Below are 144,179 nucleotides of genomic sequence, written 5' to 3'. Positions count from 1 at the left end.
TAAAATGCCAAAACGTATAGACATACATCACAGACATACTAAAAATATTAAAAATATCAGGACCATATAATAGAAAAATTATGCCACATAAAATATGGGTTATATACTAAAAAGAACAATGACAGTACTAATATGTAATAAGAGACACAATCTTACACTTCATGAATAAGATACAATTATGTAACATCATAATGATATGAAAACGTGTAATGAAATGAGCCATAAACATCGCCGGATCAAAATGAAAAAATAAAAAGGAAAATAAGAAAAGGAAAAATGGAAAAATAACTCCTAGAGAGATCTAAAGACGAACAGATTGGAACCCAAAACATGATGACGCAATTTCCTTTAATGAGCTGAGTATTACCTTTATGATGCAAAATCATTTTTAATTATTATTTTTTTGCATCATCATGTTTTGGGTTCCAATCTGTTCGTCTTTAGATCTCTCTAGGAGTTATTTTTCCATTTTTCCTTTTCTTATTTTCCTTTTTATTTTTTCATTTTGATCCGGCGATGTTTATGGCTCATTTCATTACACGTTTTCATATCATTATGAGTTTATATTTATACCATAATTTTTGTTGTGCATGTGTCCACGGCCAAACGGTTAGGCAATGTCATTATTTATTTTGTTTATATCTTTAAGCCATGACATACTCTAGTATATTTTTGGCATATGTGAGTATATATATATATTTTTATTATTTTTTCTATATTCATTTTTATCATTTGTTTTTCAAATTTCTGCAGAACAATATATGTTCAACCATCCATATTTTGTTCTTTTGTTCTGCAGTATTTTGCTTTTTTGTTTCATGAATATCTTGGAGGTGTACCTGTAAACGTCAGATTCAGGGTAGGTCATAATGTTACATTTCCCATCTTTATATAGCTGTTTTTTTGATGGCTTAAGTGGTGTTGTTTTTATTTTTATTAATATTTTTATTCATATGTTTAATTTAGTCTTACTTTCCAAATACTATTTTTAAATAACATTTTTACTAATATGTACATTGTGGTCATGATCGGTTAGGATTTTTATTTCCTCTTTCAGATCAGCTCTGCACATGTTGCCAACTGTCTGTGTTTGCTGGCTATGTTATTCTGTAATATTCCAAATGATGTTACATATTTGTATCTTATTCATGAAGTGTAAGATTGTGTCTCTTATTACATATTAGTACTGTCATTGTTCTTTTTAGTATATAACCCATATTTTATGTGGCATAATTTTTCTATTATATGGTCCTGATATTTTTAATATTTTTAGTATGTCTGTGATGTGTGTCTATACGTTTTGGCATTTTATTGATATATTGTTAATCTGAATTTGTTTTTAACCTTTACTTTTGATGTTTTTAATTTTTAATTTTAGAACATTTATACTTTCATATTCAAGTTGTACATATGTTAATTTATTTGTTCTGTTTTATTTTAGACCCCTGAGGAAGGCCTGTTGGCCGAAACACGGACCGTGTAGGGTCCCATTAAACTTTTCTGGCGCTCTTACGCCCTTGTTTTTTGGTCTGTTTTGGTTTATCTTCTGCCATTTTTTGTGGTTTGTTTTGATTTTACGGGAGATTTGGACCTTTCTTTTGTGTGTTCAGTTCTTTCAGTACCCTAGGGTGTATGCCATCCAGTCCAGGTGATTTACTACTCTTTGATTTGGCTCAGTTCATCTTCCAGGTTCATCGAGATTTCTTTCAGTTCCTCCGCATCATCACCTTTGAAAACCATTTCTGGTAGAGGCAGATCTCTTACGTCTTCTTCTGTAAAGACTGAAGCAAAGAATTCATTCAGTCTCTCCGCTATGGCCTTGTCCTCCCTGAGTGCTCCTTTTACTCCTTCATACCTATCCCTGCTCTTCTTTGCTCGTCCTCTCCATTCACTGATTCTATGCCAGCATTTCTTCTTAAGAGGTTTCTCTATGGTCACTCTTAGTCTCTCTTCTACTTCAAACTGGAAGTAGGCTGTTATTACTCCCTTGGTTAAGGATTCTAAACTCGATTGCTGTATTATGCAGAATTACTGGCCAATATCTAATTCCTTTTTTTTTATCTAATAATGTTGAAATACTAGTTTTCTGCTTTCTGATTATCTCACTCAAATTAATGCTCTTCACACCCACCAAACTGGCTTCCATTCCTACCATTCTACTGAACATTCTCTTCTGGATATCACAAATCATATTAGGTTGTCTTTATAAAGGAGGACGGATGTTGCTCCTTTTTCATTAGATATATCTTAGGCCTTTAACTTAGTGGATTACTTGTTACATCTTTCCCGTCTCAAGGATCTGACAATCACAGGTACAGTCTTTCAGTGGTTTCACTCCTACTTGACTGATCATTCTTATGTGGTTCGCTCTCCCAATTCCACTTCATCTCCCCATCCCCTGCTTTCCAGTGTTCATCAGGGCTCGATTTGTTTGGTGGGATTTTCCTTTGGCAAAGCCATGTTGCCACAGATCCTGTAAACTGTTTTTAATCCACAATAGGAGGAAAAGTCCTATTGTGGATTAAAAACTGGTTGAAGGATAGGAAACAGAGAGTGGGGTTAAATGGGCAATATTCACAATGTAGAAGCGTAGTTAGTGGGGTTCCTCAGGGGTCTGTGCTAGGACCGTTGCTTTTTAATATATTTATAAATGATTTAGAGATGGGAGTAACTAGCGAGGTAATTAAATTTGCTGATGACACAAAGTTATTCAAAGTCGTTAACTTGCGACAGGATTGTGAAAAATTACAGAAGGACCTTACGAGGTTGGGAGACTGGGCAGCTAGATGGCAGATGACGTTTAATGTGAGCAAGTGCAAGGTGATGCATGTGGGAAAAAAGAACCCGAATTATAGCTACATCATGCAAGGTTCCACGTTAGGAGTTACGGACCAAGAAAGGGATCTGGGTGTTGTCGTCGATAATACACTGAAACCTTCTGCTCAGTGTGCTGCTGCGGCTCGGAAAGCGAATAGAATGTTGGGTATTATTAGGAAAGGTATGGAAAACAGGTGTGAGGATGTTATAATGCCATTATATCGCTCCATGGTGCGACCGCACCTTGAGTATTGTGTTCAATTCTGGTCGCCGCATCTCAAGAAAGATATAGTGGAATTGGAAAAGGTGCAGCGAAGGGCGACTAAAATGATAGCGGGGATGGGACGACTTCCCTATGAAGAAAGACTAAGGAGGCTAGGGCTTTTCAGCTTGGAGAAGAGATGGCTGAGGGGAGACATGATAGAGGTATATAAAATAATGAGTGGAGTTGAACAGGTGGATGTGAAGCGTCTGTTCACGCTTTCCAAAAATAATAGGACTAGGGGGGCATGCAATGAAACTACAGTGTAGTAAATTTAAAACGAATCGGAGAAACGTTTTCTTCACCCAACACATAATTAAACTCTGGAATTCGTTGCCGGAGAACGTGGTGAAGGTGGTTAGCTTGGCAGAGTTTAAAAAGGGGTTAGACGGTTTCCTAAAGGACAAGTCCATAAACTGCTACTAAATGGACTTGGGAAAAATCCACAATTCCGGGAATAACATATATAGAATGTTTGTATGTTTGGGAAGCTTGCCAGGTGCCCTTGGCCTGGATTGGCCGCTGTCATGGACAGGATGTTGGGCTCGATGGACCCTTGGTCTTTTCCCAGTGTGGCATTACTTATGTACTTATGTTGGCTTCTAGAAAGTTAGCTATCCTTTCCTTCAGCAGTGACTCCATTATTTTTCCTACCACCAACATGAGGCTTACTGGCCTGAAGCTTCCCACTTCTTCCCTGTCTCCGCTTTTGTGAAGAGGGACCACATCCACTCATCTCTAATCCTGCAGAACATCTCCCGTCTCTAAATATCTATTAAATAAATCCTTAAGAGGTCCCACCAGGATTCTCTGAGCTCCCTCAGTATCCTGGCATGTATCTCATCCGGCCCCATAGCTTTGTCCACTTTCAGATTCTCCAACTGTTTATAAATGTTTTCTTCTGTGAACAGCACAATATTCACTCCATTCCCAGATATTCTCTCGGCAGCTGACCGTGGTCCTTCTACACAATTTTCTTCCTTGAGCACTGAAGAGAAGTATTGGTTTACCTTAAAGGTGATCTTCTGTTGATCCTTGCCAGCGGCAGCATTGCACATATGCTGCATGCAGCCTGGTCCAAAGCTTTCTCTGACCCATCCCACCCATGCAGAAAAAAGAATTGATGCCAGAGGGAAAACTTCAGGGCAGGCCACAGGCAGTATATGTGCAATGCTGCCACTTCCAGGAGCAACAGAAGACCACTTTTAAGGTAAACCAGCAGAGGGGATTGAGAAGGGGAAAGATGCTGAATCCCGGGTGTGGGGAGGGGAGTGATCTGCAGATCTGCAAGCAGAACTGGAGGGGCCACTGATAGAAGCTATGACCAAGGCGGTGAGCTCAGCAGCCATGAGAAGAGCTTGGTTCTGCTCACCACCAAGTTTGTGTCACTGCTGACTGAGGTGAGAGAAAGGGAGAGATGTTGGGATAGGGGGCTGGGAGGGAGGAAGATTATCACTCCTTTAGGGAACGGGGATAAGAATTTGATATACTGCTTTTCTGTGGTTACAATCAAAGCAGTTTACATATTATATACAGGTAATTATTTTGTTCGGGGGCAATGGAGGGTTATGTGACTTGCACAGAGTCACAAGGAGTCACAGTGGGAAATAAACAAATACAATTCCTTTAATTATGCAATTAATCACAATTAAACATTTTATCGCAATGCAACCCTATTTTTTCATGCCTTCAAAAAAATGTAACACATTGGGGAGGCAAGATTTCCCTTGGCTAAATCCATGTTTACTGTATCCCATCAAACCATGTCTGTCTGAGTTCAATAATTTTGTTCCTTATAATAGTTTTCTGCCATTTTGCCTAGCACGAATGTCAGGCTCAACAGTCTTTAGCTTCTCAGATCACCCTCAAACCCTTTTTAAAAGTTGGTGTTATGTTGCTCACCCTCCAGATACCATAGATGGTTTTAATGATGGCAGCATTGTCAGAAGTGCTCCCTGTTCCATGCACGGGACCCAAGAGATAGGCAGAGGTCTGGAGTCTCAATGCATGGATGAGACAATGGAGCAGGGAGGAGGGTTTTAGATTTGTAAGGAACTGGGCAACATTCTAGGGAAGGGGGAGCCATTCTGGAAAGATGGGCTCCATGTTAACCAGGGTGGAACCAGGCTGCTGACTTAAAAAGGAGATAGAGCAGCTTTTAAACTAGAAACTGGGGGATGGTCGTCAGTTGCTCAAAAGCACATGGTTAAGAACAAGGTACCAAAACAGGGAAGATAAGGCAACCCAATAGTGAGGTTACACTAAAAGCCATAGTAGACCAGTTGTCTTTAAATAAAAAGAAGACAGATTCTAAAGATTGCAAATTATCACTGTCAGCTGATGAGCAAGTTGTAAATAGGAATGAAAAACATTGTTTTTCAAATGTCTATATGCAAATACCAGAAGCCTAAGAAATAGGACGGGGGAGTAATAGGGTGGATCAAATTGGTGGAGGGGTAGCATATGTTATATGTTAAAGAGGGCTCGGATCAAATAGACTTTCTGCAGGATACAAAATACGCCTTGGAATCCTTATGGTTTGAAATTCCATGTGTAAAGGGGAAAAGAATAGTGATGGCAAAATACCATCCACCTGGGCAGGATGAACAGACAGATGTAGAAATGTTATCAGAAATTAGGGAGGCTAACAAACTGGGAAGCACAATAATAATGGATCATTTCAACATCAGGGAGGTAAAGTTTCTAGACAAAATCAAGGACTGCTTTATGAAGCAGTTGGTTCAGGAACCAACAAGAAGGGTGCATGATCTTGTGCGGGAGATAATAGTGCTGGGACTACTTGATAACAATGATCATAACATGATTAGATTTGATATAATAACTGGAGTAAGTACACACAGGAAAATCCAATACGTTAGCATTTAATGTTCAAAATGAGCCTATGATAAAATGAGGAGAATGATTAAAAAAACAAAACAAACAAAAAAAAAACGATAAGGAGCTACAAAGGTCAAAAATTTACTTCAGACGTAGATATTATTCAAAAATACCATCCTGGAATCCCAGACCAGATATATTCCACGTATTAAAAAAGGAAGACAGAAGGTCAAATGACAGTGGGCATGGTTAAAAAGTGAGGTGAAGGAAGCTATTACAGCTGAAAACATCCTTGAGAAAATAAAAGAAGGAATGGCAAGTAAAATGCAAAGCACTAATAAGGAAAGCAAAGATAGACTTTGAAAAGAAGATTGTGTTGGAGGACAAACATATACCCCCCAATATTCAAAAGCATTTAACTGGCCGTTTCAGCACCTGGCTGGTTAAATGCCCCATAACTGGCTATCTGCCGATTTTCAGCCCTACTTTAGCTGCTGTATTTGGCCGCATGAATATGTGGGATATCTTTGGCCAGTTAGAGAATAACTGGCTTTGCTGATATTCAGACGTAGCCAGTTACCTTCTCTCTGGCCAAAAATAAGCCAGATATTCAATTCCAAATACTGGAAACGGCCCGACATTGAATATCTGGGTTTAGCAGTGACTGCGAGAGTTAGCCAGGCTAATTTGCATGGTCTGAATATTGACCCCATACTTTTCTAGGTATATTACAAGCAAGAAGCTGGTAAATCGGTTAGTAGACCAATAGATGACCAAGGGGTAAACGGAGCACTCAGGAAAGACAAGGACGTAGCGGAGAGACTAAATGAATTCTTTTGCGTCTTTCTACACCAAGAAAGATAATGGGGGAGATATCAGTGCCAGAATTAGTATTCAATGGAGATGAGTCAGAGGATCTGGAACCCAGTTCTGTATACTTGGATGATGTAATGGGGCAATTTGATAAATTACAGAGTAGCAAATTGCCTGAACCAGATGGTGTACATCTGAAAGTACTGATATAGAACTAAAAAATGAACTTGCAGAGCTATTGTTAGTAATATGTAATTTATCTTTAAAATCAAGCATGATACCGGAAGATTGGAAGGTGGCTAATGTAATGCCAATTTTTAAAAAGAGTTCCAGAGATGACCCAGGAAATTATGGACTGGTGAGCATGAGATTGATGCCTGGCAAAATGGTAGAGACTATTATAAAGAACAAAATTACTGAGCATGGATTATTGAGAAAAATCCAATATGGACTTAGTCAAGGGAAATCTTGCTTCACCAATCTACTACATTTCTTTGAAGGGGTGAATAAACACGTGGATAAAGGTGAGCTAGTTGATATTGTGTATCTGGATTTTCAAAAGTCATTTGACAAAGTACCTCATGAAAGACTCCAGAGGAAATTGGAGAGTCATGGGATATGAGGCAGTGTCCAATTGTGGATTAAGAACTGGTTAAAAGTTGGAAAACAGAGAGTAGGTTTAAATGGTCAGTATTCTGAATGGAGAAGGGTAGTCAAGTTCCCCAGAGGTCTGTGGTGGGACCTCTGCTTTTTAGCATATTTAAAAGAGAAGCCCATAAGCCATTATGAAGACGGAAGTGGGAAAATCTACTGCTTATTTCTAGGATAAACAGCATAGCATCTGTTTTACTCATTTGGGATCTTGCCAGGTAAACACAGAAACATAGAAACATGATGGCCGATAAAGGCCATATGACCCATCCAGTCTGCCCATCCTCTTTAACCCTTAACTCTTCCTTTTCCTAAGCATTTCCACATGCTTATCCCATGCCTTTTTAAATTCTGGAACAGTCCTTGACTCCACAACCTCCACCTAGAGGCCATTCCACGCCTCCACCACCCTTTCTGTGAAATAGTACTTCCTTAGATTACTCCTAAGCCTATTCCCTCTTAACTTCGTCATATGCCCCCTCATTCCAGAGCTCTCCTTCAGTTGAAAGAGGCTCTCTTCCTGTACACAAATGCCCTTGAGATATTTAAACGTCTCTATCATGTCTCCTCTCTCCCTCCTCTCTTCCAGCGTATACATGTTGAGGTTCATAAGCCTGTCTTTATAATTTTTGTGTTCAAGACCACTTACTAATTTTGTACCCGCCCTCTGGACCGACTTCATCCTGTTTATATATTTCCATAGGTGCGGTCTCCAGAACTGCACGAAGTACTCCAAAACGGAACTATCACCTCCTTTTTCCTGCTGGTAATGCCTCTCTTTATGCACCCAAGCATCCTTCTGGCCTTGGCCATCGCTTTTTCTACCTGTTTGGAAGCTTTAAGGTCATCAGACACAATCACCCTCAAGTTCCACTCTTCCTTCATACACTGAAGCACTTCAACCCCTATACTGTACCATTCCCTCGAATTCTTGCAACCCAAGTGCATGAGCCTGCATTTTTTGGGATTAAACCTTAGTTGCTAAATATCGATCCATTCCTCCAGCTTCGCTAGGTCCTTCCTCATGTCATTCACATCCTCCAGGGTGTCCACCCTGTTGCAGAGTTTAGTATCATCCGCAAAGAGACAAACCTTACCAACAGCCCTTCCTCAATATCACTCACAAATACATTAACAAGAGCCGGCCCTAGGATCGATCCCTGTGGTACTCCACTAATGACATCCTTTTCTTCAGAGCAAACTCCATTAACCACTACCCTCTGTCTCCTTTCATTTAACCAATTTTTAACCCAATCAGTTACTCTAGGTCCAATACCAAGGGCACTCGCCTATGTGGAACCGTGTCAAAGGCTTTGCTGAAATCCAAGTATACCACATCAAGCGCCCCTCCCACGTCCAACTGTTTGGTCACCCAATCGAAGAAGACAGTCAGGTTCATCTGACATGACCTGCCACTAGTGAAGCCATTCTGCCTCGGGTCCTGCCTTCCATTTAGTTCAAGAAATCTCACAGTCCTCCTCTTTAGAAGCGTTTCCATTAGCTTACTCACCACCGAGGTCAGACTTACAGGTCTGTAATTCCCAACCTCCTCCTTACTTCCACTCTTGTGCAAAGGAACCACATCTGCCCTTCTCCAGTCCACCGGGACCACTCCAGTTTCTAAGGAAGCATTGAAGAGGTCCGTCAATGGAGCCGACAAAACTTCTTCGAGTTCCTTAAGCACCCTTGGGTGGCCCCATCACTCTGTCTACTTTTACTTTGGCAAGCTCCTCACGCAGTCCTCCATAAACGGGTCTTGGTCTACTATACATCCATCCTTTTTAGCCTTTGTTTGCTGCAGCCCTACCCCTGGTCTTTCATTTGTGAACACAGAGTTAAAATAATTGTTAAGCAGTTCAGCTTTAGCCTTATCATCTTCCACATATTTCTCTCCCTCAGCTTTGAGCCTCACTGTGCTATTATGGCACTTCCTCTTGTCACTTACATATCTGAAAAAGGTCTTATCCTCCAATTTTACCATATTAGCTATCTTTTCCTCCATTTGCTGCTTTGCTTTCCTGATAGCTTTTCCAGCTTCTCTTCGCTTATTCAGGTATTCTCTCCTGTCTTCATCTTTCTCTTATAACATGTGAAGGCTAACCTCCTTACCCTTCTTTTCAGCTACTACATCCGAGTACCAGAGCGGCTTTCTTTTCCTCTTACTTTTAAGTAATTTTCTAACATAAAGTTTAGTTGCCTTTAATATAGCTCCTTTCAGTCTTGTCCATTGCTGTTCTACATCCTTCAGCTGTTCCCACCCTGCTAACTGTTCCTTGAGAACTTCCCCCATCTCGGCAAAGTTAGTTCCTTTGAAATCCAAGACCTTCAATCTCGAATGAGCCCTCTCTTCTGTTTTAATATTGAACCACACCATACGATGATCACTACATGCCAAATGGTCTGCCACCTTGACTTCAGAAACGTTCTCTCCATTCATAAGCACCAGGTCCAGCATAGCTCCATCCTTCATTGGTTCCGTTACCCTCTGCTGGAACAATTCTTCCTGTAGGGAATCTAAGATCTCTTTGCTTCTAGACCAGGGGCGTATCTGCGTGGGGCCTCAGGGGCCTGGGCCCCCGCAGATTTCGCCCTGGACCCCCCTACCGCTGCCAACCCTCCCCCTCCGTTGCTCGCCTACCTTCGCTGGCGGGGGACCCCAACCCCCGCCAGCCGAGGTCCGCGTCCTCCTGCCGCTGCCGGCTGCCTTTGGTCCTTTAATTCTTCCATTGAAGCTGGCGCCGACGAAAGTTTCTTTTGAGTCTGACGTCGCTGCACGTTGTACGTGCAGGACGTCAGACTCAGAAATTGTTTCTGAGTCTGACGTCCTGCACGTACAACGTGCAACGTGCAGCGACGTCAGATTCAAAAGAAACTTTTTCGTCGGCGCCAGCTTCAATGGAAGAATGAAAGGACCAAAGGCAGCCGGCAGCGGCAGGAGGACGCGGACCTCGGCTGGCGGGGGTTGGGGTCCCCCGCCAGCGAAGGTAGGCGAGCAACGGAGGGGGAGGGTTAGCAATGGCAGCGGCTGGGGGGAGGGGGATCGGCAATGGCGGCGGCGGCGGCGGCGGCGGGGGGGGGGGGCTATAATGTGCCCCCCCTCTCTGGCCCTGGCCCCCCCTACCGCCGCAGTTCAGATACGCCCCTGTTCTAGACAACCCCGCAGCCAGGACACTCCAATCAACATCTGGTATATTGGTCACCTATCAGTAGTACTTCCTCTTTCCTAGTTATCTTGTGGATGTCTTCAGTTAAGTCCCTGTCCATTTCCTCCTACTGTGAGGATGGTCTGTATATCACTCCGATATAGACACATTTTCCTTTCCTTCTTTCCAGTTTAACCTACAGTGCTTCTTCCTTACACCACATGTCTTGCAGTTCTGTCCCTTAGATATCATTCTTAGCATATAATGCCACACCTCCACCCTTTTTTCCTACTCTGTCCTTCCAGAATAGATTATAGCCAGGTATAGCAACATCCCAGTCATGGTTCTCTGTGAACCACATCTCCATGACTACCACTAAATCCAAGTCTGCTTCCATCATTGTAGCCTCAAGATCTAGAAGTTTGTTTCCCATTGGTATACAAGGCTCTCCAGATGTTACTCTTTTTTTCTCTTCTATAGAGGCATTAGATGTCCTACATTCCTTGGGGTTAATCATGGCTTTGTGGCCTTTTATACCCATCCCCATCAATTTTAGTTTAAAGCCCTCTTTAGTACTTTAGTCAGCCTGTTGCTGAAGACACTCCTTCCCTTCCTTGACAGATGGACACCATCACCACTCAGTACCTCTTGGAAAATTATCCCATGGTCTACAAAACCAAAGCATTCTCATTGGCACTAACCACATAGCCATGCATTTATCTCCAAGATGCGAGCTTCGACAGGGAAGATCGATGAGAACACCGCCTGTGCATCTAGATGCCTCACCTTCTGATCCAAAGCCACCAAGTCTCGTATGATATGTTCAGTAGGATATTTAGCTGTATCATTTGTGCCAATATGGATGAGTAGCAAAGGAGCGTGGTCCGTAGGCTTGATGAGTCTAGGCAATCTTTCCACAATATCGCAAATCTTGGCACCAGGCAGACAGCACACCTCCCTGGACAACAAGTCTGGCCGGCAGATAGGCACTTCGGTACCCCAACCTATCCCAGTTTGGTAATGCTTATGTTATGTTCTTATGTAGATTACTAACATTAGATCTGCAATTTAAGTTTTGAGTTGTTTCAGTATTCTGGGGTGTATACCATCCAGTCCTGATTCACCAAGATTTGTTTCAGTTCCTCCAGATCATCAATTTTACATACCATTCCTGGCATGGGAACTCCTTTACATCATCCTTAGAAAGACCAAAGCAAAAAGTTTATTTAGAGGCAGATTTTAGAAAAGATGTGTAAAGAGGAAGTTAGATATTTGACTCGGGACATGTAAATTCCTATGGAGGGGCATTTTTGAAAGGTCGTCCAAGTCAGAATTGGGATGTCCTCACGAAGTCGTCTAAAATCAGGTAGGCATAATCGAAAAATAGTATGGACATCCTTAGACATTCCAAAATCGCATTGTTAGAATGGCACCAAAGCAGCCACCCACCCTCAAGGGTAATTTCAGTGACCCTGAAATTGAATTGCTGGTGCAGGAAATCCAGAGAAGGCATACATATCTCTTTGCTCCCACAGGCCAGAGGCTGGCAGCTACAACAAAGCAGAGAGAATGGGAGGCAGTAAGGGGCCGGGTCAACGCGGTCTTTCCACTGTGGCAGGGATATGGAAGACTGCAAGTGGAAGTGGCGCCGGCTGAGGCGTGATGTCAGGAAGAAGGCTGGTGCCAACCCCACTGCAGGACACTAGTAACTTGACCCCCCTAGAGCGCATCATTCATGGACTCTTGCCCCAGGTGGGGATCCATGGCATTGGGTCCCTGGACACATCAGCACAGACTGAGGGCTCAGGTAGGTTGACCATTAGGAAGCTGGGGTATCTGTTTTGCTGCACTACACTCTTTTACACAAGTGGGGGGCAGTGTGGTGCTCCTAAGTAGGGGAAGGGGTGAGAACACCACATGCAATTCAAATAACTATTCATTACAGACCATGACACAGGGAGTAGCCAGGTGGAGGGGGAGGGGGGAGGGTTTCCAGCTATGTGTGTGTACGTTATCACTGTTTCACAGCTTTGGGGGCCTTCCCCATTCCCTCCTCTTTTCCCATCATCAAACTGTGTATATCTTCTTCTCACACCTCTGTGCTGTAGCCACTGTGTCCTCTGCACTCCTTCCATAGTTCTATGTCTACCTACCTGCCTGTGTGGCTCTCTTGCACATCAGTCTCTGAAGTACACTGCACTCCTTGTCTCCAGCTCTGTACCATGTACAATGACATAAGTACATAAGTAATGCCATACTGGGAAAAGACCAAGGGTCCATCGAGCCCAGCATCCTGTCCACGACAGCGGCCAATCCAGGCCAAGGGCACCTGGCAAGCTTCCCAAACGTACAAACATTCTACACATGTTATTCCTTTAATTGTGGATTTTTCCCAAGTCCATTTAGTAGTGATTTATGGACATCTGTGGCTTGCCTGCCAATCCCATTCCTCACCATCTCTTTGCTGGGTCTTCGCGTGTAGGGCTATGTATATGAATGCTGAAAAACAAAAGTGGGTTATTTTGACCAACACACTTCCTCCCCTTTTACTATGCAGGTGATGACAGCCAGTCAGAGTCAGAAGCTGGCCCTAGTGGCCACCAGCCCCAGCACACTGAACAGCACACAGAGCAGCACACCAGTGGGCCTGGAAGTGTGCCTGCACAAGAACGCATGCAGGACCAGGCACATGGGATGGAACCACAGGACCCAGCAGCAGCAGCAGAGGCTCTCCCTCCACCACCCACAGCAGAGGCTCTCCCTCCACCACCCGCAGCCTTTGCTGATGGTGGCACAGAGGAAAGAAGATGCAGAAGTAGAGTGGAGGAGTGGCCTAGTGGTTAGGGTGGTGGACTCTGGTCCTGGGGAACTGAGGAACTGAGTTCAATTCCCACTTCAGGTACAGGCAGCTCCTTGTGACTCTGGGCAAGTCACTTAACCCTCCATTGCCCCAGGTACAAATATAAGTACCTGTATATAATATGTAAGCCGCATTGAGCCTTGCCATGAGTGGGAAAGCGCGGGGTACAAATGTAACAAAAAAGGGGGGGGGGCACATCCTCAGCAGAGGCCATCCAGGCAGAGGAGGCAGCTATGCACCTTGCGACACAATTGCTGGGCCACAATCAAGCTCATTTTCAAAGCACTTAGCCTCCCAAAGTTCCATAGAAACCTATGGAACTTAGCCTCCCAAAGTGCTTTGAAAATATGCCTCTATGTGCACCTGGAAGATTACCGGTGCCAGAAATTGGAGCTGCAACGGGAAGAGCTACAGGTGCAACAGGAAGTGCTACAGGTGCAATGGGAAGCACTACAGACCCAACAGGAAGCAGTACAGCAGCTCCAATGGCTGGAGCACAGCATCGAGGGCCTACGCCATGACCTGAAAACACCTAGTACAGCCCTGATGCAGCAACAAGTGGCGTCTACTTCCACCACTTCACAGCAACCACCCGCAAAGAAGAGGAGCTTGAGATCCTCAGCCCCCCCCCCCCCACCCACTGGTCCAGCAGCCACCACACCATCTCCCCTACTGGGTCCTGTGCCCAGGTTGCAGGGCAAGTCACAGACCGCAAGGTGGCTGGACTTCCACAGGGCAGCTGAGGCAGCAGGCTGCCTTGTGAACACAGAGGAGGACAGTGGGAGCTCATCAGAGGAGGACTCAGAGTTCCCCTGCAGCACCAGCTGCAAAGGAACATGGTGGGAGGGGTAGAAGGGGACAAGGACAGGGCCAGGGGAGGGGGCGGGGAAAGTGATGGGATATGCTGGGGGGGGGTAGGGGGTGGGAGGAAGGAGTGTGAGGGTTGGAGCAGGGCCGTGCCTAGGGTCTCTGGCGCCCCCCTGCAGACTATCAGTTGGCGCCCCCCCCCCCCCGTGAAAATGATCACCCCCCCCATGAAAATGATCGCTCACCACTTGCCACACTGAAAGGAATTGTCAGCAATATTCTTAGAAACAAATTGCTATACATTGCAAAATAAGATAGCAGATGTCAATTCTCAAAGTGGACATATTCCAAACACTAAAATGAAAATAAAATGATTTTTTTCTACCTTTGTTGTCTGGTGACTTTCTTTTTCTGATCATGCTGGCCCAGTATCTGATTCTGCTGCTATCTGTCCTCTTAACTCCGTTTCCAGGGCTTCCTTTCCATTTATTTCTTTACTTTTCTCCTTTCTTCTTCATTTCTTGCTCTATATCCATTTCCAGCAATTTCTCCTCTCTCCCTGGGTCCTGACCTCCCATCCATGTCCATTCTTGTCCCTCTCTGCCCTTCCCTCCTCCATCCATAGCCAGCAATCCTCCTCTCTCCCCTCCCCTCCATTTCCAGCAATTTGTCCTCTCCCTGGGCCCCCATATCCATCCTTGTCCCTCTCTGCCCTTCCCTCCTCCATCCATAGCCAGCAATCCTCTCTCCCCTCCCCTTCCAGCAATTTGTCCTCTCCCTGGGCCCTGCCCTCCCATCCATGCCTCTTTGCCCTCCCATCCATTCAGGGTCTGCCCTCCCTCTCACTCCCCATTCCATCCAGGATCTATCCCCCCTCTCTCACTGCCCCCTCTTTTCGGCTCCCAGTTCCCACCTGCGGCTGCCCCTAGTTCCAGATCCATTGATTCTCCCATCCACCCCTGCCCCAGGCTTGACCCCATTCTCCCTCCTGCTCACTTTTCAGACCCCAGTTCCAGCTCCATGCCCCTTCTCCCATCTGTCTCCCACCCAGTCCTTTCTGCCCATCCGAGTCCCCCTCACCCCATCTGTCTCCCACCCAGTCCCTTCTGCTATCCAAGTGCCCCCCACCCTCACCCCATCTGTCTCCCACCCAGTCCCTTCTGCTATCCGAGTCCCCCCCCCCCACCTTCACGGTCACCCCATATGTCCCCCACCCTCACCCTGCCTCGTCTTCTCCCTGCCACCCGTCTTTAAAAATAAATTGCCAATGCCGACGCGATAGCGAGCGCAGCACCTCGTGTGCAAGTAAAAGAAGCGAATCCGATCATCTCATTGGGCCTTCCTTCACTGTCCCGCCCTAGAGGAAATAGGAAGTTGCGTCAGAGGAGGGCGGGACAGTGAGGGAAGGCCCAATGAGATGATCGGATCCGCTTCTTTTACTTGCACACGAGGTGCTGCGCTCGCTCGGCAAATAAATTTAAAGGGCTGGTGCGGGAGGGGGGGTGCCAGGATCATGAAGAGCAGCGGGAGCGGCGGCACCCCCCTCTCTGGTGCCAAAAGATTTAAAGTCCTCGGCGGGGCGAGGGTAAGCACCGCGGCGGCGCCCTCCAAAGGTGGGCGCCCCCCTGCGGCGCTTACCTCGCTTACCGCATCGGCACGGCCCTGGGTTGGAGGGAGGGGAATATGCACAGTGGGTGATGGTGGTAGGAGGGGGTTGGTGGTGGTGGTGTGTAAGTAGTATGTGATAGAAATAAATGTCAACTTACTCTCACAAAAAACTTGTCTCGATCAGTCTTTGCCTGGCTCTGACCCCAAGCTGGTGTGCACTATGCTCTGCTCTGTGGGCGGGAGGTTGAGGGGGCTCCTCATCCTCTTCATCTGGGGCCTGCTGCTGTGGTTGCTGTGGCCTGGAAGGGCCTGTCCTCTGCACCTTGCTAAATTATGTAGCATGCAGCAGGCCAGGAATATCTTTGCCACCTTTGGGGGGCTGTACAGGAGCTCCCCTCCAGAACGGTCCAGACATCGGAACCTGTTCTTAAGTTGTCTGAAGGTGCGCTCGATGATGTCACGTGTGGTCCAATGTCTACTGTTGTAGTTCTCCTCCGACCCTGTTTGTGGGTGCACTATGGGGGTCATGAGCCAATTCTGCTGTGGGTAGCCTCTGTCACCTTTGGGGAGAAAAAGGATGAGAAAGATGAGTGTGTATTGTTTGGAGTGGGTACCTTGTGGAGGTGGCGGGGGGGGGGGGGGAATAATGGGTTGTGGAGTGAGCTGGAGGGAGACAGTGCTGAGGGTTGCCCAGTGGAGGAGGTATAGTTTAGGCAGATCTATGCTGCACTTACCTAGGAGCCATCCACCGGTGATCTCCCCTCGGTCAAACTTACGGAAGATTCCTGAGTGCTGCAATATATAGGCGTCATGGGTGGAACCTGGGTATTGTGCACACACATCTAGAATCTCCCCTTGGCGTCACACACAACTTGCATATTAAGTGAGTGGAATGCTTTCCTGTTCCTATAAGTGGCCTCTCATGCCCAGGGGGGTCTGAGTGCGACATGTGTGCAGTCAATGGTGCCTATGACCAAGGGGAAGTGAGCTATGGCGTAGAAATCAGCCATGTTGTTCTGCAGGGCCTGGGGGGGGGGGGGGAAGGTGATGTACTCAGAGGTGTGGGTAAGGAAGGCATCAAGGATCTGGGTGAGGCAGTTAGAAATGGAAGCCTGGGTGAGACCCGTGTTCACAGATAGGACAGATGAAACTCCCAGTGGCCAGAAAAGATAGAGAAGCAGTGATCTTTAGGTGCACAGGGATGGGGTTGTTCCTACGGGTCCTGGGCTGCAGGAGGGGTTGGAACTGGTCACAAAGGTGCTGAATGGCAGCCCTATCAAACTGGTACCTAGTGAGACACTGCAGGTCAGTGGGGTCTAGGAAACTGCTACGGGGCCTGAAAACTCTGGGGTGTGAGTACCTCCTGTGGTGCCTCCCCTCTTCCTCCAACATGTAAGCCACCTGTGCATTTAGTGCCTCCATTTCTCCACACTACAGGTGCAATGCAGTGACACCAGTGCTCACCTCTCCCTACCAACCTGGTGAAACACAGCAGCAACAAACAGAAGCTGACACTCACTCTCCCACCACCGACAAACAATGCAGTCACGCACAGCAGAGCCACACTGCAAGCACTCCTGCCACACCCTTTAGCCACTCACTCTCCAAGCAGCAAATGACAGTCTTCACAAACACACTGCAGCAGCACACAGGACAAAGAGACAAACAGAGACTACAAACAGGTAAGGGAATGAAATATGAACTTGGGGACAGTGAATGGAGAGGGATAGGGGGAGGGGATGGGGGAGATTGAGGAAGGAGTAGTGGTGTCTGGGTTTGGGGGCTAGAAGGGGTAGGGAAAGCTGAAAAGGTAAAACACAAATGAGTACTTATGTATTTATGACTTGTAGTCAAAGGGTCATTTTTGAGGGACTTAAGCCCGGGGGGGGGGGGGGGGCAGGGAGCGAGGCTACCATGTGTTGGGCCCATACCCATACATAGGGGCCTCTCAGACTCCAGAGAGGCCTCTTTGCTGGTGGGGGCTGTTGGTTGGCAGGGGGTTGAGGTACTATTGTGGGGTAGACGTGTGCTACCTGGAAGAGGGGCCAGGTGTGCTGTTGAGAGGCATTGGATATGCTGTCAGGGGGAGGGATGGGTTGGCAAAGTTGGCATCATGGGGATCCAAAATATCAGATTTTACAGCTGACCCTACAGCAGGTACCTCAGAGCAGATGTAAATTTCAATGTCCAGGTTTCCCAATGCAGACCTGGCTAGGTTCAGCGGTTAAACTAGGCCACATAAATAGCAGTCTTACTTTAACCGCTAAAACGTTAACTGGTTAGCACTGAATATTGGCTTAACTGGTTAACTTTTTCATGGATATAAAAAACCTGGATATAACAGCTGGTGCTTAGACTATACATATATGGGACCCAATATTCACAATTAAACAGGTGCATTGGGAGAGGAATAGCCAGTTGGAAAAAGGAGATGATGATGCCCCTGTATAAGACTCTGGTGAGACCTCATTTAGAATATTGTGTACAATTCTGGAGAATGCACCTCCAAAAAGATATAAACAGGATGGAGTCGGTCCAGAGGGTGGCTACTAAAATGGTCAGTGGTCTTCATCAAAAAAGTGTATGGGGACAGACTTAAAGATCTCAATATGTATACTTTGGAAGAAAGGCGGGAGAGGGGAAATATGATAGAGGCATTGAAATATCTTTGTGGCATAAATGCACAGGAGGCGAGCCTCTTTCAGTTGAAAGGAAGCTCTGGAACGAGGGGGCACACAGGATGAAGGGGAAAGGGGATAGACTCAGAAGTAACCTGAGAAAATACTTCTTCATAGAAAGGGTGGGAATTCATGGAACGGCTTGCCAGTGGAAGTGGTGGACATGAAAACAGTATCTGAATTTGAGAACTTGAGACAAGTACATAGGATCTGTAAGGGAGTGATAGGGAGAGTAGATGGCATGGATGGGCAGACTGGATAGGCCATATGGTCTTTATCTACCTACATTTTTCTCTGTTTCTATGACCAGGAGAGGATCCAGGAGTTATAATCTAAGAACTAGATTTACAAACTACCATTAGCCTGCATTATTTAAAAAATAGGTCCCATGGCATAAAATTGGGCCTATGGTAAATAACATACATTGGCACATATCAGTACCTTCTAATGTGGTAGTGCATGTTGGTAAATCTAGCCCCATATTTATACTTAAGACAGCAGAAAGTGAAAATGATTCTCCAAGGTCAAAAGAACTATCATGTGGAGAATCTAGATTTGGACCCAGACTTCCCTAGTTTTCAGCAGGGCCGCCGAGAGACTGGGCCAGGCCGGGGCAGGGCCGCCCCCAGGGCCCTGCCCCCGCAGCCCCCCGAGGTCGTCGTCATCACTGCCCCCCCTCCGTCCACCACCAGTCCGGGCCCCCCTGAATTCAAATCATAGCGCCTCACTTCGACCTCACTCCGTGTGAAAGAAGCGCAACAGCGGCAGTCTGCAGATCGCCTCCCTTTGGGCCTTCCCTCCCTGTGTCCCGCCCTCGTGCAAGTTACATCAGACGCGGGCAGGACACAGGGAGGGAAGGCCCGAAGGGAGGCGATCTGCAGACTGCCGCTGCTGCGCTTCTTTCACACGGAGTGAGGTCGAGGTGAGGCGCTATGATTTGAATTCAGGGGGGCCCGGCCCGGTGGTGGACGGAGGGGGGCGGGTGGAGGGGACAGCGGCGCCGGGCCCCCCTTGGAGGCCCGGGCCTGGGGAATTTTGTCCCCCCTGCCCCCCCTCCTGGCTGCCCTGGTTTTCAGCCTGCTGTTCTAATCAATAGGCCATTCTTCGCTACTCCTCGCTAAGCATGAACTTGTTCAGTCCTGACAATCACTCACAACTTGCTACTGCCTTCATATTCCAACAGACCCTGTCAGGGAGGGGGAGGGGGGACAGCAACCTGGGTAGAAAGACTATCGCCTGTGCTTACAAAGGTGCGCTATAGGCATGTTATCGTTTTTAATGCGCATTAAACTAATGCACCTATAGGAATGGTATTGGCGTGGTAGTGTTTAATGCGCCTTAACTTTATAGGCGCGTTAAAAACGCTAATGCGCCTTAGTAAACATACCCCTATGAATGAAGACCTCATGGAGTAGGTAAAGTGTATATGGCTGTTTGCTGGGGGAAGGAAGAAAGAAGTAAATGGAAGTCTATTTATTTGCTGCATTTGTATCCCACATTTTCCCACCTCTTTGCAGGCTCAATGTGGCTTACATTATTCTGCAATGACATGCTCACACCTTTTTCAGTAATAGTTCAAGGTAAGCTACATTCAAGTACTCTGGATATTTCTCTGTCCCAGGAGGGCTCACAATCTAAGTTTGTACCTGAGGCAATGGAGGGTTAAGTGACTTGCCCAAGATCACAAGGAGCAGCAGTGGGATTTCAACTGGCCACCTCTGGATTGCAAGACTGGTGCTCTAACCACTAGGCCACTACTCCACTCTATGGTAGGAGGTCCACATTTGCATGTTAGCCAGAGCCCCATAAAGTAGTAAACCAATCTTGAGTGTCTCCTACCCAATTTTCATCAACCTGTCTTTCCTTCCTAACTGGTGAAAATTCTTCCTCGGTACCTAGGGACTCTCTTTTCTTTTCACTTCCTTTGCTTTTAATATACGAGGACTCATGATTTTATCCCCTTGTCTCCTAATTACCTTTCCCTTCATTTATCATCATGTTCCTTAATATATCCCAGTCACTTCACTATCAGCTCTGTGCCAAGTCCACAAGGCTAGAGTCCTTTTCATTAAAAGGCAATTAGAAACACAGGAACAGCCTTTAAAATGTTCACATATTCTGTATTTCAGTATTTATCCACCTCCCATTGGGAAGATGTGGGATCAGACAGTTACCCTTTTTTGAACTTTAGTGTAAACCTCAAGAGTTCCATGCATCAAGATCTTTAGTTTGAAGCTTTTTATTTTTTTCAGGTTGGGATATATTCAATTCACCAAAATATAATGTCATAACCAAACTCTGTAAGCCACATTGAGCCTGCAAATAGGTGGGAAAATGTGGGATACAAATGCAATAAATAAATGGACTATGTTTAAAAATGACAGAATACCGACGATATTTTCTATTTCCCATCCACAATGACACAGATCCAAATAAAAATATATTTTGTGTTTTTTCTGGAGGAGCAGTTGAAGTTAGGTCAGCACCCTGGGCAACTTTAAAACTCATGGGCCAACACTTGCTACCCTCTGATCTCTTTTTTTTTGTTGTTACATTTGTACCCCGCGCTTTCCCACTCATGGCAGGCTCAAGGAGTCTGCCTGTGCCTGAAGTGGGAATCCAACTCAGTTCCTCAGGACCAAAGTCCACCACCCTAACCACTAGGCCACTCCTCCACTGTTGCTACTATTTGAGCTATTCCACTAGCAACATTCCATGCAGAAGTCAGCCCTTGCAGATCACCAATGTGGCTGCGCAGGCTTCTACATGGAATGTTGCTAGTGGAATAGCAACATTCCATGTAGAATCTCCAATTGTAGCAACATTCCATGTAGAATCTCCAATAGTATCTATTGTATTTTTGTTACAGTTGTACCCCGTGCTTTCCCACTCATGGCAGGCTCAATGCGGCTTACATGGGGCAATGGAGGGTTAAGTGACTTGCCCAGAGTCACAAGGAGCTGCCTGTGCCTGAAGTGGGAATTGAACTCAGTTCCTCAGTTCCCCAGGACCAAAGTCCACCACCCTAACCATCTTGAAAGATCAGTAGTCAGGATATGCCAGTCCCTGGGTTATATTGTAAACAACTTTCAGGGGCAGCAGGGGCAGCTGATTAGCTACCAAAAAGTAGAAGAGTTAGTCCATGCCACCAGTGGCTAAAGATAGCAGGAGCTCTGCTTATTATACGTCTATATGGTCTTTTCTGAGGTGGAGGAAAAAGCCTGTTGAGGCTTTTTCCTCTGTCTCAGAAAAGACCATATCAAACATATAAACGGCAAGTGACCGACTCACCTGCAAATGCTGCCTGCAGCGCTGTCACACGGAGGTGAGAGGTGCTGTCAGGTCAGTGCAGGGGGCCCGGCATGGAGGGGGGAGGGAGCGGCGGTGAGGAGGGTAGCTGGAAATCTCACCCATTTTTACGGGCTTAACGGCTAGTAGACGATAATAGGCAGAGTTCCGGGTTAGATAATAGGATTATAGGAAGATAGTACTGAGTAGGTTGATACTAGTGGACGCTAAAGTGTAGTGAGTAAAGATAGCAGGAGGCCAGTAGGGGCCAGAGACAGAAGCAGAAGCTAGGTGAGGGAGAGAGAGACAGACAGGAATACTACAAATGAATGCAGAGGACAGGTATGTATCAATGGCCATGGATTGAGTTTCCTTTACAGGCAAGTAGAGGAGTGTGGTAGCCGTGTTAGTCCACTCTTAAGGTTATCAATAGAAATCAAACAAAATAAAACATGGAAAAGAAAATAAGATGATACCTTTTTTATTGGACATAACTTAATACATTTCTTGATTAGCTTTCGAAGGTTGACCTTCTTCGTCAGATCAGAAATAAGCAAATGTGCTAGCTGACAGTGTATATAAGTGAAAACCTTCAAGCATCACTATGACAGTCTGACAGGGTGAGAGGATGGGGGTGGGTCGGAGGTATGCATGGGGACATCAAAGCATATCATTGATATTCTAACAGGATGGGTGTGGATAGGTGAGGGGTGGGGTGATCAACAGAGACATACAGCTTTATGGTTTATAATGGGCTAGGAACCCCAGGTCCTTGTTAAGTCCTTTCTGTTGGGTGTTAAAATATTCAATAATTCTGACTTCAAAGGTCTTACGTTCTTGTATGGTTTTAAAGTTACCTTTCAGTATTCTCACTGCGAAATCACTGGTACAGTGTCCTGGTTCTGTGAAGTGCTGTCCCACCGGGGTGGGGGCCCTACTGGCTGTATTGTTCATATGATGTCTATGTAAATTGAATCTTGTCTTAAGCATCTGGCCTGTTTCTTCAATATAGCATCCTTCGTTACATACAACCTATACTCCAGGAGGATGAATTACTGAAAGAGATATTCCCATCCCCACCAGTACTGGCCTTCCGACAACCACCCAACTTAAAACACAAGCTAATCAGAAGTAAACTTCCATCACAGACTGAAAAGGAACAGAAGGGCACACGTCCCTGTAATTTATCCAGTTGCAAACTATGCCAAAATATTTCACAGGACCCCACAGTTACCCACAAAGGAAAGATATTCAACATAAAGTGATCTTTCACTTGCTCATCTTCCAATGTGGTATATATCATTCAGTGTAAAAAATGTAACGAAGGATGCTATATTGGAGAAACAGGCCAGATGCTTAAGACAAGATTCAATTTACATAGACATCATATGAACAATACAGCCAGTAGGGCCCCCACCCCGGTGGGACAGCACTTTACAGGACCAGGACACTGTACCAGTGACTTCACAGTGAGAATCCTCAAAGGTAACTTTAAAACCATACAAGAACGTAAGACCTTTGAAGTCAGAATGATTGAATATTTTAACACCCAACAGAAAGGACTTAACAAGGATCTGGGGTTCCTAGCCCATTATAAACCATAAAGCTGTATGTCTCTGTTGATCACCCCACCCCTCACCTATCCACACCCATCCTGTTAGAATATCAATGATATGCTTTGATGTCCCCATGCATACCTCCGACCCACCCCCATCCTCTCACCCTGTCAGACTGTCATAGTAATGCTTGAATGTTTTCACTTATATACACTGTCAGCTAGCACATTTGCTTATTTCCGATCTGACGAAGAAGGGCAACCTTCGAAAGTTAATCAAGAAATGTATTAAGTTATGTCCAATAAAAAAGGTATCATCTTATTTTCTTTTCCATGTTTTATTTTGTTTGATTTCTATAGATTCTACATGGAATGTTGCTATTCCACTAGCAACATTCCATGTAGAAGTCGGCCCTTGCAGATCAGCAATGTGGCCGCGCAGGCTTCTGCTTCTGTGAGTCTGACGTCCTGCACGTACGTGCAGGACGTCAGACTCACAGAAACAGAAGCCTGCGCAGCCTTCTACATGGAATGTTGCTAGTGGAATAGCAACATTCCATGTAGAATCTCCAATAGTATCTATTTTACTGTCATAGTAATGCTTGAATGTTTTCACTTATATACACTGTCAACTAGCACATTTGCTTATTTCCGATCTGAGGAAGAAGGGCAACCTTCGAAAGCTAATCAAGAAATGTATTAAGTTATGTCCAATAAAAAAGGTATCATCTTATTTTCTTTTCCAGGTTTTATTTTGTTTGATTTCTATTGATAACCTTTACAGGCAAAAAATAATTGGGTGGGGGTGTATGTTTGGGCCTTTAGTTTCCATGATCATAATAGTAGGGCAACAACTGAAACAAACAAAAGAAATCAAATGAAAGAACAAAAAAATGGACTGCTTTTTCCTGTACACCCCTAATAATTAGAGTTAGAGACCAGCATAACCGCTAGGGTTAACATTTTATTTTATTTATTTATTTATTTATTTATTTACCGCCTTTTTGAAGGAATTCACTCAAGGTAGTGTACAGTAAGAATAGATCAAACATGAGCAATAGGCAATTACTGCATTAAAAATATTCAATTAATACAAAGTATGGCATAGCATACAATCAGTCGTCAGCACAATACGTAATAAAACATTTTAATTGATAGTGAAGGGTAAAGCAAAGATGGAACATATAGATAGGTAAGAGAGTAAGAAGAGTTAGAAAGTAAGGTGACTAATTTAAAGAAAGTTGCACATTAGGTTAGGGAGATGGTTAAATATTATCTCAGTAGGGTAAGAGTGGATAAACATGTCCTGCAGCAATATGTTCAGCCCGTGTCACTCCTTGTGTGTGTGAGTGAGACTAACAAGTTAGTTACTTCTTCCATTAAAAGCCTGGTTGAAGAGCCAAGCTTTCACCTGCTTCCTGAAGTAGAGATAGTCTTGTGTTAAGCGCAGCTTTTCAGGCAGTGCATTCCAGAGTGTGGGGGCTACTCCAGAGAAGGCTTGCTTGTGGGTATCACATCGTGTAATGTCTTTTGGAGAGGGTGTGGTTTGTGATAGCCCTTGAGAAGAACTTAGTGTCCTTGGCGATGTGTAGAGGATCATTTTACTTAAGTACATAAGATTTGTCATACTGGGACACACCAAAGGTCCAACAAGCCCAGCATCCTGTTTTCAACAGTGGCCAATCCAGGTCACAAATACCTGGCAAGATCCCAAAAAAGTACAAAACATTTTATACTGCTTATCCCAGAAATTGTGGATTTTCCCCAAGTCCAATTTAATAATGGTCTATGGACTTTTCCTTTAGGAAGCCGTCCAAACCTTTTTTAAACTCTGCTAAGCCAGCCACCTTTACTACATTCTCTGGCAATGAATTCTTCAGGTACTCAGGGCCATTTCCGTTAAGGGCCTTGAAGATCAGACATAGAGTTTTAAATTTAATCCTGTATTGTACTGGTAACCAATGAAGATTTTGCAAAAATGGTGTGATATGTTCGCGTCGCTTGCAACCTTCTATGAGTCTTGCTGCTGCATTCTGAATCAACTGGAGCTGGTGCAGGCCCTTTGTAGTCAGACCATTGTATAGTGCATTGCAGTAATCCAGTCTTGATGTTATCATGGCATGTACAACTGGAATAAGATTTACCTTCTCGATGTAAGGAGAGAGGCAGTGTAGCTGTTGCAAATAGTAGAAGCAGCTCTTGAAAGTTGCTTGGATTTGGGGAATCAGATTAAGTGTTGAATCTAATTGTATTCCAAGGCTCCTGACTTGTGATTTAAGGGGGGGTTCGTACTTCTCAAAAGGGATTTTGATGTCGGGTATGTATCCACTTGTGTTAGGGACCCAGAGAAGCTCGGTTTTACTTGGGTTCAGGCAAAGTTTGTTGTGTTTAGCCCATTCTTGAATTGATGTTAGACAGGTATCAGTTTATTCAAGGCTGTAGGTAAGTCAGGTCCAATGGGTATGAGTAGCTGCACATCATCCGCATAGATGTAGAACTGAGTGTCCATTGACAGAATCAGCTCAGCTAGTGGCTTGAGTTAGATATTGAAAAGAACAGGTGACAGTATTGATCCTTGTGGTACCCCGTATGTCAGTGTCCATGGTGGTGATGAGTTGCTGCCAAACATGACCAAGCGTTTAGAACAAAACTTTTACTGTATTATTTTTTAACTTTATTTTTACTAATCCCCCTGTTTACTAAGCTGCGCTAGTGGCTGCGGTGCACTAATGCAGTGGCTTAGTAAACAGGGGGTAAATTTTGAAAATAATTACAAAGAAAATTCACATTTGTAACAAGTCCAACAATAACATCATCAATAATAGTGAAAGAAAAGTACCACAAATCTGTACAGAACATTACGGCAGCCAAGCAACCTGCGCAGAGTAAAAAATCTTTATATATCATACTTTATATATCATGTCAACCCCCCCCCCCCGCCCCGAATGCCCATCATAGCAAGAGAAAGTAAGAGACCATAAATGAAAGTACTCATTCAGTTATTTGTTAATGAGGAAGATTTGTAGTTGAGAAGGATCATTAGAAACATATTTAACCTCCTGATAGGAAATTAAACATCTACAAGGAAAATGTAAGAAAAAAAAAGTAGCACCAATGGCTAACACTTTAGATTTTAAATGAAGAAATTGTCTCCTTCTCCACTGAGCAGCTTTAGAGACATCATAAAAATAGTAATCTTCTGAAAACAATATACCATATCTTTCCAAGGAAAATAAGCTCTCAAAACTGACAGTTTGTCCTTCCCTGTCATAAAAGTAACAAGCAATGTTGCTCTAGAGGAAATAACATCTTGAGAAGTTTCAAGAAATTGAGTTAAATGATTTTATTGTAATTTTGAAAGATTACACAAAATCCAAACATAATATAAACAAAAACAATAGAAAACCCCCTCCTTCCCTCTCCCTATGAATCTCAGTGGTTCCCAGTATAAAACGTTTAAAAAGAATTTAAAACCCTTTTTATTTAAAGAAGTATAAGAGAAGTATGTTTACAGAATAATTTATATTTTCTGTGTTATATATAATTGGTTAAAATGAAGCCTGCCTAAGAAAATCGTTGTGTATGTGATATTGTAATTAGAGCTGTACTGAATAGCATAGTTTACTATTCGGCCGAATACAAATAATGAAAAATATTATTTCACTGAATACGAGTACCAAATATGAATAATGGGATTGAGCTTTAACCTAACAAATAATAAAAGAAACAATGTGAAATCAGAGATCAAGTGTTTATTTCAGTAGAATTTTGCACAGTAGAGCCACAGATTATTCGTATGCAATTTAAACCACTATTCAGCCAAATATGAATAATGTATTTGGGGTGCTATTCGGGACCGAATCGAATTGAATACAAATATTCAGTAAAGCCCTATGGTAAACCACACACGGTGCTCTGAGGTATAGTATAACACATGACTGACAGGATGCAGATCAGAGGCCACAATGTCTAATGGGAAAGAGTGAGTGGGAGAAGGAAGCTGAACCTGCAGCCTTCTCTTCCCGCTTCTCACCTTCCTCACCTACATGAATGGATACAACTCATACAAAATCATACTTCAGTCGCTAGCTGTGGTACACAGCCATATCTTGCATTCCCTGGCTCCTTCCCACCTCCATCCGATCCTTTAATCATAGCTGCAAACCTGCGCCATCCCTCTGCAGAGCTTCATCTGCTTGCACTAAACCTCCTCATATTAAGGAACGCTATTCATGAACTTTCTTCTTCCCTTTGCCAGGCAAAGTCATTGGAGGAGAGAAATGTTCAGCTCAGCTGTATCACTATCTAACAGTTGCAGCCTCAGTGGCTTCTCAGGAGAAATGGTACATCCTTCTCGTTCTATCTGCTGCTTTTGACACTGTTGATCACAGCCTACTCCTTGATACGCTGTCCCCACTTGGATTTCGGGGCTCTGTTCTTTCATGGTTTTCTTCTTATCTCTCCCAGCATACCTTTAGTGTATACTCTAGTGGATCCTCTTCTACTTCTATCCCACTGTCAGTTGGTGTACCTCAGGGATCTGTCCTGGGACCTCTTCTTTTCTCCATCTATACTTCTTCCCTTGGTACCCCGATCTCATCCCATGGTTTTCAGAATCATCTTTACGCTGATGACTCCCAGATCTACCTCTCCACACCAGAAATCTCAGCTGAAATCCCAGGCCAAAGTATCATCCTGCCTGTCTGACATTGCTGCCTGGATGTCTCAGCGCCATCTGAAACTAAACATGACCAAGACTGAGCTTCTTATCTTTCCCCCTAAACCAACCTCTCCTCCTCCCCCATTCTCTATTTCTGTGGATAACACTCTCATCCTTCCTGTGTCATCAGCTCGTAACCTTGGGGTCATCTTCGACTCCTCCCTCTCCTTCTCTGCACATATTCAACAGACTGCTAAAACCTCTTGTTTCTTTCTCTATAATATCACCAAAATTTGCCCTTTCATTTCTGAGCACACTACCAGAACCCTCATCCACACTCTTATCACCTCTCGCTTAGACTATTGCAACTTGCTTCTCACAGGCCTCCCACTTAGCCATCTCTCTCCTCTTCAATCTGTTCGAAATTCTGCTGCACGACTAATATTCTGCCAGTGTCGTTATGCTCATATTAGCCCTCTCCTCAAGTCACTTCACTGGCTTCCTATCCGTTTCCACATACAGTTCAAACTCCTCTTATTGACCTATAAGTGCATTCACTTTGCAGCTCCTCAGTACCTCTCCACTCTCATCTCTCCTTACATTCCTCCCCGGGAACTCTGTTCTCCTCCACTGCTAACTCCAGACTCCGTTCCTTTTATCTTGCTGCACCTTATGCCTGGAATAGACTTCCTGAGCTGGTACGTCAAGCTCCATCTTTGGCTGTCTTCAAATCTAAGCTAAAAGCTCACCTTTTTGATGCTGCTTTTAACTCCTAACTCTTGTTCACTTGTTCAGAACCCTTATTTTATCATCCTCACTTTAATATTCCCTTATCTCTTGTTTGTCCTGTTTGTGTGTCCTATTTAGATTGTAAGCTCTGTCGAGCAGGGACTGTCTCTTCATGTTCAGCGCTGCGTATGTCTAGAAGCGCTATAGAAATGATAAGTAGTAGTATTAACACAGTAAATGTCAGCAGATAAGGACCCATTGGCCCATCCAGTGGTCTTCCTCTCTGATTCTCCACCACTTTTGATAGGTGAGCATATTAATGCCCAGACTTAAAACTACACTAACTAGCAACTTCCCTCTTCCCCGTATCGTTTACCCAAACTCCAAATCTTGTTTCTACCAGTACTCTCTGTCTGTTGCAATACATTAAAAATCCTTGGGTCGATATTTAGCCATCACAGTCAGCCTTGTTTTTAGATACTGGTTTTTGATGCTGCTTTTAACTCCTAACCCTGATTCACTTGTTCAGAACCCTTATTTTATCATCCTCACCTTAATATTCCCTTATCTCTTGTTTGTCCTATTTGTCTGTCCTAATTAGATTGTAAGCTCTGTCAAGCAGGGACTGTCTCTTCATGTTCAAGTGTACAGCGCTGCGTACATCTAGTAGCACTATAGAAATGATAAGTAGTAGTAGCAGCAGCAAAATAAAACACAGATATTCAGTGCCACTATGTGAACAAAGAGCAGTGCTAAATATCTATGTAGAGTGGAAAGTGTCACTGCTATTCAGGTATCAGTAACATTCAAACTTTCTGGATAGCTATGTGGATAAAGGGCTAGATGCACAAAGCTTACCTTGCTATTAACGTTTGCTTTAGACTGGTTTTAACCAGTCTAAAACAGCTAGTAATGCACAAAGGGGTTTTCCGTGGCTCTAATGTATGTCGTTAATAGCCACCGAGAGCCCCATACAAATGTATTACAGTGAGCTCATTAGTATTCTAATGAGCTCATTTGTAATCTAATGTGTATTCTGTAAATAATGAGCACGGGTGTGCACTTTGAAATAAGACAGAGCAAAAAGGCAAAAGGCTGATAAGCATGTGAGCCGGAGACTCATGATCTGATAAGACATTTTTGCGTGCAAGCAGCCATGAGAGGGAGGACAGTGTAAATAAACAGGAGAATGTGGATTAGCAACTTAAGGGAAAATAGATGGTGAGAACAGAGAACAGAATGATCTCTGAGGAAGATAAGAGCTAAAGTAATGTGAAGCATTGTATAACATAAAAGTATTTAAGCAGCTGAACCAGATCATTACTTTGGAGAGACAGGTTCAGATAATACCTTTGTATAGCAGAGCCCGTTCTCCCATGAGAAACTATTAATTATATCTCTACCTATAAAGGCTGCCTGCTTGTGCTTCCTACCTCTCAACTCCCGGCACCCAACCGCTGAATTTTTTTAAATTTCCCCTGGTGGTCCAATGGACCACAAAACCCCCCACCCATGCATCTTGTTATTTCCCAGGTGATCAAGTGGACCCTGAACCCCCAATCCTTTTAAAAATTTTCCCTTGTGGTCCAGTGGACCACGACCCCCCCCCCCTTAACCCTGGAACCTTTTTAAAATTTTTCCTCGGTGGTCCAGTGGACCAAACTCCTTCCCCTTGGCAGGCACACACCTCTCCCTTCCTCTCTCCCACCCCCGCCCCACACCCCCACATCTCCTTGTACATTTACAACAAGGTGAAGGCAGGAGGGCAGGAGCAATGGCTCCTCCCTCCTGCCTCAGGCCCACCCAAAACAAAATGGCGACACCCATGCCCTGCCTAGTGCATCCCAGAATGCACTGGGCAGGACCTGGGTGTCACCATTTTGTTCTGGGCAGGCCCAAGGGAGGAGCCGTTGCTCCTGCTCTTCTGCCTCCGCCTTGTTGTAAAGGTGCAGGTAGGGGCAGGGTTGTGGGTCGGGTGCGGGATGGAGGGGTGTGTGCCTGCTCAGGGAAAGGGGTTTGGTCCACTGGATGACCAGGAAATTTTTTTTAAAGGTTCTGGGGTCACGGGGGGGGGGGGGGGAGGGTCATGGTCCACTGGACCACCAGGGAAAGTTTAAAAAAAAATTAGGGGGGTTAGGGTCCACTGGACCACCAGGGTAAATTAAAAAAAAACAGTGGAGATCCAGTGCATCAGAGCTGTCAAATGGATTTGACAGCTTGAACTTGCAAACAGCGAGGATGCACAAAGGGGGATCTGTGCAGCTCATTTGCATGCGATCCCCTTTGTGCATCGCTGGCTTTTAGGGATTCGCTAAATTTTAGTGACTACGGCTGCCTTTGCACATTGGGTCCAAAGTCAGGACAGCAATTCTTCTGGTTTAACTTTATCCAGGTAGCAATCTGAATATAGCTGCTCTTGCCAACTCTACCCTTTTCTGCCCACACCACTTCAGCATTATCCAGGTAGTACCATTAAATATCCACAGCCAGTTTTGACTAAGCCATTTATCCATATAAATGCCCTTCAATACTGACCTACCTGTTTGTTTAATGGTTTCAAAATGTTTATTCCACCGATCCTAAAACCTTGGTCTTGGAGGATAACAAATACATATTAGGTTTGAATAAATGGACAGTGGATGGTGACAAGGACGTGATGGTGAACAAATAGTACTCTAATTGTTAGTAGATGCAAGTAAATATAGCGGTATAATCTGAATTAAAGCAGAGGTATCAACCTTCTGGCCCAAATGCCTGCAAGGAAAGGCATTCTTTAACCTTTTGCCAAAAGGCCAGATAATAATTTTCTCCATTGATGGGCTGGTGCAAGTCTTATCATTATTATTCGAACCACATGTCAAATGGGTGATAAGCAAGGTATTTAATACAATGAGGAGTTTGTGAAGGATTAGGTGTAGTATTAATTTCACTGCTTTTAGGCTTGTTGCTCAAATGTTATTACTATCCCATATTGACTATTGTAATGCTGTATTCATAAGAATAACTGAAGGGCTGACCAAAAACTGCAGACTTTGCAAAATACGGCGGCTTGGCTGATACATAGATCATCTAGTTTTGAACCGGCTGTTGCTGAATTTGCACTGGCTCCCTGTGAAAGCCTATATTATGTTTAAACTGTGCACTTTGTCGATCCTTATTCTTCATGGATTTGCCCCAGAATATCTGGCAAGCCTTGTTAATTCTACCTGTAGGAAGTTGGGAACGTGGCTTCATCTGATAGGTTACCTTTACTGTTACAGTATCCAAATCTGAGGCGAGTTTATAAATCGATTTTCATACCAATCCATCCATTGGTGCTATTCCTTACCTCTGAATATTAGGAGACTTACACACTATAATTCTTTTAGAAAGGTTCTTAAAACATATCTTTTTATTAGCAAATCATCATAACAACATATCTTCAATTCATAACTACCAATGAATGTGCTATTTTATCAGGTCCCATTTTATACAATGAGACCTAGTTATCCACATTAGTAACTGTGCCCAAAAATCAAAAACCAAGCCCCCTCCTTCTTACCACTAAAATTTGAAATAATCCTAATAGTTACCAAAACCAAAGGATCTATTTACCAGGTTCAGGGCCAACCTGGAGATAGTATTCCTGAGGGGTTCCAAGGCACTCCTCTTGTAGGAAGAGCTATTCTGCCTCTTGGAGATTGCCTCCAGCTCACTTACTGCTGTCTGGGTCATGTGCTGTGTGTTCGTGTCCTATTGGATGCTGATTGGTCCAATGGGATCCAGCTCAGATTAGCCAAGGGTTTTCTTTACACTCTGCATAGATACTCGTTTCCTGACTGCCAGGGCCGCTGAGAGACTAGGCTGGGCCCGGGGCAAGGCCGCCCCGCCTACGCCCCCCCCCCCCCACCACTGCCCCCCCTGCCGCTGCAGTCCGCGGTCTCACCTGCCTGCCTCCATGGCTCCGGGCCCCCTGCATTCAAGGCAGCAGTCGCAGATCGCCTCTCTTTTGGCCTCCTCTCCCTGTGTCCCGCCCTCGTCTGATGTAACTTCCGGTTTCCGCGAGGGTGGGACACAGGGAGGGAAGGCCCGAAGGGAGGCGATCTGTGACTGTCGCTTCAAATGCAGGGGGCCCGGAGCCGTGGAGGCAGGCAGGTGAGACCGGGAACTGCAGCGTCGGCGGCCTGACCCCGGTGCCAGGCCCCTCTCGGAGGCCCGGGCCTGGGGAATTTTGTCCCCCCCCTGCCCCCCCCCTCAGCAGCCCTGCTGACTGCCAGCCCTGTTTCTGGATTCCTCTTCCAATTTGCTTGCTTCCTGTTTCTTTGTTTCTAGAGCTCTTCAGCCCTTGCCTGCCTCATATTCCTATCCGCCTGGCACTGAGTTCTCCAGGGTCTGGCAAGTCTGATACCTTCATGTGTCTGTCAAGCTGCAAAATCATGTGGAAAGTAGAAATGAGGAAATGAATAGCACTTCCTCCTCCCCATCTGCAACAGGAGTAGGCAATTCTCCTAGGTTCTCGCACCCAGAAGGAGAGGAAGAGGATTTTTTTGTGGTGAGGTAGGGGATTGGAGGGGCAGTACTGTACTACTACTACTACTACTACTTGACATTTCTAAAGTGCTACTAGGGTTACGCAGCGCTGTACAATTTAACATAGAAGGACAGTCCCTGCTCAAAGGAGCTTACAATCTAAAGGACAAATGTATAGTCAGTCAAATAGGGGCAGTCTACATTTCCTGAGAGGTATAAAGGTTAGGTGCCGAAAGCAACACTGAAGAGGTGGGCTTTGAGCAAGGATTTGAAGATGGGTAGGGAGGGGGCTTGGCGTAAGGGCTCAGGAAGTTGATTCCAAGCATAGGGTGAGGCGAGGCAGAATGAGCGGAGCCTGGAGTTGGCGGTGGTGGAGAAGGGTACTGAGAGGAGGGATTTGTCCTGTGAGCGGAGGTTACGGGCAAGAATGTAAGGGGAAACGAAGGTAGAGAGGTAATGAGGGGCTGCAGACCGAGTGCAATTGTAGGTAAGAAGGAGAAGCTTGAACTGTCTCTATGGTTTGGATATGGATGTCTCCACAAAAAGGGAGGCACAGTGGTGGGCGAGGTACACAGGGGATGGGAACATGGGCAGTGCAACAGCCTATGTGCTTCTTGGATACAGCTGAAGGGCTGCATGGATCGGTTACGGGTGTCACACCTTCATGTAAGGGTTTGGGGGGGGGGTAGTTTTGGGTCAGTTCAGTCAGGTTAGGGTAGAGTTTGAGGCACTGGGAGTCTAAACACCTGTGTTTAGGCTCAGAGAGCCTGGGAGTCTTCTGCGTCAGTGACTTCTTCAGAGTTGGTGGGACCATGATTGGAGAGAATGATTTACTGACAGTTGAGTCAGAGCTGGAAGACTGTGCGTGTCTGTGTGTGTGTGTTTCTAGCATGGGACGCTTACCTGATGGTGAACAGTAGTTGGCATACGTTGCATGCTTACCGTGCAGGTAGCGTGTGAGACCTTCCGCTAGGTCAATGGGTGGCAGTAAGGTTTCAGGCCAAAAATGTTTCTTGCCCCTTAAAAAAAGGCTCTTTTTCCTAGATGCTGTAAAAAATGGCCCAGTGTGCACCCAAAAATGCGCTTACACTACTGCAGGCCACTTTTTACTGCGGCTTAGTAAAAGAACCCCACAATTACAGAACACGTAGGCAAACATGGTTTAATGGGACAGAATCTGCATGAATTTGGCCAAGGGAGGTCTTGCCTCGCCAATTTGCTTCATTTCTTTGGAGACATGAATAAACATGTCGCTAAAGGTGAGCCAGTTGATGTAGTGTATCCAAGAAAGCTTTTCACAAGGTAAATCATGAGAGTCACCTGAGAAAATTAAAGAGCCGTGGGATAGGAGGCAATGTCCATCTGCTGATTAAGAATTCGCTATTGGACAGAAAACATAGGGTAGGGTTAAATGGCTATTTTTTCAATTGAGGAGGGTGAATAGTGGAGTGCCACAGGAATATGTACTGGAACCGGTGCTATTTAACATATTTATAAATGATCTGGAAATCAAAACGATGAGTTGTCAAAACACATTCGATTGTAAAAAATTGCAGGAACACCTTAGAAAACTGGAAGTCTGGGCATCTAAATGGCAGATGAAACTTAATGTAGACAAATACAAAGTGGTGTACATTGGGAGCAATAATATGAATCATAATTATCTAATGCTAGGATACACCTTGGGGGTCAGCGCCCAAGAAAAATATCTAGGTGTCCTTGTAAACAATACGCTGAAATCTTCTGCCCAGTGTGCGGTAGCAGACAAAAAAGCAAACAGGATGCTAGGAATTATTAGGAGAGGGATGCAAAATAAGACCAAGAATATTATAATTCGTCTGTATTGATCCATGGTGTGACCTCACCTCGAATATTACGTTCAATTCTAGTCACAGTATCTCAAAAAACATATAGCAGAATTAGGAAAGATACAAAGAAGAGTGACCAAAATGACAGAGGGAATGGAACTCCTCCCCTATGAGGAAAGGCTAAAGAGGTTAGGGCTCTTCAGCTGGGAAAAGAAACGGCTGAGGGGGGATATGGCTTAATCTTTCTGCTATGGCTTTGTCTTCCCTGATTGCCCCTTTTACCCCTTGGTCATCTAGCAATCCAACCAATTCTTTTGCTGGCTTCTTGTTTTTAATATACTTTAAAAAATCTTTACATTCAGGCTTATTTTTGAAAGAGAAGGTCGCCCATCTTTCGACACAAATCGGGAGATGGGCGTCCTTCTCCAAGGGTTGCCCAAATTGGCATAATCGAAAGCCGATTTTGTGCATCCTCAACTGCTTTCCGTTGTGGGGATGACCAAAGTTCCTGGGGGCGTGTTGGAAGCATAGCAAAGGCAGGACTGGGGCGTGCTTAACACATGGGCGTCCTCAGCTGATAATGGAAAAAAGAAGGGCGTCCCTGACGATCACTTGGCCGACCTTACTTGGTCCATGTTTTCTTGCGACCAAGCCTCAAAAAGGTGCTAGAACTGACCAGATGACCACCGGAGGGAATCGGGGATGACCTCCCCTTACTCCCCCAGTGGTCACTAACCCCCTCCCACCCTAAAAAAAACGTTAAAAATATTTTTTGCCAGCCTTTATGCCAGCCTCAAATGTCATACCCAGCTCCCTGACATCAGTATGTAGGTCCCTGGAGCAGTTTTAGTGGGTGCAGTGCACTTCAGGCAGGTGGACCCAGGCCCATCCCCCCACCTGTTACACTTGTGTTGGTAAATGTGAGCCCTTCAAAACCCACCACAAACCCACTGTACCCACATCTAGGTGCCCCCTTCACCCCTTAGGGCTATGGTAGTGTTGTACAGTTGTGGGGAGTGGGGAGTGGGTTTTTGGGGGCTCAGCACCCAAAGTAAGGGACCTGTGCACCTGGGAGCAATTTATGAAGTCCACTGCAGTGCCTCCTAGGGTGCTTGGTTGGTGTCCTGCCATGTCAGGGGGACCAGTGCACTACGAATGCTGGCTCCTCCCACAACCAAATGGCTTGGATTTGGTCGTTTCTGAGATGGGCATCCTCGGTTTCCATTATCACTGAAAACCGGGGACGACCATCTCTAAGGACAACCATCTCTAAGGTCAACCTAAATGTGGAGATTTGGGCGTCCCCGACCGTATTATCGAAACGAAAGATGGACGCCCATCTTGTTTTGATAATACGGGTTTCCCTGCCCCTTTGCGAGGACGCCCTCAGGAAAACTTGGGCACCCCTTTTGATTATGCCCCTCCACGTGTTTTTGCCTCCAACACAATCTTTTTCTCAAAGTTCCTCTTTTCCTTCCTTATCAGCGTTTTGCATTTGACTTGATATTCCTTATGCTATTTCTTACTATTTTCAGTCAGTTCCTTCTTCCATTTTCTGAAGGATTTTCTTTTAGCTCTAATAGCTTCATTCATCTCACTTTTTAACCATTTCGGCTGTTGTTTTGTCTTTCTTCTTCTAGGTCTGAAGGGCTCAAAGGATGGAAACAGGGATACAGAGCCTATCACTTCTAAATTGGATGGTTCAGGGAGTGCCACGAGGAAAACAGCCTTTTCAGCTCTAGGACTGGAAGGTTCAGAGGATGGAGGATGTGCACATAGTTACAGAGCTTGTCATCTGTATTACTGAAGGGCTCAGTGGATGGACACAGGGATACAGAGCCTGTCACCTCCAGAACTGGAGGATTCCAGGGATGGACTCAGGGATATAGAACCTGTCACTTCTAGGATTGGAGGGCTCAAGGAATGGGTACAGGAATAAAGAGCTTGCTACTTCCAGAACTGAAGGGCTCAGGGGGTGGATACAGGGATACACAGCCTGTGACCTCTAGAATTGGAGGGCTTATGGGATGGACACAGAGATACAGAGCCAGCCACATATAGGACTAAGTGGTATAGGGGATGTTCATAGACATACTGAGCCTGTCACCAATAGGACTGGAGGGTTCGGAGGTAGATACAGGAATTATGAGTCTGTAGGACTAGAGGGGTCAGGGGATGGGGATGGGTACTAAAATACAAAGCCTGCCACCTCTAGGACTGGAGGGCTCAGGGGTTGAATATAGGAATACAGATGGATTCGGGGTGGACAGAAGGATACAGAGCCTATCATTTCTAGGACTGGAGGGCTCAGGGAATAGAGACAGGGATATAGATCCCTTTACCTCTAGGACTGGGGAGTTAGGACTATAAAGCCTAACTCTGTAGGTGATTTTGTCTTTGAATGCCATTTGTTAAATAACTGATATTTCTTTTGATGACCAAAAATAATTTGTTATGTATTTAGCAGTCTGGATAGGTATGTAGCAGTCTGCTGTCTTTCTCACTCATTGCAACAAGTAATGATTGTTATACAACACATCTCTCTCAATGGTTCTGCTGCCTAAATTCTCAGAAAGGTTAATCTCTGGCAGGCAGACTCTATTTACATAGAATGTATTAGTTGTATGTTTGCTCCAGGCCTGCTTGGCGTTTGGGCAATCAGTTGACATTTAACAATAAAACTAGCACGTTCTGAACTGAATAATTTGCAGGATTTTTGTAATATCAGCATTTAAGCACCAATGTCTCTAACTTGCTGAAGGCGAGTATCTTTGAAAAGGTTAATTGCTCACCTACAAGCTGATACCATGTTTAATTAATTAAGAATCTAACTGCCCCTTCATTGCTTATCTAATTATATGTTCCAGTAATTACCTGATTTGCCTTTTATTAGACTGGAACCAGCGCTGGTCTTTCTAAGCATAAGGAAGGAAGCAGGTACTCTCAGGGCAGTACCCTCTCCGTGTTTCCTCTTGTGACCATCATGCTTTCTGTCTAGCTGTGAAGTTTCCCTCAGCAGGGTTTCACTCCTCCTTCCAGCACCTATTCCTTCCTTCATGACCAGGACCTCCAGGGGTTGGGTCGGGGTGAGGTACCAGGGGGTCCACTGGACCTCCAGGTCCCTTGGCTGTATGGGGGGGGGGGGGGCCTGGAGGTTCAGGTTTGACAGGCCCGGGAGAAAAGCCCTGATCTATCGACCCTCTTCTGCAGGAGGATTGGGCCAGAGAGCACGCCCAGACACAATCCTCCAGCAGAAGTACCCCGATGATCAGCGCTAATAGTGCACATAAATTTGCATGCTATTAGCATGCTATTAGCGTTGGTCACAGGGCCATGCTAACACGGTAAGCCAGGTAAGCACCGCAGGGGGGCGCCGACCTCAGGAGGGCGCCACCGCGCCATGCTTACCCGTCGCTTACCTCAGCTCCTCCGAGTCTTGTTCTCATCTCAATCTGTGTGGATATTGGAAGAAGCCTATTTCAGAGATGGTGAACCTGGCAGAAATGCGGAGAGTCTCTGCATTGCAGCACTGTACTTCCTAATGCTGAAACCAGAAGGAAGGAGCACAGTTTACTCCTACGGTGTTGGGTGGGGGTTGCTTTCAGTTGAAAGCAGTTTCTGTTTTAGTGAACGAGTGTGGCAAGTGGTGAGCAATCATTTTCACGGGGGGGGGGGGGGGGCACCAACTGATAGTCTGCAGGGGGGCACCAGAGACCCTAGGCACGGCCCTGGTTGGTCATAGGGACATAATTTCCCCACGTTGTTCCAGCAGTAATTTTACTGTGCTGTTTGAAACCGCACAGAGAAATTGATCATCAGTGTGCTAGATCATTTAACAATGCAGCAAGAACCCTCATTGCCAATGTCTGTAAAAAAAAAAAGGGGGGGGGTCCATATTTGGAGAAAGCAATTCTTGAATCGTATCCCTGCCATTTCCACCGATATCTATTCCATTTTTAACAGTTGTTCTGCTATCCATTTCAGCAAGATACAATGCTTTACTATTACACAGGCCTTACGAAAGAACAAATGGTGTTTGTTTTAAATGCCAGCCATGGTATTTAAATTATTCTTGAATATTCAGTGCCTTATATCCACACAGTGAGCAGTACTGGATAGATGGGCAGAGCTGCTACTACCACTTCTATATTCAAATGTTATCCAGATAGTTAACAAGTTAAAGTTAAGACAGCAATTTTTCTGTGCTAACTTTATCTGATTAGTTATCCAAATAGTGGTCTGAGTATCATTACTCTCCAGATAACTGCTAGCTCCATCTGTACGCCACCTCATCACCGGGGCAGTCTGTAATGATATTCAGCAACATTATCTAGATACTGATAAGGAGATATGTAATGATATTCAGAGGCACAATTACTCAGTGTTACTATCTGGATAGTGCCAAGGCAATCTGAAATGATATTCAGTGATACTAACCGCATAGTTCTGAGACAGTCTGTAATAATATTCAGCGGCTCATGTGGTCTGTAACGTTATTCAGAGGCGCTACCCAGATAGTGCTGAGGGAATAAGTAAAATAGTAATATAGTAGATGATGGCAGATAAAGACCTGTGTGGTTCATCCAGTCTGCCCAACAAGATAAACTCATAGTATAAGGTATGATACGTATACTTGATCTTGATTTGTCCTTGCCAGTCTGCCCAGCACTGGCTTCGCTTCCCAATTACTGGTGTTGTCATCTAAGTACCACTGCTTGTTTGGTTCCACATCTTCTATACAGGATTCCTTTGTGTTTATTCCATGCATTTTAGAATTCTGTTACCGTTTTCATCTCCATCACCTCCTATGGGAGGGCATTCCAGGTATCTACCACCCTCTCCGTGAAAAAGAACTTCATGACATTATTATTGAGTTGGCCACCGCTGCAACCTCGATTCATGTCCTCTAGTTCTATGACCTTCCATCTCTGGAAAAGGATTGTTTGTAAATTAATACCTTTCAAATATTGGAATGTCTGTATCATATTACCCCTGTCTCTCCTTTCCTCCAGGGTAGTCATGTTCAGGTCCTCAAGTCTCTCCTCATAAGTCTTGCAACCCCTACTATCTTGTTCACTTTTCTCTGAACCGCTTCAAGTCTTGTTACGTCCTTAGAACGAAACTCGTCCAGATGAGTATGGTACAGCGTATGGAGAGAGGGTGAATTTGACCTGAGCAAAAGGTGCTCAGCGCACTGGAGCTGGGAACAAAGAAGTCGGAGATTAGCAGAGAACCATGGCGCAGAGTGGGCTGAAAATGGAGGGGAGAGGTAGTCAACGAGGTCAGTGACAGCACTGTTCAAGGTGTCAGTATTATCTAAGGCAGAGTCTGCAGTGGGGAAGTCCAGAGAAGACAGAGAGGCAGACAGATGGCCCAATGACAGTGTCAGTTAACAGATGAGATGGGGGAGGAAGTGTGGGTGGCAAAGAGGGGGGGCAGGCAACAGGCAAGGAAAATGTGAGAAGGATGTGATCAGCCCAAGGGAGGGGAAAGGAAGCCAGGGCGGAGGGGGCAAGAGGTAGGACTGGGATGAGAAGAGTAAATAAGATCTAAAGCATTGCCGGCAGAGTGAGTGGGGAAGGAAACCTGTTATACTAGACCCATATTGGAGGTTAAAGAGGAGAATGAGAACAAAGCAAGGGATGGGGGAAGATTAAAGTCACCAAGCAATAGCAAGAGGGAGAACAAAGCTGCGGATTCTGCAGTGAATGTGGAAAGTTCGTCAAAGGCCAATAGAGTAGGGCAAGATGAAAAATCATTGACAGAACAATGCAATCAGATGCTGCAAAAGAGGACCTGAACAAACAAGCAACGCTGTCGCCAAGACAGGAGGGGTGTGAACAGAAAGAAATCCCGGAGGGCAAGATTCAAGCAGGGTGGAGGTGTCACCAGGTCTAAGCCAGGTTTCAGTGACAAAGAATGTCCAGTGAGTGTTTCAAGATTAAATCAGCACCCAGATTACATTTGTGGTGGAGAGAACAGGCATTCAAGAGACCAATTTGAAAGGTGCCAGAAGGAGGAACATGGTCCATCTAGCCCAGTATCCTGCTTCCAATAGTGGCCAATCCAGGTCACAAGTACCTGGCAGAAACTCAGTTAGTAGCAGGATTCCATGCTACCAATCCTGGGGCAAGTGTCCATCTCAATAACAGACTATGGACTTTTCCTCCAGGAATTTATCCAGCCATTTTTTAAACCAAGATACACTGTTACCCAATCCTCCGGTAGTGAGTTCCAGAGCTTAACTATTCTGTGAGTGAAAAAATATTTCCTTCTATTTGTTTTAAAAATATTTCCATGTAACTTCATTGAGTGTCCCCTGGTCTTTGTACATTTTGATTGAGTGAAAAATTGATTCACTTCTACCCAGTGGCGTTCCTGGGGGGGGGGGGGGAAGGGTGGGTGCGATCTGCCCTGGGTGCACACCGCTGGGGGGGGGGGGGGGGGGTGCCGCGCACATCTGTCCTTCGTTCGTTCCATGCTCCCTCTGCCCCGGAACAGGTTGCTTCCTGTTCCGGGGCAGAGGGAGCATGGAACGAACAAAGGACAGGCGCGTGCGGCACCCCCACAGCGGCGTGCACCCGGGGCGTTCCTTCGCAGGGGGGGTCACGCTGCATCCGGGGGGGCGCTGCACCCAGGGGAACAGGGTGCATCGGCGATCCTCCCCGGGTGTCAGCCCCCCTAAGAACGCCACTGCTTCTACCCGTTCTACACTAAGATTTTATAGACCTCAATCATATCCCCCTCAGCCGTCTTTTTTCCAAGCTGAAGAGCTCTAACCTCTTTAGTCTTTCCTCCTATGGGAGGAGTTCCATCCCCTTTATCATTTTGGTTGCTGTTCTTTGAACCTTTTCTAATTTCACTATATCTTTTTGAGATATAGTAACCAGAATTGAACGCAGTACTCAAGGTGAGGTCGCACCATGGAACGATACAGAGGCATTATAATATCCTTGGTCTAATTTTACATCCCATTCCTAATAATTCCTAGCATCCTGTTTGCTTTTTTGGCTGCCGCTGCACACTATGCAGGAGATTTCAGCATATAGTCTACAATGACACCTAGATCTTTTTCTTGAGTACTGACTACCAAGGTGGACCCTAGCATTAGGTATCTATGATTCTGATTATTCTTCCCAATATGCATCACTTTGCAGTTGTCCAAATTTGATCTACTATTTGGATGCTCAATCTTCCAGTTTCCTAAGGTCTTCCTGCAGTTTTTCACAATGTACATGTGTTTTGACAGCATTGAATAGTTTTGTGTCATCTGCAAATTTAATCACCTCACTTGTTCCGTTTTCCAGATAATTTATGAATATATTAAATAGCACCGGGCCCAGTACAGCACTCCACTATTCATCTTCCTCTTTTGAGACAAATGGCCATTTAATCCTACCCTCTGTTTTTTTGTCCAGTAACCAAATCCTAATCCACAGAAGGACATTGCCTCCTATTCTATGACTCTTTAATTTTCTCAGGAGTCTCTCGTGAGGAACTTTGTCAAATGCTTTTTGAAAATTCAGATACACTACATCTACTGACTTGCCTTTATCCCCATGTTTATTTACGCCTTCAAAGAAATGAAGCAAATTGGTGAGGCAAGACTTCCCTTGACTGAACCCGTGCTGACTCTGTCCCATTAAATCACGTTTGCCTACATGTTCCATAATTTTATTCTTTATAATTGTTTACACTATTTTCCCCAGCACTGAATTCAGGCTTACTGGTCTGTAATTTCACGGATTACTCCTGGAACCCTTTTAAAAAATTGGTGTTACATTGGCCACCCTCCAGTCTTCAGGTACTACGAATGATTTTACAGATCACTAACAACAGACCAGCAATTTCATGTTTGAATTCTTTCAGTACCCCGGGGTGTATGCCATCCAATCCAGATGATGTATCAGTCTGTATGACCTTATTCTCCCGGAGTGCCCATTTTGCTCCTTCATGGTCTAACAGTCCCGCAGATTTCCTCACAGGCTTTCTGCTTCTGATGTACCTGAAAAAGGTGTTACTATTTTGTCTCCATGACAGGTTTTTCTTCATATTCTCTTTAGCCTTCTTTATCAGTGCTATGCACCTAGCTTGATACTGCTTATGTTGCTTCTTATTTTCTTCATTCTGATCCTTTTTCCATTCTTTGAAGGATGCTCTTTTGGCGCTAATAGCCTCTTTCACATCACCTTTTAACCATGCTGGCTGTTGTTTTCTCTTCTTTCCACCTTTGTTAATACATGGAATACATCTTGTCTGGGCTTCCACGATGGTATTTTTAAATAATGTCCACGTGAGTCCGAGACCAGAGTAGGAGAAAGAGGAATAAGAATGAGGTAACACTGGATCAGGAGGGGCCAAAATGGATGGGAATGTGTGGGCGAATGAGGGTTGGAATAGAAAAATGAATATAAAGTCGTACATAGATGTAGAGGGACACCTAGAAAAAGCCAAGGCAAGTGAAGGAGGCAGAAGAAGGAGGAAGAGAAAGCAGAAGAAAAGTGGAAACCCTACCAAGAACTCAGGAACACCCCAAGGAGCGCACAAGGAGCATGATCTGCTCCTTCGTCACGTGCCCCTGGCATGTGCCTCGAGGCTAGTTTGAAGATGTAAATCAGAAGTCTGACGTCACCTTCACTGATAATCGGGAGATGCGTAGAGGTAGCAGAGAGTCAGGTAGCAGAGTGTCAAACAGCAAGCTTAGCAAACACAGAGAGAACCCTGAAAGGAGAACAAACAGAGTAGCCACCACTTCAGCACAGATTACAAACAGCAAGCCCCTAGAGACTAGTTTGAAGATATAGATGCAGAAGTCTGATGTCACCTTCAGTGGGAATCGCGAGATATGCAGAGGCAGCAGAGAGTCAAACAGCAAGTACAGCAAACACGGGAAGAACCCTGAAAGGAGACCAAAAGGAAGAGTCAAATAGAGTAGCCACCATCAACACAGATTACAAACGACTTTACATGTTGCAGTTATTGCCTCTCCGGTTGTTAAAAAAAGATATTGCCTTACTGCACAAGGTCCTTTCTTGATTCTGTTGGAGGGGCATAAAACCAAAACTACCGTTCGCTTGTCTGGTAGGATTTTGGAGACATGGGGATATGGGACTTCCTGATCTTCTGAAATACAATCAAGACTGTTTACTCAGGCACCTTGGAGATTGGTTCCTAGGTCAACACAATTCACTGTCTGCATTATGAAACTGCTTTTTATCACCTTTGGCATATTTTGTCCTTATTGCATGCACTGCGGGCTTCTTTGCCACCTTTTCTGTGGTATAGTACTTTGCTTGGCCAATTGAGGGAAGTTTGGCGAGTTTGGATACAACAGTTTTATTTATTTATTTATTGCATTTGTATCCCGCATTTTCCCACCTTTTTGCGGGTTCAGTGTGGCTTACAATATGAGTTAAATGTTGGAAATACAATTTGTTACAGATTGGTTATGGATTACATTGTGCAGAGTATTGGAAGGTAATCTTCAAGTGTCTGACCAACTTCCTAATGCCGGTAGTCTTTATTTCTTCCCGGGAACGGAAAATTCTAGTTTTAGATACTGGGTCAGAAAGAGGTGATTTTGTTGCAACATGTCTTACAGGAGAGGGGCAGGATGGTCTCTTGGGCTGAATTGCAAACATGAGGGATAGCTGAGTTACCGGATTTTTTTAGCTTACAGGCAGTTACAATATTATATAGGGTCCCTGCGTTTTGCAGGTTTGGAGGTATCACTGGAGGAAAGGCAGTGTGAATTTTTTGACTGCTTTCCTGAGGATAATCTGTCAGTGTCCTTGCTACATGGGGAACTCCATAAATTGACCAGGGATAGAAGTTGGATGGCTTGGTGTGGTAGGTGGAGTGTGAACCTGGGGATCCCTTTGGAGGCTTTAGAGATGGGTCAGTTGATTAAGAGAATTCCGGCAATTTCGATCAATGCAGAACTGTTGCATATTTTACACAAGAACAGTTGTTTAAATCTGGCTGGCTTGACTCCGATGTCTATCGGAAATGTAACCAGGGTACTAATTCTTTCTATCATTCTATCTGGAGTTGTATCAAAATCAAATGTTTTTGGTGCACTTTGGTGGGGTATATGGAAAATCTGTTGGGACACCCAGTTCCTTTGTCCCTGGCCTGGTGGGCCTGCTTCTGGATAAATATGAGGCCTTTCATCTTCAACACAGAGGTCACAGTCTTTTTCTACGGAACGCTGGGGTGTTGGGTAAAAAAAGTTATTGTCAGTGTATGGACTAGTAATAATACTCTTCGTTTTTAGGTTGGCATAATCACCTTCATGCCTACTTACTTTTGGAGCACAGGCAAGTGAAGGCATCACTTAAGAGGAAAAGGGTTTTTTTACAGGTTTGGGGTGGCTACATTCAGTCTTTGTCTCCTAAAGCTAGAAGTCTGGTTCTTAATATGCTGTGAGTAAATAATATCTCAGGGGGTCGCCTGTGCCGCACATGTAGTGCCACGATTGGGTAGGTGGATTTGTGGAGAAACCCTTTTTTTTGGTGGTGGTGGTGGTGGGGGGGGGGGGGGGGGGGGGGGGGGGGGGGGGGGGGGAGGACTATGGTAGGGCCATGGGTGTATTTCCGGGGGATAGGGGTGGGGTGGGGGTTCTGGGATAGCTGGTTACTGTTGAATTTAACTATGGACTCCTCTACATGTTTGAATGATCACCATATGTTTCTTGATGAGTTTCTCACTACTTCCAGTATGTGTGGAATTCACCAGTCATTGGAGGCCATAATAGTCAAGGCCTCCATTGACTTTGCTAGTTCCTAAGAGTTTTCTATTAGGAGTTTTGCGAGCAATTGGGTGGTTGTTGGGGTTCCCCAGTTTTTCCTGACTTGTGGGGAGGGTAGTACCTTTCATTGGTGGGTCTAATCTGTCTTTTTTTTGTACACTTGGGTTGAATATATTGAATCATGTTGACAGCACTTTCCCAACAATAGCAAAAGTGCCCGCTACTTCATAGCCCAGTATAACAGTGGGACGGGGGTGGGGAGATTGAAGAGAGACTGAAATTGTAATTATTGAACATTTTGATGGTATATTGTTTAAATGTGCCATTTCTTGATTGTTCAATAAAATTGATTCCACACAAAAAGTACAAAGACCAGGGGAAACTCAATGAAATTACGTAGAAACACTTTTAAAACAAATAGGAGGAAATATTTTTTCACTCAAAGAACAGTTAAGCTCTGGAACTTGTTGTTGGAGGATGTGGTAACAGTGGTTAGTGTATCTGGGTTTAAAAAAGGTTTGGACAATTTCCTGGAGGAAAAGTCCATAGTCTGTTATTGAGATGGACATGAAAGAAGCCACTGCTTGCCCCGGGATTGGTAGCATAGAATGTTGCTACTAATTGGGTTTCTGCCAAGTACTTGTGACCTGGATTGGCCACTGTTGGAAGAAGGATACTGGGCTATTGATCTGACCCAGTATGGCTATTCTCATGCATGCTGGCAGGGATGTTCAACCCTTATCAGTCAAAGAGATTCTCTCCTGGAGCTCCCCGCCTGTGTTGCACATGCTCAGTTCAATGCATGAACTAAGCATGCGTAGGAGTGCCAGGACCAGCGGCTGGAGCACCCCACTGACTTCCTGCTGCTCAGCTGGCACGGGTGAGAGCTCCAGCAGAGAATTTATTTGGTTGGCAGGGCTTGTGCATCCCCACCAGTCAAACATTTAATGCCGCAGTTTTAGAGGGTGTTTGAACCGAAAGTGAGGGGCATAGGCCCCTCATGGCTATGCCCCTGCTCCTATGGCCAAATCTCCCTTTACAAAGCAGTTAAGACTAGTGAGGTATCATGATGAGCGACTGCTGAGGGATGTGGAAAGATGTAGGGCCACATTTGCATAAGTCAGTAAGAGTTTGAAGTTTATTAATTGCTTGACATACCACTCAGGGAATGAACCATCAGAGCAGTTTACATCTGAAAACTATAATAAACAATAAGAGCAGAAATCCATATAATACAGGAAAGAGGGAGGGAAAGAGTGAGAAGGAAGAGAAGACCAGCAAATCACCAAAGAGTATCAAACATTGCATTATTTGGTGACAACAAGAGAATCAGCCGTCAACAAAGTACAGCTAAAGCCAAAGGTAGCAACAAACAAATAGGCCTTCAGCTGAGCAGAAAAGGGGCACCATATGCCAAAAACACAGAGCTGCCAAGCTGCTTAGTTCCAGGAGGGAGATTTCAGACCAGTTCTGGATTTCTAGCAGCTCCACCCTGATGCATTATGGGACTGGCAGCACTGAAATCAGTGGGACGAATCCGGGACTACAAATACCACACTGCTTTGCGATGTAAGTTTAAAATTAAGACTGACTCAAAAGTCACTTTTCTGGAACTGGATAATTTGGTAGCTCAGGAACAGAATCAAGGAATGCAAATATCACACCGGTTTGGGATGTAGGTTTAAAATTAGACTTGGCCAAGAAGTTTCCCTCCTAGAACTCAGTAATTTGATAGCTTTGCAAACAGTTGTTCAGTGATAGGAGTACATAAATAACAGACTGTATATCTAATGCAACATTGCCTGCCTCAGTGGGATGACCCATGATACCATGCATGAAGATGGAACATTGGTTTTCCTTGGAAAATCAGGAAATCGCATTCCATGCTTGACCTGGGGCAAATCCGGGACTGGATCTTCATATTCCAATGTGGCCTGAAGTTATCTGAGTTAGCATACCCCTACTTCTTGCCGCTGAGATGTACAACCACACATTAATTTGCAGTTTCTATTTTAGCATTTATATCCTGCCTCTATCATTAGAGAATCTAAGCAGGGTTTAAAAGATTAGAAATACAAAGTCCTAATACAGAAAGTTTACATATTAAGACATTTATTGAATAAATATGTTTTTAAAGCTCTACAAAACATAAAATAACCAGAAAGAACACGCAGTTGCTCTGGAATTGCATTCAAAATCTTACTAGATTGGTACCCAAATGATCTATCTAAGATTCTTTTGAAACAAACTTTCTTGTAGGATGGGCAGCCCAATAATAGAGTAGAATAGGAATGTGAATGCTCGCATAAAACGGGATATATTTGTAACTGAGTATGAGACATCTATTAGGACACGTGGTTGGAAAATGTCAAAGGAATCTATATTGACAAAAACATTTGTGTCTAGCGTCTGTCTCTTTGTTCCATTAAAAAGTCATACCTGAGAACTTTGGAGTTTTGCCACCCTTTATAGATTAGTTGGCAGTAGAAGTTTATTAATTGGCAGTGGAAGTTGAGGGTGGGTAGGCATATCTATTGTCTCTCTTCCACCCTCCCTTAATACTTTCTCACAGATATATACACATTCTCTCCTTTGTTACCCCTCCCTTCCACCACTCTCCAGGGATGGTTTCTTCTCTCTATCATCAGATCCCAAGACTGACCGCAGCACTTTCCCCTTCCACTCAGAATTAACCCCCAACACTCTCCTCTTTCCTTTACCTCTGCATTAATTCCCTCCCCCACAACTCATATGCTCTGCTCCCTAGAGCACACAGTGCATCTACAAAAGATGGCATGAGTCTATCTGGCCCATTATGTGGACTGAAGCAAGTAGGAAGAGTTTGCCACCACATTGGTACACCCAAAACATAGCAAGCACTATTTAAAACAATAGCAAAAATTTATTAGAAATAACAGCCTGCCTATACATGGTCCATCTATAAAATGTCTAAAACTGTACCAGCTGGATAGGCAGTGCTATAAAAGGTGGATGATAAAGGATTAAAAAAAACCCAGCTTTTAAAATTTATTTGAAAGCTTCCCATACCTAGATATATATCATGAAATAAGATTGAATATCTCTAAAACAGCATAAAAAAAGTTATTGTAGCTGGTAAAAATAGCTGTAATAAACTCTGAATTTTGTGCTCACCTTTCTATACTGTTCTATAGAATACAGTAATACATGGCCAAATTTAAGTGAGGATATCCTGTTTTATGATGAGTTCATCTTAATTGTAGTTGTAATCTGCCTTGGGAAGCCTGGTGGGGCATAATCGAACAGGGACGACCATCTCTAAGGGCGTCCATCTCTAAGGACGTTCCAGTGAAGGGGCGGGGAAACCCGTATTATCAAAACAAGATGGACGTCCATCTTTCATTTCGATAATATGGTCGGGGACGCCCAAATCTCAACATTTAGGTCAACCTTAGAGATGGTCGTCCCCGGTTTTCGGCCATAATGGAAACCGAGGACACTCATCTCAAAAACGACCAAATCCAAGCCCTTTGGTCATAGGAGGAGCCAGCATTCGTAGTGCACTGGTCCTCCTCACATGCCAGGACACCAACCAGGCACCCTAGGGGGCACTGCAGTGGACTTCACAAATTGCTCCCAGGTGCATAGCTCCCTTATCTTGGGTGCTGAGCCCCCCAAACCCCCCCTAAAACCCACTCCCCACAACTGTACACCACTTCCATAGCCCTTAGGGATGAAGGGGAGCACCTACATGTGGGTGTAGTGGGTTTCTGGTGGGCTTTGGAGGGCTCACATTTACCACCACAAGTGTAACAGGTGGGGGGGGGGGGGGGGTGGTGGGCCTGGGTCCGCCTGCCTGAAGTGCACTACACTTACTAACAACTGCTCCAGGGACCTGCATACTGCTGTGATGGAACTGGGTATGATATTTGAGGCCGGCATAGAGGCTGGAAAAAAATGAATTTAGTAACATCATGGGAGCAAGTAGATGGATAGGTCTGAAGCATTTAACAAAGCTGAGATTAGCATATATACCCAACTGGGCATTTAAAAGTCTGACCTTTAATGATGCCGCATGTTCAGAAATCATAGCCATAAGTATAGACAATTATTCAAAGATTATCACATGTACACACAAGAACGGGCATCCATGCACATGTTGCAAAAGTAAACAACAACTTCTACAGAGTACATCCACAACTTTTTTTAATGTATTAATCATCTTTATTCAAAGCACAACATGTTGGTAGATAAGTTTCATATAGAACAAGAAAAACCAGTGAATCATCCAACATGGCATAATATAAACTTTTACAGTGAACATACCGCAATAACCCTTCCCCTTCCTCCCTATAAGCCCACCCAACACAACTGATGTACAGATCAGTAGACCCCAAAGCAGTACAAAGCAAATAAAGTCATAAACAACACAGTTTATACCAAATTGTTTAACCATCTTTAGGTTTCGCCTTTGAGTTTAACAAGGAATACCATGTGCATGTAAGGTCTGGATAAACAAATTAAAACTATCACAGTTTAAAGAAAATGCCCAAAATATGTAATACTTGGTAACAATAATGAAACGGTGATGGAATATTCACATAGCAGGCAGCCAACAGATTTATTTTCCACTGAACATAATTAACTTTGTATGAACTTGGCAGCTAATAGTGTGCTGCTTGCTACTGTATTTTGAATTTTGGAGGTGTATTGTTTGCCTGCATAATAAAATCACACTCATCTATATAAAACCACACAGTTGGTAGACAAAGATTCAAAAAAACCAAAAAGCCTTTTACAACCAAACAGACTTGAGAAGAAATAAATATATAGAACATAACTGGTGGCTGGTGGTACGGTACTGTCGACACAGCCCATTCACTTTGAATGGATTGTGTCAGCAATTCCGTGCAACAGTTGCTATAGTGGCTTTGTTAACAGGGGGGGTTAGCCTGACTCTGGACAGAACTTCTGCATGAAGGAAGCTCTTCCCTCATTATTCAATACCTGTCTTTGAAATAATAATAATAAGTGCATTTATATAATATACCCCTGCATTCTACAAAACAAAAGGATTAAGTTCCACATACCATCTTTTTCTTTTGATGTACCGACAGGAAAAAAAAGATGTTAAATTTTCCCAGGTTTCAACCTGATTAATGTTTAAAAAAGAAGAAGCAAAACCACCAGAGGGTGGAAAAGAACAACAGTGTCCCATGAAAGACCAGTATCAGGTACAGGAATGGGAACCGAACCAGGCTCTTCAAAAAGCAGACCCAAGGCATCCAATGTATAAAATGCGGTTTTATTGAAGACTCTACAAGGTACCCTGTTTCAGCACTACAAGTGCCTTCCTCAGGAGTCTATATAAAAAATAAAATATATAATGTTTACACAAACATGTAAAAATTATATAAAATTTGACATTGAAAATCAACTTATACTTGTGACAGTACAAATATAGTAAATCAAGTACAAATGATAAAATGGTGAACAAAAAAGAAGTTTTTTTTACAGTAAATTCCAAAATTCGGTAAATAGCAGAAGGAAAAGCTTGAGGAACAGCTGTGAGAAGTAGAGTAGAAAGCGATATGACGAAACTAACCTGGAAGCTTTGTCTCGAACGGTTAGTGGACAAAGCGCACAGGATAAAGTTTCTTGTGGTCTAAAAACAATGTTGAAGGATAAAAGTTAGAAGAGAGTGAGAGTACTAGCTGTAAACTCTTGTGAATGGAATTATGGTCTAAAAACGATGTTTCAGGATAAAATTAGGAAGTGGGTGAGAGTAATTGCTGTAAGTATTAAGATAGTGTACAAAATGAAAAAAAAAATGATGATGAAAAAAGGACAGTACAGTGACTATTGGTAGTGCCCCTATCCTGCTTATAATCGAAATAGAAAAACGCCTATATTGTGACCCAAATCGGGAGATAGACGTTTATCTCACAAAAGCGAATAAAGCTGTATAATTGAAAGCCGAATTTGGACGTTTTCAACTGCACTCCGTCGCGGATGCGGACAAAGTTGATGGGGGCGTGTCGAAGGCGTGGTGAAGGCGGAACTGGGGCGTGGTTATCTGCCGATCAGAGATGGGCGCCTTTCGCCGATAATGGAAAAAAAATATGCGTTTTTAGCGAGAATGTAGGGCACTTTTCCTGGACCCTGTTTTTCCACGAATAAGGCCCCAAAAAGTGCCCTAAATGACCAGATGACCACTGGAGGGAATCAGGGATGACCTACCCTGACTCCCCCAGTGGTCACAAACCCCCTCCCACCACAAAATATGCCGTTTCACAACTGTTTATTTTCACCCTCAAATGTCATACCCACCTCCCTGGCAGCAGTATGCAGGTCACTGGAGCAGTTATTAGGGGGTGCAGTGGACTTCAGGCAGGTGGACCCAGGCCCATCCCTCCCCTACCTGTTACAATTGTGCTGCTTAATGCTTATTAGTCGTCCAACCCCCCAAACCCACTGTACCCACATGTAGGTGCCCCCCTTCACCCCTTAGGGCTATAGTAATGGTGTAGACTTGTGGGCAGTGGGTTTTGAGGGGGATTTGGGGGGCTCAACACATAAGGGAAGGGTGCTATGCACCTGGGAGCTCTTTTACCTTTTTTTTTGTTTTTGTAAAAGTATCCCCTAGGGTGCCCGGTTGGTGTCCTGGCATGTGAGGGGGACCAGTGCACTACGAATCCTGGCCCCTCCCACGAACAAATGCCTTGGATTTATTCGTTTTTGAGCTGGGCGCTTTCATTTTCCATTATCACTGAAAAACAAAAACGCCCAGCTCACATATTGTCGAATAAAACATGGATGTCTATTTTTTTCTAAAATACGGTTCGGTCCGCCCCTTCACGGACCCGTTCTCGGAGATAAACGCCCATGGAGATAGACGTTTTCGTTCGATTATGCCCCTCCAAATGTATTGACTAAGAAGGAAAGTGTATCATTACTGGCTGAAACGCTAAATTAAGTCCGTGAAATAGAGTAGGGAAAAAAACGTTACCTATTTAAAAGCTGAGAGAATCCATAAGATGAAGAGCCTGGTTCTGTTCCCACTCCTGTACCTGATAATGCTTTAAAAAAAACCATTGTAATTATAAATAGAAACTCTGAATGTTGAGCACCTGATTCTCATAACAGGATGCCAATTTTGGTGGCCCTTTACTAGGTGAAAAAATGTCTGCACGAATACAGTGCCTGCTAGGGTGTCAGTGAGTCCCTATAACCAGCCCCTCCAAATGACACACTGATTATGATTTAGAACAAATTGCTACTCTAACTGATAAAAGGTTATTCCGTTCTGACGGTTCCTCTATGTACATCCGTATGCTGCACAAGCCTGCATGTTTTAAAATATAATGAAATCAAACAAAAATGCTACCAACAATAAATACGACAATGTGGATGCAGCAGCTGATAGGTTTGTTTGCTTTGGGTGTACCAAGATGGCGGGGGTGGGGGGTAGGGCCAACTTCAGCTTTTTGACATCATGTTGTCTCCTGTTCTCAATCTAACTTCCTTGGCAAACACACTGCTTCCTGCTTCAGCCCCTCCTAGGGTTACCATATGGCTCCAGAAAACGGAGGACGGATTGAGCCAGTCTGGGTTTTACTTCTGTTGCTTTCACTTGAAGCAAAACCCGGACTGGATCAATGTGTCCTCATGTGTCCTCCTTTTTCTGGAGCCATATGGTAACCCTAGCCCCTCCTCTCCCAGGCAGAATGCAAGAACCAGGAAGGCAGTGTTGCCAGGTGGGCGGTTTTACCGCCCAATTGGGCGGTTTTCCGCGACCCGCCGTGGGAAATTTTTGCCCGCGGCGGGTTGCGGTTTTTTGGGCGGCTTTTTGGGTTTCTGTGCGGTTTTTTGGGCGGCTTTTTGCCTTTTTCGGCCGCGGGGGGGGCGGGGTTAGTGACGTTTTTTGGGCGGGGTTAGTGACGTTTTGGGCGGGCCGATGACGTGGGAGGCGGGGCCGATGACGTAGGAGGCGGGGCCGATGACGTGGGAGGCGGGGCCGATGACGGGGAGGCGGGGCCGATGACGGGGAGGCGGGGCCGATGACGGGGGAGGCGGGGCCGGTGACGGCAGGGGCGGGGCCGGTGACGGCGGGGGCGGGGGTGATGACGCGGGGGTGGGGGTGTCAGGGGCGGGGTTTGTGTTTGGGCGGGTTTTGGGCTGGTTTTTGGGCTGGATTGGGCTAGAAAAAAATTTTCCACCTGGCAACCCTGCAGGAAGGGACGAGGTGAGGCTGAGACCAAGGCTGTAGCAGTCAGATTATCTCTGCTCTCCTGTCCTATAAGAAACAAGAGAGGACAGGGTGAGGCTGGAGTGAATAAAGCAAATCAAAGAAGTTATTTTGCTTCCTGATTCAGGCCTCTCCCTCTTGTTTCCCCTTCTGGGAGATAACCTACAGAGAAAGGAAGGGGAGGGTCTGGCACCTGGAGATTTCCCAGGTGTCTTAGGAGACCTGGTGATTTCACTGAAATCCCTGAGTTTCTGGGTCATACGCAGAAATGCCTCAACTATGCTTATGACTATTTGACCTTTTTATTCTAAATTCTAAGGGGACTAAGGCTTCTGAGATTATCATGGCTATACCACTGTGTATGGGTCTGTTCACATGTCTTAGCTACACTGCCTCTTCAGAACACTGGGATCCTGACAGGGCTAGTTCTTGTAGATCCACACATACAGTATTCATATTTCCATGCAGGCGTGTAGCTAAGTGGGGCTGTGGGGGCATGGGCCCCCACAGATCTAGTCCTGGCCCCCTCTACTTTCGATCCCCCCATCGACCTTCCCCCACCACTTTCAACCCGCTGCCGCAAGGTACCTTTGCTGGCGGGGGACCCCAACCCCCGCCAGCCTTAGTCTTCTTCAGTGCTGGTCTCCAGCGCATTCGCTGATCTGTGCTGTGAGTCCTGATATCCAGCACATCCTGCACGCTCCTTTAAGTGAATGTTTCACTTAAAGGAACATGCAGTACGTCAGGACTCACAGCACAGATCAGCGAGCGTGCCAGAGACCGGCGCTGAAGAAGACTAATGCTGGTGGAGGTTGGGGACCCCCTGCCAGCAAAGGTACCTTGTGGCGGCGGTGGCGGTGGGTCGAAAGTGGCAGGGGAGGTTCAGTGGCGTAAGGGGGGGGGTTGGCGGGCTAAAATGTGCCCCCCCCACACCTTGGGCTTTGGACCCCCCTCCCACTGAGGTCTGGCTACGCCCCTGTTTCCATGGCAAATTAAATGTGATACAATTTAAGTATGTATATGACTTAAAGATATATATATATATATATATATATATATATATATATATATAAAAACAAGGAAACAAAGGTGAGCCAAAGGAATTAGCTAAAGATGTTGCTGATTATAAGCTTTTGAGACGTCTGATGTCATCTGAAGATGGGACCTCTGCAGTGTTCAAAACTTTCTTGTGCCTATCAGCTAGTAGCATAATAACACATGGGCCAATATTCAAATGACGTTACACATTGATTGCTGGTCAGTGAATGTATATCTTCATTATCTGTGAATTTTTACCCCTTATATTGATAGGATCAGGCCAAAACTCCATCTGAACAGCACACTTCTACCAGTATAAGAAAGAGGCAGAGGGGGAGCAAGAAATTATCCGGATGATGGCAAAATCCAATTACTTCCCAGATAAGTCATGCATCCTACATATATCCAATGTGTTATGGAGATGATTCTATAACTGGGGAGCCGCATTTCATAGTAACATAGTAAATGATGGTAGGTAAAGACCTGTACGGTCCATCCAGTCTGCCCAACAAGATAAACTCATTTTACATGGGTTGTGATTGTTTATATGTATACCCGAGTTTGAGTTGTCCTTGCCTTTCTCAGGGCACAGACCGTAGAAGTCTGCCCAGTACTGTTCTTGTACTAAGTTCTGAAGTTAACATCGAAGCCCCTTAAAATTTACAGTCCAGCCCATCCCTATCTATTCAGCTACGATCAGGGCGTAGACCATAGAAGTCTGCCCAGCTCCCGTTTTGTTTCCTAATTACCGGCATCGCCACCCAATCTCCACTAAGATTCCACTGAAACATTCCTTCTAAACAGGATTCCTTTGTATTTATCCCACGCATGTTTGAATTCCATTACCGTTTTCATCTCCACCACTTTCCACGGGAGAGCATTCCACGTATCTACCACCCTTTCCGTGAAAAAATACTTCCTGACATAATTCCTGAATCTGCCTCCCTTCAACTTCAATTCATGTCCTCTAGATCTACCGCCTTCCCGTCTCTGGAAAAGGATCGTTTGCTGATTAATACCTTTCAAATATTTGAATGTCTGTATCATATCACCCCTGTTTCTCCTTTCTTCCAAGCCAAGGTATACATGTTCAGGTCAGCAAGTCTCTCCTCGTACGGTTTGCAAAATTTCAGCTCCACTTGAGCATATGGATGTTGTGATAAAGTCACATCCAGGATAGTTGGGTTAAGGCAGCTTCAGTCTGAACTACAAGTCCCAGAAGGCATTGCAGGCAAGGAGCCAGGGGGTGAGATGGAAAACCCGGACTGGACTCCTAGCTGCAATAAGGGAGGACAGGGGTGTAAACTAACAGGAGGTGTAGATTGGCTGCCAGTAGGGGGAAAGAAAGCTAGGAAACCCTGTGTGCAGGAGCTCCTCATTAGGCTAATGCTCAACTCAGCTGGTATGGGTGTGTAGAGAAGCTAATGAGTGGAGAATGATTGGTTGTGAAGGCAGAAGCCAGGGATTGATTAGGCAGGTGGGAAGGAGTCCCAGGAGAGCAGCAGGAGAGAGAAGCAGTTGCAGGCTGAAAACCCTTGGGCAGGGAGGTTCCTAAAGTATTTGCAGGCTGAAAACCCTTGGGCAGGGAGGTTCCTAAAGTATTTGCAGGCTGAAAACCCTTGGGCAGGGAGGTTCCTAAAGTATTTGCAGGCAGAAAACCCTTGGGCAGGGAGGTCCCTAAAGTACTGAAGCAGGCTGAAATTCCTTGGGTGAGAGGAAGTCCCAAAAGTATTGAATTCACTGTGAAGCTGATGCAGGGGAAAACCCTTGGGTAGCAGGAGTCCCTAAAATATTGAACTCTCCTGAAGGTAAGAGGATAGAAGGTAGAAACTGATGCTGGGGTGACTGAACTGTGATGATGAACTGAAAGAACTGTTTGTCTTGGGAATTGAATTACTGTTTATTGTGCACTAGATAAAGAGCCCAGACTGGAGCCTGTAAGCCTGTATTGAATCCTGGTATGTGCTATGCTGCTGTTGGAACTGTGTACTAGAAGCCTGCATGGAATAAAGTCCTTGAGTTTGAAGTTACTGGTGAATATCTGTTTCTTCATTGTACCGGGAGCCTGTGGTTAGAGGAGATTGTTCTATCCCTGGCTGCACAAGAGAGGCGCCTGGTTACAATGTATAGAATATCTGCACTTCCACAGGTAAGGGTACACTTATGAGTATAAGTGGCAGCAGAGCAGTTAAGCACTCTTTTGTAGGGTGTGTGTGTGTTTGAATGCACATAAATGCAAAGGTGTGGGGGGGGGGGGGGGGGGGGGAGGATCACACGGGCATAGCATAGGAGGAACGACACAAAAGGAGGAGAAAGTCCAAAACCTCACAAACATGTAGACAACAACAGCAAAGAAGTGAGGCAAAAAATAGCAAGGACTTCCAAAGTTTTAAAGTATCTAGGACCTTTATTGGAGTCACACATTCAACTCATCTAGGACTCGACATGGTCGTGTTTCAGCATGTGAGCTTGCTTCAGGGGTCAGCAAACCTGTAAACATATGTTGGTGGGAATACTGATTGCAAATGTTGATAGAATGCGGTCCTGTGTGGAGTGGAACAGGTGGATGTGAAGCGTCTGTTCACGCTTTCCAAAAATACTAGGACTAGGGGGCATGCGATGAAACTACAGTGTAGTAAATTTAAAACAAATTGGAGAAAAGTTTTCTTCACCCAATGCATAATTAAACTCTGGAATTCGTTGCCCGAGAACGTGGTGAAGGCGGTTAGCTTAGCAGAGTTTAAAAAGGGGTTAGACGGTTTCCTAAATAACAAGTCCATAAACCACTACTAAATGGACTTGGGAAAAATTCACAATTCCAGGAATAACATGTTTAGAATGTTTGTACATTTGGGAAGCTTGCCAGGTGCCCTTGGCCTGGATTGGCCGCTGTCGTGGACAGGATGCTGGGCTCGATGGACCCTTGGTCTTTTCCCAGTGTGACATTACTTATGTACTTATATACTGTGTTAAATTTATCGCAGTGACCATACTAGAACAAGACACTAGTACTCTGCTAAGCAAGAAATGGCTCCAGAAAAATCAGCGGCTTACTGCTTGCATAGGAAGGGCTTGAGTGGTGCTGCAGCACTTATAGAATACTGCAAGCTACGCACATCCTTGATGCATTCAGGCACCTGCAGTTACACTAGATCTATGGCTTTTGGCATAGATTTGAGGCAACACCAAACTGTGTTATACTAGTACTCTGGAATGGCACCTAGGTGCCCAGGTGCCAATATAGAATAGGTTCTCACTGTGCGGTATCGGAGCACGTAAAAAGAGGCACTCGTGTATACAATTATGTATCAGGACTCCACAATGTACCTTCCTTTTCAATGGCAGAAGGAACCTTCTGGGTCCCTGCTCTACAGTAGTGCCAGTGAAAACTAACGATGAGATGGGGAAGTATTCCAACGGCAATAGCTTTTGGAAGGAAGCATAAAACCTGGGAGTAGGGTGTTTCCCAGGGTCCATCCTTCCCAGAGGGGGTACAAGCAGTGGATTCCCCATTCTGGGGCCCATTTGAACCTTGGCGTCCTACTTTAGAGGCTAAGGACTAGAAGGTGGAAGTGCAGAGGCTGCCAGTCTGGTCCTCAGCTGTCCCTTGAAGCAATTTGTGTCATAAGGAGGAGGAAGGAGAGGGAGAGCCATAGGCGCCCGGTATAAGAGGCTTGGGGAGGCTATGCCTCCCCAGCCACAGCAGGATGGATCAGCTGTTTCTATAGAAATACTAAATAGTATTAGTAGTAGTTCTCCTGCGAGTCCTGCTGCTCTGGGGGTGGGGGGGGGGGTTAAATAGCAGCAGTGAAAGCCGTCTCTAGTCTTGTGTATAACCAGTTGTAATTTGATTATCTTACTGCTGGGAGAGCAGAGCAGGGGGGTTGGCTGGAGGTGTCCTGGGTTGCCAGGGAGATATTTAACTAGGATCATGAATTCCTGCACATGAGCAGTTCACACCAAAGAGACTTGCACTGACCCCTGAAATTTTAAAAGTGCTAAAAATAAGTTTTAAAAGTATTCACATTAAATCTAATTGCAGAATTTAGGTGCTAGGAAGTGGGATTGGTATGCTATGTACTCAAATTTGCTCAAGCCATATGCAAATTTGTTCGTTTTTGGGAGGTTCTCATTTGCATATTTATGGGTAAAAATTGTTGGAAATGTTTACAGCCTTAATGTTAGGGCATGGCTCTGATCAAAAATGTGAACTTTGATCCAAAAACGAAGGGTTTAGCTAATGTTTTTGACTAAAAATTCCCATTAGAGTGTCTGTATGTTAATCTGCATTCAAATAGAGCTCTCTGATTGGATGAGCAGCTCCTGTTAGAAAATCTGCCCGAGAACAGAGAGGAGAGGGGAGAATCAATGGGTGGGTGGGTGTGGATGGCTGGAGGGGGGCATGGGAGAGGAGAGAATCAATGGGTGGGTATGGATGGCTGGGGGGGGGCAGGGGAGCGAGGACAAGAAATGAAGAAGAAAGGTAGAAAGTAAAGAAATAAATGGAAAGGAAGCCTTGGAAATGGAGTTAAGAGGACAGATAGCAGCAGAATAGGATACTGGGCCAGCATGATCAGAAAAACAAAGTCATCAGACAACAAAGGTAGAAAAGATAATTTTATTTTCATTATAGTGTTTGGAATATGTCCACTTTGAGAACCAGGTGCTCAACATTAAATGGTTATATTTATTTACTTATGTATGGCATTTTATCCCACATTAAACATGAATTAGGATGTTTTGTGGCTCTACATGAGAATTGTGATTTTATGATCCTTGTTTCATATTGTTGACGGTCTGCATTTTCCATATGGGTGGTATATTGGTGTATTAGGTTCTGCCCAGTGTAATATTTATGGTACAGTAAGGTTCTGAGTGTGTTTTTGCACAAAGTTGTGCATAGTGTTTTGTAGTTGAGCAATTGTAGTTAGTATATGCTTTGAGCAACCACTTTATTCTTTGACATATGATACATATCTAATATCTAAATTTAATAAAAGGTATTAATTGTGACTTTTATTTTTATTTATTTATTTTTTCTGTGTGTTATCAGACAATTATGGATTTAAGCTCCACCCCTGGCCCCACCCCTAACCCCGCCCCCTTTAGCCTCCCCAAACAGTTGGGCCACCGACCGCCTATGGGGAGAGCTGATCCTGCCCTCAAGGAAAGAAACAAGTTGAAGCTGGAGAATGGTAGATTTGGTGAATGCTGGGAACCTGCATGAGATAGGGGGCAGTCCTGGGTAAAATCCTGACCTGCCTAGTCCTGAGGGGAAACACTGTTAACAAAGATCTATAATTCATAGAAAGGAGAGAATGGACCTCGTGTACATTCTGAAATACTGAGGTGAACAAAAGAGGAAACCAAAATATATCCCATACCCTAAAAATGGATTTTATCCTCACCAATCTTTCTATGACTGCAACCTGATATCGTGCGGCTGCAGAAAGCACATAACACTCTGGTGGTGCAGGACAATGATGTCCCATGAGGCACCCATCCAGATTGTGGATGGGTTTCATGACCCTGTTTGGGGTCCTGACCGACAATTTTGGAAGGTCTGCCCTAGAGTGTGCAGAAAGAGAGGTTTAGATTGCTCGAGGTCCTGGAAGTGAAGGAAGCCACTTCTAAAGGAGCAGAGAGGGTTCAACATCTTCCACCAGTGAAGAAACATAAGAGATGCAGGAGAATAGAGGACAGAGCATGCCTCAGAGGAGACTAGAGACTGAAAGTTAAATGTCTTTGATACTTTTTGCAATGATCGTAACTTTGTTTTTATGGATTCTGCCTCATTATTTTTATAGTCCTGTTAATTTGTGCACTTGGGGGGGATCAAATAAACAGGAGTGGCCTAGTGGCTAGGGTGGTGGACGTTGGTCCTGGGGAACTGAGTTTGATTCCCACTTCAGGCACAGGCAGCTCCTTGTGACTCTGGGCAAGTCACTTAACCCTCCATTGCCACATGTAAGCCGCATTGAGCCTGTCATGAGTGGGAAAGCGCAGGGTACAAATGTAACAAAAATAAATAAAAAAAATATAATCTATATTAGCCTCCCTTAGTTATGTTTCACAGAGTGACTTTGATGTGTCAGTTTTACAGCCACCATAAGGGGACCCTTATACAAGTCTGTGCACTTGCAGAAGGATTTTGAGGAAATTGCATGTTTTTGCCACATACACCACTGATTTGTTGTGTACCTGGCTTTGGAGTTACCCTCAGCCCCCAACCTTCAGAGGGAGGGCTGTTACATATGTATAGTGGCACTGAATATACATATGAATGTCAATGCCAATGTCATATTTAAATTAATATAGATTTCTGCCAGGTACTTATGACTTGGAATGGCCACTGTTGGAAGCAGGATACCAGGCTAGATGGACCATTGGTCTGATCCAGTATGGCTGTTCTTATGGCCACTACACTGGCTCAGTAACAGGCCCCTGGCGAATGACAACACATAAAGTTCAAATGGTCCATCCAGTGTGCCCAGATGAAGTTCTTCCACTTTGGATAGATGCACATATAAATTCCCATCTTCAACCCAGTACATCTCCCTTCTCTCCCCACCCCCAACCACAGTTAGCAAGTACTCATTTCTCTCCAGGACCCAATCCCCTAGCAAAGTTAAGTGTGGCTTAGATAATTAAAAAAAACTGAGCAAATCCCAGGAACATTAAGCCAATGAGACGTGTAGTCAATAAAAAAATAATTAATTTACACTCAAATATTTTCTAAATAAGAAAGTCTTCAGAATAGGACTAGTTGCATGCATAACATAATCATGCTGCTGCATCCACGTTGTTGCATTTATCATTGGTAGCATTTTTATTTGACCTCATTACATTTTGAAACATGCAGACTTGTGCAGCATATGGATATACATACATCAGTTGGTGATAAGTATCAATAATTGGCATTAATAAGCACTAACTGGCGCTGATTTACATAAGTACATAAGCATCGCCATGCCGGGACAGACCAAGGGTCCATCGAGCCCAGCACCCTGTCACCGACAGCGGCCAAAAGAACAAGCAATTTGTCCCGCCCATCCTAGAAATACTGTATTATTCCCTCGTCCATTCAATAACTTTCTATGGCTTTTTCCTCCAGGAAGCCGTCCAACCCTTTTTTTGAAGTCCACCTTAACCACCATTTCCGGCAGCGAATTCCAGAGTTTAACTATGCACTGAGTGAAGAAACATTTCCTCCGATTCGTTTTAAATTTACCACACTGCAGGTTCATCGCATGCCCCGTTGTCCTAGTATTCTGATGTTGTATGTGCAAAAGACTTACACCCCTATTCTATAAAAAGCACACTTAACTTCTCTTGCACCAAAATGCAAAGGGGGCATTAATGTAGGAGGGGCATGGGTGTGCTGGGGTGTTTTGACTATTCTTGCATGTACTTTATAGAATAGTTACATTTACTTGCCCACCACCATTTACACCAGCCATAAACATGACGTAAGTGGTCACACCTAAAATATTGGTATGTAATTGTTGACTTATAGAATGGTAGCTTAGTGACCAATTTTTTTAGCGCCTTTTAGCAACCTATATTGAATGTACCCCAGTTTGACTAGCAGAACTTATCACCAAAACAACAAAAAAGGTTCTTTTGGAGATGACTGAAGGCTGATGCTTGGGAAGACTTTGACTACGATGATGGAGCCACCAAATTTCTTCTTTTGGCAAGAGAGTTCCCTTGCTTTTCACCACAAATGTTGGATTTTTTTTTTTCTCCAACCTGTGGAATGTGTAGAATACAATCAACACCAAAGTCAAAAATTCTACACTCTATCAGCGTCTGAAGGGTAAACATGTAAGATGGTGGAGAAAAAAGACCTCAGTGAGAACCGGACACATCTCTATTCAAAGGATACACCTTAAATACAGAGGGGACCTTTTTAATCATCAGTCTCAAAAAAACTCCACATACTTCTTTTTCATGTTGTCATAAAACATAACACCCTATCAAAACACTGTAGAGAGAGGCCAAAAAACAATTTCCGGCACACAGCCGTTACTTAGCTTGGATGGTGGAATCAACGTAATTTTCTTCTTTTCAAGCATATCATGCAAAGTCCGTTCCTGCAATCATCCACTTCCTGACAGGGTGGCCCTGTATCGCCAAGCAAATGGCTGCTTCAGGGGAAAACAATAAATAACTTTTCAAAAACACCTCCAAGTCTCGACCCACGCCTTCACTGCAAATTTCAACATCTCTTCAGGAATGACGATTTTTTTTTTCTCCCAAGGTAAATAATCTAGTTTGGCTTCTGTCAGCTCAAAGAAATTAGTTCTGCAAATGTAGACTAATTTTTCTAGCTTGCTTGCCTAGTCCCCTGATACTAGCACAAATCAGTAGGAGAATGAACATTTCTTTCCCCCCACCCCCCCTCCAAATTCTTCCTTTCAAAAGCTTTATCTCTGTGATTCTGGGGAGGGGTAGAGCGTAATGCTGTAAGTGGAGCCTCTGTTTTCAGCTTTATTAACATGATTCCTTAGATGCATGACTGAGGGAGAGTTTTGGTTGAGAGCCTTTTTGGCAGCTCCACCGAGACGCACTTCATCAGTTGTTTTGATGCCCGCTTTACTCTAGTGGATTTCTAATCTGAAAACATGTACGATTTGTCTCCTCTACACAACTGCTCTTGTCATATAATTGTCCAGGTCACAGATCCTTCTCTGCTTTGAAATTCTTTTCCTCCTGTTCTACTACAAAAAAACAAAAAGACAATATTCCTGTTCCTACTACCAACATTGTCAAGGAGCCATTGTCAGATCCACTCCAACAGCAAACATCAAGATATGCTCTGGGCCAGGACTCAGTTATAAGTGCTGATGCAGCATTCCATGTACACTTTTACCACTAGATATGAATGTATCCACCCACCCAGAAAAGAGCTCCACTCCTCACTAGCCCATATTTTTGAAGGGAAACTCTATTACTAGTACAAATCATTTCTATATGTATAGACATAATCGGCGCTGTACACATTATATGCAGGTACGTTCTCTGATCCTAGAGGGCTCATAATCTAACTTCCCCTTTTTGTACCTGGGGCAAGTGAGGGTTAAGTGATTTGCCCAAGGTCACAAGGAGCTTCAGTGGGAATCAAACCCAGGTTGCCAGGATCAAAGTCCACTGCACTAACTGTTAGGTGGCAGTTCTGGCAAGTGATCCCTCCCCCTCCCCCAAATCCATCATTCCCCCTCCCCCTATAGGGTTCCTTACCTCTTTCCCCATCCGGCAGCATCTGTGCCTCCTCTCTCTTTCTCCCATGCGCTGCTCAGCAGCTCCCTCTTTCTCAATGCTCACCCCTGTCCAGCAGCATCCATTTTCTCTTTTCTACCTCTCCTTCTGGCAGAGGCGGCACTTACAGCACTCCTTAGAACCCTCTGCACCAGGGGTGTAGCTAGACTTCAGCTAGACTTCAGCGGGAGGGGGGTCCAGAGCCCGAGGTGAGGGAGGCACACTTTAGCCCCCTCCCCGGTGCCACCGACCCCCCCGCCATTGTTGCCGCCACCACCAACAACAACTTTGACCCCCCCCCCCCACTGAGGACCCTCTCAACCCCCCTCCTGCCGCCAACCCTCCCCCGCCGCTGCCGTCACCTACTGTAACATGGGGTTAGGGAAAGAAGAAAAAACAAAATTGTAAAATGGGGATTTGCTTGTGCTGGCGAACATTCCGCCGGTCAGCAATGTAGCTTGGAATTTTGAGAAGGGTTTGGAATGGGAAGCTAAGGAGGGGTTTCCTAGGAAACGGGGTTTTGTGGCAGTTGTGTTGAGCCTGCTGCTTTGTAGGAGAAGGATGATATATAGGTTAGAGATGAAAAAGGGAAAAAATATTTCTTTTAGGATTCAAAAGGGAGAAAAGGGAGTCTATTGGAGTTTCTCTTATCCTTAGCATTAAAAGAGATGTGGATAGAATGTTCACTGTCTGAGAGGAGAGACAGAATCTTGAGCAGAGTGACAGCAAAGCACTGCAGCGCTTGGAATAGGGAACTGCAGTACAGAATAGGTGTGTAGAAGGGAATATTCAATTAATTTTATTTTAATTAGAAAATTTGGCCACAGTATTGATACCCTGATGTTCCATGAAGGTTGTTGAAAATTTACAGGAAGGAAGGGTTTTGCTTCCAATTATTTTAATAGAGTGAGGTGTAGGAAGAAGAACGGGAGAGAAGAGGAAAATCGATCTGGGCCCCCACGCAAGAAAGTCTACGCTGCACACCAACAAAAGGAAACCTGTAACAGCTAAGTGACTTTGGGAAAACAGAGAAAACCTAAAAGGACAAAAAGGGGAAAAGAAAATATACTTACCTGAAAGGCTGAGTACTTCTGGGAAAAAGGGTTGAAGCAGATTCTGAAAAATAAGAATCAATTTATTTATAGAATTCTTAATAGGAGTTCTATAATTTTAACAAGTGAAGAAAAAAAGGTGGGTTGAATCCTGTGAAAAGAAAATTTATGGGGTTAAAAGGGCTTGATTACATGTTAAATCTACTGCATTTTACCAATTAAAAAGTTAGTTACATTGTTGGGTTAGAATATTCAGAGTCATTAAATTAAATTATTGATTATAACAAACTGTAAATTGTGAAATTGTGTTTTTATTCTCAGAAACAGTAAAATCTTGAAATTAGTTTATTTTCCTCTCCCACTCCTGGAGTGGGAGACGAGGTTAGTGATTGTTGTCTACTCCTCATTCCTGGGTGCTGGTTTCTGGAAAGTCGTCACGACTACTACCATCAGGCTTGCCGGAATCCAGTTTCATCTTACATCACACCCAGGCGTGAGGTGGGACTAACAGTACCTTTGCTGGTGGGGGCCCCAACCCCTGCCAGCCGAGGTCCTCTTCTTCCGGCACAAGGCTTCGTTCTGTTTCTGTCCGCTGGCTGATCTGCAAGGCTTCGTTCTGTTTCTGTGAGTCTGACGTAGGATGTCAGACTCACAGAAACAGAACGAAGCCTTGCGCGGGAAGAAGAGGACCTTGGCTGGTGGGGGTTGGGTCAGTGCAGTGGTCTGACGTCCTGCATGTTGTATGTGCAGGACGTCAGACTCACAGAAACAGAACGAAGCCTTGCGCCGGAAGAAGTGGACCTTGGCTGGCGGGGGTTGGGGTCCCCCGCCAACAAAGGTAGGCGACAGCGGCGGTGGGGGAGGGTTGGCGGCGGGAGGGGGGTCGATAGGTCATTGGCAGGGGGTCCAGGGCCAAATCTACGGGGGCCCAGGCCCCCGTGGCCCCACATAGCTACGCCACTGCTCTGCACACTATGGAGTAAATTCTCAAAAGGTCACCGAAATGTAGGCAGCAGGATGATGCATGCTAAGTGCGAATTCTATAACTGCAGTATGCTGTTAAAGAATACTAGCCTGTTTGTATTTATGCACCTAACTGTAGGCAGTTAGGTACGTGAATGATAGTATGCAATAACTTGTGCACATAACTGCTTGACTCCCCCCCAACCCCCACATGTATCTCCCAGGTCCATGCTACCATTGAAGTTGTACACTCTGGAATTTGCGAGCACAACTTATAGAATAGCAATTAAGGGCAGTTATATGCATAACTGCTATTCTGTGCCAGTTAGTGCCAATTATAGCAAATAATTGTCTGTTAACTCCAAGTAACAGCCAATTGTTGCATTAAGTTACATGCAGAACTCACCTTATTCTATAACTGCTGTGCATAAATTTGCATGCTAGTCATAAAGTTAAGGAAGTATATGGCCTGGCCTTTCTGTTCGATATCCTCCTGACAGTATTGTGCCATCATTCTGTATGTGTGTTGGGCTACGGAACAGTCATAGGAATATTAGGCTGGGAGAAGGTGTGCTATGATGTTGATTTTAGCCCAATATAGTGGCCTGGGGCAGAAGCCCCAATTGTCTAAAACATGGAAGCCAACAACTTATTGGCATAGCTGGCTTGGTGGTACCTTCAAAATTTGGTGCCTTAGGTTGTCACCTATGCCATTTCAGGAGCCTGCTGCTGGTTGGAAGGCCCGGTTGGATGAATGGATTGATTAGGATATCAGCCAAATTTTGAGACTATGTGGCATTGGAGGGGAGGGGTTGGAAATATAAGGGAAGAAAACAAGCTTCTTGTGGTTACTGCACAGAGCCAGTACAAGGGTGGTAGGTAGGTGCCCTAGGCAAACCTTTAGTCTTACACCCCATTCAGTTAACTTTCCTAGCCTGCAGCCCTCAAGATTTTGATAATTAAACCCACAATCATGATCATCACCCAAACATCCTATAAAAATGCAGGTTAAAATATGTGCTGATGGATCTTTGAATTTGTATGGCTGTAAGGACCTACTGCTTTGGTTTGACTGCAGTTCATCTTTGTTTTCCCCAAGGAGCTGCTGTCCTAGGCAACCACCTAGTCTTGCCTAATGGTTGGGTCAGCCCAGTATTGCAGGATGTTCCTCTGGTACAGCAGAGGACAGCAGTACTGGTTTTATAATTACTTTTTTAAATTTATTGACACTTTTGGGACACCTGATTGAAACAAAACCCCCAAGTGATCAAGTTTACTTACTATCCCACCCTATGGGAAACCTGCTAGGTGGCTGACTACTTGCTGACTACTTCCGCGATAAGGTACAGAAGATCAGCCTCAAATTCACTACCAAACCACCTCCTCCTCCTCCTCACCTTTAACCCACTCCCTCAACCAACCAACCCAGGCCTCCTTCTCCTCTTTTCCTGATATCACCGAAGAGGAAACCGTCCACCTTCTTTCCTCCTCGAAATGCACCACCTGTTCCTCTGACCCCATCCCCACCAACTTACTTAACACCATCTCTCCTACTGTAACCCCCTCCATCTGTTATATCCTCAACCTCTCTCTCTCCACTGCAACTGTCCCTGACACCTTCAAGCTGTTTATTTATTGGATCTGCCTCACCTACTTGGGCAGCAGCGGAAGCCAAGGGCTCTCTGTTATCCTGGACAGAATTGCAAATCCCCTCTAGAAACTTAATCATCCCAACCTTGTATCTGCTCATGACAGTTCTACACCATCAGGCAGTGGTAACCTTCCCAATTAGAAAGGAGCCCGGTATGCAGTAGATATAGCATGCTTTGAAGATATATGTTAGTCACACCACTCCTCAAAAAACCATCACTAGACCCTACCTGTCCCTCCAACTACCGCCCCATCTCCCTCCTACCCTTCCTCTCCAAGATACTTGAACGCGCCGTTCACAGCCGCTGCCTTGATTTTCTCTCCTCTCATGCCATCCTCGATCCGCTTCAATCAGGTTTTCGCCCTCTACACTCGACAGAAACAGCACTCACTAAAGTCTGTAATGACCTGTTCCTTGCCAAATCCAAAGGTCACTACTCCATTCTCATCCTCCTTGACCTATCCGCCACTTTTGACACTGTCAATCATAATTTACTTCTTGCCGCACTGTCCTCATTTGGGTTCCAGGGCTCTGTCCTCTCCTGGTTCTCGTCTTATCTCTCCCACCGTACCTTCAGAATACATTCTCATGGATCTTCCTCCACCCCCATCCCGCTCTCTGTTGGAGTTCCTCAGGGATCTGTCCTTGGACCCCTTCTTTTTTCAATCTACACCTCTTCCCTGGGCTCGCTGATCTTATCTCATGGTTTCCAATATCATCTCTATGCTGACGACACCCAACTTTATCTCTCCACACCAGATCACTGTGGAAACCCAGGCCAAAGTATCGGCCTACTTATCCGACATTGCTGCCTGGATGTTCAACCGCCACCTGAAACTGAACATGGCCAAGACAGAGCGTATTGTCTTTCCACCCAAACCCACTTCTCCTCTCCCTCCATTCTCTATCTCAGTCAATGGCACTCTCATCCTCCCCGTCTCATCTGCCCGCAACCTCGGAGTCATCTTTGACTCCTCCCTCTCCTTCTCTGTGCATATCCAGCAGATAGCCAAGACCTGTCGCTTCTTTCTCTATAACATCAGCAAAATTTGCCCTTTCCTCTCTGAGCACACCACCCGAACTCTCGTCCACTCTCTCATTATCTCTCGCCTTGATTACTGAAACCTACTCCTCGCTGGTCTCCCACTTAGCCAGCTATCCTCCCTTCAATCCGTTCAGAACTCTGCTGCACGTCTTATCTTCCACCTGGACCGATATGCTCATATCACCCCTCTCCTCAAGTCACTTCACTGGCTTCCGATCAGGTACCGCATACAGTTCAAGCTTCTCCTACTAACCTACAAATGCACTCAATCTGCAGCCCCTAATTACCTCTCTACCCTTATCTCCCCTTACGCTCCTACCCGAAACCTCCGCTCACAGGACAAATCCCTCCTCTCTGTACCCTTCTCCACCACCGCCAATTCCAGGCTCTGCCCTTTCTGCCTCGCTTCTCCCTATGCTTGGAATAAACTCCCTGAGCCCATACGCAGAGCCCCCTCCCTGCCCATCTTCAAATCCTTGCTCAAAGCCCACCTCTTCAATGTCGCCTTCAGCACCTAACCATTATACCTCTATTCAGGAAATCTAGACTGCCCCAATTTGTTTGACTGCACATTTTTGTCCATTAGATTGTAAGCTCCTTTGAGCAGGGACTGTCCTTCTTTGTTAAACTGTATAGCGCTGCGTAACCCTTGTAGCGCTTTAGAAGTGTTAAGTAGTAGTAGTAAGTAGTAGTTTACTTACTATCCCACCCTATGGGAAACCTGCTAGGTGGCTAATAATCTAAAATGAGAGAGGCAGGAGGCAAATAAATCAAATTAAAACATTAGACACTGAGACATAACTCGCAGGATAAAGGGCAGAACGACAATATTAGATAGGACAGAAAGGGGAGAGAGATAAACATGAAGAAATATCATACATGTATCTTCTAGAATCCACGGGAAACCATTGGTGTGTAGAGGATGTTAATTATATGCATCAATAAAAAGATGAGTTAGTTCTGATTTGAATTTATCAAGTGTTGTCTTTAGGTGAAGAGAGACTAGGAGATTCCAAGTTGAGGGCCTTGAACGCTAAAGATGGCATGTCTAGTATGTTCGTGAATTATTTCTCGATAACTTGGAATGACTAATTGATTTTGTTGAGCGGATCTCAATGTTCTTGCAGGGCAGTAAGGGATGAAATGACGGAAAAGATAGAGGGGTTTTCCAGTTTGCAGCATTTTGAAAACAAGTAATAAAAGTTTATAGGTGATATGATAGGTTACAGGAAGCCAATGAGCTTCCTTAAGATATGGAGTGATGTGTTCATATTTATGCGAGTTAGAAATCAAATGAATAGCAGTGTTTTGAATATTCTGAACCTGAAGGGCTTTATAAAGGGAGTTACAATAATCTATTTGTGAAATGACTAATGAATGAACTAGTATATTTAATGCAGATGGGAGTATCAGGGAACGAATAGAGCGAATGAGTCGCATCTTGTAAAAGGAGCATTTAATGACCTGTGAGAATTGTGGGAGGAATGATAAATTGGAATCTATAAGTATTCCGAGAATGCAAACGGTGTCAACCTGAGGAACTGGAGTGTTAGCAAGGAGAATTGGAGTAGATAAAGTAGGACCTGGTTTATGTTGGAATAATATGGTTTTAGACTTATTTGGGTTTAGGGCTAATCTGTGTTCTTTGAACCAGTCCAAAATCTAGAAATGTTTATGGTCAATAGTGAAGATTTCTATAGCAGAGCAAGTTTTTAGGGGGATAGTACTTGAATATCATCAGCATACACGTCAAGAGGCTGAATTAAACTCAGGAGAAGAGCCAAGAAAATGTTAAGTAACATTGGGGACAAAATGGGCCCTTGCAGTACGCCTGAACTGAGGCTAAAAGGGGTGGAAGAAATATTATAAAGTACTGTACAGCAATCATTGTGTGATTCATAGGATTTCTCTTGTCTTTGAAGGTCACTACAGGTCCCTCCTCTGAGTCAGTAGAAGACAGTAGTACTTTTATGATTGATGGAGTTCCCCTCTGATCTGAAGGTCACTGCATTAATTTTTGCTTGGCTTCCTGACAGCAAAATCCATTTGGCTTCATGTTTGATCAACCAGCTCAGCATGCTGATTCCGAGATGGCCATGCTCAGGTGATGGTCATCATCGCAGTGTACAAAGGAAAAAGCAAAATTCTCGCATAGAAAACATATCCCTTCTCATATTGGTTCAATGTCTGGGCAGGTTTCCAACAGTGCAAAAAACAGGCAGATCTGTTTAGGATGGAGAAGGAAACTGCAAACATACATTGCCATTTTCAACTGTACATACATGCTGTTTGACCCCAGTTGACTGCCCACAGAAACAGCAGGTGGATGGCAGGAAGTTTGCTTTTGGAAAGTAGGTGCAAGGTCAGTATCCAGCTTATAATCGAACGAGAAAAACGCCCAAGTTCCGACCTAAATCGGGAGATGGGCGTTTTTCTCACAAAAACAAATAAAGCGGTATAATCGAAAGCCGAACTTTGGACGCTGTCAACTGCACTCCGTCGCGGATGCGGACAAAGTTGACGGGGGCGTGTCGGAGGCGTGGTGAAGGCGGAACTGGGGCGTGGTTATCACCCGAACAGAGATGGGCGCCTTTCGCCGATAATGGATGCGTTTGTAGCTAGAATTTAGGGCACTTTTCCTGGACCCTGTTTTTTTACGAATAAGGCCCCAAAAAGTGCCCTAAATGACCAGATGACCCCCAGAGGGAGTCGGGGATGACCTCCCCTAACTCCCCCAGTGGTCACTAACCCCCTCCCACCACAACAAAATGATGTTTCACAACTTTTATTTTCACCCTCAAATGTCATACCCTCCTCCCAAGCAGCAGTATGCAGGTCCCTGGAGCAGTTGTTAGGGGGTGCAGTGGACGTCAGGCAGGTGGACCCAGGCCCATCCCCCCCCTACCTGTTACAATTGTGCTGCTTAATCTTATTAGTCGTCCAACCCCCCAAACCCACTGTACCCACATGTAGGTGCCCCCCTTCACCTCTTAGGGCTATAGTAATGGTGTAGACTTGTGGGCAGTGGGTTTTGAGGGGGATTTGGGGGGCTCAACACCCAAGGGAAGGGTGCTATGCACCTGGGAGCTCTTTGACCTTTTTTTTTGTTTTTGTAAAAGTGCCCCCTAGGGTGCCCGGTTGGTGTCCTGGCATGTGAGGGGGACCAGTGCACTATGAATCCTGGCCCCTCCCACGAACAAATGCCTTGGAGTTATTCGTTTTTGAGCTGGGCGATTTCATTTTCCATTATCGGTGAAAAGCAAAAACGCCCAGCTCACACCTTGGCGAATAAAACATGGGCGTCTATTTGTTTTGGAACATACGGTTCACTCCGCCCCTTCACGGACCCGTTCTCGGAGATAAACGCCCATGGAGATAGGCGTTTCTGTTCGATTATGCCCCTCAATGTATAACATGCATGCACTTGTAGCATATTGGAATGTTCAAAATTGGCAGCCAGGTAGCTCAGTAGGGTTTAACTGAACAGAAGCCTCTCCTGCGTGGTTAAACCCTTTTGAATATCGACCACCCCCACTTGTTTTTAAACCTTTGATTACTACCTCCATAATGGGGATAATTCATAAAGCTTTTTCCATATGTAAAGCCTGTTTTATATGCAGAAAAGGGCTTTTATAAAATTACATGGCAGTATTTATTTATTTATTTCCAGGTGCTTGATATACCGCATGGGGTCCAAACTTAACAACTGTGCAGTTTACAATTAAAAAAACAAACAAACTAGGGGCGCGGTTTACAATTTAAAAAAAAACTATGGGAGTGAAACATGAAGGATGGGGAAGAAAACACATTGCAGATTAGCCAAAGGCTTCAGTGAAGAGATAGGCCTTTCGCAGGATTGTAAACTTGAGGTAAAAGGTTTCTAGGCGAAGGGTGGAAGGAAGTAAAGGGAAGGGTCAAGGAAACTGAAAGACGACTTGCATGAGAGTGACAGGTGGAATGCAAAAAGAGAAGGTACAACAAGAAGATTGGTACCTGAAGAACAGAGGGAAGGGGCAGGATTGTAAGGAAGGAGGACTGAATGAAGGTAGGAAGGCGCAGAAAAGAGACGTGACTTGAAGACAAGACAAAGAATCTGAAACTTAATACACAAAGAGATGGAAAGTCAGTTTTCAGAGCACAGGAGTGCAGTAACATGGTCAAACCGGTGGGCAGAGTGAAGGAATTTGATAGTGGTGGATTGAAGAAGTTGAAGACACTTTATAGAGTAAAGAGGGAGACCTGCATACAGTGATAACAGTAGTCCAGGTAGCAGATAACAATAGAGAGAAGGAGGGTACGTAGAAGTGGAGTATTGAGGTAGGGATGGAATCAGTGGTGTGCTGGAGCAGGCTCTCACGGGCTCGCGAGAGCCGTTTGTTACATTTTGAAGAATTTTGGGAGCCGGTTGTTAAAGTAGGCCCTCCATGGCTACTTTAACCACTGGCTCCCAAAATGTGGGCTCGGGCCCCCACCTCAATTCTCTTTTACTTTGCTGGTGGGTATGCTGAGCTTCGCCAGCCAAGTGAATAGACTGCTGCTGCTCCCCGCTCCTGATTTCCAGCTCTGAGCAGCAGGCTGGGACTTCTCCTGCATGTGCAAGAAGTCCCAGCTTGCTGCTCAGAGCCAGAAACAAGCAGTGGGGTGTGGTGGCAATCCATAGCATGCCTATATGAGGTGGAGAGAGAGGGGCATGTGTTGTCCCCCCATGTCCCCCCCCCCCAATTGCAGGGCTGGCTATGCCCAGAGAGAGAGAACCTGTTGTTAAAAATTTACCAGCACACCCCTGGATGGAATGACCTAATGTAATGAAGTGTGAAGAATGTGGAATGAAGAACTGAATCAATTTGACTTTTGAAAGAAAGCTTAGAATCAAAAATGATCCCAAGGATTTTGACAGTGTCTGAATACGGGAGGAGATGACTGTCAATGGAAGGGGGAGGTGGAGCTGTGATGCCTGGGTTAGGAACGGTTATAGCTTCACATTTTGAGATATTAAGAAAGAGCTGGTTAGTGTTACACTCCTATCTTGCTACTTCTGGCAGCGGCCATCTTGAGAGGTTCATCTGTATCTGTTCCTGAGAGGCAGCCATCTTGAGAAGCTTATCCTTATGGGCATGCCCAATGAGAGTCCTCACCTGGCAGCTGTGGCAGGGATCCTCTAGTGGGAGCCCTATTTAAGAGCAGAACACTGTCAGCATTTTGCTTTGGCTTCAACTTCGGTGGAGTTTGTGGTGTTTCCTGGTTTCCTGTGTCTGGTGAACTTGACCTTTGCCTGAATCCTGACCTTCTCTTTGTTTGCTGCCTACCTTGACCATTGCCTGAATCCTGACCATCTCTTGTTTGCTGCCTGCCTTGATCTTTGCCTGAATCCTGACCATCTTTGTTTGCTGCCTGCCTTGACCATTGTCTGAATCCTGACCATATCTTTGTTGGCTGCCTGCCTGGACCTCTGCCTGACTTCCGACAGTGCTCTCAGCGTGCCTCTTCCCTCGGCTGGTGTCTCGAAGTCCTGTCGACCCTGGAGCCTGGGGGGCTCAACCCCTGGAGGAAGGGGTCGCTCTAGGTGAAGTCTTGGAATTGTTCGGCCGCCTTGCGGAGCTCAGGTCCGCGTTTCTCATCTGTGCTTCGCTGGGCATAGGCGCTCACAAGCGCAACAGTTAGTTTGCTAATACAGGTATTGATTCTGGAGAGAGCTGAGGAAGAGTCAGTAACTCGGTGGAGAATCTGAATGTCATCAGAATAGCAAAAAAGTAGGCAGTCGTGGAGAAAGACATTTAAACAAAGCAGGTGCCAGAATGGATCCCTGGGGCACACCTCGGGTGACAGTGGTGCCATGAAATATCTGAAAAGATCGACCTGAGATGTAGTCAGAAAACCAGGCAAGAATTGTACCACTGACTCCAAGTGAGCGAAGAAGAGACAAAGTAGATGTACATACAACAGGACGATGTGTTTTTATATGTGTGCCACTTGTAGCCTTCCCAGGGAAGTAGACCCAGCACACAGAAGCAGGGAACGACAGACCGAGGAGGAGCAATCAGACACAGGAAGGTAAGGGGGTGGCTGCCTGAATGTGGGGGGTGACCCAAGTGGGGGGGGGGGGGGGGATAACATGGCAGCCTAGGTGGGGGGGTCAGCAGTTTGCAGTCCTTCCCCAGGGCTGGTTGTGTCTCTCTGTGGCCCTGCCTTGCTTCATTTAGGTGCCCGTAGTTACACCAGGTCTGTGGCTGATGTAAGATGTGCCAATGCCAGGCTCCAATACCTAAATGGAAGACACACCAACACTGGGTTATGCTAGTATTCTATAACAGCATCTTGATGCCCAGATGCCATTATATAATAGACCCTCACGGTGCTACATCAAGGTGCCTAAAAGGAGACACCCACTTATAGAACTGCCACCATAGAGGATAATTTTACAATAGATTGCTTATGTTGAGAGGGCAGAAAGTACCTAGTTTTAGTCTTGTTTTAAAAAATACCAGAACAAATCCTGCAGGAAGTGCACCTAGATTCAAGGTGTGGACATTTACGAACACATATAGTTTGTAAAGTGTGTACATAATTGAAAATCTACCTATGCTCCACCCAAAGCATGCTCCTCGATTATATAAAAGTATGTGCATTCTACTCACTCCATGCATCTTTACATGCGAGTTCATTTTATAAGTGGCATTTTACACATGTATACAGTCATCGATGCCCCAAAATTCCTTTATAAAATTACTATCGTAGTGTGTTTTAATAAAAGGGCCCCAACGGAATTAGTGCGTGCTAACATCCAAATTCTCCATATTTTAATACTATTCAGACAGTGGATTCTTTCTGTTATTTGGGAGTAATAATTGACTCCCATCTTTCCTTTGAAATGCAGATTGCTCAGGTAGTTAAACTAGGTTTTTATTGGCTTTGTAGCAGTGGCGTAGCCACAGGTGGGCCTGGGTGGGCCGGGGTCCACTCACTTAGGGCTCAGGCCCACCCAACAGTAGCACACATTTAGTGGTAGCTAGTGGGGATCCCAAACTCTGTCAGCTGAAGTCTTCCCCCTGATGGTAACGAAAATGCTACTCTCCCCGATACCGGTATCTTCGCATGTTCAGTTTTCAACGCATGCCTGCTGCAGACTGCCAAGGTGGAAAGAAGCGTTTTCCCGCCAGCTGAGATATTTTTTGGTGGTTGGGGGGGGGGGGGGGGGGGGAGAACACTTGGTGCCCACCAACTTCTTGCCTAGGCCCACCCAAAATCTGTTGTCTGGCTATGCCCTTGCTTTGTAGTCTTCGGGCCATTTGTTATTTTTCCTGTTTATACCCATTCTAACCAATCAAGATTACTTTTATTCTCTGTAATAATTGTGGTGCTTTAGTTCCAAGGCAAACTATCTGGAGACTGACTTGACCTATCTGTCTTCAGCTTTCTATTATAAAACAGGAGCTCAGCAAACTAAAGCAGGAATTGGATGCACTTAAAGCAGCTTCTATCACTGCACAGAATCATACCAACTTCTCACCACTGCCTCAAAGGATAAAACCACCTAAGAATAGATGGTTCACAGTAGGCTCAGGCAGACTATGACATGTGGCACAGAAGCATCTGCGCTCACAATTGTTGCCCCTACATAATTATTTTTCTCCATTACAGCACTGTGATGCTCCTAAAAATAGAACTGGGGTGGAACAAAAACCATGAAAGTGGAACAAAAAGCAATGAAGGTGCCCAAAGAGAAAAGTCACCCCCAAAGCACTAATATTGGAACTCATACCAGAAAACTGTTCCTACTAGAGGATTCCATTATCAGAGGCAATAACTTTGAAACACAGTTCAAGGGGCCATGCAAAGTGAAATGCCTTCCAGGCTCCTCAGCTACCAGGAGTACCAAGCAAATAAGACTATAATCAGAGAAGAAACTAAGGAGTCAAACACTGATGTTATCCACCTGGGAACAAATGACCTGACCAGTAATACCCCACTTGCAGCAGAGAGAGCTTTTCAGGAGCTCTGGGAGGAGTTAAAATCTTTGGTACGAGCAGTAGCTTTTTCTGAAGTACTGCCTACTTTTGGAAAGGAAGAGAAAAGATTGCGAAATACTAAAAATGTCAATAGCTGGCTCAAAGTCTGGTGTCACCAAGAAGGTTTTAGGTACATAGGAGGATGGGACAATACATGGAAAAACAAAAGACTATATTGTAACGATGGACTGCATCTCACTGTGACAGGAAAAAAATCCTTGGGGAGAAGTTTAGACAATATGTTTCTAGGCATTTAAACAAGAAGGCGGGGGTGGCATATGGAGGCAGGTCACTTCTAGTGGTCACTCCCAGCTAAAGCTAAAGAGAAGATGTGACAGTAGAAAAGAAAGCAATGAAAACATCAATCTTAGCAATTAATTTCTTACCAACAGCAGGAAGTGAGACTAAATAGAAGATGAAAATGCCACTGAAATGTAGATGGAAAGCGATGACCACAAATGCTTGCAGTCTAAGCAACAACACTCATGATCTGCAAGCCCTGATGTTGGAGGCAAACTTAGACGTTGTTGCAATCACGGAGACATGGCTCAATGGTTCCCATGAATGGGATGCAAACATACCAGGCTATAATCTATTTAGGATGGATAGAGATGGTTGTAAAGGTGGAGGAGTAGCTCTGTATGTGAGAAATGATATCACAGCAACTGAAATGACAGGGTCCTATGGAAAGGAAGAAGTGACATGGATCACCTTAAAAACAGATGATGGAACCTCTGTCAACATGGGTGTTGTCTACAGACCTCCGACACAATCAGAGGAACTAGATAAAGATCTAGTTACAGATATCCAAAAATTGGGAAAGAAAATAGAGGCACTGTTGCTGGGAGATTTCAACCTGGCAGATGGGGATTGGAAAGTTCCATCTGCAGAATCAGAAAGAAGTAGATCATGGAAGCTTTTCAAAGGGCTCTGCTCAGACAAATGGTGATGGAACCCATGAGGGAGGGAGCGACACTGGATCTGGTGCTCACAAATAGGGAACGTGTGTCAAATGTCCGAGTGGGTGCCCACCTGGGCAGAAGCGACCATCAACAATTTGGTTTGATATAACAGCTGAAGTGAAGGGCAGCCACTTAAAACTCAGTCCTGGATTTCAAACATGTTGACTTTAGTAAAATGGGGGAATACCTGACAAAAGAGCTGATGGGCTGGGATGGCATACAAGAAGTGGAAAAGCAGTGGTGCAAGCTGAAAGAAGCTGTAAATATGGCTACAAACCTTTATGTAAGGAGAGTAAATAAAAGCAAGTGAAAAAGGAAACCAATATGGTTTTCCAAGCAAGTGGCTGAGAAAATAAAGAGTTGCCGTTCATGAAATACAGAAAAACTCAAGAAGAGGAATACCAGATGAAACTGAAAGAAGCCAAGAGAGCAGGACATTTTTTGTGGGGTACTTGGGGGTACTGAGTACCGGCACCTTTTCTATTGTCTGCTAAAATTGACCCAAGGACCCCAAGTTTTAATGAAAGAGCTCAGGCTCTACACACCAATTCTGCCTTGTCATAGGTTCTGTGACTGGCTGCAGTGGGCCTGCTATTGTGGGGTGGATCCCTCAGTGATCACCCCACCTTGAAGGCACCTTTTTTGCTAGAAAAGATGCACTGCAAGAGAGAGATATGTCTGGTGAAAGTGCAAGCAGAAGAATAAATGGCTAGAAGTGTAAAGAGGGGCAACAATTTTTTTTCAGATATATTAGTAGAAGGAGGAAGACTAAAAATGGAATTGTGAGACTGAAAGATGCTTTGAACTGCTATGTGGAAAATGATGAAGAAAAAGCAAATGTGCTAAACAAATACGTCTGTTTTGTTTTCACAGAAGAAAATCCTGGAGAAGGACCACGATTGACTGGCAAAAGTACATATGAGAATGGAGCGGATATAGCACCATTCACAGAAGAGTGTTTATGAACAACTTGAAAATCTAAAGGTGAACAAAGCCATGGGACAGGACGGGATCCAACCCAGGATACTGAGGGAGCTCAGAGAGGTTCTGGTGGGTCCTCTTAAATATTTGTTTAATAAATCCTTGGAGACGGGGGATTGGAGAAGAGCAGATGTCATCCCTCTTCACAAAGCTGGAAACTACAGGCCAGTAAGACTCACTTCAGTTATTGGAAAAGTAATGGAAGCGATGCTGAAGGAAAGGATAGTGAATTTCCTGGAATCCAATAAGTTGCAAGATCCGAGACAACATGGTTTTACCAATGGTATATCATGCCAAACGAATCTCATTGAATTCTTTGACTGGGTGGACAGAGAACTGAATTAAGGACGTGCGATAGATGTAATCTACTTAGATTTCAACAAATCTTTTGACACGGTTTCTCATAGGAGGCTCTTGAATAAATTTGACAGGCTGAAGATGGGACCCAAAGTGGTGAACTGGATTATAGGAACTGGTTGACAGACAGACGCCAGAGGGTGATGATTAATGGAATTCACTCGGATGAGGGAAAGGTGAGTAGTGGCGTGCCTCAGGGATCGGTGCTGCACCTGATTCTGTTCAATATATTTGTGAGTGACATTGCTGAAGGGTTAGAAGGTAAAGTTTGCCTTTTTGCGGATGATACCAAGATTTGTGACAGAGTGGACATCCCAGAGGGAGTGGAGAACATGGAAAAGGATCTGCAGAAGCTAGAAGAATGGTCTAATGTTTGGCAATAAAAATTTCAATGCAAAGAAGTGTAAAGTGATACACTTAGGGAGTAGAAATCTACGGGAGAAGTATGTGTTAGACAGTGATATGCAGACAGGGAAAGGGATCTTGGGGTGATAGTATCTGAGGATCTGAAGGCGGCGAAACAGAGTGACAAGGAGGTGGCCATAGCCAGAAGAGAGAGGTGTAATCTATTGAAGAAAGGAGGTGTTGATGCCCCTGTACAAGTTGATGGTGAGGCCCCACCTGGAGTATTTGGTGTGTGTTGGGAGCGAGTAGACGCTTACGCGGCTTAGTAAAAGGGCCTTTAAAAAGTCTGACACGGCCATGTTTTGCCCTCCTAAGGGCTGCATCAGGGCAACTAGTGACTTCACAAACATATGAAACATAAAGGGCCCTGTTTACTAAGCCACAGTGTAAGCGCGCTAACTTTTTAGCATGCGCTAATGATAGAGACACTCATTATACACATGCTAATTTTTAGTGTGCGCTAATAGGGCCCAATGTTAGTAAAATCATAATGGAAATGACAAATAAAATGACAGTGACAAAATATAATTAAGATTATAGTAAAATGCCTGCAAATCTTTCATAACACATTGAGTCTGCAAAGAGGTGGGAAAATGTGGGATACAAATGCAATAAATAACATACATAACATACATAATTAAAATCATGTTGATCTCATCGTAACATATATATGTAAAATTATCATAACATACATAATTGGAATAATATAGACTTAAAACACGCATATTGTAAGAGATCCGTCCCTCCTCCAGTGGTTTGGGCGGGTTCTTGTCCCCTCCTTGGGGAAGACTTTGGCTATGGACGAGGTTTCTCGCCCAGCATTATAACTCACTGTAATCTACAGGGTAAGGCTCCGATAACCAGCAGTTCCAAAAAACACACACAGTTGTTTTATTTTCCAGGTGATCTCAATACAGCAGTTCAGGAAAAAAAACCCAAACCAAAAACACAGCTCCCCCCACTTTCACTCTTCAGTGGGTTCAGCACAGCAGAGTAAAAAGAAACATAAACCCCCCACTGCTTCCAAAACAAAGCTCAGTCCTCTTCCCTTATACAGTCCTAAAGCCCAATGCTTTATATTTCTGGGGGAGTGCCTGTAGGCTGCAGTTCCAAAAAAACCAAGTCACTGCTAAACATCTTTCTCAGGTGCCATGGCAAACAGTTCAACAAAAACCTCTCCCTTGAGCTTTGAGCAGTTCATACCGGGAAAAAAAAATAACCCCTTCCCAAACACCACACTCTCCCCTCTGCGTAGTTCAGCAGCACACCGTTCACAACCGCTTGAACTCTATGGGGAAAAATAAGGGTCCCACCCTTTCTGGGTCACACATGCACTATCACTGACCCTCAACCCGCATGACCCTTTTACCTTCCCCTTCCAGTCCAGCTTCCATACCAAGAGGTCACCTGCCTCCTGAGCTTTTTTCCCAATGACTGAGTCCATGCTGCTATGTCCATGGGCTCCTCCTCTCTTTCAACCTCTCCCCCTTCAGACTTCTGCCAGTCCATGGGTTCTTCGTACCACCCTTTCCCCAGCTGTTCCTCCTCCTCCTGATTAACCCCAGGGGACACCTCCCTTGCCTTGTCCTGGCTCTCCCCTGGAGGCTGCTGGGAAGGGTAGTTCCTATACCAGGGTTTTCCCCTGGGCTGATGGATATTGTAGTTTTTCTCTGGCCTCCATTTTCCCGGGGGATGGAACCCCTTTCTTTTCTTCCTCTGAGGTAGTATCAAAAGTAAGGCATCGTTCTGCCTCCCTTTCCTCTGAACCCTCTTCACTTCTTCCCCCACTTCCATTTTATCCACCCCCTCTTCCTCCTCTTCACAATCTACAATCTTAAAATGAGGTGAAATAGAGAGACAACATACCCAAGAGGTGTTTCTCAAAGGCGTTACCTACTTAGTCAAAAGGCTAAAAAAAAAAATAATAATAGGCAAATGAGCCACTTGTTAAAATGCTCAGGCTATACAAGAACAAATTAAAAAGAAATTCTTATACCAGGACAAAAGAAATTAAAAAAGCAAAATAAAACAGAATCAGAGTGAGTTACCAGCTCTCAATACAGTACATAAGGGTCCTTTTACAAAGGTGAGCTAGCGTTTGTGAAGTCTAGGTTTTTTCACTTTAAGATGAATAAGATCAGTTCGGCACCTGTTTACACAAACGGCACTACATTCACGCATTTATCATTACATGTTTAGATTACTGTAATGCATTGTTAATGGTGGTCTGACAGAGAGAGATTAGGAGACTGCAAATGATACAAAATGTTGCTCTTACATTGCTTTTTAATGCTAAGAAGTTTGAGCATGTAACACCATTGTTGAAAACTGAACATTGGCTTCCTGTGAAATATCGCATCAAATATAAGATCGTGTTGTTGATTTTCAAAATTTTGTTTTCGGGGACCCCTTCATTTTTGTCTTCCCACGTTTTTTACTATGTCCCACCTAGGATCCTGCGTTCCTGCCAGCAAAAACTTCTGACTATCTCTTTTATTCTGGAGGTATCTTTAGCCAACTTCTGGAAATTGATGTTTAGTATAGTTGGTCCCATGCTGTGGAACACCCGCCCATCATCCATACGAACAGAGGGCTCCCTTCCCCTGTTTAAAACCAAGTTGAAGACTCGCCTATTTTGTATAACTTTTAATACGTTGTGATAAAGTCACATCCAGGATAGTTGGGTTAAGGCAGTTTCAGTCTGAACTACAAGTCCAAGAAGGCATTGCAGGCAAGGAGCCAGGGGGTGAGATGAGGAACCTGGACTGGACTCCTAGCTGCAATCAGGGAAGACATGGGTGTAAGCTGGCAGTTTGTGTAGAGTGGCTGCCACTAGGTGGAAAGAGTTGGGAAACCCTATGTGCAGGAGCTCATCATTGGTCTCATTAGTCTAATGCTTAACTCAGCTGGTTTGGGTGTGAGGAAGCTAATGGAAGGAGAATGATTGGTTGTGGTAGCTGAAGCCCAGACTGGAGCCTGTAAGCCTGTATTGAATCCTGGTATGTGCTATGCTGCTGTTGGAACTGTGTACTAGAAACCTGCATGGAATAAAAGTTCTTAAGATTGAAGTTACTGGTGGACGTCTGTTTCTTCACTGTACCGGGAGCCTGTGGCTGGAGGAGATTGTTCTATCCTTGGCTGCACCTAGGGGCGCCTGGTTACAACGTGAACTAGGTTACTATTGGTAGGTGGACCACTTTAATTCCCAGGGCTCTATGGAAATGTAACAAACTTGCTATCTTCTTTTTCTTATGAATTTTGTATTTCTTTTCCTTTTTTATATATTTTATATGTGTAAACTACCTTGATGGCTTGTCTTTAGGTGATCAATCAAATAAATGCAACCTGTCACCTGTGTCCCTATCCCTTCTCCCTCCATACCTAACATCTCTTCTCTGTCTCTATGTCCCTCCCCTCTCTCTTTCCTTCTTCCCATACCCCCCACCCTGGTGCCAGTATATCTTCCTGTCTCTTCCCAACCACACCCCCCTCACAGTTCAGTATGGTTCTCTCCTGAGCCTCCACTGTCTCTCCCCCTCTCTTCCATTCAGCATCTTTCCACCTTTATTCCCCTCCCCCAGTCTGTCGCTCACGCTCTTATTGCCCCCACCTAGTTGGTCCTGCATCTATCAATCTCCCTCCTTCCCATCTAGCACCTCTTCTTGTTTGTCTCTGTTCCCCCTCTTACCCCTGGGTCAGCAGAGCAACATTTAGTTCTCTCTTCCATCCTCCCCGCAGGTCAAGCACCTCTCTTCCTTCCTCTTGCGTGCAGGTCTAGTGTTTTCTCCCTTGTCCTCCCACAGTCCACTGGTGCTGCTACAGACCTGGCAAGCCTCCTGCATTGAGCGGGAGACTCCTGCTTTGGGGGGTAATCTCCCACACTCCCGCAAAAGCGGTAAAGTCTCTTGTAGATAGGGGCACTCCTGTGATGCACTGAGTCTGCCACACTCCTCCAGCATCTTTCCCTTCCCGCCACTGCAACTCCCCTCCCACCCCAGACCGGCATCTCCTCTTTTCCTTCTTTCCTCCCTCAACCCTCTTCCCCTGAGTGCTACCTTTAATTTATTTCAAAAGTTGCCAGGCGGTGGTAGCAATTCACAGAAGCTGCCCTGCCGCCAGCCTGACATTCTCTGTCTACTGCGGTGGCCCACCCTGTCTGAGGTAACCTTTGCTGGGGTGGGCCGAGCAGCAGAGAGAGATGTCGGCTGGGTGCAGGGCAGTGCCTGTGAACTGCTGCCACCGCCAGCAGCAAGTTTTGAAACAAATTAAGGGTAGGCTCAGGGGAGAAAGGGAGGGAGAGGGGAGAAATAACAATTGAATATCACTAAAACAGCTAAAGTTATTGCAGCTGCTAGAGAAACAGCAGTTATAAACTGTATTTTGTGCTCATTTTTGTACACTGTTCTGTGCAATACAGATGGCCAAATTTCAGTGAGGATATCCTGTTTCTTGATGGGTTCAACTTAACTGTTGTTGTAATCTATCTTGGGAAGCCTGGTGTTATAAAGATGGAATTTACTGAAATTAAATGGAAGTAAAATTAAACTCTCCTTTCAGTGGAGTACATGGAATCACATCTGCATCTGTTTTGTAGAAGTTTACATTTTAGATTCACAAATTGATTATTCTGTTTTGAACATGCTTCAGGGACAAGTGGTTTTATAAGTCAAAATAAAAATAAATATTTTGTTTCATGCAGATCTTAACATAACTAAATAGGGAATAAGCCCGTAATGCAGTCCATTGGTTTTCTTATGTTTTGTTTTTGTGATGACTTATACTGCACCAAAACTAAAAACTCTTATCTCTATCTGATTGATAATAAACCAGTGCCACAATTTTGGAGTAGGCTTAAGCTCAAAGTGAGGGGGCAAATACCACCTCACGTTATGTCCCTGGGGGAACAGATGCTGGATAGGGGGTGTAATAGAGTGAACTGAAACTCTCTCTCTTAACCATCCCTGCTGTCACTGGTGTAAATAAAATATTTTCTGGAATGGCCATGGGACTGAGGTATGCCAGGAAGTAGAGCCATGAGGTAGAGTGGGCGGAGCCAAGGAAGAATGTACTAAAAATCTCCCTCTCAAAAATCGGGACCCCTTGGCAACTCTGCTGCTAAAGTGTCTTGATCACTACTGGTAAAGGCACCACATCACAATTGCTGTGGTGCCTTTACAGGTGGCAGCCTCAGGGCCTCGTTTTTTTCCTGTAATACTTCCATCCTCCTCTGATGCAACTTCCTGTTTCATGTGGGCAGGACACATCATAGGGAAGAACTGAGGCCTCAAGGCTGTTCCTTTCAATTGCTGCTGTGCCTCTACTGGCAGATCAAGACAGGTTAGAGCCACTAGTGGGCTGTGGGGAGCAGAAGGGAGGGAGAGAAGGAATGCTGCTGGCAGCCCGGGACAGTGCGTAGAGTTGGCCAGTTGGAGATCCTGTTGTGGAGGTCAAGCTTGCGGCTGGGGAGGCTTAGCCTTACCTATCTGATGTGCTTATGTAATTATTCTCCTGCTGCCTGTTGTCAGTATTCAGCCGCACTCAGCTGACAACTTGAGCTACAGTACAGGAGGGAGAAAGAGAAAGACAGAAAGTAGCTTTATAGTAGATTATCTTAACCAGGAATTCATAGGTGGCCTTCATTGGCATGTCATTCACTCAGTAAAGAAGTAGAAAATGAATCGATCTTGTCCAATATCTATCCATACAAATGGGGATAATGTGAATGGAGCCTTAAAAGTATCATTCTACCTACAAAAGCTTCTGTGCAGAGAAAAAGAATTAAAAAGAGTTCTCACACATCACAGTACTCTCTGAAGGCTTATGAAATTCATGATGAAAATACAGCAATAAGACTGAAATAACTTTACAGGTAAGGGAGAGGGACAATGAAATTGATTCCTTTGATGGCTTCACTTTGGCTGCAGAAGCTGTTATGTGAGAAATTCTTATATACTGCTGGAATTAATGGCACTATGCAGCATCCCCCCCCCCCCCCCCACACACACACACACACACCTCTGCCTCCTCTGTTTTATTCAGGTTCACTCCAGTAATGATGTATGAAAATTAGAAATTTTTATGCTGTGAACAAATGTACTCATAATTTGATCTTGAAACACTCAAGTACTGCAGGTCAATAGATTATTTCAAAGATTTATTTATTTATTTTATTTGTTACATTTGTACCCCACATTGTCCCACCTATTTGCAGGCTCAATTTGGCTTACATAGTACCTTGAGGCATTAGCCACCTCCGGTGATGAAACAAATACAAAGTGATATTATGGTCGAATGAGATTCATGTATTACATACACATTAGGGAATTGTAGAGAAGAAGAGTTATATAGTGTTCATTACGAGCTTTGGTTTCGTTGTGTTGCAGGGTTCAAGCACTTAAGTTGGGTCGGTAGGGTATGCCTTTTCGAACAGGTTGGTCTTTAGTAGTTTCCGGAAGTTAAGGTGGTCATACGTTGTTTTCACGGCTTTCGGTAGTGCATTCCACAGTTGCGTGCTTATATAGGAGACGCTGGATCCATAAATTAATTTGTACTTGAGTCCTTTGCAGCTAGGGTAGTGAAGATTTATTATTATTATTATTATTATTTATGACATTTATATCCCACAATATTCCCGCCCATGGGCAGGCTCAATGTGGCGTACAATAGTTAATAAGCAAACAATAATACAATAGCACAAAGTACAGTAGACAAGGTCACAGGTGGAAGAGAGAAATGACTGATGAGGAAAAGGAAGAGAGGGTGGGTGATAAGTTATCACAGAGTGAGCTGTGGGCTAAAAGGGTGTGACTCCTGTAGGTCTCGTGGCGTATGCTCTGCCAAAAGGAAGGTCTTGAGATGCTTCTTAAAGGTCGGGTGATCTGAAGCGAATTTGATCTCTCGAGGAAGCCCATTCCACAGTTGAGTTCTGAGATAAGGGAAAGAGGAGCCATAGATGGTCTTATATTTGAGGCCACGGGGAGCAGGGTAATGGAGATTGAGGTACGAGCGGGTCAATCTTCGGGAGTTCCTGGGCGGTAGGTTAACGAGAGTGTCCATATAGGAAGGGGCATCTCCATAGATGATTTTGTGCACCAATGCGCAGGTCTTGAATGCAATGCGGTCCTTCACAGGAAGCCAGTGCAGCCATTCATGTAACGGTCTCGAGCTTTCAAATCTAGATTTGCCAAAGATGAGTCAGGTAGCTATATTCTGAGCCATTTGCAATTTTCTTAGGAGCATACCTGTGCATCCCCCTTAGATACTATTGCAGTAGTCAAGACGGCTAATCACAAGGGACTGGACAAGATTGCGGAATACACCTCGAGGGAAGTATGGCTTGATACGCTTAAGTCTCCAGAGAGAGTAGAACATTTGCTTGACTGTAGAGTTCACATGCTGCTCTAATGACAAATTTCTGTCAACCAGGACTCCCAAGATTTTTAGGGATATCGAGATAGGCAGGACGAGTTCAGGAGTAATTAGCGCAGGAGGCCAGAGTTTGTAATAAGGAGAGGATCAAGGAAACAGGCCGGGGCACTTTGGAGCAGATAGTTGGGGCATATATCCAGCCTGCAGTACTTCCTAAGAAATCTGCGAAGCTCCCACTTCACAGAATCAACAGAGAGAGTGGAAAAGCTGGAGAGTAAATGGTCTGCTGGTTGCTCGTCAGGCCCCGGGTCCAAGCCAGTAATAAAGTCACCAATGCTGGAATATTTTTGCAGAAGGGTGCTCTGCAGGTTCTTGAGTTTGTCCTGAAAAACTTTTGCTAAATCGGCAGCAGGTGGGGTACCATCTCCCGTAGTGGTAAGTACCGCATTATCTATTAGCTTGTTTACAAAGAAAGAGTTTCTTGGCATCGTTGTAATCCGGGCCAATTTTTTTCTTGAAGTAATTTTTTTTCGCCTGTCTGATTGCATAGTTGTACTTTCTGTTAGACTGCTTCCACATAGTTAGATGCTGAATGTCCTGGTGCTTTCGCAAGGTTCTTTCAAGCTTTCTGGTATTTGCTTTGAGCGTTCCGAGGTGATCATTGAACCACTGGGCAGCTACTTTCCTCTTTGTGTAACACTCCTTGAGCGGCGCAATGGCATCTAAGGTAGTTCTACAATGGTTATCCCAATTGGGTAGGAAACTGTCTGAGTCTACCGGGTTGGGCCAGTCTGGCTCATATACAGACTGCCAGAATGCCGTAGGGTCGACATACCCTCTCGTTGTGTACGATGTTGGGGAATGCATGCGCCGTGGTCCTTTTAACTGCCACAAAATTGAGCAGGTGAACTTGAAGTGGTCAGACCAAGGGACAGCTGTCCACAGGGCTTTGGCTATGCACTGATTGTTGTGGTTAGCCGATTTAAAAGAAGAGGTCTAGAGTGTGTCCTTTGGAGTGGGTAGCCTGAGTATTCCAGTAGATAAAGTCCCAAGAGCTGAGGAAGTCAAGACACTCGCGTGTGTGCAGAGGAGTAATCTTCAAGGTGTAGATTAAAGTCTCCCAGGACAAGAACATTGGGGCAGGACAAGCACATTGTAGAGATGAAATCTGTAAAGATAGGTTGCACATCGCACCAGTTGCTGGGAGGTCGGTAAAATAGGATACATGTCAGATGACCAAATAAGTATGTTCATGATGATCCAATTGTGTTTCTGGTTGGCAAGTCTATGAGGTCAGTCATATATCCCGGGGCTTCGCCATAGGTAATTTTGTGGACCAGGGTGCAGATTTTGAAAGCAATACGTTCTTTGATTGGGACCAAAAATGAAGGTCAAAGATACTTTTGTATCAAAATGTCATGGGTGCTGTCCAGTTTCTTCGCTTTAAATTATGTTGGCACACTCCTGCCAGATCCATGATGCAGAGCTATAACATGCCATGAAAACTGCTGCCCTTCCTGTCAAATGGTAATTTTTAGGAGCATTTCTGTCATTTATGAACAGAAATAGATTTTTATAAAATTGCACACCCAATATTTTAGAAACTTTCTTGAGTCTAAGCGGAGAACTCAAACGTCCCACAGAAAACCACAAAAGTGTAAAGAGAGTGGGAGGTTGACCACGAATACCAAAGACTGGAGAGATGAACACTGTAGTAAAAACGCTTATTGATAAAAAGACTCGACACAAACGTTGTGTTTCGGCCTCTAAGCCTGCATCAGGAGTCTACAAGAGGGTATACATATATATAAAAATTAACAATAAAATGTGCTAATGTGTCGAGTCTGTTTATCAATAAACGTTTTTACTACAGTGTTCGTCTCTCTAGTCTTTGGTATCCATGGTCAACCTCCCACTCTTTCTCTTTACACTTAGAAACCTTCTTCACAATTTCCATGTGAAATTCCATAATTTAGATGTAGAAGAGACATGTACATGTAAAAGATGGTTTTAGAGAGGGCTCAATTTACATGCAGACGCACATTTTACACAGAAATTGCAAGAGAGTGTGCTGGGACGTGGTATGGGAACGGCCTACAATAGTCAAAAACCTACATTTGTATTCACATTGCGAATGCACATGAATGCCCTAATTTGTCCACGCTGCATCCTTGTTTATGTAGGTCTGTTAAAGTACTTGATTTGGCCAGCTCTTCACAGGAAGAACTAAGGGTGTTATCCTCCTTCATTCCCCATTGTTTTTCCCCCCTTCAAATTGAAAATAAAGATTGCAGCCTCTATAGTTAAATAGCAACATTTAAACATATAGATTTGCAAAATGACTCGGAAGAGAAATCAAAGCAGGTTACATATTAATATGTAAGTACTTATTTTGTACCTGTGGTAATAGAGGATTAGGTGCTCTGCCCAGAGTCACAAGGCATTATAGTAGGAATTGAACCCAGTTCCTCTGGTTTGGAGGCTGCTACACTTACCATTAGGCTACTCAGGGGCAGATCAAGGCACTCTGCTGCCTGAGGTGAAGGATGAGATGGTGGCTCCCCTCCCCCCTCCCCTGGCTCCTCCTCTAAACTACAGTCATGGAGTTGGGAGATATTGAAAACAAGTAATTATGTAATGTTTATTAAAAAAATCATAATCAAATTCAAAATTGACTACTCCCCAGAAAAAGTCAACTTTCTAGATACCACAGTTTCCATCAGCAATGACTATATACAAACATTTATATACAGGAGACCTACGGACAGATGCAGCTACCTCCACAACTCCAACTTCCATCCTTCACATACAAAAAAAATCCATTATACACAGCCAAGCCACATGATACCATCGTATCTACCCTGACCCAAGAGACAGACATAAACACCTCAAAATCCTGACTGAATGCTTCAAAAAGGCTACAACCCCAAAATAATCTCCAAGAATATTGCCTGTTCCCTTAAATTACCCAGAGAAAACCTATTGCAGTTCAAACAAAAGAAAACCAGAAAGAGAATCCCCTTGTCGTGACATGCAATGCAGAGCTGGAAAATGTGAGAAGAATCAAAAAAGATCTACAGCCACTACTCCAGGATGATGGATTACTGAAAGCGATATTCCCAGCTCTACCAGTGCTGGTCTTCCCACAGCCACCTAATTTGAATAACGAATTAGTCAAAAACAAGCTCCCAATACAATCACAAAAATGAGACTGGCATAAGTCCCTGCAATATACCAAGCTGCAAACTGTACCAACACATTTCACTAGATCCCACAGTCACTCACATGGGAAAAACATTCAGCATAAGGCAGTGGTGTACCAAGGGGGGGGGCGGTCCGTCTCGGGTGCACGCCGCTGGGGGGGTGCCGCGAGCCTGTTGGCCGAGTCCGCTCGTTCCCTCCCTGCTGCTCCCTCTGCGTTGAACAGGTTACTCTGCGCGGCACCCCCCCAGCAGGTAAAAATGCACCCAGGGGGGAGGGTGTAATGTTGCCGGTAGGGGGATAATTTCACCGGGGGAGGGCTGCGCTGCACCCGGGGGGGGGGGGGGGGCGCATCGACGATCCACCCCGGGTGTAAGGCAGCCTAGGAATGCCACTGGCATAAGGGGATCCTTCACAAGCTCATCTTCAAATAAAGCATTGCTTGCCATTTGTATGGGGTATTGAGTTCAAGCTTTTGTTGTTGATGTTCAGGGAGCTCCATGATGATGCTCCATTCAAGGCCTGCGGGCATATTATCCTGAGAGAGTGTTGAGGTCTCAGGATTAGGATTTGTTGGTTGTTCTTTCATTTCAGTTTATTTGGAAAAAGTTCGGGTTTGTGTTTTTTTTTTATCGTTGGCCTTCACTTATGGAATGCTCTCTCTGGTATTCTGGTACCAGAAGCATATTTCTTCTCTAGGTTTATTTAAGAAACAATTGAAAACTTTGTTGTTTTGTAAAACTTTTTCATGAAGTGAATGGGGCGTCAACTGCTGTATAGGGTGGGGGACGGGGCGTTTGTTTTGTTAAATGTGTTGTTATTTTTATGAGTATTTTTTGTAATCCTCTCATATCTCAGATGGCTGGATAGGTGGGCTATCAATGTATTAAATAAATGTTGCTGATAAAGAGAGTACAACTCATTGCTCAGTAAAAGCAGGGTCCTGGGTCACAATGGTGCTGTTTTGAGGTTAAAGCAGGATCCCAGGGTCAAAACTGATTGTCTGAGGTGTAAAACCTTCCTCTGTGCTTTGCTGGAAAATGGAAAGAGAAGTTGCACGCTTCTTAATGGCAACACAATTATGTCACCGGTAGGAGGGGGGGTGTCTGTCAGATATGCCAGATGGTTGGATTGAAGGCAGTGTATCCTGGGCATACGTTTGGAAAGATCTTCATGGGTTTTGTCCCTTCTAAATGCTGCTGAGGCTGCAGAGCAGGTCACTTCTAATCTGTAAGGTTTTTAAGATGCAAATTTATCCCCTGCATATTTGTTTTGGGTATCTTGAAAACCTGGCTAGGTGTGTCTCTAGGACTGGATTGAGAACCCCTGCTCTAGGATACTCGTTCAAAAAGTACAAAGACCAGGGGACACTCAATGAAATTGTATAGAAATACTTTTAAAACAATAGAAGGAAATATTTTTTCATTCAAAGAATAGTTAAGCTCTGGAACTTGTTGCCAGAGGATGTGTTAACGGCAGCTAGCATATCTGGGTTTTAAAAAAATTTGGAGAAGTTCTTGGAGGAAAAGTCCATAATCTGTTATTGAGATGGACACGGGAGAAGCCACTGCTTGCCCTGGGATTGGTAGCATGGAACGTTGCTACTAATTGGGCTTCTGCCAGGTACTTGTGACCTAGATTGGCCACTGCCGGAAGCAGGATACTGGGCTATATGGACCATTGTTCTGACCCAGTTTGATAATTCTTATGTTCTTATTAGTCCTGGGGGAATTCAGTGCAAAATGAAAATTTCTGTGTAAAAATCTGGGAAATTCTGTGCACGATAAAGTCTACATTATTTGTATTGTTTTGTGAAGAATTTTCCCAGTCATAAGATCTGACCACTCCGCCAGCTTATTCCTTCCCCAGTACTAATCACTCTCCAGTTCTTTCTGACCGCAACTTAGCTTGAACTTCCTTCCCTTCCACCAGCTTTCTCTTTCCCCTAGTTCTTTCTCTCCTCTTAGCCCCCAACCCTTACCTCTCTATATATTCTTTCTCTCCTTGCCCCCACCCCACCCTACTGTGTCTTTCTCTCAGATCATTCATGTGGCATAACAAGAAGCAAGTAGCTGCACATCAGACCATTTCCTCCTCCTCTGCCTGCCTAGGCCCACTGTTTATTTGAACCACATAGACCGTACAGCCACACAGTTCAAATAAACAGTTTATCACAGGCCAGCAGAGGAATAGGAACTGGTATGATGCACAACCCAGGAGGGCAGGTTAAATGTGTGTGTGTGTGGGGGGGGGGGGGGGGGAGGGGGGTGTAGTACAAGCAATCAGTAGGTGTGTGCTGCAAGGGGAGGGGATCTTGATAAACTTTTTGCCTTCTGTTCCATGTGTAGAATTCTGTGTGAATTCTGCATTGCACTGTGGTGCAGAATTCCCCCAGGAGTAACCTATGAGTAGGCAGCACTACAATTATTACACTGGGCCCTAAAACGCCAACACACCTACTACAGGTAAAATAGAATAAGTGTAACTGCTACTGAGAAACTACATGCAAACAGAATACTACACCAGAGTCATACAAAACACAGACAGACCCTTACCAAATACAGAACAAGGGATCACAAATTAGAAATAAGAAGACAAAAATTGAACTGGGATCCCCAGGAAGTTAAACTTGGCATGTAGTACAACACTGGAGAAAAACAGAAATGCATTTCCTTTTGAACTGAACACAATACATAGACATCTGGGATGCACATTTCCCAGCGCTAACATATTTCAGTTATTAAAAATAAAACACTTTTTTCTATCTTTGTTGTCTGGATGTTTTATTTTTCTACCATTAGTCCCAGTTTCTGTTTTCTGCTAATTCTGTTTCTACCAGCTGCTGTTCATTTGTTATTTTTCCTTTCTTCTCCTCTCTTGTTCTATTCCCTCATTACACTTGTCTTTGCCACATCGATATTTCCCTTAACGTCTCTCCTCCCTTTTTTGCTTTGCTGCTCTGTTCACTCAGACTTCACCATCTCACTCTACTCCTTTTCACTTTTCATCTACCTATCAACTTTCCATCTCATTCTCTCATCCTCTAGCTCTCCCATTTCCCAGTCTCCTCTTCCCTTTCATCTACCCCCATTACCAAATTTCTGCCCTCTGTAATCACTATCTTCCTCTAACTCATCTCCATGACAACCTTTCTATGGCCTCTCCCACATGGTTCCACCATTCCTAGCATTTCCTTTCCCTTCCTCCACCCTTGAAGCCCAGCATATCCTCCTTCTCTCCTCTTTCCTCTCAAAACCTGACATCTCTCTGCCTCCTCCTCCTTCCTCTTCCACAGCATCTCCCTGTCCCATCTCTCACTGCTATCTCTCACTTGAGTCCACCATTATTTCCTCCCTCCCTTCCACCTCCCATATCTCTCCTTTCCCTCCTGACATTTCACCCTCCCGATCTCTCCCTTTCTTCTGCCCCTTCCCAAGTCTGACATCTCTTGCTCCCTCCCTTCCATCCTATTCCACCCCCTGTCATTATCCAGCAGTCCTCCTTCCCTCCCTTCCAACCCCCAAAGAAAGTGTCCTGTTAGACAACAAAAGGAACAAGATGCAGGGAAGGAGAGATGTTGGACTAGTGGAAGAGAGGGAAGGAGGGAGAGATCTTGGATGGGCTGGAAGGGAGGAATGGAGGGATGCTGGACAATGGGACTCAGAGGGAGGGAGAGGGCAGGAGAAGAGATGTTGCCACCAGGAGGCAGGGAAGGAGAGATGTTGGACGTGGGAGAGGTGAGATGCCATACCGGGGCAGGGAAAGGAGATGGAAGTGAGGTGGGGATGGGGGGGGGGGCATGCTCAGAGGCAGCCAGAGAATGGGAGATTAACACTGGGAAGATAGCAGGCCTGCCAGCAGCAAGGAGAAAACAGAGAGCAACAAAGGCAACAAAGTGCTGCATATACAGGATATGTTTCCTCTTGCGTCTTCTCTCTGCTCACTGCTCATTTAGGGCTCTTCTTCTGCCAGTGGTTGCTCCCGAAAGAGTGCCACCTAAGGCCTCCGCCTCAGTTGGCCTAATTACAGGGCCACCACTGAGGCTACTCCTTGACAAGTTGCTATTGGTTTTCCCATGTGTCAATTTATTAAAATAGCTAGATGTGCTGGAAAATACACATGCACTTTTACATAAAGGCTCTATGTCAGCAGAACCCTTTCTAAAATACCACCAGAACTGAATATGTCCCAACCTGGATGTCTCAATTCCGATCTCTATGTTCTATAGAATATTGCGCTCAATAGGTGCATCAAGATATGCATGTATAGCCTGCACACTTGTAAGTTTCTCTCAATGGAAATATTTTGGGGGGCAGAGTTGTGGAGAGGCTTTTATTTACACTTGTGAAGAGCAATTCTATAACCAGGTGCTCAAGTGTTTGCACCCCATTGTGCAAGGACATGCTTAAGTGCCATATGTGTTATTAGATAAGGGTGCACATAAGAGCATAACTTTTTCAGCACATCTAATGTTGAGGGGTGGCATGTCAACATTAGATGTGCCAAAAAAGTTGATTAAATAGATGTGCCGAAAAAGTTGATTAAATAGAAACGAATTATTCCCTGATGCAGCTGGAATGATGAAACATGGTGCTACATCAGAATAATGGATTAGTTTCTGTAAAGTGCAGCTACCTTAAGTTGAAGAACTCCATCGCCTTGAGCTAAGAACTTATTTTATTGAAGATTATGAAGATTTTTGAAAAATAGAAGATAAGGAATACAATTTAAGAGTTTTATAAAAACAAAAATTAAAAAATAAGGACCGTTGAGGACAAATGGTGTGGCGATTCATGTATGTATGAGATTACATGCATGATAGAAATTGGAAAGGCCCACCTTCTGATGGTCCTAAAAATAGCTTTATATTAAAAACATAGGTAAACTATGTGGGATTCTTTCTGTGTATTTTACATTTGGAATATTTTGTGACCCCTTTTTTTTGGCCACACATGGTGATTCAGTGATAATCGTGTACACCTTTGACATTTAGGGGTCCACTCTATGGCTGGTATAAGTGGTCACACATAAACACATAAATGAATTGTGAGAACAATCCATGACCACTTAAACTTCAGGAAATCACTCAAAACTTACCTCTTCAAAAAGGCCTATCCCACTGATCCAACATAAATCCCCACATCCAGCAACATAACATAACTAATGATCGTACTGGACAATTTATAATCTTCACTTCCTTCGACCCCATGATGCCTGATCCACACCTACCTCATCTGACCACAATACAACTTTGTATCTGCTATCTGCCGAATTGGCAAACGCCTCTACGGTACTATTACAATGAGCCTGCAAATAGGTGGGAAAATGTGGGGCACAAATGTAACAAATAAATAAATACCTGTTTCATAATATTCTATAAAGAGAACTAGGCAACTACTTTTCTTTGTAGAACAGGCTGCTTCCAGGCACCTGGTTAGGGAATTGCCCTCATATGGGGTTAATTCTATAAGGAGCTGCCTAGTTTTTTGCAACAGGAATATATGGAGGGGCATAATTGAACGAAAACGCCTATCTCCATGGGCGTTTATCTCCGAGAACGGGTCCGTGAAGGGGTGGACCGAACCGTATTTTGGGAAAAAATTGACGCCCATGTTTTATTCAACAATGTGTGAGCTGGGCGTTTTTGTTTTTCAGCGATAATGGAAAATGAAAGCGCCCAGCTCAAAAACGAATAAATCCAAGACATTTATTCGTGGGAGGGGCCAGGATTCGTAGTGCACTGGTCCCCCTCACATGCCAGGACATCAACCGGGCACCCTAGGGGGCACTTTTACAAAACCAAAAAAACAGGTAAAAGAGCTCCCAGGTGCATAGCACCCTTCCCTTGTGTGTTGAGCCCCCCAAATCCCCCTCAAAACCCACTGCCCACAAGTCTACACCATTACTATAGCCCTAAGGGGTGAAGGGGGGCACCTACATGTGGGTACAGTGGGTTTGGGGGGGTTGGACGACTAATAAGCATTAAGCAGCACAATTGTAACAGGTAGGGGGGGTGGGCCTGGGTCCACCTGCCTGAAGTCCACTGCACCCCCTAACAACTCCTCCAGTGACCTGCATACTGCTGCCAGGGAGCTGGGTATGACATTTGAGGGTGAAAATAAAAAGTTGTGAAACATCATTTTTTTTGTGGTGGGAGGGGGTTAGTGACCACTGGGGGAGTCAGGGGAGGTCATCCCCGATTCCCTCCAGTGGTCATCTGGTCATTTAGGGCACTTTTTGGGGCCTTATTCGTGAAAAAACAGGGTCCAGGAAAAGTGTCCTAAATTCTAGCTAAAAACGCATACTTTTTTCCCATTATTGGTGAAATGCGCCCATCTTTGTTCGGCAGATAACCACGCCCCAGTTCTGCCTTCGCCACACCTCTGACACGCCCCCATCAACTTTGTTCGCATCCGCGACGGAGTGCAGTTGAAAACGTCCAAAAATCGGCTTTCGATTATACCGCTTTATTCGTTTTTGTGAGATAAACGTCCATCTCCCGATTTAGGTCGGAACTTGGGCGTTTTTCTCGTTCGATTATAAGCAGGATGGTGTTCCAGTCATTTATGCACGTAAGTGGCCACTTAGGCAAGTAAATGTCGCCTTATAGAATATTGACTAGTGGAACAGTATGCACAATGTTTTTATGGCTCATAGTTTGCCAATAGGCTTCTCTCCCTCCACCTACCCATAGACCCCTCTGAGCCTACCCCATCCCTGGGCCTGTCTTACAGTCTCTGATGGTCTAGTGGTGAAGTCAGGGCAGGAGCAATCCCAAGACGCTCCTGCTTGTGCCGGCTCTGCTTTTAAAATTGCTGCTGCAATGTCTTTTGGCAGTCTCATGTATGGCCAATAAGGCATCTTCCTCCTGTTCTGATGGGATGAGTGCTTCTTCTTTTTCCTGTGGGAAATTCTGTTGAGATGAACCTTATACTGCTTGCATCTCCATTGGACAAAGATATATTCTGAGAAAAACCACTGGTGAATGGATCCTTTACTCTTCAGTGGCCAGCTGCAGATAATCCCCTATGTATCTATTAGAGGAAACTCTATTTAGGGATTCAGATAAGGGAAATACACCATAGTGTCCAGAGCTAGATGCGGTAGTTGGCGCTGGGAGCAGCAGAGGAACAGGAGCTCACACATGCTGAGTTCTCCTCAAGCTCCATTCCAGTTACTTCATAGGCTTTCACTCTTCCACCCTGGAAGGTGAAATAAATGATGTTCTGAACAGGAATCAGAAGATTTGCCCTGCCAGTAACTTTGTATGCTTCCTGATCGAATTGGGTTCTTGGAGGCCTTCTTCTCAGCTCCATTTCTTCCTGGTTGCAGGATGGGCATCAGTTTTCTTGGCTGGGCCACACCCTGTAGCCCACTCAGGGTATCATACTCCCATCTTCTGGGTGGTAGCTGAGTTGAGTAAAATTCATGCTTTGTCCCTCTGTTGAGGAACGTGGTCCTCTTGATGCCAATATGTTCTTTTGATATCCACATATACTTCCATAGGTTCAAAGAAACATGCCACCATCCTTGTGGCCAGCTCTGGACTTGAGCAACATTAACAGCAAAGGTGATCCAAAATTGATTTTGGCAGATGATGGACAAAGTAAAGTGACAAGTCTTTTTGTATTATATTTGATGTGTTTTGTTTTGTATTGTTTTTATTGATATGTGTTTTTAATTTGTACACCACTCTGGATAAGGGCAGTATATAAATGGTAATAAATGAAGAACAGCCAGGGGTTCATCAAAGCAAACATTGAAGATGGACCCAACTTGGCCAAGTTTCGGCTTCGCCTTCAACAGGATCTATAAGCATATGTTAATGTACAAAACCGTTAGAAATGAATATAAAACACAAATAATATAAAAATATACATCAACACTTTTTTTTTTTTTAACTTTATCTTTATTAAGCTTTTTAGCAAACATAATTTCACATTTATGAATGGTAATACACAATTTAGAAATAAATTATATAGACAAGCAAATATTTTTTTAAGTTTCAAATAATTATCGACCACTAGAATAAGAAATCAATCCAAGATGTAAGATTAATAATATAATCTAAAGGAAATAAACATACATTGTAAAATATAATAATGAAGCGTCACGTCCCGAGTAATTCACTCCAAGGCTGTTAAACAGTGTACATATGGGATTAAACCACTACATTAACCTCTTCCCTACTGATTAGAAATTCCTCTAGCTGTTTGGGGTCAAAAAATTGAAACTGTTTAGATTGAAACACTATTCTGCATACACAAGGAAATTTCAATAGGAAGGTAGCTCCTATTGCCACAGTTCTTGTGCGTAAAGCCAAAAAGGCTTTACGTCTCTTCTGAGTCTCTCTTGATAAATCTGGGTATATTCTGATTTTTGACCCAAAAAAAACTGAATCCAAATGTCTTAAAGAAAGTCTCAGTACTGCATCCCGATCCATCTCCAAGGCAAATGAGACTAATAATGTTGCTCTTTTCGTTATAACATCTAATGATGACTCCAAAAAGGTAGTCAGATTCATCACTGCACCACCTTGAGGAAATTTTTCTGATTCCATTCTAGAATCAGTTGGCAAATAAAACGCTCTAGTTATTGGTGGTAGTGAATTTTCTGGCATACCCAATATTTCCACAAGATATTTTTTTACCATTTGTACAGGGGTAATAAGAGGTGAACTAGGAAAATTTATTAGTCTCAAATTAAGTCTCTTAGACTGATTTTCCAGATATTCCAGCCTTCGGGAAGTAAAGTTTTTATCTTTAATCAATGTTTGACCCACAAGTTCCATTTTTTGAGTTCTTTCAGTAAGAGATTTTACTTCTATAGCTTGTTTTTCAGTCTTTTGCAATTGAATTAATGCAGTTTCTGATAAAGTCTTAATAATTGTAGCATTTTTTGTTACCACAGATTGTAGGGAAGAATGTGCAGTAAAGGTTAAGTCCCATGGAGGGGCATAATCGAACAGAAACGCCTATCTCCATGGGCGTTAATCTCCGAGAACGGGTCCGTGAAGGGGTGGAGTGAACCGTATTTTCCAAAAAAAATAGACGCCCATGTTTTATTCGCCAAGGTGTGAGCTGGGCGTTTTTGCTTTTCAGCGATAATGGAAAATGAAATCGCCCAGCTCAAAAACGAATACATCCAAGGCATTTGTTCATGGGAGGGGCCAGGATTCATAGTGCACTGGTCCCCCTCACATGCCAGGACACCAACCGGGCACCCTAGGGGGCACTTTTACAAAAACAAAAAAAAAGGTAAAAGAGCTCCCAGGTGCACAGCACCCTTCCCTTGGGTGTTGAGCCCCCCAAATCCCCCTCAAAACCCACTGCCCACAAGTCTACACCATTACTATAGCCCTAAGGGGTGAAGGGGGGCACCTACATGTGGGTACAGTGGGTTTGGGGGGGTTGGACGACTAAGCATTAAGCAGCACAATTGTAACAGGTAGGGGGGGGATGGGCCTGGGTCCACCTGCCTGACGTCCACTGCACCCCCTAACAACTGCTCCAGGGACCTGCATACTGCTGCTTGGGAGGAGGATATGACATTTGAGGGTGAAAGTAAAAAGTTGTGAAACATCATTTTTTTGTGGTGGGAGGGGGTTAGTGACCACTGGGGGAGTCAGGGGAGGTCATCCCCGACTCCCTCTGGGGGTCATCTGGTCATTTAGGGCACTTTTTGGGGCCTTATTCGTGAAAAAACAGGGTCCAGGAAAAGTGCCCTAAATTCTAGCTACAAACGCATCCATTATCGGCGAAAGGCACCCATCTCTGTTCGGGTGATAACCACGCCCCAGTTCCGCCTTCACCACGCCTCCGACACGCCCCCGTCCACTTTGTCCGCATCCGCGACGGAGTGCAGTTGAAAGCGTCCAAAGTTCGGCTTTCGATTATACCGCTTTATTTGTTTTTGTGAGAAAAACGCCCATCTCCCGATTTAGGTCGGAACTTGGGTGTTTTTCTCGTTCGATTATAAGCTGGATAGTGACTCTAGCGTCACTACAGCTGGTTTTTCCATTTTCTCCAATGTTAATTCAGGAAGAGGTGCTTTGGCAGCATTTTCCAGAATACTCACTGTCTCTGAAAACATTACAGGAGCTGATGTCGCTTCTGGAGCTCCCAAACTGTCGTCCCTCTGATCTCCCCTTGTCTCCAAAGGGCTCCCTCCCTGCAGACTCTGCTCTCCACTAGGGGTTAGACCTGCAGGGCTCCTCTGGAGACGCTGACTTCCTGGTTGTGGAGGAGCTGCACGTTCGATGGGGCTGAGAGAGGCCCCATCTACACTGTCGGCCGACGCAGAAGCCCCAGCCTCAGCTACGGGAGAAGAAATCTGCCCGGGACCCAGTGCGACTGCAAAATCTTCCATCTTAGCCTGCCGAAGTTTACTTGTCCCGTCAGGGAGAGAGGGAATCTCTCTGACTTTGCCTCTCCTTTTCCCCATTCCGGGGTTCAGGTAAGGAGCAACTTGCTGGCGTTTGCAAAGAAGAGTGAGACGCGTCTGGTAACACTTCTCATACCGTCGCCATCTTGGATCTCTCTCATACATCAACACTTTTAAGCATATATAACTATTAGACATTCAAAGAACTACCACCAGATTCTTCAATACAAAACTAAAAGATCGCCTCAGCAAAAAACTCATCATCCTGTGAACAAACAAAAAGCAAACAATATAGTCGAAAGATCAATGTGGCACACATAAAGAAAATTAACAGCAAAATATATAAACAATAAATCATAATAAAAAATGATATCCACAGATTATAAATATTGATTACAATGGTAAATACAAAATGACATCTAAAATAGTCACAAGGGACAAAAAAAAAACATCTAAACATTATGCACAAAACTGCTTCATATTTAATCCTTATTTGGGGCCAAGAATGCCTCACTTAGACAGGCAAACCCCAGTAGGCAGGTGAGCAGGAGCAGGCAGGCAGTAGCCAGATTTTACAAGCCTCAGATGCTGTTAATCATGTGGCTGGCTCAGATCAGGACTGTCATCTGTTCCACGGATGGTACTCTGGAGAGTCCGAACGATCACACAACTTTTTTTGTTTTGAAGAAAGCAGCAAGGTATTAGATATCATGTGTATTCCATTGAGATTGGCAAAGAATCATCATACATCTGATAGAAGACTTCTGAAGAAGGCCTCTTTAGACCAAAACATGACTCTTGTTGAATCTTGGATGTTATAATAAAGATATTTGATTGGACATCGTCTGCTGTTCTTTTCTTCGTCACCCTCGCTGTGTTTGACTCATTTGCGTGACTGCAAGGTTTACTGTTCTTCTGTTGAATGATCAAACAACAGGGCCGTTGGCGCCAAGGGCAGATTGGTCCTGAATATGAAGACCCCGTTTCTGTAAACAAGGTTGATGGTGAAATTATTTTTGCTCTCCTGCAGCCTTGGCTGTGTCAGCAATGTTCCTTTCACTGCTCAATAGGACTGGGGCCTACAGAGCCAACAAGCCTTAGCATGAGCTGACTTGGCCTGAATCTTTAACTTTGTCCACAGTATAAAACAGTGTCTTTTGTCCCCACAGGGGAATCCAGAGATCCAGAGGGGGGTGGGAGGTCTGCTGTTTTTTTTTTTTTTTTGGGGGGGGGGGGTCCTCATAAGGAGGCCCATGGGCCATATACTTATGTGAGTCCCTGCTGATATTCATCCAGGACCCACATAAGCTCCAGCAGCCAGCACATGGTAAATTAGCCCCGCATATTCAATTCCAGTGGCTCGACATGGCCCAGCATTGAATATCTGGGGCAACTTCTGCTTGCAGCAGTCAGTGTTTAAAAAAATGCTGACCTCCATGGGCTGGGTTTTTTTTTTATTTTTCCTGAGGGGAGAAAGGAGAGAAATCCCACCCACTAACACATTTCTTCCCCAGGTGGAGGCACCAAGCAAATGGGGGACCAACGGAGTGTGCCTGTGGGAGATTCCTGCCATATTGGCTGCAGACCTAAGAACAACACCTCTAGCCCTTTCTTCTCTTGTCTTTTGGCCAAACATTGAGGTGTTTAGTTTATCTTTATTATTGTACTTTGAGAAAGACTTCAAAGTGGTTTGCAATCAGTTGTCTGACCCAAAGTTTTGTGTTAGCCAGTACAGAAGTTTAGAAAAGGAATTATGTAACCATCACCCAGCAGTTCTCATTGCATTAGTCCTTTTAATAGCAGCACTCATATTTTGCAAAATGTTCAGTAATCTCAAATCCATCATTAAATATTATTATTATTATTTATTATTTATTGCATTTGTACCCCACATTATCCCACCTTTTTGCAGGCTCAATGTGGCTTACAGGGTGTTAATTTGGTATGATTGTTACATAGTGTTAGATACAGTCGGTAATAAATTGGAAGTAAAAGAGGAATTAATTAGAAGGTAATGGGTAAGGTCGTGTCGAAGTGTTTTAGAGCGTTTGGGTGATGTACGGAGTAGTATGATTCATCAAGGATTGTTTTTGTAGGCTATGTTGAAGAGAAATGTCTTCAAAGATTTGTAGTTTGATTCATCAAGGATTATTTTTGTAGGCTTTGTTGAAGAGAAATGTCTTCAAAGTTTTGCGAAAGTTGGTTAAGTTGTCCGTGGTTTTCAGGGTCTTGGGTAGTGCGTTCCATAGCTGTGTGCTTTTGTACGCAAAGGTAGTAGCGTATGCCTGTTTGTATTTGGTTCCTTTACAGCTGGGGAAGTTCAAGTTGAGGAACTTACGGGCTGATCTTCTGGCATTTCTGGGTGGTAAGTCTATTAGGTTCAGCATGTAGATTGGGGCCTCTGCGTGAATGATTTTGTATACGGTCGTGCAGATCTTGAACTCAATTCGTTCCTTGAGCGGGAGCCAGTGTAGTTTCTCTCTTAGAATATACTTTTAAATCTATTTTTTCACAATTATTTCACAACTAAAGTGAATGATTTTTTCCAAAGCAAGCAAAACCTATTCATTTGGCTATGGTAGGTCAGTCTTCGGGCCTATGTCAGCTTCTTAAAATTTGTGGCCTGGTAGTCTTCACATAGGGTTACCATATGGCTCCAGAAAAAGGAAGACACATTGATCCAGTCTGGGATTTGCTTCTATTGAAAGCAATGGAAGTAAAACCCAGACTGGCTCAGTCTGTCCTCCTTTTTCTGGAGCCATATTAGTAACCCAATCTACACACAATATGAGAAATGAACAATTCAGTACTGAAACCATTAAGATAGTCTTTATTGAACTGGTTAAAGATGTTTGCATTTTCCAAGTAGTTTGCCTAGCTGAGGTACTTTTAGTTCAAATTTGGTTATATTCCATTATGTTTTTGTTTCAGAGTCCAGTTACAATAATATCCGTGGCCAGAGATGGAAGCTCTCTTCATGAAGTTGGTGCACGTGCACGCTGCGTTTCAGCACTAGATGGCACTACAGAGTGACTGGCCCAAGGAACAGGAGCTGGTCTGGGATCTGAACCTAGGTCTTCCTGCTTAGGTGCCATCCTCACAGCACGTTTAACCTTCCCATAAGTATCTCTTTGACTAGGTGCTGTGTTATTTCTATTCCGTTCTTCTTTGTTATTTATTGTCTGGTTTTAGGTCTATGAATTTGCTTGACATTGACGTGTTTTTATTTTTTATGCTTTTGTAAATCGCTTTGTTGGGGCTGCAAAAAGTGGTATACTGTATGATTGAACTGAACTAATGCTTGCCCTCAGTCAAATATTACCTATGATATAGTTGAACAATAAATATTTTATGGATGAAAAAATGACTTCATACTAGTTCAAAATAGAATCATATTTATAAAATGTTCATAAAGCATTTATGCAGGCAGCCTTGGAGGAATAATAATAGAGGTTTGATGTTCTAGTTTTTCTCGGCACTTTCATTCTTAATACTCTGTGCATTAACTAGTTTTCTTGTCATATTTTCATGAATGTGCAGCTATTTTAAGCAACTTGTCCCCATGGGCCACGAGCTACCAGCCCTGGAGTATCAGGGCTTTAATAATATTGGTTTTCTGGTATAAAGCATCTATCCAAAGCATTTTACAAAGAAATGGAGCAGTTTGTACTCAAATAAATTGGGGAAAGAGAGGTTTGTTTTACTTGTCTAGGCACTGCGGATGTAAAAGGCAGTTTTTCACTATGTGAATATATTTTGTGAAAGTATGAGGGTTTTTTAAACTTTATTTTTGTATTTTTACAACAGCAACAGTTAAACAATGAGAATATTGATAACAGATGATATATTGTGTGTCTTTAGTACATTGCAAGGTCTCATAATTCCCACCTACCTTCCCAAATCCCATCCCATATCTGATATTCTTTTTTTTTTTTTTTTTTTTTAAACATTCCATTTTTATTAAAGAACAAAATGGGTGTGGTTACAATATTTCCAGTGCAGATTACAATAATATAACCTTCGAACTCGCACAAAGTGCACATAGAATCCTAACAAAGATATAGCTTGAACTTCTAAATACCCCATCCCTGAACTAGAATTCCCCCTCTCCACATAAATACATAAGTATTGCCATACTGGGAAAGACCAAAGGTCCATCAAGCCCAGTATCCTGTTTCCGACAGTGGCCAATCCAGGTCACAAATACCTGGCAAGATCCCCCTCCCCATTCCCATCCCCACAAAACCTTTACAAATTCTGGGTTAAGGTATTAAAATGAGCCCATAGATCTGAAACAGGGTCATAATGGCCCAGTCTCTTGTCCGTAAGTAGTTCCATTTCTCCAATCAAAGATAATTTCAAAATCCAATCAAACTCGGTAGGTCCCACTGATTTTTTTTCCAGTGGCCTACAATAACACTTTTAGCAGCCGTCAAGCACATTGAAAGTATGGTATTTGCCATTTACCGTACCAAGGACCAAATATAGTAACATAGTAAGTGATGGCAGATAAAGACCTGAATGGTCCATCCAGTCTGCCCAACAGTCACATTCGTTATCAATTTAAGATTTGAAATAACAATGAACATAATATTATATACTTGACCATGGTTTTTCTTTGGTGTTTCTGGGACATAGACCATAGAAGTCCGCCCAGCTCTATTCTTATGTTCCAACTACTGGAGTTGCCATCAAAGCCTACTCCAGCCTATCTGAATCCGTCTTGTGATTTGCGGGACCAAGACTGTAAAATGGACATATGTAATGGACATATCCTAACTCTCTCTCTCCCTCATTAAGCCCCAATTGTATTTACCATACATGTAATTCATTCTACCATAATATTATCTGTAACTGTTCATACCTTGTATCTTTTCATATCGGAATCGGCTAACACCGTTTACGATACTATGTAAGCCACATTGAGCCTGCAAAAAGGTGGGAAAATGTGGGATACAAATGCAACAAAATAAAAATAAATAAATAAATAAAAGTCAGCCTGGCACTGTCCCAAATGTTCCAAATTACTGGAGCTTCCATCGAGGCTCTCGATAGCCCATCCTAAACTGGATTGCTATATGCGGGATCCAGACCTTACAAGCCACCCCAGCACTGGCCTTAGTTGATGCAGCCAGTCGCCCTCTAAGAACCATTTGACTTGCAAATACATATGCATCCCTTTAAGTTTTGTTTTATATCATTCATTTTCTAATTAGAGATCCTCTGTGTTCATCCCATGCCTTTTTTGAATTCTGCCACAGTTTTGTTTTCCCACCACCTCCCTCAAGAGGGCATTCCAGGCATCAACCACCCTCTCCGTGAAAAAGAATGTTCTGACATTACTCATAAGTCTACTCCCCTCAAAACCTCAATTCATGTCCTCTAGTTTTACCACTTTCCCTTCTCTGGAAATTATTTGTTTCTATATTAATATCTTTCAAGTATTTAAATGTCTGTATCATATCTCCCCTGTCCCTCCTCTCCTCTAGGGTATATATATTCAGGTCTTCCAGTCTTTTCCCATATGTCTTTTGGCACAAGCCCCATATCGCCTTCCTCTAGATCACCTTAAGTCTTCTTACATCTTTAGCAAGATATGGCCTCCAAAACTGTAGTAACATAGCTGGGGAATCATTCAAGCTCATGGCTCTTGGATACTGTTATATTTTCAGATAGTGAGCCTTGGCTCGTAGTGAAGGCCTACAATAGACTGAATCCTACTGGGACTGGACAAGGGTAAAAATGGATCGGCTCTAGTAGGCCATCAAGTTCTGGAAGGCAGCTCCATAATAAGGCACAAGGGTACTGAATCCACACAAGCAGAGGAGAGAAGCGGCTGTAGGCAGCTGTAAATAAAGCACTGATGGCAGTAAGAACCCCAGTCACACAAGAAGCAAGGCTAGTACTGGAACCCGTTCACACAAGGAGCAAGGCTTGTACTGGAACCCATTCACACAAGAAGCAAGGCTTGTACTGGAACCCGTACACACAAGAAGCAAGGCTTGTACTGGAACCCGTTCACATAGAAACATGGCTTGTACTAGAACCCACACACACGAGCAGCAAGATGCTGTGCTGGAACCCACATTCATAAGTAGCAAAACGCTGCGTTGGAACTCGTACGCACAAGCAGCAAGATGCTGTGCTGGAAACCACACACACATGCAGCGGGACGCTACACTTGAACCCACTCCCACAGAAAGCAAAGCATATACAGGAACCCACTCTCTCAAGAAGCAAGGCTTTACTGGAACCCACTCTGGCAAGCAGCAGGAAGGCTGCTGGAAACACTCACACAAGCAAAGGTGTCTCAAGACCCACAGGAGCAAGACAGCAGCTAGGGCATCTAACGATGCAAAAGCGTCTAGGCAGAATACCGGCAGGGTTCAGTGCTGCTCCTCCGTAAGTGTCTGACATCATCCTACATGCGTGGGGGATGGGCAACATGTTCTGCGACAGAAGAGTGGAGACTCCTTCCTGTTGCCAGCTCGGTCCAGGTGGCCACTTCCTCTGAGCCTGTCAGCTGTGCAGTCCTGAGTCCTGAGGTCCCGAGTCATGGTAAGACCATGACAGCACCTCCTCTTCTAGGGCCCCTGCTTCTCCAAGTGTGGGGCTTCGGTTTATGAGGGAACAGGTGATGAATGCGTCTATTTAATACTGGAGCATGGACTTGGGTAGCATGCTCCCAAGATTTGTCTTCAGGTCCAGATCCTTTCCAGGAGATGAGATATTGCAAATGCCCATAGCATTGATGAGAATTAAGTAATTTTGCAACTCATACTCCCCATCAGATGTAGCCACCACTGGTGTTGATGTTGGTGGGATCGAACCAAGTCGGGTCAGGATCACTGGCTTCAACAAAGTTAGTAGCTAGCTTGAGCTGGTACTTGGCAGGATTTATCCATTTCAGTATGAGATAAGTACCCACAACGCAGAGGGTGAACTGGGTAGATGGAGTTTCTAACCGGAGATGTTATGTGGACATGCAGTTGAGGTCTCCTGGATGATAGTGAGAAGCTGGTCTCCTCTTCTTATCCGCTTGTAGCTTAGTGCGGGCAGACGACTGGTACAGGGTAGCTTGAGCCTTTTTGCCAAATTTGCTTAAAGAAGTGAGGGCCCTGGAAGCTGTGGGTACTGTTGACTTAACTGGAAGTGGGATATGGGGATGTTGCCCGTATACAATCCAAAATGGTGATGCTCCCTTGGCACTGCAAACTCTGTTGTTATGAGCACGCTACCCAGTCGTCTTGGAGGGCAGACATGTACATCCTCAGAAACAGCTGTAGGCTTTGGTTGGTCTGCTCAGTTTGAACATTAGTTTGAGGATGGTACCCAGAAGAAAAATTCAATTTGACTCCTAAAACTCAATTAAGGGCTCACCAAAACTTGGAGAAAAATTGGACTCCTTGGTCTGAAGTAATAGTCTTGGGTAATCCATGCAGACGAAAAATGTTGGAGATGAAATACTGTGAGTTTAACTGCAGAATGTAAGTCAGGTAGGAGTATGAAGTGGGCCATTTTGGAAAATCGATCTACCACCCAAATGACAGTATTACCCTGAGATGGGAGGAGATCCATGACAAAGACAATAGAAAGATGGATCCAGGGTTTCTCAGGTATGGGTAGGGATTGAAGTAAACCCTGCGGTTTACTATGATCTGGTTTGTGTTGGGCATATTAAGGACAGGCAGCAACAAATTCCTGGACATCTTTGGCTAAGGATGGCCACCATTAAATCTGGGAAATGAACTGTTTAGTGACGCAGATGCAGACTCCCGGATGGCCAGCCAATTTGGAGGCGTGGCCCCACTGGAGGATCTTCTCCCAGAGGCAATGAGGTACAAAAGTTAGGCCCGGAGGCAAGACTGCCACAACTGCTGTAAGTATATTAGCCGGTTCTATGATGTGTTGTAGACAAGCAGGTTCCTCTTCAGGCTCCATGGATCTGGACAACACATCTGCCTTGATATTCCTGTCGGCGGGATTGTAAGTCAAGACAAAGCTGAACCGAGAGAAGAATAGAGACTAATGGGCCTGCTGGGGGTTAAGGCATTTGAGCCCCCTCCAAGAGATGCCGTCATTCTTCCAGAGCTAGTTTAATTGCTAACAATTCTTGATCCCCAATGGTATAATTTCTCTCAGTGGGAGAGTATTTCCAGGAGAAGAAAGCACATGGTAGCAGCTTGCCATTAGGCTGGGCCTGGGAAAGGACAGCGCCCATGCCCATTGAAGGTGCATCTACTTCCACAAAGAACTTTTTGGCAGGATCAGGATGCTGGAGGATGGGAGCGGAAGCAAAAGCTTGTTTGAGATGCTCAAATGCTTCACAGGCTTCTGGAGGCCAATGCCGGGGATCTGCCTCCTTTTTTGGTCAGGGCCATCAAAGGTGCTGCTATCAGAGAGTATATGTGAATGAATTGCCAGTAGTAGTTGGCAAATCAAAATAATCTTTGCAAATCTTTACGCCCAGTGGGTTGAAGCCACTGTAAGATCGCCGAGAGTTTGTTAGGGTTCATCTTCGGCCCATGGTTGGAAATGATATAGCCCAGGAATGGCAGCTCAGTACAGTGGAAGGCACATTTTCCCAGTTTGGCATAGAGTTGATTTTCTCATAAGTGCTAGAGGACAGTCTTAACATGCTACTGATGTATTTCCAGAGATGGAGAGAACACCAGAATGTCATCAAGATATACAAGTACAAATTGATACAGTAAATCCCAGAAGATATCATTCATGAATGCTTGAAAGACCGCTGGAGCATTGGTGAGACCGAAGGGCATTACAAGATACTCATAGTGGCCATCTCGAGTGTTGAAAGTGATTTTCCACTCATCGCCCTCCTTAATTCTGATCAGGTTATAAGTCCCTCTGAGGTCTAGTTTGGTGAAGATTTTAGACCCTTGAACATGATCAAACAACTCGGAGATGAGTGGAAGTGGATTTTTATCCTTGATGGTTATGGCATTTAATCCTCTATAATCAATTCAGGGTTGGAGGTCTCTTTCTTCCTCACAAAAAAAAAAATCCAACCCCTGCAGGTGATTTAGAGGACTGAATAAAGCCTCGGGAAAGATTGTCCTTGATATAAGCAGACATTGCCACTATCTCAGGGCGAGACTTGACCTCTGAGAGGCGCTGTGCCGGGGATCAACTCAATAGCACAAACATAAGTATGGTGCGGCAGAAGAGTCTTGGTTTCACACTTAGAGAAGGCATCCTGGAAAGACAATACATAGATGGCAGCTATAGAGTGGCCTGAGCGACTTGAATAGGTGGTCTTGTCAGGGTGACAAGGTTGATGCAGGATTCTTGACAGGCTGGACTTCAGGTCACCAGCTGTCATTGTCCCCAATCAATTTGAGGATTGTGCTGCTGCAGCCGTGGGAGCTCCAGGATGAGGGAGTTTACTGCTGTCTGAAGGATAAAGAAGGAAATAGGCTCTCAACGTAGGACCCCAATGCAGACTTGAATGGGAACCATTCTGGTTTGGAGAACCCCCTGAACATGACCAAAAGCTGAACTTGGTTGTGGTAATTCTTGCATAGGAATTTGGTTATGTCCTACTAGAGCAGCATCAGTAAAATTGCCACCTGCACCAGAATTAATTAAGGCTTCCACATAAATCTCCATCTGAGTTAACAAGAGAGCCAGTACTCCGGGGAAAATTCTCTATACGTCCTGCCTCCCCAGCCAGGACTAGGGCCATCAGTTTCCCAATTTCTTCGTGTAGGCTTGGGCATGGTGACCTTTTTCTCCACAGTAGAGGCAAAGCCCCTGGGTTTACCTGCATTGTTTTTCCTGGGCAGCTAAGGGAAGATGATCTACTTGCATGGGTTCACCAGATCCTCAGAGAATATCTGGCTGTGGAGGGGGAGGACTCTTCGGGACATAGTTGTGCCCAGACTGTGATGGCTGATGACTAGCCCAGTGCTCATTGGCTCATTCCTGAAGCCTTATATCCACCCGGGTACACAGAAGGATAAGTTCAATCAAGGTTAAAGGAAGTTCCCGGCTGGCTAGCTTTCCTTAATGGTTGAAAGACCCCCTGCCAGAATACTGCTGTAAGGCTTTTGTTGTTCCACCCAAGTTCTGCAGCCAGCATCCAGAAATAGATGGCATAGAGGCTCATTTTCAAAGCACTTAGCCTTCCAAAGTTCCATAGAAACCTATGGAACTTAGCCTCCCAAAGTGCTTTGAAAATATGCCTCATATTCTCCCACGGTGCGATGACCCTTCAGCAGGCTTAACAGCCTGTGCAGATGAGGCCTTCCCGGGTTCTTCAGAAATACCGCAGAACTACTCTTGAAGATTACTCAATGCAGGATTGTTCCACTCCCACATAGGTGATGTCCAGGCTAGGGCTGGTCCGGATAATAGGGAGATGATGTAGGCCACCTTAGTGTGATCAGAGATCAAAGACAATCTGGCATTGATTCAAGAACCTTCTGCAAGTTTGGGGGTTACTGTCATACTGGGGGAGCTGAGCAGGGTGCAGTCCCTTGATTGCCTCAAGGGGCTGCCCTGTGGAACCTCTCCCATCTCTTAAGATCTATTAAATAAATCTTTAAGAGGTCCCACCAGGACCTCTCTGATCTGTCTCAGTATCCGGCCCCATAGCTGTGTCCACCTTCAGATTCTCAAGCTAAACCAGTTGATATTGTGTATCTGGATTTTCAAAAGGCATTTGACAAAGTACCCCATGAAAGAGGAAATTAGAAAGTCATAGGATAGGAGATAATGTCCTATAGTGGATTAAAAACTGGTTAAAAGATAGAAAACAGAGAGAAGGGTTAAATGGTCAGTATTCTCATTGGAGAAGAGTAGATAATGGAGATCCCCAGGGTCTGTTGGACTGCTGCATTTTAACATATTTATAAATAATCTAGAGATGAGAATAACTAGTGAGGTAATTAATTTGCCGATGACACATAGAGGGGCATAATCGAAAGGGGCGCCCAAGTTTTCCTGAGGATGTCCTCACAGAACATCCTGGTGAAGGGGCGGAGAAACCCGTATTATCGAAACAAAATGGGCATCCATCTTTCGTTTCGATAATATGGTTGGGGACGCCCAAATCTTGAAATTTAGATCGTCCCTAGAGATGATCATCCTTAGACTTGGTCGTTTCTGATTTTCGGCGATAATGGAAACTAAGGATGCCCATCTCAGAAACAACCAAATGCAAGCCCTTTGGTCATGGGAGGAGCCAGCATTCGTAGTGCACTGGTCCCCTGACATGCCAGGACACCAACCGGGCACTGCAGTGGACTTCAGAAAAAGCTCCCAGGTACATAGCTCCCTTACCTTGGGTGCTGAGCCCCTCAAAACCCCCCAAAACCCACTCCCCACAACTGTACACCACTACCATAGCCCTTATGGGTAGAAGGGGGCACCTAGATGTGGGTACAGTGGTTTTGAAGGGCTCACATTTACCATCACAAGTGTAACAGGTAGGAGGGGGGTGGCCCTGGGTCCGCCTGCCTGAAGTGCACTACACCCACTAAAACTGCTCCAGGGACCTGCATATTGCTGTCATGGAGCTGGGTATGATATTTGAGGCTGGCATAGAGGCTGGCAAAAAATATTCTAAACATTGTTTTTTGAGGGTGGGAGGGGGTTAGTGACCACTGGAGCAGTAAGGGGAGGTCATCCCTGATTTCCTCTGGTGGTCATCTGGTCAGTTCGGGCACCTTTTTGTGGCTTGGTCGCAGTGGCGTAGCCAGAAGTCAATTTTTGGGTGGGCCAACAGGTTGGATGGGTGGGCACTAGACAGTGGTTTGCTGGTAAATGTTTAACAACAGGCTCTCTCCCCAGTCCACCTCTGCGCCCCCCCCCTCAAAATTGCACAGCTGGCTATAGCCGGGGAGAGAGCCTGGGGGGTGGGGGGAGGCAATGCATTACTCTCTCCAGGAAAAAAAAAATTAAATGATCCCAGGTTCCAATCTAATTGATGTTTAATGTGGGATAATATGCCATAAATAAGTAAATAAATAAATATAAACTTTTAATGTTGAGCACCTGATTCTCAAAGTGGACATATTCCAAACACTATAATGAAAATAAAATGATTTTTTTTCTACCTTTGTTGTCTGGTGACTTTCTTTTTCTGATCATGCTGGCCCAGTATCTGATTCTGCTGCTATCTGTCCTCTTAACTCCGATTCCAGAGCTTCCTTTCCATTTATTTCTTTACTTTCCTCCTTTCTTCTTCATTTCTTGCTCTACATCCGTAAGTAAAAGCTGGGTCCTCTGCAGACTTGACTGTCCAGTGGATCCAGCTTCTGCCTATTTTCTCCATCCATGTGCTGTTTTTCTCCTCTCTTCCTTTTCCCTCATATATCCTTCCTCTCTCTTCCCTCCCCTCCATCCATGTCAGCATTTCTTCTCTCTCCCTTTCCCTCCATCCATGTGCATCTCCTTCCTCTGTCTTCCCTCCTCTCCATCCATGTCCAGAATTTCTTCTTTCTCTCCTCCATCCATGTGCATCTCCTTCTGTCTTCCCTTCCTTCCCCTCCATCCATGTCCAACAATTCTCTCCCTGCCCTTCCCTCCATCCACCCACCCATGTCCAGCAACCATCCTCTCTCCACTGCCCTTCCTTCCATCCATGTCCAGCAACTCTCTTCTACCCTCCCCTCTATCCACCCATGTCCAGCAACTCCCCTGCCCTCCATTCATCTATCCATCCATATCCAGCAATTCTCCTCTCTCCCCTGCCCCCCCTCCATCCATCCATATCCAGAATTTCTCCTCTCTCCCCTGCCCTCCCCTCCATGTCCAGCAATTTCTCCTCTCTCCCTGGTCCTTGTCCTCCCATCCATGTCCATCGATGCTCCTCTCTCCCCTTTGACCACCTCCCTCTCATTCCCTCTCCAGCACTCCCATTCCCCCCTCTGTCTCTCCCTTACCCAGTCTCCTAAATTCCTCCCCCATCTTTCACCCACTTCATTAGTCCCCCATTCCCCATACTCTGTACTTACCACCCCTCCCAGTCCCATCCATCTTCTGCTCCTTCCCTCAGCTCACTACCCCTCCCAGTCCCATCCTTCCCTCTGCTCACCACCTTCTGCTGAATAAAGAAGACAACGTGGATGCAGGCAGCACAGCAGCTCACTGGTTTGCTTGCTGTGCTTTAAGTAAATGGCGACGGCTGCGCAGGGGAGTAGAAACAGAGATTTTCAAAAATGGCTTCCTTCTGTAGTCGCAGCGGCGAACTGGCGGGCGGCGGCACTAAAAGCATAAAGCAGTGAAGCTCTTCAATTCCGTCCTTCGCTTTCCATTTCCTGCCCTCTCAGCGTCCCGCCCGCCTGAAAGGAAATGACATCAAAGGAAGGCGGGACGCTGAGAGGGCAGGAAACGAAAAGCGATGGACGGAATCGAAGAGCTTCGCTGCTTCATGCTTTTAGTGCCACCGCCCGCCAGTTCGCCGCTGCTGCCAGTCTGGAGAGATCAGCTGGGTGGGCGGGCAGGCCTGAGCTGAAATTGGGTGGGCCCAGGCCCACCCAGGCCCACCCGTAGCTACGCCCCTGCTTGGTCGTAAGAAAAAAAGGACCAGGTAAAGTCGTTCAAGTGTTCATCAGGGACACCCTTTTTTTTCCATTAGTACTTAAGTACATCAGTATTGCCATACTGGGAAAGACCAAAGGTCCATCAAGCCCAGCATCCTGTTTCCAACAGTGGCCAAACCAGGTCACAAATACCTGGCAAAATCCCAGAAAAGTACAAAACATTTTATACTGCTTATCCCAGAAATGGTGGATTTTCCCCACCTTTCAAAGAAATGTAGTAGATTGGTGAGGCAAGATTTCCCTTCACTAAATCCATGTTGACTTTGTCGCATTAATCCATGCTTTTCAATATGCTCTGTAATTTTGTTCTTAATATTAGTCTCTTCCATTTTGCCCGGCACCGACATCAGAGTCACTGGTCTATAATTTCCTGGATCTCCTCTGGAACCTTTTTTAAAAAATCGGCGTTACATTGGCCACCCTCCAATCTTCCGGTACCATGCTCGATTTTAAGGATAAATTGGGAGGCGGGACTGGTACTTGGAAGGCGGGGATAGTGCTGGGCAGACTTATACGGTCTGTGCCAGAGCTGGTGGTGGGAGGTGGGGCTGGTGGTTGGGAGGCGGGGATAGTGCTGGCCAGACTTATACAGTCTGTGCCCTGAAGAGGACGGGTACAAATAAAAAGTAGCACATATGAATTTATCTTGTTGGGCAGACTGGATGGACCATGCAGGTCTTTTTCTGCCGTCATCTACTATGTTACTATATATTACTAACAATAGCTCCGCAAGCTCATTTTTCAGTTCTATCAGTACTCTGGGATGAATACCATCCGGTCCAGGACATTTGCTACTCTTCAGTTTGTAGAACTGCCCCATTACAACTTCCAGGTTTACAGAGAATTCATTAAGTTTCTCCGACTCGTCAGCTTCGAATACCATTTCTAGCACCGGTATCCCACCCAAATCTTCCTCGGTGAAGACCGAAGCAAAGAATTCATATAATCTCTCCGCTATGGCTTTGTCTTTCCTAATCGCCCCTTTTACTCCTCGGTCATCTAACGATCCAACCGATTCTTTTGCCGGCTTCCTGCTTTTAATATACCTAAAAAAAATTTTTACTATGTGTTTTGGACTCCAATGCAATCTTTTTTTCAAAGTCCCTCTTAGCCTTCCTTATCAGCGCTTTGCATTTGACTTGACATTCCTTATGCTGTTTCTTATTATTTTCAGTTGGTTCCTTCTTCCATTTTCTGAAGGATTTTCTTTTAGTTCTAATAGCTTCCTTCACCTCACTTTTTAACCACACTGGCTGTCGTTTGGTCTTCTGTCCTCCTTTTTTAATACACGGAATATATTTGGCCTGGGCTTCCAGGATGGTGTTTTTGAACAGCATCCACGCCTGATGTAAATTTTTGACCCTCGCAGTTGCTCCTCTAAGTTTCTTTTTCCCTGTTCTTCTCATTTTATCATAGTCTCCTTTTTTAAAGTTAAACGCTGACGTATTTGATTTCCCATGTATACTTACCTCAACGCTAATATCAAATCCGATCATATTATGATCACTGTTATCAAGCGGCCCCAGCACCATTACCTCCCGCACCAGATCATGTGCTCCACTAAGGACTAGGTCTAGAATTTTTCCTTCTCTCGTAGGCTCCTGTACCAGCTGCTCCATAAAGCTGTCCTTGATTTCATCAAGGAATTTTATCTCCCTAGCGTGTCCCAATGTTACATTTACCCAGTCAATATCGGGGTAATTGAAATCACCCATTATTATTGTGTTGCCCAGTTTGTTTGCGTCCCTAATTTCCTTTAACATTTCTGCATCCGTCTGTTCATCCTGGCCAGGTGGACGGTAATACACTCCTATCACTATCCTTTTCCCCTTTACACATGGAATTTCAATGCACAGTGATTCAAAGAAGTGTTTGTATCCTGCAGAACTTTCAGTCTATTTGATTCAAGGATCTCTTTAATATACAATGCTACCCCTCCACCAATTCGATCCACCCTATCACTACGATATAATTTGTACCCCGGTATGGCAGTGTCCCACTGGTTATCCTCCTTCCACCAGGTCTCAGAGATGCCTATTGTATCTAATTTTTCATTTAGTACAATATATTCTAACTCTCCCATCGTATTTCATAGGCTCCTGGCATTCGCATATAGATTTTTCAAACTATGTTTGTTGTTCCTATTTACATCATGCTTAGTACTTGACAGTATTCATTTGCAATCTTTTGTCTGATTTTTATTTTTATTTAAGGACACCTGATCTACTATGGTGTCTTTTGCAAATTCACTATCAGGATACCCTATCTTCCCTGTTTTGGTGATATCTTTGAAAGATACCTTATCCCGAACCATGCGCTTTTGAGCGACTGTCGGCATAATGATCGAATCACCAACTACAACAGCTGTCCTAACCTTTCCCTCCCGGGCAGCACTTGGAGACATATCCTCGGTGCGAGAGGATAGTACATCCCCTGGTGGGTAGGTCCTGGCTACAGGAGTACTTCCTACTTCACCAGGGTGATGCTCTCCTTCTAGGAGACCTCCCTCCTCCAAGGTAGCACAGGGGCTACCAGACTGGAGGTGGGACTTCTCTACAACATCCCTGTAGGTCTCTTCTATGTACCTCTCTGTCTCCCTCAGCTCCACCAAGTCTGCTACTCTAGCCTCAAGAGAACGGACACATTCTCTGAGAACTAGGAGCTTTTTGCATCGGGCACACACATATGACATCTCACCAACTGGGAGATAATCATACGTGTGACACTCTACTACTACTACTACTAACAAACATTTCTAAAGCGCTACTAGGGTTACGCAGCGCTGTACAATTTAAACATAGAAGGACAGTCCCTGCTCAAAGAGCTTACAATCTAAAAGACAAGAGAACAATCTAAAGACAAGTGAACAATCTAGAGGACGAGTGAACAGTTAATCTGATAGGGTGGATAGATTGGGGCATTTTATATTTCTCGAGCGGTTAGGCGCCGAAGGCAGCATTGAAGAGGTGAGTTTTAAGCAGAGATTTGAAGATGGGTAGGGAGGGGGCATGGCGTAAGGGTAAAGGAAGATTGTTCAAGGCGTAGGGTGAGGCAAGGCAGAATGAGCGGAGCCTGGAGTTGGCAGTGGTGGAGAAGGGTACTGAGAGAAGGGCTTTGTCCTGTGAGCGGAGGTTGCGGGCAGGAACATAGGGGGAGATGAAGGTGGAGAGGTAGTGAGGAGCCGCAGACTGAGTGCATTTGTAGGTAAGGAGGAGGAGCTTGAATTGTATGCGATATCTGATCGGAAGCCAATGAAGTGATTTAAGGAGAGGGGTGATATGAGTGATATGAGGGGTGACACTCAATGCAAAACACTGGATAGCACCCCTCTCACTGCTGGACTGCTGATTCCAACTTAGTATTTTTGAGTTTTTCAATAATTTAAAACTTGCTACAGTATTACGGATATTAGCCTAATATAAAAGTGTCTTTTAGTTTATGTGGAGGGGCATAATCGAATGCAAACGCCTATCTCCATGGGCGTTTATCTCCGAGAACGGGTCCGTGAAGGGGCAGGCCGAACCGTATTTTCAAAAGAAATGGACGTTTTTCAGCTGGGCGTTTGTTTTTTTTAGCGATAATGGAAACTAAAAACGCCCAGCGCAAAAACGTCCTAATCCGAGCCATTTGGTCGTGGGAGGGGCCACAATTTGTAGTACACTCGCCCCCTGACATGCCAGGACACCAACTGGGCACCCTAGAGGTCAGTGCGATGGACTTCAGACAACTCTCCCACATGCATAGCTCCCTTATCACGGGTGCTGAGCACCCAACCCCCCTCCCCCAAAACCCACTACCCACAAATGTACAACACTACCATAGCTCTTAGGGTGAAGGGGGCACCTACATGTGGGTACAGTGGGCTTTGGAGGCCTCCCATTTACCAGCACAAGTGTTACAGGTGGGGGGGGGGGATGGGCCTGGGGCCACCTGGCTGAAGTGCACGGCAGTACCCACTAAAAGTGCTCCAGGGACCTGCATACACGCAGGCCTCTAGGACTTGTTGCTGCTGTATAACATTGGCACACCAGTTGACACCTGAAGACTAATCTCTCCGAAAACGTCCTTTATTGGAATAACCGCCTTTACTCACAGTTAACTGCAGATCAGAGGTTGTGCCCCACCGGCAACGAGTCTCCCTGGTACTGAGATTAGCAGTAGGTCAGAGCTGGCAGAATGCTGTACAATGCCCTCTTTCAGCCACATTCAAGGTAAGAACTAAGTTCTCTAACACAGGAAAGGGAACTAAAACTGGCTTACAAAAATGGCCACTACTGCATGGACTACAACAGAAAACACAACAGGGCACACTCTGACCTAGTAGGCAGGGGGAAAAGCACCATGGGAGAAGAGCCTACCAACTACCAACATCGTTAGACTGTAACACAAGCTAATGAAATCAACGGAGACCAATACCCTACACCCACCACAATGCAATGCTGATGTGACCCTGTACTGCACCCGAGAGCCACATCTGACCCAGGGAAAGGCTGTGACAGGATCGAACACATTCTGCTGTCATGGAGGTGGGTACGGCATTTGAGGCTGGCATACAGGCTGGGAAAAAACTTTTTAAAGTGGGTTTTATTTGGTGGGAGGGGGTTAGTGACCACTGGGGGAGTCCGGGGACGTCATCCCCGATTCCCTCCAGTGGTCATCTGGGCAGTTGGGACACTTTTTTGGGACTTGTTCGTGAAAAAAAAGGGTCCAAAAAAAGTGACCCAAAATCGCGGTAAAAACGCCTTTTTTTTCAATTATCAGCTACAGACGCCCATCTCTCCTCGGCTGATAACCACGCCCGTCCCACCTCCGACACGCCCCGTCAACTTTATTCGTTTCCGCAACAGAGTGCAGTTGGAAACGCCCAAAATCAGCTTTTGATTATACCGATCTGGGCGCCTTTGCGAGAAAAACGCCCATCTCCCGATTTGGGTCGAAATATGGGCATCTTTCTCTTTCAAAAATAAGGCGGATAGTATATTGTATGATTTATTTAGTATTTTCATCTTAGATGGTAATGAAATGTATTTAAAACTCTGTAAGAGCACTCCTTGCTTGTTACCCTAATTACAATATCTGACTATAAATGAAGAGTTGTCCTAGGGGTGGGCGGGAAGACTAAACTAGATCCTGCAGTGCCTGCTAGATTTTATCTGTTAATGCTGTGGTACAAAGTTTTTAAAACTAAGTGGAAAAGACTATAGATTAGTTGATAAAATTTGCTTTTTATATTTTTATTTTGCCTAACACTAACCTGCAATTCCTCCTTCAAACCCCAATCTTTAAATTCCCAAAGCACAAAGCAAAATAGTGTTCACTTACCAGAGAAATGTCCTCTTCTATCGGAACTTCTCAGAAAGAAAGTTCAGTGGGACCTTTCCTCTGTATATAGTTTTGAATCTAAGGGGCCTTTTTTAAACAGGCTCTTTGAAGCTGACTCAGCAACCTATGCAAGTATTCTACTTCCTCACACCTTAATTGAGGTCGCTGGATGAGCTACCTCTCCAGCAGCCAAGGAACAGAAAATAACTGCCTTTTAGAACAATAGTTTTTGGCTGTTTAGTTTCTACCTCTAGAAAAGGTTTCACTTTAAAACTATGGGAAAAATGCCTATTTCTTTCGTGATCCGTCGACGTACTGAACTGACTAATAATTGACCAGTGGTTCTGATGCAGCAGTGGCGTAAATGGAGGCCACCATTAACCATGGTCTGACATATGGATGAACACTAACAGGAGACCCCAGACTTAAGATAAGTACTCTTATGGAAATGTACCGGGGGTTTGAGGTTTAAGTTCCCGTTTCCATTGTTGATCATTATTATTACTAAAAGACAAGTGCTTTGACACCAGGAGGTTTTTTTTGCCACTGATGAAGCAGTCCTAGTCCTTTCTCTGACTATTTAATGGAAAAGGTACTTCTTGAGGCTTTTTCCTCCGAGAATAAATCCACTCCTCCTACTACTACTATTTAATATTTCTAAAGCACTACCAGGGTTACGCAGCGCTGTACAATTTAGCAAAGAAGGACAGTCCCTGCTCAAAGGAGCTTACAATCTAAAGGACAAAAAGTGCAGCCAGTCAAATTGGGGCAGGCTAGATTTCCTGGATAGAGGTACAATGGTTAGGTGCCAAAAGCGACATTGAAGAGGTGGGCTTTGAGCAAGGATTTGAAGATGGGCAGGGAGGGGGCTTGGCGTATGGGCTCAGGGAGTTTATTCCAAGCATAGGGTGAGGTGAGGCAGAAAGGGTGGAGCCTGGAGTTGGCGGTGGTGGAGAAGGGTACTGAGAGGAGGGATTTGTCCTGTGAGCGGAGGTTACGGTTAGGAGCTTAAGGGGAGATGAAGAGGTAATGAGGGGCTGCAGATTGAGTGCATTTGTAGGTTAGTAGGAGAAGCTTGAACTGTATGCGGTACCTGATCGGAAGCCAGTGAAGTGACTTGAGGAGAGGGGTGATATGAGCATATCGGTCTAGGCGGAAGATAAGATGCGCAGCAGAGTTCTGAATGGATTGAAGGGGGGATAGATGGTTAAGTGGGAGGCCAGTGAGGAGTAGGTTGCAGTAGTCAAGGCGAGAGGTGATGAGAGAGTGGATGAGAGTTTGGGTGGTGTGCTCGGAGAGGAAGGGGCAAATTTTGCTGATGTTATAGAGAAAGAAGCGACAGGTCTTGGCTGTCTGCTGCATATGGGCAGAGAAGGAGAGGAAGGGGCAAATTTTGCTGATGTTATAGAGAAAGAAGCGACAGGTCTTGGCTGTCTGCTGCATATGGGCAGAGAAGGAGAGGGAGGAGTCGAAGATGACTCTGAGGTTGCGGGCAGATGGGACGGGGAGGATGAGGGTGTTGTCGACTGAAATAGAGAGTGAAGGGAGAGGAGAAGTGGGTTTGGGTGGAAAGACAATGAACTCAGTCTTGGCCATGTTCAGTTTTAAGTGGCGGTTGGACATCCAGGCAGCATGTCGGATAAGCAGGCCGATACTTTGGCCTGGGTTTCCGCAGTGATGTCTGGTGTGGAGAGATAAACCTGGGTGTTGTCAGCATAAAGATGATATTGGAAACCATGAGATGAGATCAACGAGCCCAGGGAAGAGGTGTAGATTGAAAAAAGAAGGGGTCCAAGGACAGATCCCTGAGGAACTCCAACAGAGAGCGGGATGGGGGTGGAGGAAGATCCATGAGAATGTACTCTGAAGGTACGGTGGGAGAGATAAGAGGAGAACCAGGAGAGGACAGAGCCCTGGAACCCAAATGAGGATAGTGCAGCAAGAAGTAAATTATGATTGACAGTGTCAAAAGCAGCGGATAGGTCAAGGAGGATGAGGATGGAGTAGTGACCTTTGGATTTGGCAAAGAACAGGTCATTACAGACTTTAGTGAGTGCCGTTTCTGTTGAGTGTAGAGGGCGAAAACCTGATTGAAGCAGATCGAGGATGGCATGAGAGGAGAGAAAATCAAGGCAGCGGCTGTGAATGGCGCGTTCAAGTATCTTAGAAAGGAAGGTAGGAGGGAGATGGGGCGGTAGTTGGAAGGACAGGTAGGGTCTAGTGATGGGTTTTTGAGAAGTGGTGTGACTACAGCATGCTTGAAGGTGTCAGGGACAGTTGCAGTGGAGAGAGAGAGGTTGAGGATATGACAGATGGGGGGTGACAGTAGGAGAGATGGTGTTTAGTAAGTTGGTGGGGATGGGATCAGAGGAACAGGTGGTGCATTTCGAGGCGGAAAGAAGGTGGGCGGTTTCCTCTTCGGTGATATCAGGAAAAGAAGAGAAGGAGGCCTGGGTTGGTTGGTTGAGGGAGTGGGTTAAAGGGTGAAGAGGAGGAGGTGTCTTGGTAGTGAATTCGAGGTTGATCTTCTGCACCTTGTCGCGGAAGTAGTCAGCCAGTGATTGAGGAGAGAGTGAGGGGGGGGGGGAGCGGAGGGCACTTTGAGGAGGGAGTTAAGCATGGCGAAGAGACGACGAGGGTTGGAGCCGAGAGAATTAGTCAATTGGGTGGGGGAATAGGAAGGACTGGAAGGAGGATAGCATGAATTTGTAGTGAATAAAGTCGGTATGGGTGCGAGATTTCCTCCAGAGGCGTTCAGCAGATCGGGCGCAGGAGCGACGGTATCGGATGCAAGGGGTCAGCCAGGGCTGAGGATTAGTACGCCTTGTGGGACGGGAGATGGATGGTGCAAGGGTGTCCAGAGCAGAGGAGAGAGTGGCATTGTAAGCAGAGACAGCCTTGTCGACAGACTCGGAGGATATGATGGAAGGGAGGAGATTAGAGATACTAGAGGATAAGGTGGGAGGGTCAACAGCCTGGAGATTCCTGAAAGTAGTGGTTAGTGTTGGGCGGGACTGAGGGGGAGGGTGATGAAGTGTGAAGGTGATCAGGTGATGATCTGAGAGAGGAAGAGCAGAGGCGCAGAAATTGGAGGGTGAGCAGGTAGAGGAGAGGATGAGGTCAAGACAATGGCCAGTTTGGTGAGTAGGGGTGGTGGAGCTCAGCTGGAGGTTGAAGGAGTATGTCAGAGTGAGGAACTGAGAAGCATAAGAGTCGGATGGGTCATCAGCGTGTATGTTAAAGTCTCCAAGAATGAGGGACGGAGATGAGGGTTCAAGAAAAACGGAGAGCCAGGCATCAAAGTCAGTAAGGAAGGAAGGGAGGGACTTATCAGGGGGGGCGGTAAATGACTGCAACTCTGAGTGGCAGCGGGTAGAATAGACGGATGGAGTGAACTTCAAAGGATGAGAAGCAGTGAGACTGCGGTAGGAGGAGGGGTTGATAACTACAGGAGGGCGAAAGTAGAAACCCGACTCCTCCTCCTGAGTAGTGGGCTTACACAACTTGTCTCCCTTGTTTATACTAAGAAGTTATTCTTTGAAGTAGAGACTTGAACCCTCAGATATATATTATTAGCTTCTCTGAAATGTTAACATTTAACAAAAATAAAAACTAAATATCATATCTGCTCTACCTGAATGTAGCTTGCCTTGGATTACCACTGAAAAGGGAGTGAGCCAACTCCAAATCAAATCAATAAACAGACAAACGTAGTTGCACATATCAAGCAAATTATAAAAAATACATGTAATCAAAACTATTCAAACTGTTAAAACCACAAATAATTTTTAAAAAATAAATCAATAATAAACTAAATCAATGAAGAAGCGAGGCCTCTTTGGAGGCTATGGGGCTCATTTTCAAAAGAGAAAAACATCCAAAAAATGTCATAAAGCACCATTTGGACAAATTTCTTCTCAAAACGTCCAAATCGGTATTTTCAAATTTTATTTTGCAGATGTTTATTTATGAAATTCGTCTGCAGTGTGTCCAAATCACAAGGGGGCATATTGGGGCATCTTGAAGGTGGAATTAGGTTGTGCCTAATACGTGGACATTTTGTAGCCATAATGGAACACAACCAAAACGTCTAGGGCAAAAACTTCAACATTTTGGTCTAGACCTGTTTTTCTAACAAATAAGGCACAAAAAGCTGCCCTAAATTACCAGATAACAATTGGAAGGATTCATACTCCCTCATACTCCCCAAGTGGTTACTGGCTCCCACCCCCAAAATGTGAATAAAAATAGTACTCAACAGCCTCTATAACAGTCTCAGATGTTATAGCCAAGTCCATTACAGCAGCATGCAGGTCCCTGGAGTAGTCCAGTGGTGGGTGCAGTGCACTGTAGACTATGGCCCCAGGCTTAAACCTCCTCCTACTCTTGTGGTGGAAACTGTGAGCCCTCCAAAACTCACTAAAAACTAATTGTACCACATTTAGGTGCCCCCCTTCACCCATAAGGGCTATTGTAGTGGAGTACAGTTGGGGTTAGTGGGTTTTGTGTAGGTTTTGGAGGGCTCAGCAGCAGTGGCGCAGCCACAGGTGGGCCTGGGTGGGCTGGGGCCCACCCATTTAGTGCTCAGGCCCACCCAACAGTAGCACACATTTAGCAGTAGCTGATGAGGATCTCAAGCTCGGCCACCACGATACTGGCACCTGCACACACTCAGTTTTCAGCACATGCCTGCTGCATACTGCCAAGGTGGAAAGAAGCATTTTCCCGCCAGCTGAAATATATTTTGGGTGGTGGTTGGAAGGGGGGAGAACACTTGGTGCCCACCCACTTCTTGCCTAGGCCCAACCAAAATTTGTTGTCTGGCTACGCCCCTGCTCAGCAGACAAGGGAGCAACGGTGAAATGTGTACCTGGGAGCATTTATATGAACTCTACAGCAGGGTGCCCCGTTGTTGTCCTGGGATGTCTGGGGGACCAATCTGCTAAAAATGCTGGCCCCTCCTACATCCCAATGGCTTGATTTTATGCATTTTTAAATTTTGCGGGTTTTTTTAAATGGTCTAAAAAGATAAATATACAAAGCACAAAACCTTGTTCTAAATGGTATTTTCGAAGAAAAAAAGAAAAGATAGATGTTTTTCTTTTTTCGAAAATGGTTACATTTGCTATTCAGGTTTGGGAAGTTTAGCGGATAATGTCCAAAGTCTGACTTAGACATCATATTGAAAATGCCCCTCCATGTAACATGTAAGTCTAAGTGCTTTGAAAATATGTCTCCAGATAACACTGGGATAGGTGAAACCCTAGAAAAGAGTGGTTAGATGAAGTCCACTTGAGGATAGGAGCCATTTAATGTAACTAGGAAAAGCTGCAAAAAACATATCTTTGTGCTATAACCAATCTATAAGAGAAAACCAGAGACGGGGTCATTTGGAGAGGGGTGGGCTGGGAATGATCGCTGATATTTTATGATAATAATTAGTGTGTTTCTCTTTGTATCTGTGTTTAGAAGAGAATAATGACCTTTACGATTTGTTCCCTACTTCAGGGATACCACCTCTAGTTTTTGATATTCTGTAGGGTTTACAAAATGTCATTTTATCTTTAATTTTAAAAGAACACTTTATTACTAAGATCCTAAATAAATGTTAGGAGAAATGAGCAAACATGTATTCAAGCACTTGAGTCATTACTGCAGGACACTGGAGATTTGAACCAGCTTGTAAGAGATTTTACAGAGCTAAATAAAGATGCATCAATTGAAATCTTGCCTGAGTGGCAAGATTTAGGTTTCACACTTCAGATTTAGGTTTAGCCCAAACTGCAATAATAGCCACCTTTTAACTTTTTGGATGTAAACCATGATACTCTTGGAGCACGCGGCTCCGCTTTCTCTTTGTGAATGGTCACAACTTCTGTCACCATCTATTTGCTGATGGCGTTCAGTTATGGGGGAGGTTGGAGGAAATACGGTTGAAATATTGTCATCAGTAAATATGTATTTACAGGAAGTATCACAGTAGTTTAAGAAGGCAGAATTCAAACTTAATTTGGAAAAATCCTACTATGTGTGGATCAGTAGGAGCTATCATGTACTTACTATGTTGCATGTATTGAGGGTGTTCCTTTGCCAGGAAAAGAGGTTATAAAGAATTTGGGTGTTTGGTTGGACAAGGGTTTGTCCTTAAATAGTGAGATTACATCAGTAGTTTGCTCTTTATTTGCAAGTTTACAGCTTCTTGGACAAGGATTTGTCCCTAAATAATCAGATTGCATCAGTTTTTCGTTCTTCTTAGGCATCTTCACCTTTTATTCCTTCAGAAAGATTTGGCTATACTAATCCATGCATATGATACATCGAGGCTAGACTATTGCAATAATCTCCACTGTAGACTCCCTAAGTGTCAATTAAGGAGACTACGTTTGGTACAGAATACTGTGGCTAGTCTTTTCATGACTAAGGGACCACTGATCATACATCCCCAGTCTTGCAGAACTTCACTTGTCCTCTTCGAGCTTCTCTGCTTGTTTTTGTGTTCTATTTTGGGTATTTGCAGGATTTTTTTTTAACATATGTGTGAGTGTTTTAGAACTGTGCTTGTCAAAGCAGACTTCACTCACAGTACCTGGTTATGTGAAATTGCAATCTACTTGTTCATGAGCATTTATGCTGATGGGACCTAGGTAATGGAATAGATGCCATTAGAACTGCATTGCAAGAGATGTTTTTAACATTTAGAAAGAAGCTTAAAACATGGTTTTATGTGCAAGCTGTCAGTTGAGGGATAAAAAAATGTTACTTAAAAGGCTGTGGTATGGATGGATTGAAGGAGAGGGTTGATGGGTTATTGTTTTGCATGGTATATTTTTAAAATTATTGTTGTTTATTGTAACATGCTTTGGGCTTTTTTGGTAAAGTGTTCTATCAAGTAAAGTAAAATTAAGGCGTAATGCTGCCCAATAGTGAGAACATTAACAAGAGATTAAAGGGTCCATTTCAGCCATTCAAGATAAAAATAAGAACTTGAAATCAGTCCTGGGCATTTTTTTCCCTGAGATCTTCCCCAAAGATGGTGGTAGGAGTAGAATTTAAACAGTGGTGACCAGGCCATACTACAGACACATGGTTTTAAAAATATTGGCGTCAATATTCAAAAGCAGTCAGCAATGAGGGCTGACCACATAAGTGCTGTTTGAAATTAACACCAGGCCAGCAAATGCAAATGGATGTCTGTCCATAATATCTCCATTTAGTAAAATGAGTGGCTGGGGTGTTCTTGGGGGTAGGGCCTAAATTTATATGTATTACACTGATATTCAGCTGCTATCCAGATACATTTACATATATTCCAAAAGCCAAAACTAGATCAAAATAAAGAATGTTCCACTCTCTCAAGCAGAACTCAAAAAGTTCATATGAACCACTCACTGCACTATCTGATAGTGGAACATTATAAGTACATAAATATTGCCATACTGGGAAAGACCAAAGGTCCATCAAGCCCAGCATCCTGTTTCCAACAGTGGCCAATCCAGGTCACAAATACCTGGCAAGATCCCAAAAAAGTACAAAACATTTTATGCTGCTTACCCCAGAAATAGTGGATTTTCCCCAAGTCCATTTAATAATGGTCTATGGACTTTTCCTTTAGGAAGATGTTCAAACCTTTTTAAAACTCTGCTAAGCGAACCGCCTTTACCACATTCTCTGGCAATGAATTCCAGAGTTTAATTACACGTTGAGTGAAGAAAAATTTCTCCGATTCATTTTAAATTACTACATTGTAGCTTCATCGCATGCCCCCTAGTCCTAGTATTTTTGGAAAGCGTAAACAGACGCTTCACATCTACCCGTTCAACTCCACTCATTATTTTATAGACCTCTATCATATCTCCCCTCAGCAGCCTTTTCTCCAAGCTGAAGAGCCCTAGCTGCTTTAGCCTTTCCTTCATTTTGATGGTTATCAATAGAAATCAAACAAAATAAAACATGGAAAAGAAAATAAGATGATACCTTTTTTATTGGACATAACTTAATGCATTTCTTGATTAGCTTTCGAAGGTTGCCCTTCTTCATCAGATCGGAAATAAGCAAATGTGGTAGCAGATAGTATATATAAGAGAAACATCAAAGCATTAGTTTGATAGTCTGACAGAGTGGGAGGGTGGGGGTATGCCTGGGGACATCAAAGCATTTCATTGATATTCTAACAGAATGGGTGTGGGAGTGGACTAACACGGCTACCACACCTCTCTTCATTTTGATCTAATTTTTGCTTTTGAATTTTGTGTAAATATATTCAGTCTCAAAACATGTTGGATCATTCCTGATATAGGTACATCACATGGCAATGCTAGGTCTTCAAATAAATTTTGTTAAGAAGTTGTGACTAATAAAGCTCAGTTTTATCTGTTGATGGATTCTTGGGTGGACGTCTTCTTGTGTCTTCCTCTTTGGCGTCTCCACTCCCACTTTTACCTGCATATTGCTGCAGAGGTTTGTACTTCTGTGGTTCCTTTGTATTGATTAAAAGCATGATGCCAGAACATTGAAGAACGTAGAATGAAAGGGTACTCCAAAGAGTACAACAAAGGTACACCAAAACCAGCTCAAAGTTGAGTTCCATGGAACCTCTCTTTCTCTTTCAACCTCATCAGCTAAGTAGCTACAGTAAAACAGAGGAAATCAAGGGAGAAGGCTCTGAGGTACCTTATCAAACTGTTTTCCTTCAATTAAATAGCAGGAGAGTACATTTTTAAACTTTTATGTGAGTTCTCTACAAATCACACTGTTCATGAAAAATGGTGTTGTCCATGGGTTCAGGATTTTATCTTCCTCAGAATGTTCATTCTATCTAATTAGAATTTTTCCACTGCCTTGTTCTGCATTTACCTTTACAGCCAAATACTTTGATGTTACTCACACTATGGTTTTCTCTATACCACAGTTATTATGGGGTTTTCTTTGCTATTTTGGAGATATGTGGCCGTTACAGTTGCTTCCAGATCTGTCAGCATGCATCTGATTGTTTCAGTTAGGGTACTGATTTCTCTCCAAGCTACTCCATTGTGCTTGGGTGTGTATGGCACAGTCTTGTCAGTTCTATGGCATCCCAGGAAGTTCTCAACTTTCTTCCTAGTAAGCTCACCAGTTGAGGTGAAAATGGCTTATGATCACATAGCCCTAGAATTTCTCCAATACTTCGTCCTTATTTTGTATGACCTTGAGTAATCATCAACATCATCAACAGAAGTCACTATGCACCTGATCACTCTAGGTGAGCTCAGTGGACTACACATATGCTGTGTATGAATTTGAATGGTAGTATTGCCCTTGTGGCTTTCGCAGCCACATCTCGTAGTTACTGGATACTTTGATAGTATTACGTCTTTTGACAACTGCTGCCCATATAGTTCCTGAACATTTATTTATTTATTTCAGAACATTTATACCCCACATATTCCCAACATAGCAGGCTCTATGTGGCCACCAGTGTTTATAAAGAATGGACATCAAACAAAGGCAAGAGAGGGAAGGAGAGGAAGGAACAGCCTGGGGGAAAACAACAGGGGGAATGGATGAGGGGTGGTAGGAGGTTAATGGTTAATTACTGGGTGTTGGTGGCCAGTGTTGATGGCATGGGTGAATACAGTCAATGTGTTGCATTTTTGCAGTGAGTCTCACCTGCTCCTTTGTTCTGCACAGACAAAATGGGGTTCATCCACAGGAATCGTATGGTGAATTCTTTTTCTGCTATGTACTTAACAGGACCCTCTCTTTTACTGTTTGGTATGTACTTAACAGAATCATATAGTATTTTTCACAGGTAAATTTGGTGTATCTCCATGTGCGTTCTTGCAATTTAGATATCCTGGTTCAGGTCTTTTCACAATTCTGCTTCTGTCTGTGAGGTGGGTCTTTTCTTTGTTGCTTAGGCAATTTGTGTGAAGAAAGTTTTGTCACTTGTTAAGTAACTCAGAGCTCTGGAGTCAATGCACTAGTCCTGTGATAAGTAACTTTGGGATCCTTTTACTATGCTTCAGTATAATGTAGCTGTAGTGCACATTTATGCAGGTTTCTCCCATGTACTAAGGCTATTTTTACTACAGCATTAAAATGGCCAATTTTCTTTTTTGCATTTATGGTCTTGTACTAATGTCGCGATTAGCGTGCGAGCATTAAAAAAACTTCACTAGCGCTTACCAACACCCATTTTATAGGCAGTAAGGGCTCACACGGTAATCCTGCACTAATCAGCACACGGTAATGTAGCTCTGTTGATTGGTGCAGACATGCCCCCTCTTGTGCATAAATAAAAAATATTTTATAGCATGGAGGTAGCTTGCACAGGTTAGGAATTTACTACAGAAAAGGTACAGAGAAGGACGACAAAAATGATAAAGGGGATGGGACGACTTCCCTATGAGGACAAGCTGAAGCGTCTAGGGCTCTTCAGCTTGGAAAAAGAAGGCTGAGGGGAGATACGATAGAGGTAGTTAGACTCTGGAATTTGTTGCCGGAAAAAGTGGTTAAGGCGGTTGACTTAGCGGACTTTAAAAAAGGGTTGGATGGCTTCCTGGAGGAAAAGGCCATAGAATGTTATTGAATGGACGTGGGAATAATCCACTATTTCTGGGATGGGTGGGACAAATTGTTTGTTCTTTTGGCCGCTGTCGGAGACAGGGTGCTGGCCTCGATGGACCCTTGGTCTGTCCTGGCATGGCGATGCTTATGTACTTATGTAGGTCTATCAAATAATGAGTGGAGTGGAACGGGTAGATGTGAATCGTTTGTTTACTATTTCCAAAAATACTAGGACTAGGGGGTGCACAATGAAACTACAAAGTAGTAAAAGGAGAAAAAGTTTCTTCACTCAACATGTAATTAAACTCTGGAATTCATTGCCAGAGAATGTGGTACAAGTGGTTAGCTTAGCGGGGTTTTAAAAAGGTCTGTACGGCTTCCTAAAGGAAAAGCCCATAGACCATTATTAAATTGACTTGGGGAAAATCCACTGTTTATTTCTGGGATAAGTAGCCTAAAATGAATTGAACTTTTTTGGGATCTTGCCAGGTATTTGTAACCTGGATTGGCCACTGTTGGAAACAGGACGTTGGGCTTGTGGCAATACAGCCCCCTCCCCTACACTTTGCCTGGGAGCTTGTGGAGTTTCATTATTCCACTTTCTGTATGGAACAATTTTTCTTTAAACATCCCTCCTTGCATTGCAAACATGCTTTGCTATCTGTAGTTTTCAATGGAAATTTTCCATCTAGGTTCCTGCTATCCTGTTCTCAGTTCCAGCATGGCATTTATGTGGTCTTGCATCTTTTTTCCTGGCTTAGTCTCACTTGATGTAGTTTCCTATTCAAGCTAGTATTTTCATGTAACCTCTGTAATGCATACCACATGCCATTTGCTGTAGTCTCATTACTTTTATGGATTAATCTTCTTCCATTAAGAAGCTTAGGGTTGTCTTGCTTGTCTACTCTTTCTGTGCCACTCCTCTGGGTTTGTTATTGGTCTTTCTGTGGCAATAATTTTGGACTGGTCATTTTTGCAGAAGAATATTTCTACTTTACATTTCCATAGTTGGCAATTTTCATTACTCATCTTGTTGATCATGATTGTAATCATATTCACAACCATTAGGACTTACCTGGGAGTCGCCTAGTAGTCTGTACTCCTTCCATGATCCTTGAATCATCAGGGTTATTCTGACCTGTTTCCTGCTTTGTCATAAATGAAGGTCTGGACCCATGCTTGTCATAAAATTAGATTGTTCCTACATACTGTGACAGGCATTGGTGGTGTCCTGTCTTACAGTGACCACAGGAGGGAGCTCTGGATCCCTATTTCCATGCTAAACTTGAATGGACAAAAAGAATGACTTTCTAGAGTTGACAGACACAGGGCCTGTCAGGGAAGAAGGGGAAACATTGCTCTTTTAAGAAAAGGGGAGGAGAACTAAGAGCCACAAGTTGTATATCTTTGTTCCTGAATTTTTTTTAAATTACATTTGTACCCCGCGCTTTCCCACTCATGGCAGGCTCAATGCAGCAGGCAATGGAGGGTTAAGTGACTTGCCCAGAGTCACAAGGAACTGCCTGTGCTGGGAATTGAACTCAGTTCCTCAGGACCAAAGTCCACCAACCTAACCACTAGGCCATTCCTCCACACAAGGAGGATGGAAAGTAATGGGCTAATTTCTTCCAACTTGTAGCCTCACACTGTAGAGAATTTTCTGTATTCTTACTTCAGCCCAGTTACTGATAGACACAATGGAAGAGGTGTTTTCTTTTGCCGCATTGGGTATGGTAGTGAAGGTAGCTCTTTTTTTCGCCTCACATGGAATGGGGGGGCAGCATCTCTATTATGCTAATTCACTTCAATGGGCCAAATCAGCAGGGCCGTGCTAACCCACTCAGCAGGGTAAGCATGGCAGGGGGGCGCCTGCCTTTCAGGGGCGCCGGCGCCGGCCGAGTCAATTAAAAAATATAAATGTAAACCTCACCTCTCTCGCGTAGTCGCGTTGGCGCCTATATGCACATGCGCCGCTGCTGGCTCTGGTTGCTGCCTTCCCGTGCGCAGCGCTGCCTCGTTCCATTGGTGACTGTTAGCACCGCCCCCCAGCTCTTCAACGCTTGTGCTTGGAGCCTCGCAGGCAGTCCAACTCTGGAGGACTTTGGGGGGGGGGCATAGGCGCCCCGTATAAGAGGCTTGGGGAGGCTAGCCCGCCACTGCCCCGCCCCCCCGCCGCCCTCCGTACCTTTAAATATTATATTTTTGCTGAAGTCGCGGGCAGCACCGGCATTGAAGGCATCAGCAGGCTCATCGCGCTTCCAGCAGCCTTCCCTCGCAAGTCGGATGATGGCTCCGCCCTCATAGAAACAGGAAATACGTCAGAAGGGGGCGGAGCCATCATCCGACTTGCGAGGGAAGGCTGCTGGAAGCGCGATGAGCCTGCTGATGCCTTCAATGCCGGTGCTGCCTGCGACTTCAGGAAAAATATAATATTTAAAGGTACGGCGGCGTGGGGGGGGGGGTGCAGGAAGGAAACAAGGGCAGACGGGAGAGGAGAGGAGGGTTGCTGCACATGGTGGAAGAAGGGGAGAGGAGAGGGCAGGGGAAAGGAGGGTTGCTGGGCATGGGAGAGGAGGGTTGCTGGACATAGGTAGATGGAGGGAAGGGGAGAGGAGGGTTGCTGCACATGGTGGATGAAGGGGAAAGGAGAGGGCAGGGGAGAGGAGGGTTGCTGGACATGGGGAGAGGAGGGTTGCTGCACATGGTGGATGAAGGGGAAAGGAGAGGGCAGGGGAGAGGAGGGTTGCTGGACATGGGAGAGGAGGGTTGCTGGACATGGGGAGAGGAGGGTTGCTGCACATGGTGGATGAAGGGAGAGGAGAGGGCAGGGGAGAGGAGGGTTGCTGGACATGGGTGGATGGAGGGGAGAGGAGGGTTGCTGCACATGGTGGATGAAGGGGAGAGGAGAGGGCAGGGGAGAAGAGAGTTGCTGGACATGGGTGGATGGAGGGGAGGGTGGAGTGAGGAAGGAGATGAGATGATGGAAAAGGAAGAGAGTAGAAAAACTGCACATGGATGAAGAAAATAGGCAAAAGCTGGATCCACTGGACAGTCAAGTTTGCAGAGGACAAGAAATGAAGAAGAAAGGCGGAAAGTAAACAAATAAGGAAGCCCTGGAAACGGAGTTAAGAGGACAGATAGCAGCAGAATCGGATACTGGGCCAGCACAATCAGAAAAACAAAGTCACCAGACAACAAAGTTAGAAAAGATCATTTTATTTTCATTATAGTGTTTGGAATATGTCCACTTTGAGAATTAGGTGTTCAACATTAAAAGTTTATTTACTTATTTATGACATTTTATCCCACATTAAACATGAATTAGGATGTTTTGTGGCTCTACATGAGAATTGTGATATTATGATCCCTTGTTTCAATATTGTTGACGGTCTGCATTTTCCTTATGGGTGGTATATTGGTGTATTAGTTTCTGCCCAGTGTAATATTTATGGTACAGTAAGGTTCAGAGTGTGTTTTTGCACAAAGTTGTGCATAGTGTTTTGCAGTTGAGCGATTGTGGTTAGTATATGCTTTGAGCAACCACTTTATTCTTTGACATATGATACATAACTAATATCTAAATTTAATAAAAGGTATTAATTGTGACATTTATTTATTTTTTTCTGTGTGTGATCAGACAATTATGGATTTAAGCTCCACCCCAGCCCCACCCCTAACCCCGCCCCTTTAGCCTCCCCAAACAGTTGGGCCACCGACCGCCTATGGGGGGAGGGGTGTTGCCGAGCCGAGTGCCGACGCCACGTTAGTGCTGCCCTACAGGAGAGAGGATAGGCGAGCCGGCACCGCGCTGCTTGGATCCGCTGCTGTTCTGTGGCAGTGGCGTGGACTGGACATCATTGGTAAGGTTTTGCCTGCCCTTGTTGTTGTACTTTTCATTATAATGGCTGCTGGCTGGCGTGGCGGGCCTACTTTAAGTACATTTGAGGCTGCAGGTTGGGTGGGGGAACTGGAACCACCAGGCCAGCTGGGGAAGAAGAAAAGAAAGACAAGGCAGGCAAGGAAATTTCTGTGGGGGGGGGGGGGGTGGAGAACAAGCTAGAATCAGGGAGGAATGAAGGAGGGGAGAGTAAGGGCAGGAAAGGAAAATAAGAACTGATGGAACAGAAAGGCAAAGAGAAAGATTGGAAAAACAAGGAGGAAATTTCTGGGGGGGGGGGGGGGGGGGGGAGGAGGAGGGGAGACCAAGGCAGGAGGAAAGGAACAAGGAAGATAAGCTGATGAGTAATAAAATGGATTTTAAATGATAAGCAGTAGTCATCTGCTATAGAGAAATTCTATTCGACATGAGGTTTGAAGTGGTAGTGCTTAAATATAGGTAGCAAGGAGGGTAATCAATCATGTGATAGGCTTTCGGTTTTGTATAGTACTACTACTATTTAACATTTCTAAAGCGCTACTATGGTTATGCAGCGCTGTACAAGTTAACAAAGAAGGACAGTCCCTGCTCAAAGGAGCTTACAATCTTAAGGGACAAGAATGCAGTCAATCAAATTGGGGCAATCTGGGTTTCCTGGTTAGTCCAATGGTTAGGTGCCGAAAGCAACATTGAAGAGGTGGGCTTTAAGCAAGGATTTGAAGATGGGGAGGGATAGATCCTGTGTAGTGTTATTATTTAGTGTTTAAGATGGATGATTACGGTATGCCTTCTTGAAAAGATCTGCACTCCATCTTTCAGCTCCTATTTCCTTTGCATCTTGTGCCAAACTGGTGGGGGGGGGGGGGGGGGGCGCCAACTGCAGGGGGGAACCAGAGACCCTTGGCACGGCCCTGCAAATCAGAACATATCTCAGTGGTTCTCTATTTTCTTCTTCTCCTGTATGGGCTGTTTAGTTACTGTTCTTACTGATCGTTTCACTAAGCAAATGCTCCTTATTCCCTGTCTCAAGCTGTAACAAGCTAAAAAGCCCTAAACACTAAATAAAGTCTTGTTTCATGATTTTGCTGCATTTTGTTCTTGAGTACTTTGTTGAGACACTTTGGCCAACAGTGACCAGTACCAGTAAACTGTGACAAGGCTCCAGCCAGCAGTCATTCAGAGCACCAGTGAAGGTCCTTGCCTCTAAGAAAGAGCTCAGAGACAGTAAACTTCTACTCGCTGGTTTAAATGCAATAGTCCTCTTTGCCAGTTCTCTGTACACTCAGGGTGACTTCCCAGAAAGCACTCTCCTTCTATGGGTCTTTCTTGCTTCTAGAGCCTTCTGGCTCCTCTGCTTTAACAAGAACCAAACTTGGTTAGAGAGCTTAGGGAATATGCATATTAGTCTCCCTTCTTCCAGGCCTCATGCAGATTAGCCTTCTCTAGGCCTCTTCTCTAACCAGCATTGTGGGGTTTCTCTCTTCAAACAACTTATTTTCCCAATTAGCAAAACATGGATACTGAGCCCTTTTGATTGAATAGCAGGGAGTCAGTTAGCCATCTCCCCTTAAACAGGATAGCACACAACCGTGACCTCTGCACCCGGCAGCTAGAGCAGTCTAGTAAGTTCACAATAAACTATAAACCTTATGGTCCTGTCCTCCACCCCTGGCTGTTAGTTCCAGTTCACCCAAAAGAAAATATAGAGTCCATGAATAACAATCTTAAAGGTAGGTACTTTCTGGCATTCTTTCCTATGATCTCCAGCAACAGGGAATGGATCCTTCCTTCTTCTCCTCCAGGCCCCTTCTGCATGCTTCAACATAAGGAGTGCTTTTAAATGTCTAGAGGCTCTATACTCCACCTCCTACTTAACTTCCCAACCTAGGACAGGGCCTTCCTTAGTTCTCCTCCCCTTTTTAAAACCCTTTTAAAAACCTTTTTAAAACCCTGCTAGCTAACCACTTGTACCACATTCTCTGGCAATGAATTCCAGAGTTTAATTACATGTTGAGTGAAGAAACTTTTTCTCCTTTTACTACTTTGTAGCTTCATTGTGTACCCCCTAGTCCTAGTATTTTTGGAAATAGTAAACAAACGATTCACATCTACCCGTTCCACTCCACTCATTATTTGATAGACCTACATAAGTACATAAGCATCGCCATGCCAGGACAGACCAAGGGTCCATCGAGGCCAGCACCCTGTCTCCGACAGCGGCCAAAAGAACAAACAATTTGTCCCACCCATCCCAGAAATAGTGGATTATTCCCACGTCCATTCAATAACATTCTATGGCCTTTTCCTCCAGGAAGCCATCCAACCCTTTTTTAAAGTCCGCTAAGTCAACCGCCTTAACCACTTTTTCCGGCAACAAATTCCAGAGTCTAACTACCTCTATCGTATCTCCTCTCAGCCTTCTTTTTCCAAGCTGAAGAGCCCTAGACGCTTCAGCTTGTCCTCATAGGGAAGTCGTCCCATCCCCTTTATCATTTTTGTCGTCCTTCTCTGTACCTTTTCTGTAGTAAATTCCTAACCTGTGCAAGCTACCTCCATGCTTAAAAGAGCAATACCTTTTAATACAGACAGAATACCTGTGACCTGTTGCTCTTGGCAACCCCCTGGAACTCAAGATCTGTTGCCTGGATCCCAACATCAGCCCTTGATCTGATCCTCCCTCCTCATTTTCCTGGTAATTTTTGCAAGTTGGAGATCTGCTGACTAGCTGACCCCACAACAACTCTGTTCCATTCCAGGCTTCCCACAGTTCCTACCAGATCAAAGATCTGCTGTCACTACATCCTCGTTCACTCCTATTGGTTCCCATACTACTCTTAGTTCCTGCTCCTCTCCAGCAAAGACAGTTCCCCTGATATTCAGCACTATTTAACTGGCCAGGAATGGCTCCTGGCCGGTTAAATATACTTAAGCCTAAGCCAGCTATCTCGGCTCAATATTAGTGCTTAGCAGCTAGCCAGGTCATAGGCTATGTTGTGTGACATAGCTGGTTTGCACCAATATCCATCAACTGACCAGCTAAGTTTAGTGGCCAGATAAACCCGCATAAATAGAAGGTCTATCTTTGGCCAGTATACCAGTCAGCCGATAAATATCGGCTTAACTGGCTATAACAGCCAAAAAAAAAAAAAACCCTGGAAATTATATGCAAGTCACTGGATATGGCTTGGCATTAAATTTCCAGGTTCGCCGCTGACTGTGAGAGTTAGCCGGGCTGCCTGCTGTGGTCTGAATATCAGCTCCTTTCTCGTGGCCACCGTTGCTTCCAGATCCATGGGTCTGTTGTATCCCATGCAACTCGTAGCGCCTAGTGGCCCTCATGGAACCAAATGCCTCCCAAGCTATTCTTAGCTTTGCCCTGAGACATTAGACACACAATTTTGTAGCACCTATTTGTGTACGCAAAGCACTGCTGTACATGCAGAAATGGCTTTTTTAAATAGTCGTTTATCGTTTATTCATTTACTAGATCGTCGCTTATTACAAAAGTAAATCAGAACGGTTTGCAATATAAAATAACATTAAAATAATATTAAAACAGTAAATAAACATACTTTGAAATCCATTTGCGATAGGAAAGCACTATAAAAAGACAACACACATACAGATTTCATAGACTACGATTGTAAAAACATTAGTAAAAGCACAAAAACTAATAAAAAATTTTTTGCTTAATTTATCCTTTATTTCTGTTTTAAATATTTGTCCTCTTTTAATCCAAAATCTAATCTCCTAAATTCAACAGAGAATAGGCACCTAAATAGCTCCTAAATTTAGGAAACAAAGGGATCTTATACTAAAGATTAATGCACTTTATCTGCAGCAGGGCCCATAGGCGTTAATCTTTAGTAAAAGACCCACTAGGTTAGGTTCCTAAATTTGCCCCTTATTTGTAATCAAACTTAGGAGCCTAAGATGCCCTTTTACTAAAGTACGGTAAGGTTTTGCACTTATTATCCACTGCAAAAACTAACATAGGGTATGTACGAAGTCTTTGAAATTAATGCAGGGGACATGAGAAACATCTGCCCTGCATTTATCACACTTCCCATATGGGCACCACATAACATGCAGTGACAGCATGGAAGCATATAACACAAGGGCTTTGTAAAGGGGGAAGAGCTTCAGTTGATCATTTTAGTGGGGAAGGTATTTTGAAGGAGGTGCAGATCAGGTGGAGGGGTTGAAAGGGGGGATCAAATGGTATGGGATTTGCGTTGCAAACCGTACGAGGAGAGACTTGCCGACCTAAACATGTATACCTTGGAGGAAAGGAGAAACAGGGGTGACATGATATAGACGTACAAATATTTGAAAGGTATTAATCCGGAGACGGGAAGGTGGTAGAACTAGAGGACATGAATTGAGGTTGAAGGGGGGCGGACTCAGGACTAATGTCAGGAAGTATTTTTTCACGGAGAGGGTGGTGGATATGTGGAATGCCCTCCCGCAGGAGGTGGTGGAGATGAAAATGGTTATGGAATTCAAACATACGTGGGGAAAAACACAAAGGAATCCTGTTTAGAAGGAATGGATCTATGGAATCTTAGTGGAGATTGGGTGGCGACGCTGGTAATTGGAGAGTAAAACCAATGCTGGGTGGACTTCTACGGTCTACTCACCCTGATCGTGGCTGAATAGATATGGATGGGCTGAAGAGTAAATTTTAAGGGGATGCAATGTTAGCTTCAGAACTTTTAGTACAGGAACAGTGCTGAGTAGACTTCTATGGTCTGTGCCCTGAGAAAGGCAAGGACAAATCAAACTCGGGTATACAAATAAAGTATCACATACCATGTAAAATGAGTTTATCTTGTTGGGCAGACTGGATGGACCATACAGGTCTTTATATGCTTTCATTTACTATGTTACTATGTAAATTGGGTATTTGGAAGGGAGGAACAGATTGGGTGGAATGGCTGTCCCAGAAGCCTCATTATCAGCTCCTGGGGCCTTCTTCATAGAACAGAGATGGCATAAATCATGAGATGGATAACAGAAAGAAATGTATATCATTTATTTTATGTGTAGCAGGAAACTGTATGTTTTGCAAATAAATCCTCTGGGGAGCAGTGAGAGTTGATTGCACCAACAGCGCCCGGGAGAAGGAAAACCTAATTCTGTCACTGTGTACAGAGTGCCTTTCCATAACACAAGCAATGAAAAATATCTGAGATCAATTGTTATTCATACCATATTGAAAATTCTGAAATGTCAAAGCATGAACATCTATACTTCAGGAAGGAAAGACAATTTAGAGTCTCACAAATCTAAATAAAGTCATAACACAGAGAACGAAGATGATTTTGGCAACACAAGAGCAAATAACAGAAATTCAAAAATAAGGTTCCATCTAGCAAAGCTAGAAGTCACTCTGAATATTAAGACCAAAAACTTTAAGAGTCTTGAGCAGATCAAAAGGTTATGACAAAATATTATTGATTCTTTCTCAGAAGCCAAAATTGGGGCTGGCCTGGTGCTTCAGTGGCAGTGCTGTTATGTCAACCTTCCTGAGCCCTTACGCCAAGCCCCCTCCCTGCCCGTCTTCAAGTCTTTGCTTAAAGCCCACCTCTTCAATGCTGCGTTCGGCACCTAACCCTTACCGTTCAGTGAATCCAGACTGCCCCAATTTGACTGCCCCTATCGGACCGACCGTTCACTTGTCTATTAGATTGTAAGCTCTTTGAGCAGGGACTGTCTCTCTTTGTTAAATTGTACAGCGCTGCGTAACTCTAGTAGCGCTCTAGAAATGTTGAGTAGTAGTAGTAGTAGTGTTGGCATATGATACATTCCTGGTTCACTCCTTGAGTCAGATCTTATGAACCCCAGGTCAGCTGGGGCTATGGATGCTGCAGATTCATTGTTTACAGCACCTGGTGCTCAATGGGAATCATAGTCATTGTTAAAGATGATATCAGATGACTACTGGGCCAATGATCAGAAGCAAATGCAGGTGGTAGAGGCTGCTAGTTCCATACTAGCACTTGCGTTTGCTACCACCCCATGATCAGAGCCCCTGAGCATGTGAAATAACATGCTCATGGGCTCTGAACACAACTAGCATGCAAATGCATGCAAAACAGGGTTTAACCTATTCATCCCCAATGATCAGCGACCAGCACGCGAAAGATTGGCACGCTGGCCGCAGCAAACCCTATGCCAGCTCGAAGCTGGTGTTAGAGTTTGCAGACCATTGGGAAAGAATGGTGAGCCCTGTCCATCAAGCATTTGCATGCTAGTAGGCCCCATTCCCCCTAATGCAGCAGCCCCCCGCAGGAACCCTGACCCGACCCCCCCCCCCCAGCAACAGGGGGCTAGAGGTCCAGTGGACCACCGATCCCCCTGACCTCTCCCAACAGAAAGTCCTGATTGTAAGCCATATTTTAAGCACCCTATAACACACATGAATGTTTTAATATTTTTTGATCCCTGTCATTGCTCAAGCTTGTTAGGAATACACTAAGAGAGGAGAAGTCATTGGTTGATGGGGAGGGGGGATTAGTACAGTGGGAATACATTGAAAAGCTTCACAAACTGCAAGAACATGAGGGGTTAAATGTAGGTAATAAATTGAGACAGAAACAAAAAAAAAGGCAAAGATCTGCCACAGAAATGGCAAATCAAAAGAAAAAAAGCAGATCAAAAAAGACAAAAAAATAGAACAGGAGGGTAACAGAAGAAGTGGTTTATTACAAGTTACCCGACGTGGCCACGTTTCGCCCTCAGGCTGCGTCAGGGGTAAAAAAACTAATAGGGGTAAAAAGCAAAGTGAACCCCTAAAAGTAGTCTTACAACCACCTTACATAAGTACTTCCCAAGCTTACTCAGCAAACTTCACAATGCTATGTTGACTGGCAGCAACATAGCATTGTGAAGTTTGCTGAGTAAGCTTGGGAAGTACTTATGTAAGGTGGTTGTAAGACTACTTTTAGGGGTTCACTTTGCTTTTTACCCCTATTAGTTTTTTTACCCCTGACGCAGCCTGAGGTAATAAATTGAGAGCTGGGCATGTGTTGTGGTCAAAAAATAAAATGAATGTCAGATTGGCAGCACAACTTCTCAATGAATCTGTTGCTTCTCCTCTTCAGTTTTGCAATAATGAGAAACTATTGGATTCTGTTGGCTGTGAAGCGACTGTTAAATTTATTCATCTGTTTAATTGCCTTTTTGATGTGATGACATCTCGAAATATGAACTGTCAAAGTTCCAAGGCTCCATTGCAATCAGCAAACATAGCTGATAGTGAGTCCATTTTACACACTGCGTGGTCATATATAACGTCTTTGAAGGAGTCAAGACACGACAAGTCTATGTTATATTCAGTTTGGAAAACTGGATTCCATGAGTTTATAGTTTGCATTGACAGTTTGCTGATGCTCTATGACTTTCTGATTGGTAAACCTGCATATCAAATGAGATTCCTGTGCGCCTTTAAAGTAAGCCAAGATCATTTGGCGTTATTTTTTGGCAATTTTCGTTGACTCGGGGGCTATAACAACAACCCATTAGCTAGGCAGTTCATTACTGCTTATAGAAAAATGCTTTTGCATAATGATCTACAAGATATTCTATGAGGTAATTGCCTGCTTCTGGAAACCTTTCCCATTTTAACTGTATCATGCAATTACATAGCAGAAGTAACACCCTCAGTATCAGTCCTCAACAATTCTATCAGTAGACACAGGCTCATTGATCCTGTTCAAAGTGTATATCCCAAGACCCACCCGTGTGTCCATGTGTTCAGAAATAATTATTGTATATGTTGCTGGATTTGTTGTTTTTAAGTTGCAAACATCTCTACATTGTGAACCTTGAGTGATGAAAGTGGCGGTGGACTGTGTTCATTGATAACACAGAAAAGTAAAGGTCGCCTTATTTTCCCCTCAACAGCTATTATTGAAACTTGTATGAAAATCTTTTTAGATCCTATCCTGCTTATAATCGAAAGACAAAAACGCCTATATTGCGACCTAAATTGGAAGATAGGCGTTTATCTCCCAAAAACGAATAACGCGGTATAATCGAAAGCCGAACTTGGACGTTTTCAACTGCACTCCATCGCGGAAGCGTACAAAGTTGACGGGGCGTGTCGAAGGCGTGGTGAAGGCAGAACTGGGGTGTGGTTATCGGCCGATCAGAGATGGGTGCCTTTCGCCGATAATGGTAAAAAAATATGCGTTTTTAGCGAGAATTTAGGGCACTTTTCCTGGACCCTGTTTGTCCACGAATAAGGCCCCAAAAAGGCCCTAAATGACCAGATAACCACTGGAGGGAATCGGGGATGACCTCCCCTGACTTCCCCAGTGGTCACAAACCCCCTCCCACCACAAAATATGCCGTTTCACAACTGTTTATTTTCACCCTCAAATGTCATACCCACCTCCCTGGCAGCAGTATGCAGGTCACTGGAGCAGTTATTAGGGGGTGCAGTGGACTTCAGGCAGGTGGACCCAGGCCCATCCCTCCCCTACCTGTTACAATTGTGCTGCTTAATGCTTATAAGTCGTCCAACCCCCCAAACCCACTGTACCCACATGTAGGTGCCCCCCTTCACCCCTGGCATGTGAGGGGGGACAGTGCACTATGAATCCTGGCCCCTCCCATGAACAAATGCCTTGGATTTATCGTTTTTGAGCTGGGCGCTTTCATTTTCCATTATCGCTGAAAAACAAAAACGCCCAGCTCACAAATTGTCGAATAAAACATGGACGTCTATTTTTTTCGAAAATACGGTTCGGTCCTTCACGGACCCGTTCTCGGAGATAAACGCCCATGGAGATAGACGTTTTCGTTCAATTATGCCCCTCCACGTCTTCAATCCAGCTAGCCCAGCAGTTTCCCTTTCTCGAGTTTCTTGTTTTCAAATAGTGCAGTCTGTGTTAACAGGCTTCCCAAATAGAACTATCTTCTCTGTTTTGTCAGGTCACATGTATGATGAATACGATCTAGTAGGAAATATGTGCTTTTGTTAATTAAAGCTGTGGCAGTTTTTATTTTGCCATGGTGGATGGTTTACTGTTTTTTCTTGTTCTGCATGATGCTTCTTATCAACCAACATGTTATTTTTTTTAATAAAGATGATTCAAACATACAAATAAATTTTGGAAGTTAATGAATTCTATTATTCTGTCTCACTTTATTTCCAATTTTGGCACAGTATAAGTCATCACAAGAACAAAATATAAGAAAACCAATGGACTGCATTAGGGGCCTATAGCCCATTTAGTTATGTTTAAACAAAAGAGATCTGCATGAAACAAAATGTTTATTTTTATTTTGAATTATAAAACCACTTGCTCCTGAAACATGTTCAATAACAAATAATCCATTTGTGTGTCTAAAAGGTAAAAACATCTACAAAACAGATGAAGAATTGATTCAGTGTGCTCCAATGACAGGAGAGTTTGGGTACCCACCAGGTGCTTAGCTAGACTTCGGTGGGAGGGAGGTCCAGAGCCCGAGGTACATTTTAGCCCCCCCTCCCAGTGCCGCTGACCCCTGCCACTTTTGACCCCCCCTTGGCGGCTGCGCTCCTCCCCCGTCCCTTTTGACCCCCCTCCCGCTGCTGCCAACCCTCCCTCCGCCACCGCCAGATACCTTTACTGGCAGGGGTCCCCAACCCCCACCAGCCAAAGTCCCCTTCAGCGCCGGTCTCCGTCCGGCGCATTCGCTGGATTCTGTTTCTGTGCAGGACGTCAGGACTCACAGAAACAGAATCTAGATGAGCAACGTGCTGGAGACTGGCGCTGAAAAGGACTTTGGCTGGCAGGGGTTAGGAACCCCGCCAGCAAAGGTACCTGACGGCAGCGGCGGGGGAGGGTTGGTGGTGGTGGGAGAGGGTGGTCAAATGTGGTGAGGGAGGGTTGGCGGCGGGGGGGGGGGGGGGTGAAAGCAGGGGGGCCAGGGCTAAATCTGCGGGGGCCCATGCCCCCGTGGCCCACCTAGCTACGCCTCTGATTCCCACAATGCAGTAAGTACAAACCTTTACTGCATTTTTGTAATAGAGTCCCTTTAGAAGATGTTTATTAGGTTCTTGATATACCATCTTTCAGAATAACATCAAAGCAGTTTACAACCAATACAATTTTAAGAGAGAAAAGAACTCCATAAAGTAACAGAAAAGCCTAACAGATGATACCAAAGGCTCAAGATCCTACCTTACCCTTCACTTCC

This window comes from Microcaecilia unicolor, chromosome 12 (genome assembly GCF_901765095.1).
Source record: "Microcaecilia unicolor chromosome 12, aMicUni1.1, whole genome shotgun sequence".
Lineage (NCBI taxonomy): Eukaryota > Metazoa > Chordata > Amphibia > Gymnophiona > Siphonopidae > Microcaecilia > Microcaecilia unicolor.
Note: the sequence above shows the minus strand (reverse complement) of the source record.